We start from the raw sequence: 142,246 nt of genomic DNA on the forward strand, positions 1-142,246 counted from the left end.
GGCCTTGTGACATACAGTATCTAGCACCACTCGTGCCCCTTGGTTTTTTTCAGCAGCTCCTCCTTCTGGCTTTCCTGTATAAATTTGAATACTCCATGCATAAAATGAAACGGCATCACAGGCATCCCAGAGTTTAATGCCATATCTTGCTGGTTTTGAGGGCATATACTGCTTGAAAGGCCAGCGGCCTCTAAACCCCATAAGCTGTTCATCCACAGATACAAAGGGCCCAGGGTTGTAAAGGCGGGGAAGCCGGACATGAGTCACTGTAAATCGTGTGGGCTCTGGTATCAACTGTATTATTTTAGCAGCTGAGTGGGGGGGCTCTTTCACTGGGGATGAAGACCATTCAATCCATCCATTCTTAGACAAATATGTCTGCAAGGCTTTTCCAGTGGCTGGCTCTTGGGCTGCTTGTGGTGCATATTCCGAGTGAAGGCCATCTTCAAATTCACTTTCAGAATCAGAACACTCTGAACTGACATCTAAATTATCCTCATATTTGGAGACATCTTCCTCTTCCACATCGCTATCTGTCTGACTCTCTTCAAAAATTAGCTCCAAAGCACTCCGACGGCTAAATCATGTGGTCATGATGTTGGAAGACTCTCTACTGCGATTTAGAGGTATTTATCTCTTTTGTCTCAGCCCGTTGATGTTCAGGTGCAAGGCATATAGTGCGAGAAAATGTTTGATCTTTACAATGTAATGAAATAACATCTAAAAAAGCATTTGAAGGAGACATGACAGAGGGTATAGAGTGTGGGAAAGTGAGAGCAAACATCTGATCTGTGCTTTGATGACAATAATGTAACATTGTGTGTGTGTGTGTGTGTGTGTGTGTGTGTGTGTGTGTGTGTGTGTGTGTGTGTGTGTGTGTGTGTGTGTGTGTGTGTTTGTGTGTGGGCATGCTTCTGTGTGTCTCTGTGTATGCGGGTCAAACTGACCCAAAGACCATATGAAGGATGCAAATGTGTGGGGTATAATAGCATGTGTGCTAAATAATTTTTTTTTGTTTGTACATGTTTAGCACAGAAAACAAGCCAAAGCCATTGAGTTTCAGGTAGAAAAAATTTATACATGTACCATTTTTCTTAATGTAAATATTTGAAATGGGTCAATTTGACCCGAATACCATACAAGGGTCAAAGAAAAAAATGAAACAAAAGATGCTGCTTTTGTATAACAAAACCAATCTGTTTCAATAAAACATAAAAACCAGATTATGGAGGAACTACAAAGAGAAAAAAGGTTGTAGGGCATCAGATTAGAAACAGGTAAAGAGAAAACAACATCCTGTGTTTACTAGTGGATGTGGTTTATGTGGCTGGACTTGTTGATAAAGCAGGAATATTTTTGTGTGAGTGAACATGTAGCTAGCTGTCAATGATATAGAGCAATTTCAGGAGTTGTAAGCACATGTGATGATCTGTTGTCATGTAGGAAGAGTGGCCTGGGGTCAATATGTGCCAAGGGTTCAAAGTCATCTGTCTGTATCTGTCACTGCAGGGTTTAACCATTTATGCAAGAAATTCAGCTATGTAAAGCCGAATGACCAGTCTTTTAACCTTAAAGAATCCTCCAGCACCGGGCTGTTGCATGTTGATCACAGGACCTGCATGTACAGGTCCTTCTCAAAATATTAGCATATTGTGATAAAGTTCATTATTTTCCATAATGTAATGATGAAAATTTAACACTCATATATTTTAGATTCATTGCACACTAACTGAAATATTTCAGGTCTTTTATTGTCTTAATACAGATGATTTTGGCATACAGCTCATGAAAACCCAAAATTCCTATCTCACAAAATTAGCATATCATTAAAAGGGTCTCTAAACGAGCTATGAACCTAATCATCTGAATCAACGAGTTAACTCTAAACACCTGCAAAAGATTCCTGAGGCCTTTAAAACTCCCAGCCTGGTTCATCACTCAAAACCCCAATCATGGGTAAGACTGCCGACCTGACTGCTGTCCAGAAGGCCACTATTGACACCCTCAAGCAAGAGGGTAAGACACAGAAAGAAATTTCTGAACGAATAGGCTGTTCCCAGAGTGCTGTATCAAGGCACCTCAGTGGGAAGTCTGTGGGAAGGAAAAAGTGTGGCAGAAAACGCTGCACAACGAGAAGAGGTGACCGGACCCTGAGGAAGATTGTGGAGAAGGGCCGATTCCAGACCTTGGGGGACCTGCGGAAGCAGTGGACTGAGTCTGGAGTAGAAACATCCAGAGCCACCAGGCACAGGCGTGTGCAGGAAATGGGCTACAGGTGCCACATTCCCCAGTCCTGGGCTACAGAGAAGCAGCACTGGACTGTTGCTCAGTGGTCCAAAGTACTTTTTTCAGATTAAAGCAAATTCTGCATGTCATTCGGAAATCATGGTGCCAGAGTCTGGAGGAAGACTGGGGAGAAGGAAATGCCAAAATGCCAGAAGTCCAGTGTCAAGTACCCACAGTCAGTGATGGTCTGGGGTGCCGTGTCAGCTGCTGGTGTTGGTCCACTGTGTTTTATCAAGGGCAGGGTCAATGCAGCTAGCTGTCAGGAGATTTTGGAGCACTTCATGCTTCCATCTGCTGAAAAGCTTTATGGAGATGAAGATTTCATTTTTCAGCACGACCTGGCACCTGCTCACAGTGCCAAAACCACTGGTAAATGGTTTACTGACCATGGTATCACTGTGTTCAATTGGCCTGCCAACTCTCCTGACCTGAACCCCATAGAGAATCTGTGGGATATTGTGAAGCGAACGTTGAGAGACTCAAGACCCAACACTCTGGATGAGCTAAAGGCCGCTATCGAAGCATCCTGGGCCTCCATAAGACCTCAGCAGTGCCACAGGCTGATTGCCTCCATGCCACGCCGCATTGAAGCAGTCATTTCTGCAAAAGGATTCCCGACCAAGTATTGAGTGCATAACTGTACATGATTATTTGAAGGTTGACGTTTTTTGTATTAAAAACACTTTTCTTTTATTGGTCGGATGAAATATGCTAATTTTGTGAGATAGGAATTTTGGGTTTTCATGACCTGTATGCCAAAATCATCCGTATTAAGACAATAAAAGACCTGAAATATTTCAGTTAGTGTGCAATGAATCTAAAATATATGAATGTTAAATTTTCATCATTACATTATGGAAAATAATAAACTTTATCACAATATGCTAATATTTTGAGAAGGACCTGTATAAGGTTTTTAGTTCTGTGGGGTTCCACAAAAAAGTTCTGAACAGTAAATATTTTGCCTCTAGAAGGTAACTCTTCCATGTCATACATGCAGCCTATACAGAGGCTATGGTCCTTGAAGCAGCTATCCTATGTTTGATTTCTGAGCCTGGGTCATTTACTGCATGTCATCCCCTGCTCTCGCTGTCCTTCTTACTTTCAAAGTATTAATAAATAAAAAAGCAGCAATATCATATCTATATTGTAAGGCAAAATCTTGATATTATTTTAGGGTAGTGGTGGCCTAGTGCTTAGAGAGCGGGCATTTGTGCCCTGGAGAGGCCATAAGTACCCTGGTTTGAATCCCACAGCCTGCCACTCTGAATGCTCCCTAAGGGATACTAGGTTAAATGCAGAGGGAATTTTTTGTACAATATAATATTTAGATTGTATGAATGTCATTTACTGTTCAATCGTCAAAAAGATATTGTTAGAACAAAATGTTTTCTTATTAAAACATAAAATGTTTCATATTCAGAAACGTCATCAATATGTACATCTGTACATATTCAAAAGCTTCAGTTCATCATAGGAGTCAAGATGCTGCATTAATTTGGGGTCATTTTTGGCCAATTTTGACTTTGCTCAACGCTGTATGGGTTCAAATATTTCAGTAACTACTTCAGGGTACTGTGTGTGTGACAACATTACCTGCCTCAATACAGTTCAGGTAGTGTAGTCTGTGTCCATGGAGCGTCCCCTGCCCCTCCAGTTGATCAATCAGATCAGAGTCATTCTTCCTCCTGAACAGCCCTGTGTGTTTTAAGTTCCTTCTCAGGGTCCGCATGGTTGTCACAATGCTGTCCAAGATGCTGAATAACTGCAAAATTTCTCCATGGCTCAATCAAAGCATGGAATTGAACCTAATTACTTCCTGTTGACAAGACATTTTCTGCATCATCAAGAAATTCATTCTGTTTTCAGGTGAAAATCTACATCTCTCCTTTCCTTTGCCTGGATGGCAGCCTCTACCACCACAAAATGGTAAAGAAATAAAAAACTCTTGAATTATCTTGAAAAATTCCTACATTACAGGGTAGTACCTTTTATAATAAAAAAACTATACCTTGCGACACTATCACAGTCTTCAGTGTTATCAAGCAAAGACCCCATTTTAAAAGGTCTGAAAAATCACTTTGAAGCATCTCATGGATCATAGATGATTAGTGCACAAAGGACCTACATCATCTTTTGGATCAAGACCCAACATGTGAAGAAACTGTGTAGGAAGGACTCATGTTTTTTAATATCCTTTTTGAGGCCTCATTTTATTTAGGACTTTAAATGGCAGGGCTGTGTCGAGACAGTTTTACCTTTCATAGACTTCAGGTTTTTTTTATACGTTTTGCACGGATGGCCCACCAGGCCAGCAGAGGGGGCATTTTTAATCATGCAATTTTTTAATACACTGCACGTTGCACTGCCACAACCTCCCCATTATATGTATATATGTGTGTTTATATATGAATGTGTGTGTGTGTGTATATATATATACAGTATAATTATTTTTAAAAAGTCAAAAGTGTTTTTACATAATGTGGTTGTTGTTTTGGACTGATGTTTGATATACAATGTGAGCGATGGAAACCAAAGTCAAATTCCTTGTTTGTACACACAAACTTGACCATTAAAGTTTATTCTGATTCTGAAATGAGTGAGTTTGAGCTAGATTGTAAAGTAAAATGTCAGCCTCTGGATGCTCAAAGCTGTTAGAGACATGCCACAAAGCTCTGCAGCTGTAATCAGTGGTTCTATGAAGTATTAACTCAGAGAGGTTAAATATAAATGCATGCCACACTTTTGAGATTTTCATTTTTAATTTGGAAAGTAGTTTATCCTCTTCCTTCTACTTCACAACTACACTGTGCTTTGTGATAGAATATTACATGAAATTCCAGTGAAGTACATTAAACTTCAGAAATTATGACAAATTACAAGTCAAATTTTCTTAGATTTTTGTTGTTGTTGTTGTTGTTGTTATAAATGAACAAGAGGAAGATATAGTATTTAAAAAGTTTAAATCAGATTTCACCTTCTTTTTTGGCTCTATAATGGGATTTGGCCTGCTTTGCTGCTGCTCAACTGTGACCTCCAGTGGTTTCCTAAGATTGTAGCATCCATATGGCACCGTGCATAGACAGAAATTTTTAGTCATATTTTTAGCTTGTAACAGTAGACCTTCAAATTTCACCATAAATGTAGCCAAAATATCAGAGTAGCATGATCCTTATAAATTGTTTCTATGAATGTGACAGCACAGGCGTACTAATCTGGATTCAGAATTAGCATGCTGTATTTTATTTATTTATTTTATGTTATGCATATTGTTTAGATTTCTGATGTATTTCTCTGCTGCAGTCATTTGGTTTATGAACTTGCAGATTCTTCTGAAGCTGCATTAGCCCTCATGGAGGTGGGAGAGGTCGGTCAGTTGGAAACCTGACAGAAAATTGACTGTCCTGTGTAACACAACCACAGGAGGAGTTAACCTGTAGCAGAGCGTGTGGTTAATCTTCTCCTGCGTCCAGCCAAGGGCTTCAAAGTGCTCCCTGCCAGGCTTTCCCCAGCCAGTTTGGAGTTTATTTCACTCAACAGAGCAAAACCTCACTCAGGGAATGAAAATATCGGTCCTGTCCAAGAAGCTGTGGTGCGTCCACAAGCAGCTGCTTCTCTTGCTCACTCCACTACTGTTTCTGCCTTTACTTCTTACTCTGCCAGAAAAGGTAAGTAATGCACACTGCATGCTGTATAGGTTTTGCTTTATTATCTTCCACAAATCAATGTGAATCAATTAACTGAAGCAAGATAATCAGCAGCCATCTGTTGTGCATTAATAACAAGAATGCCAGCAACAAATTTCAAGATTGACTTATTCCTATGATGATCAGTAATGTGTGGTGTTTTCATTAATTTAGAAAATATTTTAATAAAAGTCATTTTCAGACAAAAAATATTACATATCAAACAGATTTATAAAGCTGAGTCTAGTTTCCTAAATGAGACGATTTAATAGTTGCCTCAGACTGAGATGATTGGATTCTGTTGGAACATATTTGCAGCACAGCTCAAGTATAACTGGAATGCTGACTGGAATATTTTTACTATTTTTTTACCAGTTAATTTACTAAACAACAAATTATTCACAGCATTAAACTCAATAACACAGATTTTAGTCTCAAACGTTTTTTATAATCATTTAAAACTGCTCCTCTTGTAGAGTCACAAACATGAAGCATAAATGAAGAAAAAAGAAAACATGGATAATTCAGCTATGTGTTAATGGCAGCAGCACCTCAAAGTGTGTGTGTTGCTCCTTTTTCAGGAGGGAAAATGCCTTTACGTAGTGATACTGATGGCTACGTTTTGGTGCACAGAGGCCCTGCCTCTGGCTGTCACAGCGATGCTTCCAATCTGCCTGTTCCCAACGCTGGGAATTCTCCCGGCCAAAACAGTCTGCCCTCAGTACTTCATCGAGACTAACTTCCTTTTCTTCAGTGGCCTTGTGATGGCATCGTCGATTGAGGAGTGGGGCCTGCATCGTAGGATAGCAATGAAAGTTCTTAGTATTGTTGGAGTAAAACCCGCTTGGTGAGAAAATCCCTGTACTGGAATAAGTTTTGATTGAGGATTCGTTGTACTAATGAAACTAATCATACACAGTCATCCTGATCTACATCTACTGAAACCACGCTTGGCTGGATTGTAACGCATATTTTTCTTGTAAAATGTCTTGTTTCCAAATTAAATTCCAGGTAAAAAGTGGAATTAAACTTAATATTGTCAAGAAGATTGTTCTAATTAAAGTGGATTCCTGCAAACTGAAAACTTTGTTTATTAATTTCACAGGCTCATCTTGGGAATGATGATAACCTCATCCTTCCTTTCCATGTGGCTCAGCAATACTGCCACAACAGCCATGATGCTTCCTATTGCAAATGCTATACTGGAGAGCCTATTTGGGGACCTGGAGACTCTGAAGCAAAAGTGCAAATCCCCTGAGGGTCACGACAGTGCTGTTATAAATGGTACAGTGTTTCTCGGTACAGTGTTTTCAACAGGAAATCAAGGAAGCTACCATCAAAACAACCTAAACACAAGTTTAAAAATAACAAATTAAGTTTTGCTTACCGCAGAGGGGATACAATTTTTTTCTGCTTTATTGGGCATTTCAGCATTTATTTTAGTGCAGTTCTAAAGAATAATAGCTTCTGTAGGAGCGGAAAGCAGGGAAAAAGCTCAGAATAAGCCACTGAACTCTGACTGCCTAACACCAAGCACAGACTGCCACAGTCAGTGACCAGTTTGTAAATATAGTTGCACATTTATTTGTGGAGGGGGTAAATATTTCCCAAAGAGGTTGATGGAAAATAACAAGTAAAGAATGGATGGACTAATCTACCACTGTCAGCGTATGAATGTGAGTTTGAATGGGTGAATGCACTGAGTGACTTAATAAAGCGCTGTACAAGTGCAGGACATTAACCATTAATCAGTCATCAAATAGTAATTGATTATTGTTGTTATAGCAAGTCAGAGTCATGTTAAATGTAGGTAAAGTGCAGTCCTCAAAAACAGCTAAGGTTCATCATAATTTCAGTCATGTTTGCTCTTTTGAATTTCAACCTAACCAAAGCTCTGCCTCAATTCAATTTATTTTAGGCCAGACGTCACTGAAGCTCCACTCGCTGCCATCAGAGCCTTCTGAAAAACAAATGCTGTCAATGGATGGGTAAAAAGCGCAGAGAGAGATCATTTTGGTAGTGATTTCTTAGAGAAATTCCTGAATTTATATGGAATTCAGGAAATAGTTAAGATCGTCTGGTTGTAGTTTGCTCATATGGTGTATTTCATTTCATCTGAAAACTCAGAATTTTAGTTCTTTCTTGAACCTTTAATCAGAATCCCTGATTAGAATCCCTTAACCCACCAGTTCCAAGCTTGAAAATCCAACATGGCAGCATAATGCCATCAACACTATTGTACAACTATTACAGCAGCATTATTTGCACTATTGCAAATAGTGCGCCATGAACTATTTACCTGGCAGCTTTTAGTGATATGTTGCTACAGTGTTTAATTTTTTACACAAAAAGCTGCATAAAAGGTTTTTATGGACTTAGACTGAAAATACAAACTAGCCCTTTGTCCACAAACCACAGGCCAATTTCTCTTTTTTTTTTTCCTGATTTGAAATTGGAACATGGTTAGTTTGTCAGAGACATAATTTCCAGATCAAAATTCCTACTTCTGAGAAAAATGCATCAATAAACTGCAGCCAGAAGACAGTTAGCTTAGCTTAGCCTAGCTTATTTTAGCTTAGCATTAAAATGAGAACAGTAAAAACCAAGTTTAGGTTTGCATTCAAATTGAGGAAAATCAGACAGCTAAGCTTTTCTTGAAATAGTGGAAAACTGGGAACAGGAAGACAGCTGGTTTAGCTGAGCTGTTCTTAACATAGGATCAAGGCAGAGAAAATGAAGACAGGTAGCTTAGCTTAGCATATCTTTCCCAACTCTAAAAACTGAAAAAAACATTTGACATTTGTTAGCTATACTAAGCCTAGCAGAAAAAACAAATAAAAACAGGAAAACTGTTAGCCTAGCTTCATTTTCTTAAAATAACGTTTTTTAACATGAAACTAATATGAAGCTGTTAGCTCAGCTTAGCTTGTCTGAACATAACATAAATTGAGAAGGTTAGCAAAAACAGTTCGCAAAGCTTTTGTTAAAACAGTCAGGACAGAAACACAGTTAGTGAACCCTAGCGTCCAATAAAAACTGTGGACAGAAAATGGTTTCCTTAGATAGTTTCTTAGCTTAGGCTAAAAAAATGTAAAAACTATAAACTGAGAATTATTTTTAAAATCTAAATTGAATTGAACTGAATTGAATTGGGGTATAGTTAGCTTAGCTTAGCTGTTCTTAGCATAGAATGAACATGAAAACAGGTGCTATATCTTAGCTTACTTGTAATTTGATGTAATTTAATAAAAATAGATGTCAATAATATTGTAGTGTTTAGGGAAAATGTTGATTTATTTCTTTAAACTTCAATAAGGATGGATGCTGTGGAACCTACAGACATGAGGACGACTGAGGAGATCCGATCAGAGTCACAATATCAGCTGAAAGTGTGGAAAGGATTCTTGATCTGTATTCCCTATGCAGCCAGTATTGGAGGGACAGCCACACTGACAGGCACAGCGCCAAACCTAATTCTGATTGGACAGCTCAAAAGGTACATTCTTGTTTAAATAAAAGATTTTACTATAGGAAATTATTCTATGTACCAGTGATCATGTTGTCCTTTACAGCTACTTCCCAGACTGTGATCTTATCAACTTTGGCTCTTGGTTTGCCTTTGCCTTCCCCCTTATGCTTGTCTTTCTGTTTTTGGGATGGATATGGATCTCTTTTCTCTATGGTGGACTGAATACAAGGTATTGAAAGATTTTGAACATTACAGGAGTTAAACATTCTACTCTAAATTGTGGTATATAGTTAGAATGTTGCATTATGGGACTACTTTTGTGTTAGTGAAAACATAATTGTCTATTGTCACTCTTATTTCCAAATCTGTTCCACCTTTTTACATATTCCAGGCTATGCTTTGCAAAACACGACCACAGAGCCCAGGCAGAAGCCAGAGCCATAGCTCTAATTAAAGAAGATTACAGAAAACTGGGACCCATGAAGTGAGGATTTGTGTATGCCTTTTAATCTCATACGAATAACACATCAATACATTTTGTGTTACAGTACCTTTTACTCACTTTTTATTTCAGTTTTGCAGAAGGGGCCATCTCTTTCTTTTTTATTTTATTTGCTGTTCTTCTGTTCACAAGAGATCCCAAATTTGTTCCTGGCTGGTCAGTGTTTTTCAAAAAAGGGTAGGAAATGGACATCTTTACCAACAATGTTTTAAAATAACAACAGTCAATCTTTGGGAATGCCTACCAATGATTTTAATTGTCTTTGCTTCTTCCTTTTCCTGCAGGTATGTCTCAGATGCTGTCACTGGTGTCATCATTGTGTCCATTTTGTTCTTCTTCCCTTCACAGAAACCCTCTCTGAGTTGGTGGTTTGACCCACAAGGTTGGTCACATTTCAAAAGTTAATAATTATGGCGGGATTTTTGGCATAGATTGAAGCACTCTTCCCTACAGTAGCTGTTGCAAAATACACAAAGCAGGCCAAGGAATGTTAATAATGTAGATTAGAGTCTTAGTAACTTCCAGTCTGGAAATAAGACTGTACTTTCTCTGTTTCTGTGATTAGAATAATCTTTCAAAGCTCTGTAGCTGCACTTTGTGTTTTCTGATTATGTGTGTGAGAACTCGCATTTAGCATTTCCTACTTTGGAGGAACGTACAGTGCTGTGAAAAATATTAGCCCTCCTACAGATTTCTTATTTTCTTTTGCTTTTATGTCACACTTAAATGTTTTAGATCATCAAACAAACTTTAATTAGACAAAAATAACTTGATTGAATGCTAAATGCAGCTTTTAGATAAATATTTAATTTATTAAAGGAAAAAAGCTATCCAAATGAAACTCACCCTATGAAAAAATGGAGCCAGACCTGTTCAATCAAGAAATCACTCAAATAGAAACAGTCTGATGGCTAGAAAATTTGAAAAAACAACACATTATGCCCCAATGTAAAGAAAGACAAGAACAGACAACAAACAAAGTCCTTGACATCAATCTGGAAAGGGTTAAAAGCTGTTCGTAAGCCTTTGAGACTCACATGAACCACAGAGAAAGTCATTATTCACAAATGGAGAAAACAAGGAACAGTGGTAAACCTGCCATGGAAGCCCTACCAAAAATACTCCAATAATGCATCAACGACTCATCTGGGAGGTTAAATAGAAGCCAAAATCAGGTCAGAAATGCCACAGGCGTCACTTGCCTAAGCTAAGTCAAGCTTACTTGGGTCACGCAGCAGAAAAATTGTCTAAACCACACCAGCAAATCCGTTTCTAACAAATAAAAAACCTTCCTAAATGACATTTTTGGAGCAGTCTAGTCAAAGTTTGAACTTAAATCTCACTCAGTTGCTGTGGTATGATCATAAGCAGGCCGTTTATGCTTCAAAATCCTCCCATTTGGCTGAATTAAAGCAATTCTGCAAAGAAGAGTGGGCCAAAATCCCTCATAGTCAGCTATCACAAATTCTTCATGGCAGTTGTTGCTACTAATTGTGCTTTAGAAGATAAATAGTTTAGGAGAGACATGTATTCAGGATATCTTTGATTTGTTTAATGATCTGAAATATTTAAATGTGACAAAAAGCAAAGACAGGAAGAACTTTTTCACAGCAATGTAGATCTGTTTACATAGGACTTGCCTTTCTTTTATGAGAACAAACAAGTCACCACAATGTACATCATGACAACTGATTCGAACGTTTGTTTTTAAGTCAGAGCTTTGGTAAATATTACTTATCCTTGTGGTCAGGGTAAGTATCCTAGCTATGAATGTAATTCATTATCTCCTCTGAAAAGATGGAAACACAACTGTGTTTCTGAGAATGCACTGGTATGTGGACATTTGTTGTCTGTTGAGAACTTGAGGCACATGTGCATGAGATTGTGTTTGTTATGTTCAGCTGCTCAAATAAACCCTTGGACACAAACTAAATAAAGCAAAGCATGGGGCTCTTTTGAGTTTCCCAAATTTGGGTCAAATATTTGAAAGGAAGAGAATTAAATCCAATCATCTACAGCTGATTAAACCATAAAGAAAAGGGTTTCAATTATAGATTTCTCTTATTCTTCATTCTATATACAAACATTGCAAGAGTGACTTTGAAAGGCCTGAGACATTTAAACATTTCCACTGTGTAAACTCTTGATGTTCATTTGAATTGTTTCAAATTATAAATAAATTCTTACATTTTAATACAAGAAATTCAAAAATAATTTTTCTTCTACATTTTTTCTCAGCTGTAAACACTCCATACGTTCCTCTGCTTTCGTGGAAAAAAGCCCAGGACTCTGTTCCCTGGAATATCATTCTCTTGCTTGGAGGAGGCTTCGCAATGGCCAAAGCTTGTGAGGTAAGGAGTTACTTTTCCCAAATGAGCTTTGTACTTTAAAGTCATAAACTAATTGCAATCAAAGCGTGTTTATCTAGCCCTCATGTTCTCTCTGACATACTCAATAGTTTGTTACTGTCATGATGTGGTTTTGGATCGGACCAAAGTGCAGACAAGAGCTCGGCAGGATCATCTTTGTAATTCAAAGATTTATTTTACAAGGTCAAAAACGTAGCAAAATCACTGCAGGTTTCCCAAGGCAAGACGTGGCAAAAAACAAAGCATAATCATGGACGAGAACGAGGTGTGACAAACACAAGGAACCAGCACTGAACAAAGATACAAAACCAACTTATATACTGTGAGATAACAAAGGCAGATAATCAACGGAAAACAGGGAACAGGTGCGACAAGGAGGCAGGGAAGCAGAAGGAACAGGTGAAACAAATACAAAGGCTGAGGATGGGCAAAGTAACTAATAAACAATAAACAGAAACACAGACCAAGCAAACCTATAGACAAAGATAAATAATCAAATGGGGAATAAGAAAACTAGAATAATCATGACTAAAGTAAACAGAGAAACTAGAGGGAACATAGGAACAACAATAACAACCTGAGAACAAGCAAAGACCCCATAAAGAAAACCTGAATACAAAAGTAAATAAACCTAACCACACTGACTGAATTAACTGGAAAGGAAACAGAAAATAAACTAGTAAACAAGAAGAGTGCAAAGGAACAAATAAAACACAATTAACCACAAAGATACTAAAGAGAAATAAAACTAGAGAATCCAGGGAAGACCAAGAACTATAATAATTACAATAATAATAATGATAATAAACCATACAAAGTAATAAGAAAACAACCATAAAAGAACTTAAGTAGTAAACACTAGGAGGCAGAAGAGGGAGAAAAGAAAAACATGATACAAAAACCAAAATAGAAAAATCTGAGCAAAAGGTAGACAAACACAAAGCCACAAACAGAGTCCAAAAATCTCACTCCGTGACAGTTACAGCTTCGAAGCAAAGTGAGTAACGTGGTTGACTCAATAAAATCAGAGAATATAAGTACCCAAATCTTTACAGGTGATTGGAGGATCTTTTTCTCTGAAAATTAATGGTTCTCTTTACTCTTCTTTTATGTGAGAAAATCAATACCAGGTATCGCATTTATACAGCTGAAACCTGATGTTTATATTCGCTGTATTTTCACACTGTCTGACTTTAAACCAGAATAAACGTTGTTTTAGTTCAGTTAGGATAAATTTGAGAATAACAGGAGAGATACTTTTTTTTTGGTGCCTGGAGGTACCAGTATAAACACCATTCGTATGTCAAGTTATCGTGCTGTTCAGAAAAATGTTCTGTGTCCTAGGGATAAACGTGTTTTGGTGCAAAATATCCAAATCAACTTCAGAGCAAAAGCGAAAGAACTGGATGAAACTGGTAAGAGAGTGTTTATATCTACAGTGAAATGATGGGCTTAAAGGCCACTCAGCGACGAAGAAGCCATTACTCCAACAGGAACTTAAATTTTTGGAGACACAATTTAGGCCATAATGACCGTCGATATATTTGGAAAAGGGAGGAAGGTTGGAAGCCTGAGAACACCATCCCAACTGTGAAGTACAGGGTAGGCAGCATCGTTAGAAAAGAAATGGCTCGATGAAGATATAACATTATGCGGAAACATTGAAGCAACATCAGCAGCCAGGAAGTTAAAGCTTGGGTGCAAAGGAGCTTTCAAATGGACCCTGAGCATATAGCCAGGTTGGTTACAAAGGGACTTCAGGTCAACAAACCAAATGTTTGTGACCATCACAAAACCCTGATCCCAGTCCCAGTGGCCTACAAAACTGACTCAATTACACCAGTTTAGGAGGAAAGGACCAAACATCCAGCAAACTGAGAAGCTTGTGGAAGCATACCTGAGGTGTGTGACCCAAGTCATACAGTCTCAGAAAATACCTCTGAAGTTATTCTGGTATTTAGCAAACAGAAATGATTTTGGTAGTCCTAACTGATTTAAAACGAGATACGTTTAATCTGATTCAGTGTCAGACAGAAAGAAAAACTGTCTCTCTTTATAAGAAGGTGTATGTAAACATCTGCCGTTCTGTGGTTCAAACTTATACAACAGTTTATATGACAGTGCATGCGCTCTTCTGCTGCTCCTAACAGCATAACTTTATTGTCTATTATAAATATCTCAGTGTGATATTAGTCCTTTTTTCACTCTAGTCAGCTTGAAAGAAAGATATCTTAAAACAAAATTTTAAAATTTATTTTGAATAAAATGTTTTTTTCCCAGCAGATGCATTTAGTCCTGTTCCTTACTTGCTCTGTTGGCTGTGCTTTTATCTGTTCTTTTCTCAAATGTAGTTTATTATGTTTTTATTTGATCTTTGCCCCTTAACCTAGATATTTTTGGCATTTGGCAGGAGTCCGGCCTTGCCTCCTGGATTGGAGGCCACCTCCAGCCTTTGGCTGAAGTTCCCCCAGCTGTTGCTGTGATGTTGATCACTGCTTTTCTGGCCTGTTTCACTGAGTTTGCCAGCAACACAGCCACTATTATTATATTTCTACCTGTCATTACTGAAATGGTAAGATTAACAACTAAAATTATAGAGTAAAGGCTGTTTATGAGTGTACACCTGTTTCTATGTTTTCCCCGGACAAAAAGACTCCACAGGCACTAGATTAAACAAGTAAATAAGTTTCATCTTTGGCTTCAGTAACTGCAGTGATGGATAATGTTAGTAAAAAAAAAAACTGGGATGATCCAGTAACAGCAGTGGAAACTACTTTAGTGAACAAGTAACAAGGTGTGCTGCAGCCCTTCTCCTTACTGAGGGCCTCACAAGGCTTGTTAAACTCCGGCAATAGATGTCATCCTGTTTGTAGTCTGTTGGACATTAACTGCAGCTGTTATGGTAATGATTATCTAAAGATTTTATTGCATTCTGTAATTTTGTCTTTGCACAAAAAAGCCTTAAGAATTGTCTACAGGATGCCTAGATTGAGGAATTTGTGCTTAATTTGACAATGTGTATGCATCCAAAATTAAATAGGATACAAAGCCATGCTGACACGTTATAATAAATTTGCCTTATTGGTAATTTTCTGGAAACTGGAAGACTTCTTTAGGCGGATTGATCACAAAGATCAATCCTGTGGTGTGTTGTGTTGACATATAACAGACATTTTCTACAGATAAACTTGTTGTAGGTGGATCTTAAATGTATTTCAGTGCTAATAGTTGGATTTCTTTAATCTGATTTGACCAGTGGTAATCTGAACTGTCATTGTCATAACTTGCAAAACAAAAATTTCACAAAAGGTAAACTTTTTGTGTCATGAAATGATGCATTCATTGCTATTATCTGCTATATTATCCGCCCTCTTCCAGGTTTCTTCCTTTTTATGCTTTTATATCACACTGAAATGTTTCAGATCATCAAACACATTTTAAGTAAAGATAACCCGGGTAAATATAAAAAATGTAAATTTTCAAAAAGGATTACATTTATTTAGGGAAAGAAATCTATGGAGTAATTTCCCCTTAAGCATAATAAATCTTAAAAGTGGTTATGTCACTCTTCATTGCAAAACCTGGTGCCAAGCAACTGTTTGTGATAACTGGTAATGAGTTTTTTATATCAATGTGGAAGAATTGTGTCCCACTCCTAATTCAGCCACATCGAAGAATTTTCTGGCTTGAAAAGCCTGATTAGGGTCATGCAACAGTCTCAGTCAGATCATCTAGACTATAAGTTTAGACTTTGACTAGGTCCTTCCAAAGCCCTCATCCTTCCAGACTGACAATGTAAATAATCTGAAAGTTTGGTTGGAACACCGTTTGGTTTTTCTATAAATTTAAGGTAATGTTTTCAAAATATTACATTTTCCTTGAGATACCCCAACTAGTCAGCCACAAAAAGGGACAATCAGTTAATTATTTTCACTTTCTACTGGATTCAAAACTACTCTCTATATCAAAGAACCTGCAGCACATCGTTTAATATTTTATGTTATATAGATGTTAGTCATTGGTCTGAATCAGACCTGAAAGAAAACTGGAAGTTGGTACTGGCCAGGAAAAGCCGGATCGGTACACCTCAACATTTTCCCTTTCACAACAACATATTAGATTAACTGGCATAATGAGGCATTTCTGTGTGTTTCTTCTTTATTTCACATGACAGTTGAAAGAGGCATTTTATAGAACAGGAATGACATTTTTGAGGATATTATAAAACAACCAATTGCAAACTTTATAATGATATTAAAAGCTCAATGCATGAAGTGTATTCATTTTCAATGCCTTCAACTTAATTAGTCCTCTGGTTTTTAAGTTCATGTTTTTTCAAAACCAATCTTTTTATGCTGGCTAATGATGAAAGGAAAATAATTTCTTTGAACCAGCTGGGAGGGAGTGTTAGCAGGACAGATGGCATGAGAAAAGCTTTCCTTCATTGCATATTCTTTTTTATGAGCTGTAATCTGTGTTGTATAGATAGGGCAAGATTGGCCAGCTTTGAGCGTTTTTGTTTATTATAGTAATAAGAGCATCTTTTTTTTTCTTAAAACCTTTTTCAGTAAAAAGTACAAACTGAATGAGTATTTAATAACTGAATCCTTTCCAGATGAATTTGTTAAAAGCAGAACTGTCTCTGCAGGCCATCCGTGTCTCAGTGAACCCTCTGTACTTCATGATCCCTGCCACAGTGGGATGTTCTTACGCCTTCATGCTCCCTGTGTCCACACCACCCAACTCCATCGCATTTGCATCCGGACATCTCATGGTCAAAGACATGGTAATGTCCTCGCACTGACAGTTGACATTATTCACTTTAAAAGGCCAGAGGACCTCATGCTTTCTGTCCCTGTGTCTCAGGTGAAAACCGGCATTGTCATGAACATCCTGGGGATCCTCTCAGTCTCTCTGGCGATGAACACATGGGGCATCGCCATGTTTAACTTGAGCTCTTACCCAGAATGGGCCCGCGCTGGCAACAATTCTGATGTCATTCCCAATATTCACTTCCCCTCCCTGAAGTCAATTAACACCACACTCTGAAGATGTAAATGCAGACTGTATATAGATTTAGAACTATGTCTGTTTGTAAACACATTTCTCTGTTACTGCTGTAACTTGCTCTGCTGCCTTTAGGACGCTCGTAATCACTGTTTTATACTTTTCATACTTTATTCTTTACTTTGGTCACTGCAAGTCTTTAAGATTTTAGAGGAAGAGTTATGTGCTGTACAAAACACTGCATTATAATGTACTGTCTTCTTACTAACTGGACCAGAGGTACCCACTGCCTTTATACACAAAATAATTTGTGTGGTATCCCATTCCTAATGCATATAGTTAAATATGATGTCCCCTTTGCAGCCAAAGGAAGACTATCCTCAAGGATTAAGAGTCTGTTTACTGAAATGTTTCCAGAAGTCCATTTGTGAGGTCAGACACTGATGTTGGAGGAGAAGGCCTATCTATCAGTTTCTCTCCTAATTCATCCTAAAGGTGTTTCAAATTAAAAAACTTTATTGTCCCTGAGGGGTGACTGATTTTTTTTGGGTTAAGGTCAGGATCTGTGCAGGCCAGTCAACCTCTTCAACACCAAACATGCTCAATGGATATTTTCCAATGATGCCACATCATGTTGGAACAGGAAGGGGGCTGTCCTAAACTGTTCAAAACTGTCCAAAATGTTTTGGCTTGTCGAAACCTTAACGAAGAAACAAGTAAACTAAGAATTAACACAGAATATTGGACCCAGAAGTGGGTAATAAGATTTTGATCAGGATGTTATACCAAAAGCTACAGTTGGGTAATCTCAGCAATGGCTACTGGCACAAACCGTTCATTCCCGATCACTTCCCATCAGGATATCACTGTTAAAATCACTGAAATCAGGGAGCCATTCTTTCACAAATGTTTGTAGAAGCAGTCAGCATGATCAGGTGCTAGATGTAACTGAGCTCATGGACGTGGTTGCAACACCTGAGGTTAATGATTTGGAGGGAGGACCTAATACCTTTGTCAATATATTGAATATTTAAATTCTGCAATAACCCTTTCAATTGTCGTATTTGATGTGTATTACTAGAGAGTGCCATATTTACTTGCTACAAATCCTACCACTGGTGGAAGAACAAGAGAAACATCTGTGAATAACCTTTTTAATACATGTATTGGTTAAATTCACTAAGAGATCATGTTACTTGCTGGTGAATCATTTACCACACATTTCACTTCCAATAGTTAAAACCTTTCCCAACCATACTGATAAATGCTAATTAATAAGTCTGTACATTTGTTACAAAGTGGTCTACATTTGTGTAATTGCATTTCTTAAATAAAGGCAGATTATTATTTACCTATTTGTTCTTTATCTGTCAAAAATTAGTTTAAAATAGAATCAGTGAATCCTCAGCTTGTTGGAGGGTTTTCACACAGCTTGGCAGGTTTTGGACAAACAGTTGTAAAACCCATCTTTGCTCAGAGTTATAAAGGATTATTTTGTGTCAGACTTTGAAGTCATGAGGCCTTAGAGCAATGGTTAACTTCTACAAGGGTTTAGAGGTCATCCAGTGAGTGGTATGTCAAAGCAGAAAACTTTTAATGTTTACACGCAAAACTAGAAAATACTCAACCAAAATCCACAAAGCAGAATATATTCTGTTGGAACAGAAACATCAACCTTGGATGATAAACCTTTAAAAAGTTGAATGGTAGTAATCTTTTTGAAAGGGGTCAGATAAAAAAATAATATTGTTTATGGGTCAAGGTATGAGTAGGATACATTTATGCATCCTGGGTTCAAATAATGGCTATGACCTTTTTATGTAAAGTTTATCTGTCATTCTTGTGCACATATAGGTTTCCTTCCCCAGTCCAAAGATTTACCTGTTAAGGTAATTGGAGATAATAAATTTCCCTGAGGGTGTGTGTTTGTGAATGTGTACTCGTTTATGTTACCTATGTAGGACCTTCTCTGGTATATTCACTTACCTTCTAAAGACCTATCGACCTTTTGGGAACCAAAACCTGGCCCAAATGTGGTCGATCCCCTTTTTTAGGGTGGGGGTTAGGTTTAGAGGTATGGTGTGAATTAGGTTTTGGTGAAATTTAGCGTTAGGAATATTCTGGTATTAGGGTTAGGGATGGTTTAGGGTTAGGCTTGCAGTTACTAAAATGAGTGGAAGTCAATGCAAAGTCCTAATATGGCTATAAATGCAAACTTTTGTGTGTGTTTCTGTGAGTTAAAACAGAAACTTACAAATGGTGTGGCACAAGAAGAACAGGACATAGAGCAGAAGCAGAGAAACAGGTAGACTTGACAGAGAAAATGGAGTACATGGCAGTTGAACGGATTAACAGAAGGATCCATCAAGGAACAATGAGAACCAGAGAGCTTATTTACTGAGGGATGAGTGGAGAATGACATTGAATGCAGATTAGTTAATCAGGAGATAATGTGGAGCAGCTGAGGGAGAAGGAAAGCAGGGGTAGTGCTAGACTTTTTCGTTCTCTGTCGTTTTGACTGACAGGGTCAAAAAATACTGTCATAATCTAGTTTTACCAGTCATTTTATTTATTTTAAAATAATAAAAATGAAAGATTCAATAGCATTTGTTTTGATTCATTATAATGTCTGCATGTTAATGCGTCCTTGGACAATTTATTTTCTCAAGTTGGCTTTTTTACATGTCGCAGAACATTTTTACATCCTGCTCCCGCTGAACTATGCACTGCCGCCTAATCTCCTTACTGCCGCTTGCTCGGGGCTTATTACTTGTTCGTTTTTCATCTTCCTCTGCATCAGTCCCTCTTTTATAGACCCCATCGTCATTATTGGGCTTTTGAAGAAACTTCAGACACTCAGCTGCCGTGACATTTTTCTGAGTGAAGCCAAGGAGGTCACGCATCAAGTGAAAAAACAACTAATTAACATGCTAACTCGACACCAAGTGATCAGGGCTTTGAATTGCAATATGTCAAAATGAAAGATGGCCTTCTGATTTTTCCATCACCATTTAAAAAAACAGTCAAAAATGGAAAATATTCAGTTAGCGTGACCCCTGGTAGGGAGACAGGGAAGCAGGCAGGGAAGATTCTGGCTGATCCCTCCCACCCCGGTCACAGACTCTTTGAGACTCTCCCCTCTGGCAGGAGGCTGCGGTCCATCCGGACCAAAACCTCACGCCACAAGAACAGTTTTTTCCCATCTGCCACCAGCCTGGTTAACAAAGCCCAGAAACCACCCTGACACTCTCCCCCCCCCTCCCCCTTTTTTTTTGCTGACAGGACACTTGTAACTTGCAACTCTGTGAGTTACATTAACGCTCAGCTTGGACTCCTGCTTTACTTGCACTGCCATACTTGCACACTGATAATCTGCACTGTAGTACTGCTCTCGCACCCAATACTGCTCTATATTTACTCTCACTCACTTAAAAGAGTGAACATATATTTATATTATATTGTAGATATGTTTATACTGTTTAATTTGTACTGTATTGCACCAACTACGCCAAAACAAATTCCTTGTATGTCCAAAAACGTACTTGGCAATAAAGCTTTTCTGATTCTGATTCTGATTCTGATTCTGATATGGCAAGAACTAAAGAAAATAAAGAACAAGGTGAGAACACAAACGCAAATGAAAACCAAATCAAACACCCTAGGATTATGACACATGGATAATTAGAGGATAGACCTTTTTATTAGTCCAAGTGAAAATTTGGCAGTAAGCTAAACACATTTGTATAAAATAAGTCACATATTTATTCCACTAAGAGTTTTTTGTTTTGTTTTGTTTTGTTTTTGCTTTCTACAGAGGTTTTATGTCTATATAACAAGTCAGGATGCCTACAGAGCAAGCTTTTCAAAGCCACAGCTTTCTTTCAGTTCTGTCATATTTATTAACCAGTTAATAAAACAGATTTACACTAATTTGAATCTTTTCCTGCCTTAGTGGAAAGTAAAATGTAAATATCCAAAAACAAAACTAGGACAACTGAAGAAGATGTGTTTAAAAAATATTTGCTCAGTTTTACAGCACTTCGGCAATCTTTTTACAACAATAAAGTTTTCATTTCACATAATAAAATAAAACTTTCTTTTTCAGAATTTGGTGATTAACTGTACTGTGTAGATGTAGGTAATCTAAAACAGAACCCAGTAAGAGTCTGAAAAATGCCTTCGGTGCACCAGCTATCAGACTCCTGAACTGATGATGCAAGATGACAAAGCATTTTTGTCAATCAATGATGAAAACCACAAATTCAAAAGATATTCTGCATATTTTGCAACTGTGGTTTAAAGCTGCAGGGTCTGAACTTTCTTACAGAGGTATTCTATCCATGAAGCTAAATATTCAACTATAAATTCTACGTGGGGTATAAACATTGGCTTACATTGTCAGCTTTACAGTAATGCCCTAAGAAGTTCTTATGAACACAAATATATATTTCAAAGTTTTTATCATTCATCATCTGCTGTTGTAAATCATTTGCTACATAATATTTATTTCCAGCAAAGTTGTTTTTGAAAAAGCTATTGCCTTCCATTTAGTGTTATATGATTCAATGGTATATGATTAGTTAAAGGGCAGAAATAACAGATCATCATCCATGTCTTTGCATTTGTACCAACCTGATGTCCTGTGAATGAATCAGTTTATGCTGAAAAATTTTCTAAAAGAACATTTAGGAAGTCAAAAAATAAGCCACCCGTGCTTGGGGTTGGCGTCATCACATGTTTAAATCATCCTGAAACTTGTGTCACACTGTCTATTCATATCCGTCAGCCTTTATCCAAATGGCCTCATAGAAGAGAGAGCCACAACAGAAGAGCCGCTTATTATTTTCCCACGTGAGGACTCGTGCAACCCACAAACACCAACATGATGCTGACTGTTCAGTTCAGTTCCCCTTTTTTACCTTCAAGGTCCACTTCCCAAAGCTGTTTTGTCCCGTTCTGCTTTGGAATGAAGTTGATTATGGAGCATGCTGCTTTACCGCTCAGGTAGGACTTGTCAGCGATTCTGAGTGATACAGAACATTTGTTAGATTATTAATGTAGCCTTATTGGCTGCCTCAGTTGATTCTCAAAAATATTGGTCTGACAATGTTAATATAATATTCTGGGCAGATTATATAGGAAAAAAATATTTCTTGGTGACATATTATGTATTATTTTATTAGTATTATTGATTATAATTTTTTCAAAATTTGCCTGTGTCACTTTTACTGACAAAAAAATGGTTTGCCCTTATGTTGTTTTACAACTCCGCCCGGTCCCCTATCATTAAATGATGTTCTACACATTTCTTTAAGTCTCTTTTTTGACAAGGTAAATGAAGAAATCCTGTAGCTAAGGTATAATGATAGATATTTTGTTTTGTTGCAGCTTTACCTTGCTGAATATGTGATAAAATTAGACAGGCTTTAATTACAAGCCTGTCTAATTTGATTAGAATCATTTTAACTGAGGATTAATGAGAGGAAAATAATTAACATAATAAACTCAGATGGTATTTAATTATTTATCCAAAGTGTCCAGTGTCAGTATTCTGTTCAATAAATATATTGATGGCTTTGACCAATGTCCCCAAGCTCCATTTATGTATTTATAAAGAGCATTTGACTCAGTAGAGATGTAAAAATAGGGTTACTTCTCAGCACATCTTTTTATACTGGTTTACCCTTGATCTATTAGTTTATGACATTTAGTGACTGTGTCGTAATTTCTGATCTAAACATTTTATTAAGTGTGCAAACATGAAAGGAGGTGATCCAAATGTAAACTTTTTCAAGGGAGGCAGATGATAAACCAACCCTGATTTAATTGATAATGACTTGAAAAAAAAAAAATACATAAATAAAACCAAAACACCTCTCCAAAAAATATTCATACAGTCAAACCGGAGCTGCTGATGGCATACAATGAACTGGGACCAGGAGAGCAGCAATTTATCTGCTTAAAACTTTTATGTCTTTGCTATTTTATGTAACGCTTACATACACTTACAGAGTACCTGGGTAAATGCAAAATACTGTTTTCAAATGATAATTTCATGTGTTAATGGAAAAGGCTGTCCAAACCAACCTGGCCCTATGTGAAAACGTAATTTCACCATAATTCCCCACAATTTCCTCCAATAGTTGGTTGTGCTACTTACATCAAGCATCTGAAGTAACTGGCAATGACTCTTTCACATCGCTGTGGGGGAAGTTTGGTTCACTTTGCAGAATTGTTGTAATTCAGCTACAATGGAACTGCAGAATTTGACTAGGCCACTGCAAAACCTTTTTATTTCTTGCAAAAGTAGGGGTCGTGTGCTTTGGATCAATGTATTGCTGCATAACCTTAGTGAGTTATAAGACAATGGCTTAAATTACACCAGGCATTATCAGGTGCACATGGCTAGAACATTTTTACTGAATAAAGAAGTATTACTATAAGCATCAGGCTTTAGGTCTGGTGTGCTCCTGTTAGTGAACACCATGGTGTTATTAAAGAGCTGATTGTGGCCCATAGAAGGGAGACTGAAGCACCTTACGAGACTGGTAAAGGATTTAGAGGTCTGAAAAGTATCTAAATCAGCCAAAATAGTCTACAGGTGGAAGAAAAATTGAAACAAACAACCAATAAAGCCCGATGCAAACGACAGTGAACCAGAAACATGTGCTGGTTTAAGGTCAGTTTATTTCTGAAACATGTCTAAAATAACTTACAGTTGACTAAAGTCCAGTAAAAAATTACTTTTAAAAACAGGATTTAACTATGAATTTGGATTTTGAATCTGAGAATGACATCAAACCCAGTTCAACTTCCAGTTGGAAAACTAGCAGGATTAGCTTACTGAAATGCTCAGTGATCAGGCTAACATCACCTAACAGTTTATTTCAATGTATTTTCAAACCAAGTGGCAACATGTCCATTAAAGAGGGGTGTATAATACTGCGTATGACTGACTTAGTGAGATAAAAATAGTCAGAAGTGCAGATAAACTCCCTTTACTCAGCTATCACTAGCTTTTATAGACAACGCACCCATATTGGATTTTGAGGTTGCGGCTCTTGTTGAGAAACCATCAACCTTTCCCGTTCAAATTTTCAGTTTCAAGCCATGTTTCTGTTAATTTGTCCAACAGGAAAGTTTTAACTTCTGAGTGAATTTTGAACATAATCACACAGTATTATTTACCCCATGAAGCAGGGTCTCTGGATAACAAGGTTTTTCCTTCATTTCTTTGTTCTCGTGGCATAAAACAGCCTGAAAAAGTCGATGTACAGTTACGACACTGTTTTAAAATGTCTGTCAAGCAGTAAAGGTTTAAAAACGTTTTATTTATTGATGTGCTATTTATTATAAAAAGTTTAAGAGCCACTATTGTTAACTATAATAATGCTAACAATAACAATAGTTAAATCTAAAATGCAAAAAAGTTCATTTAAAGTGAATATTAGTTGCCTGGTGGCAGTTGGATGCTGTTTAGGCCCCCTACAGCCTTGAGCCAGTTTTGACCACCAGTTTGAAACAGGTTTTCTTTCTTCTCCTCAGGAACAAATCAGGATCTCACAGACAGGCTCTAAAGTCTCTGCTGTTTTACCTCTGGGATGTTTATTCCAAACCTACTCCCTCAGGCAGAGAAATTATTTCTCTACTGTCTATCTGCCTCAGCTTTGCCATTATTACAGGTGGACTGCTCCACCACTGGCTGTCACAGACTCTGAAATATGACCACGTGGCATCATTTCAGATCACGTGCTTCTACAGCGTGTCCATGCTCCTGGTCTCTTTCCTTTGCCACCCCCTCCGCTGCGTTCTCACAATGATTCTGCCCACCGTGTGCACCAAACAGGGACGTAAACTCCTTATCTCAGCCTCCATTATGATTCTGGTGTTGAATGCCATTCCTAACATTACAGTCAATATAGGGGCAGTAGCACGGATCCTCAAGTGCACCGCTGAGGGTTTTACAAGGACTCTGCTGAACTCGTCTGAACCTTTCAACAAAGCCAAGCGAGATCTTGTTGAGGAAGCCATCAGAGTGAGGAGAGAAGACTTGAGCATTGTTACTAATTTAAGGACCTTGGATCATTTTACACATGTTGATGTGTCAGAAGTAAAAAGCACATTTGCTAAAGTGATTGGCCAGATAGAGGTCAACTTCTCACATGCAAGGAACTTGCTAAGAGATTACAAGTTGCTGTCAAACCGGGTCCTCGCAACGATTTTTGTTGCACTGCTAGTCATTGAATCTGCACAATATTTAAAATCCTTTCTGACATCTGTTCAATTTGATAATGGCTTCATCTCCGCAGCACTCCTGCAAAAAACATCTCCTGAGGGAAAGAAACAGCACGCCAAAGATAAAATTAGAGTCCCTAACTGCAAAATCACAAGTCAGGAATGTACCTCTTCTTTCATATCACTGGTCATTGTGACATTATACTTTATTGCAATAACTCTAATAGTAGTTTTAGATCACGTTGTGTATCATATAGTCCAGATGATCGTGCCATGGGTGCTGGATTTCCCACCGACAACTGCTGCTATAAATGTCAATTATAAGGTAAAGTTTTTGCCTCTTCAACTCTGCATATTTTTACAGTCCATAATATTTTCATTTAATGTGCTCTTCTTTTTACTGCAGGTTAACTGGTTTCCTCCTGCATTCTGTATAATCCCTCAATCGTGTGTCACACGGGAGCTGATAAACTTCCACAAGGACTACAAATGGACCTTCAACCCCGAACCGTCACTCTGCGACGTGACAACCTCAGCTCCGAAGCTGCCTGTCGCTGTCCTGCTGGGATGTCTCTGGATGATGAGCTACTTTCTGGTGTTTCTTGAAGTTTACGCCAGGCGGCTCCGCAGGAAAATCTGTGCGTCATTTTTTAGAGAACAGGAAGAAAGAAGAAGGGCGTATTTGACAAAAAAATTTAAGGATAAGCAGAAAACGAGGAAGAAAACGAGGACCATTAATATCTGTATTTTTAAGTGAAATCTCACAACTATAATAGATTTTTGTTTTGGACAAAACATGAATATCATTTTCATGTGTCATTTAAGTCTAGTTGCTTTGTTTAACTTGTATTGTGGCACCTAAAATTATTTAACTGCTAATTCAAATTAGGTTTATTAGCAAAATGTACAAACTAACAGCTGTTTGCAATAAATTAAACAAACAACAATTTAAATAGCTCAACACAACTAATATTATTAAAGGCTTCTCCAAATTTAACACAAAGTATTTTTTAAATTATTCAATCCCCTCACCACAAGCATCTCAGAATCAGAATCAGAATCAGAAAAGCTTTATTGCCAAGTACGTTTTTGGACATACAAGGAATTTGTTTTGGCGTAGTCGGTGCAATACAGTACAAATTAAACAGTATAAACATATCTACAATATAATATAAATATATGTGCACAGTTTTAAGTGAGTGAGAGTAAATATAGAGCAGTATAAGATGCAAGAGCAATACAACAGTGCAGGTGATCATTGTGCAAGTAAAGCAGTGCAAGTAAAGCAGGAGTCCAAGCTGAGCGTTAATGTAACACATAGAGTTACAGGTTACAGGTGTCCTGTCAGCAAAAAAAGGGGGGGTGTGGGGGAAAGGGAGAGTGTCAAGGTGGTTTCCGGGCTTTGTTAACCAGGCTGGTGGCAGATGGGAAAAAACTGTTCTTGTGGCGTGAGGTTTTGGTCCGGATGGACCGCAGCCTCCTGCCAGAGGGGAGAGTCTCAAAGAGTCTGTGACCAGGGGTGGGAGGGATCAGCCAGAATCTTCCCTGCCCGCTTCAGGGTCCTGGAGGTGTACAGTTCCTGGAGCGACAGTAGACTGCAGCCAATCACCTTCTCAGCAGACTGAATGACACGCTGCAGCCTGCCCTTATCCTTGGCTGTAGCAGCGGCGTACCAGATGGTGATGGAGGAGGTGAGGATGGACTCAATGATGGCTGTGTAGAAGTGCACCATCATAGTCTTTGGCAGGTTGAATTTCTTCAGCTGCCGCAGGAAGAACATCCTCTGCTGGGCTTTCTTGATGAGGGAGCTGATGTTTGGCTCCCACTTGAGATCCTGGGAGATGATGGTTCCCAGGAAGCGGAAAGATTCCACAGTGTCAATTGTGGAGTCACAGAGGGTGATGGGGGCAGGTGGGGCTGGGTTCTGCCTGAAGTTCACAACCATCTCCACTGTCTTTAGAGCGTTGAGCTCAAGGTTGTTCTGGCTGCACCAGTCCAACAGATGGTCCACCTCCCATCTGTACGCAGACTCGTCACCATCAGAGATGAGTCCGATCAGGGTGGTGTCGTCCGCAAACTTCAGAAGCTTGACAGACTGGTGACTGGAGGTGCAGCTGTTGGTGTACAGGGAGGAGAGCAGAGGAGAGAGAACACAGCCTTGGGGGGAACCGGTGCTGATGGTCAGGGAGTCAGAGACGTGCTTCCCCAGCCTCACGCGCTGCTTCCTGTCAGACAGGAAGTCAGTGATCCACCTGCAGGTGGAGTCGGGCACACTCAGCTGGGAGAGCTTCTCCTGTAGCAGAACTGGGACGATGGTGTTGAAGGCAGAGCTGAAATCAACAAACAGGATCCTGGCATAGGTTCCTGTGGAGTCCAGGTGCCGGAGGATGAAGTGAAGGGCTAGGTTGACTGCATCATCTACAGACCTGTTGGCTCTGTAGGCAAACTGCAGGGGGTCAAGGAGGGGGTCGGTGATGTCTTTTAGGTGTGAGAGCACAAGGCGCTCAAAGGACTTCATCACCACAGAGGTCAGGGCGACGGGTCTGAAGTCATTAAGCCCTGTGGTCCTTGGCTTCTTGGGAACAAGGACGATGGTGGAGGACTTGAAGCAGGCTGGCACATGACATGTCTCCAGTGAGGTGTTAAAAATGTCTGTGAAGACTGGAGACAGCTGATCAGCGCAGTGCTTCAGGCTGGCTGGTGAGACAGAATCCGGACCAGCAGCTTTCCGGGGGTTCTGTCTCCTGAAGAGTTTGTTGACGTCCCTCTCCTGGATGGAAAGAGCCGTCCTCGGCGTGGGTAGGGGGCTGGTGGGGGGGAACTTCAGGGTGGGGGTTGGAGGTGCCAAGGCCCCTCTTGAGGTTGGGGAGGTGGGGGTGGTGGATTGTGGCTGCAGCTGTTGGGGGGCGTCGTGGGAGATGGTTGCAGGACTGTCCCTTTGTCTTTCAAAGCGGCAGTAGAACTCGTTCAGGTCGTTGGCGAGGCGTCGGTCGTTGATGGAGTGGGGGGCTTTCGGCTTGTAGTTGGTGATTTGCTTGAGCCCTTTCCAGACAGACGCAGAGTCGTTGGCTGAGAACTGGTTTTGGAGCTTCTCAGAGTACAGTCGTTTGGCCTCTTTCACTGCCTTGCCAAACTTGTACTTAGCCTCTCTGTATATGTCTTTGTCCCCACTCCTGAAGGCCTCTTCCTTATCCAGTCTTAACCTTCTGAGTTTAGCTGTGAACCAGGGTTTGTCGTTGTTGTAACTCACCCTGGTGCATGATGGTACACAGCTGTCCTCACAGAAGCTGATGTAGGAAGTCACAGCCTCTGTGAACTCGTCCAGACTGCTGGTAGTAGTCCTGAACACATCCCAGTCTGTACAGCCTAAACACGCCTGGAGATTCTCCACAGCCTCACTGCTCCACTTCCTTGTCGTCCTCACAACAGGTTTGCAGAGCTTTAGTTTCTGCCTGTATGCAGGAATCAGGTGGACCATGATGTGATCGGATTGGCCCAGTGCAGCACGTGGGACGGCGTGATAAGCGTCTCTGATGGTGGTGTAACAGTGATCCAGAATGTTGTCCTCTCTGGTCGGACATTTTATAAACTGTCTGTATTTGGGGAGTTCGTGGGTGAGATTACCTTTGTTAAAGTCACCAACGACGATAACTAAGGAGTCCGGGTTGGTCCGCTCCACACTCAGTATCTGGTCGGCGAGCATGCGCTGTGAGACCTGCACGTTAGCTTGCGGCGGGATGTAAACACCGACCAGGATGAACGAAGCGAACTCACGGGGGTGAGTTCTTAGTAGAGCATCTTTTCTCTTTGTCCACTCCTCATACGTAAACACCTCCAGTTCATTAATAATTTTGTGTTTTTTGAAATCAGAGCAGGAATTTTTAAGAGTTCAATTCAGGAGACAATGAAGGCCATTCTTGTATGTTTGAGGAGTTCTTAAACCAAGCCTTGGTGAACTTTGAGACATCACTGACGAATATGAAGGTCCAATTAAGCCCAACATTCAGATTTCTCGCAGACAGTATGACACTTTGTTTGACACGGGTGTTTATCTTTTTGCATGTGCTTTATTTTCAACATTCCAAATATATTGCTAATCTATTAGCCTAAAAAAGCATGGATGGCATGGAACCATTTAACATTTAGGGCGTGCCTTAGTGTGGACACTGAAACCTCAGTGACTGCTGCCACCAAGTCTTACTTCTTTTATAGTTAGTCGAGAGGTTTTGACCACCTGCCTCCTAAGGAACCTGGTTTCAGCCTCAAGGTGTCATAACCGCTGTTCGTTTAACTGTAAACTTGAACTATGTTATAAACAGCATATTTAGCACATGTGATGCATAATAAAACTGCAAACTTATTAGATCTTTGGACTGTTCCTATTTATTCTCCTAAAGGGGATTGGCTGCAGGGTGTTTTACATTTATCAATTTTTAGGAGTTATGTTCTAAAACAAAATAAAAAAAATTGTTTATAAAAGGAAAACAACAAAAGGGTCCATAAGACAAAACAAAAGATATCTGTGTTAATATTACTCGAATGAATCAGCCATCTTGTGGGGCTTGTTGATTTTGTTTAACGGTTTAGCCAATTAGAGCATGTTTTGCTGAGATTCAGCTCAAAAAACCACATGGTTGTTCGTCACCTCATCTCATGATATGTTGCTTTTGCAGTGTTTCTGCTTTTGCTGAACGTGAACCGTTGATCGAACATCCTGTTTATGAGTCACTGAAATAACACCTTTTTTTCTGCAGTCACATCACCATTCTATGTTTTCCAGTTTAAGCCTACTTGTGGTTTTATACACACGTATTTGCTGCATTTGCTAAATTTTCATGCGCCCTGTTTGTCAGAGAGAAAACATGCCCACCAGCAGCTGCATTATCCCCACCAAAACTGCTTCACACCCCATTGTCTTTCTTTCTTGGTGTTTAACTTTATGGTGATGTGTGCTATCAGTTTTAATGTTTCAGCCCCACTAGGTGCCACTGTGGTACTTTAGGAAAAATAAAAGCAGCTCGTTGTAGGAAATGAACAATAACAGATTAGGTCTCATAACTTCTGGATTTTTATATTGGCCTAGATAGATGAAATAGATTAAATCAACCTGTTTAATGCATGTACCACATAATTCACCAGACTATTCAAAATAGATAATACATTTTAAAAAGAAATTATTTTCTGAAGAAGTTCTTTGCATATCAAAGGCTTCCCATGAGGCTGGAGGGTTTATTTTGAGAACTCAGCCCAGAATATTTATAGAAAATCTCTTTATGATCTATTTTTGCTCGTGACACTGTGTCCACTTCATGATTCTCTTAAAACCCAGTCGCCTGTGCAAAAATTATCCTTCTTTTTAAGTCTTATCAAATCTCTATCGGTTACAGTAAACTCTACAACTTAATAAGATGTATTAATCAACAACAAGGCACTCATAATATAAACTAAAGTGTGAGTACACCCATCTAAATGGCCTGATTTTATAGCTACACTATTATATTCGATTCTATTTTCCCAAATTCAGTGTGTTCCATTTGCCATGTACTGAATTAGAACCAGACAGAATGAGGTTGTGAAAAAAATAAAGAAATTGTAATAACTCAAGCTTGTCTTCATCTGAATATCAAACGCAGTGTAAAGTATATGTCTTTAAATGTACAAAGATGATTGAATAATTATGTTATGATGCTTTCTTCTCCAAGCTGTTATGTATTCATTTCAGGTAGCCTGGAGCCTAAGCGTCCTTTGTTAGAAAATGGCCAAACTTCCATTAGTATTGATGGTCCTGTGCACAGAAACAGAGTTCAAGACCTTTTTCTTTCAGGCTGAATTCTGGAAGCAGACGTTTTGAAGCATTAGACAATCAGTATGAATCACTCTTTTAGACTGTTTGGATATGTCTAAAAATGTAAATCATAGTTAATTCTTTTCTGTGTGTTTTTGGCTTGGAAAATAACAAATAGGTGTCTCTATAGCCTCCAGACTTATTGATGATGTCAGAACATAGACCAGAGTTTAAGACTGAAGGGTTGTATATTTGACGGGTAAATTTAGACTTGAAGACCTGTCCTGTGGCTCCAGGTCTTCAGAGATAGACAAGACTCTGAATATACTGAATACCACTTACTGAATGTAAGGATATGATTGTGGATTTTATTAGGAGCAGAAATGTGGAGGACACTGTTTATGGACATTCTTGTGGAATCACAACGGAGCCTCCATGTCCCTCAAACTCAACCATCCTCCTCCTTTACTGCATCCATGAACATTCTTGGTTGTGTTCTTCAGTTTTTCTCTTCCTTGCCATCTCCATTTTAAAAATCTTTACCTCAATGTATTCACCTTTTCTTCAAACTCTCTGACCTTAGATGGTTTCAATAGGTGTTAGAGGAACATCTCCCTCTCTAACTTTGTGTCCAAACTGCTGAACCCGAGCCCTGAACTAAATTAAAGATGAATATGGCATTCATCTTTAATTTAGTTCCATTTTGGTTGACATTAAATGGTCCATGTGCCATGGCTGCAAAACAAGCCCAAATCATCACCCCTCCACCACCATGCTTGACAGCTGGTATGAAGCGTTTGTGTAAATATAAAGCAGCAGCAATTTCTTCTCCAGGTTAACGTCTTTAATAAAGGCCTAATAAAACAAAATGCACAAAGTGCAACTGCACAAGGAAGAGAAACTGACAATCCAAACAACAAAATCCAGTAAGCGTGACAACAAATCTGTTGGCAGGCAGGAAGAGTTGCTGGTTAACAGAAGAATCAAGAAAAGACCAACTGACTGGCAAGAATATATACTGGGACGGTGATTGCTGGGGGATAACTAACAGGCTTCAGCTGAGAGGAGACCAAGACTCTGAGAGCTGAGGAAGGCTGATATGGAAATGGGAGATCCCAATAAACAGCAGTGAAATTAATAAATGAGGGGAAAAAATAAGAGCTCACTGAAACACAAAGTAACAGAAAACTGAAAAAAGGTGACTAACTAAACTCAAAGTTCTTTAGATTATAATGCTCTAAGGTCATTGCTGATCTCTTTCCTTCTGCACATTATGTTAAAATATATCTGTATTAAATAGATCAGCAAACCACCAAAACCTCAAATGATGATCAATTAATCAACTGCCTTTGATTAGCAGTACCTGGGTGCTACTTCCCCTCTTAAATACTATGGAAGTTGCAATGGTGTGCTCAGTTTTTCCCACACAGCTTTTCCATTTTGGCTTAATTTTTATTTATAAGAAAACAGCAGGTTAGGTTTTAATAATTTTAGAACCTGGGTAAAACCAGACAGTTTTGACTGTGTCTTGAAATGTGAAATTCAACAACCTAACCCATTTACAATGATTCTGTCTGTTGATCTATCAGACATCTAAGCAGCAAATATTTTTAACCTACAAAGTCACTTTAAATTTGTCCCATGAGTAATTAAAACTTTTCTAACAGTATTCCTTAAACTAGCCTCCTGGAGGCTAGTGTCCACTAATGGAGTGTCAGCTAATTCATTTCTGCAGGGACAAAACAGCAAAAACTTAATAAAATGTATTTAAATTGGTGCTTGTTGAACTCATAAGCCAGTATCTGCAGTGGTAAAACTAGAAGCTACCTCCCCTGTTCTATCAGGGTGTCTTTGATAGTGAGGCACAATTGATTTTTAGAACAAAGACTAAACGAGTGTGGATATAATGGTGGCTGGTGGGAGAGGGAGGGACATGAGAGCTGGGAAAAAAGACAAGAGAGAGAGATGAAGACAAGTGGAGCGACTCTGAAAGAAGATTGAGCAGTCTTGCACCTGAACACTGCCACCGTTTCCGAATGAAAGCTGCTTCTTTCAACTTATGGTGAGCTGACTATTACTCATTACTAGTATGTGATAGTTTTGTCACCTGATCTCGTTATCAATGTATTCATCCTAATTTTGCATGTAAAAGGATGTATTTTTAATGCTGGTTTTATGCAAACGTGATTCAGACACCAGCTAATGAAAGAAACAGAAAACAATTATTTTGTGCTGGAGCTTTCAATCAATGTCTGCTATGACAAACAAATAATGGTATGCTAAATTCAGATGTCAGAAATGATTATTGGATGTACATTTTATTGTTTCTCTTTACCTTATCATATATGCATATATTTAGTAGTTATTTGCCTTTATGGTAGTAATTTGAACATATACCAATAACTTGGGATCCGTCCCCTCCTCCCTAATATATTCAACAACACACATCAGTAGGGTTTTGGAGTGTGGGATGATTTCGGTTTAGATATTCTATTCATTTCCTTGCTGTTTATTATGTTCTTTAGTTTTTGCCAGTTTCAGTGTTCTTTATTATTTGTTAGATGTTGCCTTATTAGTTAATTTATTGTGCTTAGTTCTAGTTTATTGTGTTCTGTATATTCAGTATTACTTCTATCACATCTATCACATCTCTGTTTACCTTTTTTCTGTGATTGTTTATGTCTTACAAAGCCTAGGTTTATTTTATCTCAATATATATGAACAAAAACCTTTCGGTGTTTTTTATGGTATAGTCTTTAATTTGTCTTGCTTCTCCTCTGTAAGTAAGATGTTTTTTATCAATCTGGTATATCTCCAACCATTTTCCTTCATTTTCTGTTTTTAGGGTTCTCACCTTTAAAGACTTATTGAATTGCTCCTGCTGCACTGGAAAAAAGATGGAGAACAACACCACTGTTTGTCAGGATATCGCTCGCGTTGTAAATCTGACAGCGATGCCTCTCAACTCTGTTAAAGAACAAGTTATAACCATATTTTTGACGATGCTCATTTGTGGCATTGGGATTGCTGGGAATGTCATGGTCGTGCTTGTTGTCTTGCGCACCAAACACATGGTGACGCCAACAAACTGCTACCTGGTCAGCTTGGCCGTTGCAGATCTTATTGTGCTTCTGGCTGCAGGCCTGCCGAATATCTCAGATGTATTAGCTTTCTGGATTTACGGCTACACAGGATGCCTGTGCATCACTTATCTTCAGTATTTGGGCATCAACGTGTCCTCGTGCTCCATCACAGCATTCACCATTGAGCGCTACATAGCAATTTGTCACTCCATAAAGGCACAGTTCATATGCACGGTTTCCCGGGCCAAAAGGATCATAGCTGGAATCTGGATCGTCACTTCCATCTACTGCACAATGTGGTTCTTCTTGGCAGACACTAAAGAAACCATCTACACCAATGGGGTGGTTGTTACATGTGCCTACCGTGTCTCAAGGAGCCTCTACATGCCAATCTACTTCCTGGACTTCACTCTTTTTTATGTGGTCCCTCTCATTGTAGCCACTGTGCTATACGGGCTCATTGCAAGAATTTTGTTCATGAGTCCTCTACCGTCACATCTAAACGACCAAGCAGGAGGAGGATCGGTTCATCAGAGTCACTCCCACAGCACCAACAAGGCCAACAAGGGAGCAGTTACTGCAAGAAAACAGGTGCTAGAATTGTTTCATGAAGTTTTGTTTTAGTAAGAATTTTGTCACTATTTAAGATAAGCACCATTAGTATCCTCTTCAACTCAATATTTTTATTCCATTCTGTCCTTTTTTAGTGAAATGGAACTTTTAAAATCCATTTGGGCGTGAATTATCTTTGCTATATTTGGAACAGATATAATTGATAATAAGTTTTATCCCACTAGGTGGAAATAGTCAGAAATATGGAGGAACACTACCAGCCTCCATCCATTAATGTACTCATTTATCAAAGGTTTTATTTGTGTGAATCACAGTCTAACGTTAGGTTATCAGTTGAAGTTAACAACAACAAAACTGGTAAATGAGCAAACCTTCTTATATCTGCAACTTTTTAAATTAAATACATTCAACTTAAAGTTGGTTTCTGACAAAGCCCTAAAACTGTACAATAGAAGTTTAATAAGTAAAACAATGAATACTATCAAGATATATTTGTTACTTTTGAGTGGTGCAATTTGTTATTCATTGTTTTGACCCATTAATCAATCTAAAACAGAACACAGTCACCTGAGCACTGGACACCATGGACCACATTTAAAATATGGTCAGGCCCATTGGTCCTTTAAAGATGGACCTATTTTGCGATACATTCGAAAATAATACAGAACTGTATGGTATTTCCATTTACCCATACAGGCTTAGGATTTTGTTCCTATCATCATATGGTTTTTAAATTCAATTTAAACATTTACTTTTTAGATTGAAGATGAAAGTCACAATTTTGTTTGACAGAGATATTACACCTTGGAATAAAGTGATCTAATCAACAGACTAAAAGACAGACAACATTACACCAATTTTACAAAAATAACGTTACGTACGTTTGTATTGCAAGAAATCAGTCTGGACAGGGAATGCAGTAGGCCTAAGCTGCAAACTTTCCAACTATAGACAAAGTTAAAAAAGATGTGCTTGTAGGGCTGAGAACGTGTTACTATATTTCTGTAATCTCCTGTAAGCAGAGAATCTTCACAGTATCGAACTGCCTCTGGCCTCATAGATAACAAATCAAGCCAGTGATATCCGACACATGTGAGCTTTCAAAAATCAAGCTGGCAGTGTGGAACCAAAGAGGTCTGTATTGGAAACCAGTGTGGTCCATACAAAGTGTTACACATGGGTGTGACACATAATGTGTGTCAAATATCTCCCTTTTTAAAGGGTTAAACACATTTTTGTAGTGCTTTCAAGCCTCACCACCACTGAAGGAACTATCCTTGGCTGAAATTCAGACATCTACTCTATCTCATCGCACTACACCCAACCCTTCCATTGTGTTTTAATGGAACGAAAGGATGTTGGTCAAAGATGCACCACACAAAGGTGTGTTTTCACCCTAAATCCCCTGGCCAGCAGTCCTGACAGACAATCGCAACGCAGGTTTACCCTTTCTCAACTACTTTGTTTGTGGAGTTAGGGGTGTAAACCTGATGGGTTTACTTTAATTCTTTCATACAATACACGAGATCTCCAGGATTAAATTGTTTTGTTAAAGAGCCTGTTCTCACCTTGCCTTAGACAACCTTCTGTGGTTTTAGTGTTTTTTGTGACAGTCTCATAGCTTTTCCCCCTCTACTCAGCTATCTTGGTCCAGAGATTTCTTCTGCCAACAGAACCTTCTGATCCAAACTAAGGCTGAGCCATTAGACTGAGTTCAAGCTTTGATGTGGCTAACTGTAACATGACCAATAAGTCCAGTAGTGAAAGAAACATTTCTTGTTATGACTTTGATATCTTGAAACAACACCATGGAGACTGCACAGTAGTGTAGTTGGTAGCACTGCTCTCTCAGTGCATGTGTGGGTTCTCTCCTGTTACTCTGGCTTCCTCCCACATGCTGTTTGGTTAATTTGCCTCTCTAACTTGCCATTAGGTATGAGTGTATGTGTGTATTGTCCGGTATGTCTCTGTGTTGCCCTGTGATGGACTATCAACCTCTCCAGAGTGTGCCCTGCCTCTCACAAAATGACTGCTGGAGATTCTCACCTGATTATCCTTGACCCTGCAAAAATAAGACATTTCTTGATGTACTTTCATATTTCTTAAAGACAAAATGGTTATAAACAACTTGCTCTATAACCTAATTCTTTTGGCACCATCTTAGGTACCATCATATTAAACATATTGGCATAACAACATATAGCATCAGAAAAGCTTGATCTACACTGGTCATTTATTAAGCAAGTCCACTTGGCAGAATAATGTTGAAGATTTGCTCAGCTAAATGCTTTTCCATAATTATTCTTCTGGGGTCTCTCAACAGATAACAAAGATGCTGGCTGTGGTGGTGGTCCTCTTTGCTTTGCTATGGATGCCTTACCGAACGTTGGTGGTGGTAAACTCCTACATCGACCCTCCTTACCACAACACCTGGTTCCTCCTGTTCTGCCGGATGTGCATCTATACCAACAGCGCCATCAACCCCATCATTTATAACCTCATGTCTCAGAAGTTCCGTGTTGCATTCAAAAAGCTCTGTAGGTGCAGCTGTCATGGCAGGGAGGCAGATTACAATGTGCCGATTTATTACAGTGTGATGAAAAATTCTTCCCATGGCAGCAACGAGCCGGTTACGGAGCAGGAGGACCTCAGCGGTCAAACATCCAACAGGTTTAACTTAACTGAAGATGATGCAAGAGCGCTCAGTAGTTCTTAATAAAGCCATGATGAACTTTTGTGCATGAAACATTGTTTATACATATTCCTTATTTATGTAGTTTTAAAATGAAAGTTTGGCACAAAACATGTATGTAGGTTTATGTATGTTTCCTGTTCTTTCTAATAGTTAAAAAGATGTGTGTATTTTCTTGATCAACAGGTTAGTGTTACTGTGGAAATGGACTGAATTTATATAGTGCTTGTCTAGTCATACCGACCCCTCAAAACGCTTTACACTAGAGCCCCATTCACCCAGTCACCAGTACGCGGATGGGTAAGCAACTTAAGAATTAAGTGCCTTGACCAGGGGCACATCAATGTTTGACATTAGGAATCTGGAATGAACCGATAAACAGATTGTAAAACAACTACTCTAGCAGTATTTAATATACTCATTTATACTCTAAATACAAATCACTACTCCGGGCCAAGCTTTTGTGTTTTCTATACCTGCTTTGAGGGGCAAAGTGGCATTTCAATATCTTCTTCTTTTAGCTTGTTGTTTATTAGGGATCAGTCACCATTTAACTGCTTATTTGAAATGCTCCAGGTTAGACACTCTGTTGACATGGACTAATTTGAACAAAGGAGGATTTTATTTCAGCCAGACCCATATCAGAAATTACAGATCAATGCATCACATCTGAGGGGGATCAACGCTGATTGTGGAGAGATTCTCCGTTGATCTAGGCAGCCTCTCCTAATAGGTGTACAGGCAGCACAGACACACAATTTCCGATATTTGGCTTCGTTACCTCTAGGCATACAGCTCCAGCTACAATCAGTCTTTTCTACAGGCCCATTCCATGCATTTTTTCACATTGATCAGGCGGTATCTTTGACTGTCTTCAAGCATGTTCAGGCATTCACAACTTGTTGTTTTTGGTCCCTCTCAGCATATGGCTTTGACCTATAAATGTGCTCCAAGTCCAACCTGAGAACTAGTGCGTTATCAGACACTACAAGATGTTCTTTGAGGTGTCACCACAGTGGATCACCTGTGTCCATTTCACCCCTATCCTCCTTTTGTGACACCCCTATCGTCTAAACAAAATCTGGTGCAACCAGTCATATCCTTATGTCACATTATTATTAAATAGAGCCCATCTTAAAAACTACCAAGACATGCCTATTAACCTAAATTGACAAGTTGGGCAAGGAGAGCATCACTCAGAGAAGCAGCTAGTTACCCATAGCAACTCTGGAGGAGCTACAGGAGAAAGAATCTGTTAATTGCACCACTGTTAGTCCATTGATCCTTAGGCCATTAAAGCAGTAAACAGATTCTCTCATCTGAGCTGTGGACCTGGTAACTGGAATAATGTTAGTCACAACTAACTGCCATGATCCATGTAAATGACAGTAAACATGTGGAAACATGTGGAAATGGGTGAGATTAGACCAAATCAGACCTTTTGGCCTACATGAAAAACACGATGTGTGGGCCTGAACTAGAGGGTGACACGGGAGTGGATTTTCTCTCCTGTCCCATCCCGCTCCCACAGAAAAATGTCTCGTCCCATCCCACTCCTGGTAAATTGACTCCCACTCCTGTGACTCTCCCATTTTTGTTTTCTTCATTTAGTCTTTTGACAATTTGTTTCTTTGAAGGACCAGTTAGGTCCCTGTTTTTAGCTGTAGTAAAGGCCAGTTAAAGTAAAAAGAATAATAATGAAGAAATAATAAAATATCAAACAAGGAAACAGACCTTGCCTATCTTAGTTGAATAAACAAAATGTACATAGTTGTATTTTACTTATTTATTAAGTGATTGTTTCCTTTGAACAATAACATCACTTTTATGTTTCAAGTTGCTGGAACAAAAGAAAAATGCACCTAGTAAGAGAACTGTACTCGGTGAACAAAAGGACAAAAAGGCATTACCTTCATAATTTAGAAACTGTACCTCCATGGTTCACAGCCCTGGTCCTCAGGGACCCCTTCCCTGCAAGTTTTAGATGTGTGTCTGCTCCAGAACACCTGATTTAAATTCTGACATGATCTCCTATACAGGCATCAAGAATGGAGGGTCAAACTGGACAAAATTAATACAATAAAATCATCATTAAATAAATAAATGTTGTGAATGTCCCATAAGTGAAGTAAATGTAACATGAAAGAAATGTAACATTAAATGTGCCATTAAATTAAAGATACCATTTATTTATTTAATACATCATTAGAAACAATAAATGTACCATTATATCATGAAATGGACTATTATGCAATTAAATATGCCACTGAATAATTAAGTATAATTTTAAAGACGACATGACGTAATTAGTGGTACACTTAATATTTAATGATGTATTAAATAAATTGTACATTTAATGGTACATTCAATTTTTTTCTATTTCACAACATATTTATTTAATATCTTCCCTTGATGAAGCATTTCTATACGAGGGGACATGGGGGAATTTGTTTTCTTTTTTGTGTCCCCACGCAATAGTCTTTGCGTTATTTCGCAAAAGTTTCCAAACCAGATAACTGCAAAAATGAAACAAACACTACACCCGTTTTGAGATTTATTGAGTTTTATTTTGAAATCAGCCTTAAATAAAATTATCTTCAAATTAGACTAAAAGACAGTTTTTATCCACAAGCTGTCAAACTAACTACTGAACAATAATACTGCACGAAACCACATCTGTGACACTTTGTTTGCTTATTACTGCTGCATGATGTGTACTTTTTTTTTTGTACGCCATTAGTGTTTTTGTTTTTATCGTGATTTGAACGGTTCTTCTTATCCTAAGCATTTAATCACATTGTTTACTGCGTGTTAACCTGCATATGACAAATAAACCATATCAATCACATATCAGTGTTTGTTTTATGAGCAGTTTGTCATCTGTGCTGTTGCTCCAAAATGCCGAACGCAAAAGTATTGCGTGGGAACGCAAAAGAAATAAATTTCCCCATGTCCCCTCACGGGCTTCCGTACCTTACCTCTTAAATCTTTAGTGCACATGCAGCAATTTTGTTAGTCAGATGAGAGTTGACACATGTTGGTACTTTTGGTTTGATGAATGAAGAGATGCAGGACTGATTTAATCCAGAATCTGTCTTACAAGTGTCCCTTAATCACTGGTGAACTTGATTACAACTAAACACGTTTTACAAGCAGCAGACTGCGTGTTAAAACCGCTACATTCAACTCTCCTGAAGTTCAGTAATATTTGCGACTTTCCTGTCAGCTCTATGAGTTTAATAGGTAAGTCCTTATTTCTGACTTTACGTTACAAATCCAATTTTACCACGTCCAGTTCTCCACCTGCGTTTGCTCCCTCCATTCTGAACACAGGTGGAAAACATCGATCAGAAGCACTGTTGGCTTGTGGGTCGTGTAGTTCGTTTGACTCGCATTATAGTTTAGGCTTCTTGGAAAAAAACTACACAATGGCGGCGTCGATTCAATTTTTTTTTTTTTCTTAACGTTTATAACAAAGTCTCAGTTTTACATTTCCAAAGACAATTGATCCTAGTTTATTTTCCCTCCTATTGGTTAGCTCCCGCTCCCGTCTGCTCCCGTTCATGTTTTATCGTGTACCGTCCCAATCACGGGATCTTTACTGATGCTGTTTCCCATCCCGCGGGATTCCCGTGGGATTCCCGTGACCCGTGGGACTCCCGAAAAAATGTCAGCCTCTAACCTGAACACAGCGTCCCTAGTGTAAAACATGGTGGTGGTAGCATCATGCTATGTGAATGTTTTATTTTTTCTTTAGAGGCAAAAGAGAAGCTGGTCCGAGTTGATGGGAAGATGGATAAAGCAAAATACATAATGGTCATGGAATAACACCTGTTAGAGGCTGCAAAACACTTGAGGCTGGGTTGGAGATTCAATCTCCAGCAGGTCAACAACCCTAAACATACAACCAGAGCTACAATCTAATTGTTTGGACCAAAGAGTATTCTTTTATCAGAATGGCCCAGTCAAAGTCCAGACTTAAATCCAAATGAGAAAGAAGAACAATGTACAATGTTGTTAGAAACAAACCCCTAATAAATCTAGCAGCAATTTTAATGAAAGGTTTATCTGAACTGAATATTTTAGTTTTGAAAATAAAAAAATAAAAAATTTGGAAACATTCAAAGGGTTTGGCCAATTTTTCAAGACACTGTACTTAATTTTATCCCCCTTTAATACCTTTACTCCCAGCAACATCACTGTTCCACCAGCCTCCCTCTTATACAGACACATATATGGTATATTCTGTAGGGGCCTAGTGGCTTTCGCTCCACTAGGGACCTGCTCTCTACTCTCACTGCAGATCACAATTAATAGATTTGGGAAACTATGTTGTTGGATTGGTTTTCTACCAGTACCAGAGCAATGGACAATATTAATCTCATTTAACTGGGTTGGTCAAAAACTGGTTATCCTGTACAACTAACCCCATATCATGTGTCTCTTTGTGTCTCCAGGTGTTCGGGACACTAAGATGTCCTTCACTTTTCAACAACTTTAGTCACCATCCATTTTTCTCTGCTTCTGCTTTTCTATGATTTTTATAAATGAAAACTAATGTTTGACTCTAATCATTAACCATCTAATGTATCATTCTATGTGTATCTACTGATATATAATCAATAAAGTTTACAAGAGCAAAGCCTACAGGCGGTCACACCAGGTCACAATATGTGAAAATAATCAGCATGTAAACAACAATGTTAGGCTGGGCAATTTTTTTCCCTGGTTTGAATAATTTAGCAACTATAAACTTAAAACCTGTTACTTTGTAATATTTAGTCATTTAAGCTGTTAATTATTTTTCCACTCACCAAATCCAACAGTGTGTATTTATCTTAGTCATATGTGGGGCTATAGGTTATATAAAACATCCACTGTATTGCATCATAAAGTTTAAATTGTAGACATACACTTTGAGTTTAATTATTTTAATGCACTGTTGGGAAAATAAACCATTGTAAAAGCCCCTGACCTGCTAAATCTGCAGTCCTGCTGCCACTGGTGGTCTTCTTGCTAATTAACAGCTAAAGTCTGAGGAGACTGTATTCAACCCTTAGGTCATCCTCCTCCATCCACCTCGCCATGCCTTCCAGCTGACTCAGTACCATGGGGAGTGGAGCATTCAGCCAAAATCTGGAACTCCCTCCCGCCAGACATCCGTATTATTGACTGTTTCTCTCTGTTTAAATTATGACTCAAAACTCACTTGTTTAATAAATCATACTCTAAGTAAGTTTAAAAATATTTTAGAAACTTTTAAGATTATACCCGTCTTTATTAACAACATTGTGACTCATAACACCCACCACCTCCACTTTATAAAATGAATGCACAGCAAAATGGATCTGAATGTGCTCTAATTGGCTTATTTTGATGAATGAGCCCAAAATGAGTTTCTGGGTTTGAGAGGAATCTGATTTTGGCACAAGACAGGCTTATTAATTAGCAGATCTAGTATGGTGCCAGTTTCAAAGTTTTTAAGTCTGTGTAAACGATTTTGTTCACCGTTTATCTTTGGTTAAGTAATTTAGTTTTTTCCGATATGTTTACTCTCTGTTATTCCCTGTTGGCTTTCACCTCACAGATTTTTACACAAGGACCACCAAAAACACAGAGTGTGAATGAAAAAAAAAACAGCAGGTCTAAAAGACAATGAAGTTTTTAACCGTTTATTCTCCTGACAATCAAGAGATGATACATTATATTGATAAAACAAAGAACAACTTTTATTTTTCCCTTTTTTTTAAACATCAGTAAGATTTTGAGTTATTTTATGCACCATGTTTAACTTTCCTGGACTGGTGTTTGGTCCAATATTTCTTTAGTTTGTAATGTGCAGTTTTAGAAAATGTAGATCATTTAAATCTTCAACTTCAAAATAATTTATAAATCAGATTTCTAAGGGACTTCTCCAATTTTTTGGGAAAAATTTTACCATTGACACAAATGTTGAGCTTCAGGTTTTGTGGTCCCAGCTGTGTTGTTACATTATTGTGCAGAAGTTATATAGTGCTTTTCAAGTTATAGAAAATTTTGAAAATAACATTTTTTTTCAACAAAAACAACAACAAAGAAACATTTTCTCAGAGGCATAATCAATTTTTATTTCAATATACTGAATTTAGGTGAAATAGTCCTGAAATCTCTCTAATCTGAGCAGCAGACTGGTTGAAATCAAATTTGAGCAGCTGTGACTGACATCGTCTTCTTGTGTAGCTACTTAAAAAGAAAATCTTGCAGCCATCAATGTTTTGCAGCTAAATGACTTCATATATATGGAAACTCCTCCTAAGATTATTGCACCTGAAAGCTGTATTTTCAGGAACCTTCAGGAAGAAGGCTTTAGGACTTTCTAGAGCTTACGGCATGTAATCAGAGTCCTGTTGCCACCGATGCAGAGCTGGGTCAGCAGTGGCTGCAGGTGCATATGAGCGCATTTACAATACACACTGAGGAAAAGACTAGAACAATGCCCAACAACATCAAGGACAAGCTGAAATTCAGCATAGGGATATACTGCAAACAAGTGGTCCAAATTATGTTTTTCTGATGAATCTAACCTCACTTGACAGATTTTTTTTTTTGGCACCACTGACAAATCCCTAAAATAGTTCAAATCTTCTCTCCCAGGCAGCACATCCAGATTAAAGTGTTTCCAGTCTGTATATGTTTTCTGAAGGTTCTGTTCTCGGCCCCCTCTTTTTCATCATATTTCTACTTGGAGAAATATGATCAAAGAGATGAAATATGATCTTCCACAAACTTAGTATCTATGTTTATTGCCATGAAGATAAAACCCATCAGTACCTTCTCTCTAACCCCGACATCTACCTCTCAACTTACCTCTGTGTCCGCCATCATGTAAGGTTACATGATGGCTCAAAAACATATCAGTTTGAGCCTACATAAGTGCTATAATTTTCGCTGATTTTACTCTTTAATACAAAATATTGGATTTTTGACTTTTTATAGTTTTTTAATCCAATTTTATTAATAATATATACTTGCTGAATATAGATATATGTAGAAAATCTGAGGCAAGGTGATCTGAAATAGCTTGCTGAATGTCAGGAGAAGGTATTCAATAACTGATTCTCTTTTGAAAATGGACAACACAATGAGCTGTTCCTGTGCCAAAATTAATAATTTATTCATTCCATCTGTCAAGAGCTCTTGTGTTCTCGTCATCTACACAAATATTCAAAGAGCAACTTGAGTTGATTGTTGTACTGCAGTAAAGAGTCTCATCATTGTTTTGTGGTCCATTTATTTATTCGCGAATAAATCTTCCAGATCTGGAAGCTCCTTCAGTAAAAGTACAAAATGCAGATTAGACTTTATTACATGAGGCAGGACATGCGTTTAAGAATAATCTGACACATTATTCCAGTACTATATTGAAGCAGTCTGTGTCTTGTTTTGTTACTTCTATGTCTGTCCTAATTTTCGTATCTCAGTCACCATAGAAGCGCCACATTCTACTCCTAAACCAAGAACAAGAAATAAATAAAAGGTGATTACAAAAGCAAGAAGAAATGTGTTTTTTTCAGTGTACACACACCCTTGTTAAAAGGTTAAGGGTTTTGAAATGTGAAAAATAGTACAATAATAAATAAAATAATAAAAACATAATTAATAAAATCATAAATCATGTTCACCTTTAAAAATGACATCTGCCTTTGAGATTGTAGTCATATATAAAACACAGCAAGTACTTTGCAGAAACACTGCTAAAGGCTGCAAATACTGTAAGTGTAATAAAAGTCCATCTGGGAGAGCTGTTTGTTTTACAGCTGAGTCATATGGGATGAACGTCACATTAGAGGAAAGAAACATGAACATCTTACATTTTTTACATCATAAACTCTGAGACTTTAATAGAGTTGCACTGACTTCTAAGATTCACTGTAAACATGTACAATATAAATAAAATCGTGTCTGCAAAGTTACTTGGTGTTCCTCCACACTTTGCTCAGCCTAAGCAAACTGTATCGATTGGGGGTTACAACAGACTTGTACTTTGAACTTTTCGGAGGCCTCGGTACACGCCTGGCGTTGAATCAATACTGGTGTTAAATTAGTTTTGACATAACAGCAGTATAATATCAGTTGTGATGTCCAGCTCTCTGTGAAGCAATAATCAGCTTGGATAACGTATCTTATGGTTATAATGAGATCCTTCATGTCAGTCTACTATGTTTAAACAACTTGTAGTATTACTCTTGACTGGAGCATTACAAGGCAGAGAAATATGAGCATTTTTGTGTGTATTCTGCTAATTAGCAGAATACTTAAGCATAAGCATAAGCCTGATGAAATTTTTCCTTCGTTTCCTGTCTATTCTTTCAGAGGTCCCAGAATCAATGTGACTTCGCTATTACAGGCATTAGAGCCAATCTGGTGACAGACGGTTCATTTAGAAATGTGAAATAGTCGGTCCTGATCAATAGTCCCCACTCAGTAATCACACATGTCATAAACGAAATCACACATTGGGACTTTCTATGAATCGATGAACTTTATGTTTTAATATTTCATGAAGCAACAACAAACTGAAAATTCATAATTTAGAACTCCCAGGAGGGGGTATTGTTAGTTTTACAGTAATGCAGAATATTAAATCCTAGAAAATGCTTGACTATACGGTCATAAAAAGAAATTTGCAACACATTCATAAATATTAAGCTGTTAATTAAGAAATGTCAAACCTAATTTTTAGTCCCAAGAAATAAAGTGTTTGATTTTCATTTAAAGGAAAAAAAAGGTTTGTTTTACTTGTGAAACAAAAGATATAAACAGAAATACAGTATATTTTGTATCTGAGGAAAAGGTTGCTAGTGTTAGCCTCTATTCTTTAAAATGACTGCAGTGAGCTGTTTCTCGTAGCTTCTGACATCAGTCTGAGGAAAGTTACCCCTCTCCTCGCCTTCAGCTGTGAGATGTTTGAAAGGTTTCTTGCATGGGCAGCTTGCTTTAAGTCACACAGCATCTCGTTGAGATCCAGATCTGAGCTTTGGCTCGGCCCACGACTTTCCAGTTCTTAGCCAGGACTTGGTGGAACCATATTTGGTGGATCTTCTTTCCCAGTCTTCACTCTCACTTCAGCTATCAGGAACACCAAAGTAAATGTCTGTGGTTTAAACAGGACAAATCTTCAAGTGTAATCTAAACCATTTTATGTGGGAACAAATGTGGAGATGATCTAATTTGTTTCTCGTCAGAAATTTGTATTCTTGCATCCTATTTAACTGAAAACTGTAACAGCTCTCTGATCAGTTTTACAGTATTTATAGTATTTACATTTTTCAGTATTAGTGGAATCAATATTAAATATCCATGTGTCCAGATATGTTGGAAAACACAAACATTTTAATGGGGTGTGATAAATATTGACTGTGAATGGACCCTTTTTAAAGTCTCGAACTGCTTAAACTTTCTATTTCCTTGTAATTTCCTTGAATGTAGCTTAAAACTGTCACTGAATTTGTATGGTGTCACTGTCCACGCCTGCTGACCCGCAAACTTTGTGGGTGGAAGCTCACCTACTGGTGTTATCCTGAAAATAAAGCACCCTGGTAGCAGAAAATCCCAGTTAAAGTCAATTGCTGTTTCTTAGCTGGATCTTGAATTTTTGCTTGCATCTTTTACAGGGCATGATGAAAATTTGAATACCAATCTTAATCTATGATGTCCATGCCTCTTATCTACCAGGATGGGCACCGCCTTGAAAATTACTTACTGTTACTTCCAGCATGATGGGGAAATGGACACTGTTTGTGTGAATGATATATATCTTTTAAAGCATATTTTCAGAACCAGGGTAAAATTAAAATATACTATGTTTATGCTGTACTGCATGCAGGTCATGAATACCTTTTCAATGCATTTCTTTTGCAAAGATTCTCCAAGTCAAGTTTGTAAACTGGCAGTTCTTTGGGCTTAAAATCTTCCTGGGTCAAATCAAAGGAAAAAGTCAATTTGACCGATATAAGAGAGAACTATCAAATGCACAATACCATCTGTTTTTACAGAATAAGGAAGTAAAATCAACAACTGCAGCTTTTTAGATAAATGAGTGTAATTTATCATTGTTTTAAAGGGGCTGGGAAATCTTACACATTCACCTTGAGAACATTTGAGAAAGTGCTTGGATGTGACTGTTTTAATTGTGAAAGATCCTTGACAGGTACCTTAAAGAAGAAAAGCCATTTTACACAGTAGGTGAAATAAATTTATCTAAAAAAAACACATAATGATATAATAAAATTGTCTTTTGTAAAATTCAGAAGTTGATCATTCAAAGCTCGCAAATCATGAATTTGACTTGTCCTCCAGTAGGAGGACATAGCAAAATCAAGAGTGGATGCTGAATGGCTAAAATGAAATAAAACAGTCTCTCTACCATGTCTTCCACAAAGCTCTTTTGTTGGCTTTTATTCAACTACTCAAATGTTAAAAGCATGCGTTCCTTTCATCTGCAAATTCAGAAGATTGAAAAGCATATTTGGTTGATGGAAGCATAAAGGACTTGTGCCTTCTTTAATACGTTCCTTAGAAGTGTAACTCAACCAGGCAGCCAGTACCTGAGCCAACCTTAGTGCCACAGGAGGCTGCAGAGGATTATATCACATCAATAATGTGTGCCTTCAATGTATTTTATTGGGATTCTATGTAATAGACTAACACAGTGGTGACTTATTATATGAGAGTTTGTGTTCAGCTCCCCCTGAGTCAGTACTTTGTAAAGCAACCTTTCAATACACTTTCAGTTTTTGTGCCTCAAAGTTTTGCATCTCTACAGAGATATTGGTGGATCCTTCTTCTTTCCAAACTATTTCAAGCTCAGTTAGAATGGATGAGGACCCTCCATGAGCTGCCTTTCAAAATCACTCACAAATTTAAATATGTTCTTTGTTAAAAACATTGTAGTGCCTTGTTTTATGTTTTCCAAAGATTTACACTTAATATTAGTGCTGTTCTTCCTTGAAAGATTAAAACTAAAGCAAACTTCTATTGCATGACCTCGAAGCTTAGTACATAAAACAGTGACAATTGATGAGTCATTGGCTTGTTGAAAGGGTTTTTGCTTTTGTAGTGTAATGTTTTGAAAAAAATAAGACACACTGCTGAAAAGAAATTAAATTCACCCCATTTGTAGTTTACCTTCTATAAAATAAATTTCAGTTTGTTTTCCTACTGTGAGGTTCAGGACGGAGGACCCAGAATTTCAGCCAGAAACAGAATAAAAGTTAAAACGATTTATTCAGGAGCAGCGCACAAATACTCAGGACTCCACCAGCCGGGAACCCGGGATCACTGGGAACGGAGAGGCAGGTTAGTGGCTTGAAAAAGCTTAGGTAAATATATATGACTCCAAAGAAGCCACCCACCTTAACAGAGTCCGTGTAGGACGGAGGAATCAGAATAGGCTCCTTTGCGGGGTGCGGTCCTGGCAGTCTCCAGACCGGGAGGATCGGTGCAGAACACGCCGCAGCCAGAAGTCGGATTGCCGACAGGGGGAAAGATCCTTCAGTAGTCAAGGGGGGAGCAGTAACTGGGTGAAACCAGGGAGGCAGACTCAGGCAGACAAATCCAGGGGTGAGGCAGGAGGCTTTGGTCGAGAGGCAGAAACAAGGTCGTGATCCAGAGGCGAGAGACATCCAATGAGGGTCAGGCAAGGCAGGGAAATCCAAGATGCAAAAAGTGGTCAAAAACGTGGTCAGGCAGGAAGGAATGCTGGACATCTACTAACTGGTAGGTTTTCGAAAATCTGGCACTGTCTGCCTGAGGGCTGAATATAACTGCAGAAAAACAGGTGCATGGCATGATTGATTGCACTCCAGTGCAGCAGCAGACAGGTGAAGCAGATTAGCCGATTACATGAAGACAGAGCAGGCAGACGGGCCAGAATCATAACACCTACCTTGTTATAGCTTTCTTCTATCTTTTGCATTTTTGTCACACTTAAATTTCAGATTCTGTTCATTTTAATATCAAACAAAAATAACCCGAGTAAATACAAAAGACAGTTGTCAATTGATGATTTTATTTACTAAAGTAAAATACCCAAACCAACGTGGTTATTTATTAATAACCTGTGATTAATCCATTTTTTTGGAAAGCTGAGTTTAATTTAGGAAACCACACCTATGCCTATCTCCCTCAAACCAGTTGAATCCAGAAAATAACTTGACAGAACCTGTCAGACTGCATGAAGTAGGACAAAAGATCTGAAAAAAAAAAATGCACCACGCCCCAATTTAAAGCATTTCATGAACAAGTGAGAAAAAAAAAATAATTGTCTCAGCACTTTCAGTCAAGAAAATAAGGCATTAGGACTGAAGGGAACAACAAAATGGCTACAGTGTGTATTCCTACACACTGTCAGAAAATCCATCAAGTGTTTGTGATGTTTCATCTGGAGCAAAAATCTAGACTGAAAAATGACCAAAGTAAGAAAATAAAAAAACAAAAACTCAAATCTAACAATTCTCATGAGAGCTGGAAAAACATGTCCGATTTACTTTAGATTTTTGTCCACTTTATTCTATCTGGGATCCTTTCTTGTCTGTCTTGTTGGGATTATGAATCTGAGATTATTATTTAATATTAATATTTTATCAAATAATATTTCGGTATGTTAAGGGCTGTCCTGTGAATACCAGCCCAGTAAGGCAATGGTGTTAGGACAAAATAGAAAGGTGTGAGACGAGCTCTGACATTATTGAACAGCAAAACTCTGCACACAAATGGAATGAATTCACACAATTTCATAAAATACAAGAATTTATTAACAAAAATAAGTTAACTCAAAGTCAAACATATTTCAATCAAACTCTTTACTATGCTAAAACAATCCAACTAAACTACCAAGCAGTATTAAAGAATAGGGAAGACTAACGGGCTATGTACAATATAAACAAGTTGATTAAAGATGATTGAAAATCATGACTGAAGGAGTGATGCAACATTAGCATGCAATGTTTATGTTTGAGAACCAAGGATTATCTTGAAGAATCTGGAAATTAAGTTAAGTTAGTCTTGGAACCAATTTAGGCAATAATCAGCAGACGTTTAGACAACCATTCACAATGCAAGATCAGATGAAATATTATTTTAATAAAATAATGTTTTAAATAATGATCTGCTGAATAAAACCAACCTTCTGGATGACCATTTCTCAACGGTGTCTCATTAGCTGCCTTTATTTATTAAAATAATATTTTAAGAAATATTAAGGGAATATTTTGGAAAGAGCCAAATCTTTCTGTAGAAATGGGGCTTAATGGCGTTTACTTAGTTATAAAATTTAGTAAAATGATGTTAGGGACACATTATTTACTGGATTGAAAACTAAACCTTTCTGGGTAAATATTATTTAGCAGCAAGCACATGTCCTTAGCTGTTAACAGTTAAGCTAATAAAGAAGCTGCTAGCTTAGCACCAGATTCAAACACACACATTAAAAAAATACCGTTAATAAAAGGGTTCAAATGCATAAGCGCGGACGGCGCGTTATGATCAATCTTCTGTTTAAAATCACCCTTTAATAAAGTTTGTCTTAACTTTAAAAACACACAAAAAACACAACCTGAGCATGTGTGCTGCGGATAGTCTGCTAGCACCAAGATAGCTGAGTTCAACACAAACAAAACCAAACTTCATAAAATGAAAAACGTTTAGATCATTTCAACCTAAATCACTTCTGTTTTTCTGCAAAAACACTTAACCTCATGAACTGTGGTGAGGAACGTTGTCCAAGCGACGATGAAGTTTGAAGAGAGCTCTGTGAACTAAGGGTTAGCTTCCAGCTAACCTCTGTAGCTCTGGCTGGAAGACGGCTCGTTGTCTGCTAACCACACTCCACGTTACCGTTACCACGGTGATGGGGTCTCTGCTGTCTTCCTTCCAGACTGGGAGACCGCTCCGCTCGGCTTCGTAGAGGCCGCTTCTCTGTAGGGAACTTCTCTGGGACAGTTTGCTTCTGCAGACCTCAGAGAGAGGAAGTCAAGCCAGGCGTGTACCTTAATTCCCGTTTTTATGAATGAATACTGGGTTCACAAACAGTTATTCACTCATATTTAACTTGTGCATATGATCGCATGAACTTATGACAATCTTGGATCCAGTTAAAGAGTTTATGTCTGTTTGCCAGCAAAGACACATCAGCGCGCTTGTCTCCCCTATCCGGCCCCTTTCGAAGGCCGTGTGGAAGAGGTCGACTTGTTGGAGAGGGGGTGCTCTTATTCAGACAGTGGCATCATGGGAAGTCTGCTGCTACACCCCCTTTCCTCAGTTGCTGGAAGTCAGTTAAATGCGATTTATTTTGAAAGTTCAGGAAAGTCTGTACCGGAGTTTAATGTTGAAATCCATGGCTGGGTCCCAACAGTCTCTACGGTGGAGTTTGGGTATCTTCATTTATACTGTTGGGCAGCATATCCTGCATGTTTCCTCAATCTACTGTCTTTACTCTCCACATAGTTATGCACCAGTACTGCTGCCATTAAATTTGTGTTTTGATTCCAAAATAAATTATTTCTGGCTCACTGTTTCGCTGTGTCTCGTTCCTGGAAGGAGCCCTTTATGAAGCTTTTGTTACTGTTAACTTTATATACTCTCTTTGATTTTTACTTTGTCATAGAAAGTACACCTGACCCAGTGTTCCTTTGCTTATCAAAGTCTCCTTCCTGGATGAAGTCATCAACAGATCTATTGCTGTCAATAACAAGGTGTAGTCTTTGATTTCGTTTACCCACAGAAAGTTAACCTGGTCCAGGGCTTCTATGGTTAGCTGAGTTTCTTTTCTAGGAAAAAGCCCTTATTAAATAATTGATAACATTAACGTTATATACTTTTTTGTTTTTCATTAGTCATAGACAGTACCCCTGATGAAGTCCATTCTTGTTAAGCTGAGTCTCTTCTCTGGAAGGAGTCATTGAGGGAGATATTGTTGCCAATAAGCAGGTGGAATCTTTGTTTTCCTTACCCATAGAAAGTACTCCTACCTCGGTGCATTCTTCTTTAGCTGTATCATTTTCCTGGATGGCAGTGACAAAGCTATCACTGCCATCAACTTTGTTTACTATTAGTTTTTCCTTTCCAAAGAAGTGTTAATTTGCATCCTAAAGTCTTTGGCCAATTGCTGTCATTAGGTTTTTGGTCTTTGTTGTACTTTCCTGCAGCCTGGGTCAGTGCTTCTTTGTTTTACTGGAAAAGTCAATGACTGCGAACTACTTTGTGCACCCTGTTTTGCTTTCCCATGAAAAATCCTCCTGGCTTTGTACTTCTTTGCTTAGCCATGTCTGTTATTGACAGGCATTGAAAGAGGTATTGCTGCTTTTAACCATTTGTACTGTACTCATGACATCTTTGTTTGGTTGTGTCCCTTTCCTGACACAGGCAGTGACAGCTAATGTTGCTGTTACTTTAGTATACTCTTTTTTTCTTTTTTCCATAGAAAGTACACCTGGTCTAGTGTGTGTGTATTTGTAACGCCAACCTGTCCTCTCAGGCCCAAATCAGAAGAGGCGGATAGTTGTTAAGCCTGGATCAGAAGATGTTCTACTAAGTTTTCTCTTCACTGTCACTATGTCCTTGCTTTGGATAGGATACTAATCAAAGTGAAAATTCAGTCCTATCTATTAGTTATCGCATTTTTCTGTTACAAATTCACATTTTATGGATTGAGTTGTACTGGTTTGTGATTGAAGCGCAGCCCAATAGAAAACTAGGACAGCTACCTGTAATGTTTTTCTTGTGGACGCTTTCTAGAATTGAAAGGAATAAATTGGATTCTTTAGATAATTCTCAGGGATACAGGGACACATCTTAAGTAGGTATGGTGGGTAAATTTAACCTAACAGACCAGATAATGGGTAGGGACAGTTGAACTCCCTGACTTGGCCTTGTACTTGGCAGCAGTCTCGCTCTAACGCTAGGGGCAGATGGCCTCCCTCTCCGGCGTCAGCTGTTTACAAGCACAGATGACGGACTTACCGGTCGCTGAGTCCTGCACTCAACTCACAGTGGGAAACCACACAGTCAACATAAAAACTGACAAACTCCTGACTGCTCGATCCCTGTTTACAGGAATTTAACAAGCCAATCAGGATACTTACATCTCTCTTTTAAAGTACACATTTAATCCTTGAGGATGTGAATCATTGGAGGTAGGCTGAGAAATGCATTTTCACAATTTATCTGCTCAACTGTAAAGATTACCTGTTGCTTGTAGTATTTCTGCAGATGATCTCAACCTACAATGCTATTTTCTAAGTTGATTTCACAAACTCAACAGAAAAGTAGGCAGTTTTGTTGCTATTCTTTCACAGTTAGATGTAATGTTTAAGATTTAACAGAGAAATTTTCACATCTGAAAGTGTTCATGTGCTTTACGCTAATCTGCAAATGACTCACCTGCCAAAGATCCTCTAATTCAATTTGCTGACCGTAGGATCTCCCTGAACAGCTTATATCTTTACAGTAGACTAAATCACACTGCTGCTAAAGAGTCATACTATCTGCTGTAGGTGGACATGACAAAAACATTTATAAAAGGTTCGTAAATATGGAAAAGTAGCTTGAAATAATAAAAAGAAGAAACCAAGTACTTCTACCATTCACTGTTGCATTTTATATATTGGTTTTCAGCTGCATTTCATTACACATGTGCAAAATATTCTGGGATGGCCATTCCATATGAGTACTTTCACTAGTTTTGAATGCAGGACTCTTCAAGTATTTCTTGAATGCAGGACACCTAAAGTGTTTTTTATTTGCCGTTACTGTTATTCTGGGAAAATGTTTATCCTGCTACTTTTATTGCCATCTAAGTGTTTATTTCCTTCACATTGTTCAGCAAACAGAGTACCAAACCATATGATCCAAACAATGCATCAGAAAAACAATGGCATGAATCCAGCAGGTCATTTCCTCAGCTGCTTCCTTTTCTTTAACAAAACAGAAAAATTGGAAGAGATGCACAGTTTCCAACTCTGCTTCCTGAATAGGAAGGATGGAAAAAGGCAATACTTGGCTGTACTTCCTCCTCGACAGTTTAATATTAACTAATAAATCGTTTCAATATTTTGTTTTTCAACACAAGGAAAGATAAATTTTTCCAGGATAGAAAAATTTTATGACTTGTCACCCTTATGACTGAAAAATGTCCTTTCTTTTTTCAGGTGCACGTCAGGAAACAGTTTATTGCATGCCCTTGATTCAGGCACTTCCTCTTTGCTTGGACTCCCCGTGCAGAACAATCCAGCTTCCCTCCTTCAATGAACAAAGCAAGTTCATGTTCAAAGCAGCTGCACAACACAGAAGCTATTATCCTCCATGATGGCAGTGTCTTCACTCTATGTTACAAAGGAGCCTGGTGCTGGCCTCGCTGAAGTGGATATATGTGCTCTTAAGAATAATGTGCAATACGAAGTCATCCCGTCTGTTGTGTGCTCTGTTTGCCTTTCATTCGGCCTCATCTACTGCTTTTTTGGTACGTATCCACGCTGACATTAGATGCCAGTATAAGCTTACATGAACTCACCAAACAACAGAAGCTGTTTTAAATGTTTCATTAGCTCACCTGGTGCCTTAAATCCCCTGTGGCAGGTATCTGCAAGCTGCCAGGGGTTTAGAGTGAATAAGCCCAAAGATGGAGGAGACAGATGGGTCTCTACATTTTATACAGACAGCGTTCATGAGATACCACCTGTTGCACTGAGTGAAATCCCACTGATGTCATACCGTTAAAGCTGACAGCAGCTCATTCGGTTTTTAATGGGGATTTTGTATTTAATGTCCATGCAGAGCAATGTGGAACGATGTGAAATAAACATTTCTCTCTCTGTTTTCACTCATGGGAGAAAATGTGCAGATACATTCACTAACCATGAACCCTGACATTATGCAAACACACATGCAGCCAAAATCTGATAGTGTGGCCTGTTACAAATTAAACCCATGCAATTCATCTTAAGTTTTTTGTCAACCAAAGAAACTCATCAAAAGCAGTGGTTCTTGCATGAATGCCGGCCCTGCATTAAGTCAAATTGCAATCTGTATAAAGTTTTGAGTAATTACAAATTTTCTATTTGAGTACAGACTATAAATATTTTAAATGTAAAAATCAAGTAGTCTCATTAATACATTTAATCTTAAATGAGACTCAAAAGAGATTGTTTTAGCACCACCACCTCCACTTGGTGTTTCATATCCCACCAGGATCCTGTCAAGTAGTGTTAGTGACATGAATTCAAAAGAGTCAATAATTTTATTCTGCTAGTTTAGATCTCATTAAGCTTTTGAAATACTCCATATTTGGTTCATGAATGGTTAAAGCTTCATATAGGGATTGTCAACTTTTAATAGATTCTTGTCTTTTAGATTACATGTTGATAACCTTGAGCATGAAGCTGTTTTCAGACCGGTGGACAATTTGATCTCCAGACTCTTTTGAATTCCAGTCTCTCTCTATGTTGAAGTTTGAACAAGTCATCAAAGAACTAATATAACACATTTTTCCAGCTGGCTGTCTACTTAGACCTGGTACACATCTACAAAATCCTTTTCAAATTATGCACAGACCTTTCTGTTGCATTTCAGAGAGAGATTGGTAGAGATTGGTAATAAGCTAATAATACTCTGAACATCTTAAAGTAATAGTGAGTTTCATATTTGTTTGTTTGTGTTATATTGTGTTTTTGATTTCTAATCATTAAAATACTCATACTCTTCCGCTTCAATGCGGTTGGACAGCGGTTGGACAGAGGGGTCACCTCCCAGAAGAGCCAATATAGATGCCTGAGCCACCTCAACTGGCTCCTCTCGATGTGGAGGAGCAGCGGCTCTACTCCGAGCCCCTCCCGGATGGCCGAGCTCCTCACCCTATCTCTAAGGGAGTGCCCGGCCACCCTACGGAGGAAGCTCATTTCAGCCGCTTATATCCGGGATCTTGTTCTTTCGTTCTTTCGGGCATGACCCAAAGTTCATGGCCATAGGTGAGGGTAGGAACGTAGACTGATCGATTAATGGAGAACTTCAATTTTTGGCTCAGCTCTCTCTTCACGACAACGGATCAGCACAGCGTCCCCATTACTGTGGGGACCGCACCAATCCGTCTGTCGATCTCCCGCTCCATTCTTCCCTCGCTCATGAAAAAGATCACGAGATACTTGAACTCCTCCACTTGAGGCAGGAACTTCCCTCCAACCTAAAGAGGACAAGCCACCCTTTTCCGGTCAAGAACCATGGCCTCGGACTTGGAGGAGATGATCCTCATCTTGTAGATCTTGGCTAGAGGGGACCAGCAGGACCACGTCATCTGCAAAAAAAAGAGACAAAATCGAAACCCCCTCTGGCCCTTGGTTGCACCTAGAAATCTTGTCCATGAAAGTTATGAACAGGACCGGTGACATAAAGCGACCCTGCTGGAGTCCAACATGCACCGGGAACAGGTCCGACCAAGTGCTGGCAATGTGGACCAAACTTCTGCTCTGCTTGTACAAAGACCGGATGGCCCCTTAATATAAGCCCCCGACTCCGTACTCCTGGAGCGCACCCCACAGGGCACTACGTGGGACACAGTTGAATGCCTTCCTCAGGTCTAGAAAACAAATGTGGACCGATTGGGCAAACTCCCATGAACCCTCGAGCACCCTGTAGAGGGTGTAGAGCTGTTCCAATGTTCCACGGCCGGGACGAAAACCACACTGCTCCGCCTGCAGCTGAGGTTTGACTATTGGCGGGACTCTCCTCTCCAACACCCTGGCGTAGGCCTTACCAAGGAGGCTAAGGAGTGCGATCCCCCTGTAGTTGGAACCCATCCTCCAGTGAAGGGGGACCATTTGAGCACACAAACCCCTGCACCACGTTAAGGTGGCGGTTCAAGGAGGGGATCATTAAAATACATTAGAGACATTAGTATTAGGTTAATTCTTGATTAAATTAGTAATAAAATCAGTAACCATTTAATTTCTATTTAAATGTCATTATGTTGATTCTTATCTTTATAATATACAAATCGTTATACAAATTGTTTCTTCAAGCTACAGTCCTGCGAAAAAACATTTGCAATTGTTTCCACAGGACAGCGATGTCCCTAAACATTTATCTGACTGCACATTCAGCTAGTCTTCTATAAAGAGATGTGTTTCTCCTTCTGCTAATGTTGACATTCAAAGCGGTTTTCAAAAGAGCTATGCTAACATTTGCATCTTTATTCTCTCTTTTGATTGACTCGTCAATAATTTACCTGTAACATATTGCAGTGCAGTTCCAGTTTATCATGTGTTATAGAAAAAAATCGTTCTCTTCCTTTATAAACACAGCCCATAGTTTTGAATTGCTTAAAAAAAACTGTGCAGCAGTGCTACACACAGTGACAGTTCACAGGATACACACAGACAAGGTCTTTCTTTCAGTGGCAACCTCACTGTCAAGGGTGAATAACACTTATGTTAAAAGGGATAACCCAAAGTATTTGATCAACAACCTTATAACTATGGTCTGTATTAGTTTTGCAAGTGGACCACTCAAAATAGGGTATGATTTTTGTAAATTGCAGCCACAGGTTTCACTGGGACTACCACTTACATAAACGTTTTACTTTGCAGCCCAGCAATATTGTGGAAAGTATATGTGATTGGTCAGTGATCAGGGGACTAACTTGTGCTTAAAATTATAGATGTAGCTTTAGAGAAGGTTTAGTATGAAGCTAAATCTCTACGCATGTATATGCAGGCTGATCAGGAGAGTCTAACATTGTTATTATTCTTTCTCACAGGCTACCGCTGCTTCAAGATGATCATGTTCTTCTCAGGTTTTATGTTTGCCTCATCAGCTGTGCTCCTATTCTACCATAAGGAACCCAAATTTACCAGTCAGCTGAGAGATGACACCAAGGCGGGCATCAGCCTGGGAGTTGGAGTTCTGTGTGGACTCTTTACCATGATAGTGTCCTTATTGGGACTCCTCCTCAGTGGCCTGCAGCTTGGAAGTCTTCTCTCCATCTCCATGCTTGTGGTTGTTGCACAGTTTCACAGCCTTACTCCATTGTGGGTGCCGCTCTGTGCCATTCTGGCAGCCAGCATCACCACTGCTGTGTTCACTCTGCAGTGGCAGAGGTTGTTCAGCATCTTCTACACCTCAGTGTTTGGAGCTACAACAGTGATGCTGTGCATAGACTACATGGTCGGAGGTTTTGTGCTGCTGCATCAAGTCTATGACATGTTTTATCAAGTGACTCCACGACCATTCTGCTGGTTTAACTGGGCAATCACTGGGATCTGTCCTGTTATGAGCATCATAGGTGTGTTGGTGCAATGGTGGGTTACTGCAAGAGGAGTTTTACACACTGAAGGTTAGTTTTGTGCAGTTTACAAAATTGTACCCCTTTAACTTTTCCATATTTTGTTACTATTTAATCACAAACAACAATGTATGTTTTTGGAATTTTATGTGGTATGCCAACTCAAATTAGTGCATACTTGTAAGGGCTGTTCTGCTTGGGACCTTACTTCTGCAAAGCAATGGCACTTTAATAACTGTGTGCAATAATACATAATTTATACATTTTTTATACAGATAAAAATCTGAAGTGTGGTGTGCATTTGTCAGAACCCCCTTTACCCAGATACCCATAAATAAAATCCAGTGTAAACCATGAATTCACCAAACTTGCAAATAGAATTGCTGTGGGTAAGTGTTTTTCTAAGCGAAGGTAAGTCTGGAGGAGCCACAGAGATCCACAACTCAGGTGGGAGAATTTGTTGACAAGAAAGTGACTTTACAAATCTGACCTCTGTATAAGAGTGGCAAAACCACAGCCATTGTTTAAAAAAAAGTCCAATTTGTATATTGCCACAAGCCATGCATGTGTTTTAGTCAGATAAGTCAAAAATGTAACGTCTTGACCTACATGACATACATCAGAGGTCTATCCTTCAGCAGGACAACAACCCTTAAAATACAACAAGAGTTACATTAATAAAGGTTTTAGAATGGCCCAGTCAATGCCCAGACCTAAATCCATAGAGGAAAATTCTTCAGAAATAATTTTCACAGATGCTTTCCATCCAATCTGACTGAGATACAGCAAATTTGCAAAGATGAATGGCCAAACTGTCAGTCTTTATATGTACAAAGCTGGTGGAGGTATATTCCAAATAACCTGCAGATTGCAGCAACAGGTGGCTTCTACAAATTGCTAACCAAGGCTGGAATGCACACTACTTTTTTATTTTAAAAACCATGTATCATATTTTAAAACCATTTATCATTTTCCTTCCACTTCACAATGATGCACCAAATTCTGCTGATTTATCACATAATATCTAAATAAAATACACTGGCGTTTTGGATTGTGACATAACAAAATGTGAAAATGTTTAAACAGCAGGGATGTTTTCTCAAGCTCCTCCTGTGATGTTGAATATGTATCTTAATTCTGCTTCCCAGCTGCACATAAAAAACAGAAGAAACATGGAACAAAGCAAAAATGTAGAGAAGGAAGGAGGAGACCCCAACCACACCGTCAGCGTAGGCCTCCACCCTTGAAACGATATGCTGGAGATGTCCTTGCACCGGTAAGTGGCTGAAATATAAATGTAAAATGCAGGACGCTCCTGATCCCAGGAGATAACCTCATCGTGTATGAATCTTGTCAGTTCAGTAGCTGTTTAGTGTAATAACGACGCTCCTCTCTTGCAGAGTTATCTCCACAAACTCCAAGAGCGTCAGATGGGAACAAGCTCCTCCACCAGCAGTGTCAGCACCATCACACATACTCTGATCGACTTTAACTTCGAGACGGGCTCCATGGTGCCTCTTACCACAGTCTCCCCCATTTTCACTGTCTGAACAAACAGCATCAACTAACTGAAGAGCACATCTCTGGGGAATGACCTTTAAATTGTTTACTTTCATAAAAGCTGTTTGAAAATTTCAGTTTCTGCTTTGGATTCTCTTCACCAGCTTCATCTGATAATTATCATCTTACACGTATGATTGAACTAGTGAAACATGTATCCTCAGATTTTTAATTCCAACATTCCTTGAGGAGTTTAATTCTCACACTATTTGTATTCACATTAAAAAAGTTTGTTGCTTCATGTAAATACTTTTTCCTCATGGTTGGAACAGCCCCTGGCATCCAGATCCAAACCATATCCTATTTGGACAATTTTATATATGTCCTGATTAAGGCATTTTAAAATGATTGGTATTGGAGACACAGGCCAAACTCAACTCCTGACACCTGTTGTTGTTGTTATACTGGCTGTGATTTTTATGTCAAAATGTTGTGTAGCCATGTTTCGTGTTTCTGATTTTTTTAATATCACAGCTTATTTTCATGTGTATTGCTTGCAAAACTGTATACGTACTGTATTTCAGTACTGTATTATAGGATATGCTTATTATTTTGTTGGGTTTATCCCAACAAGCTAAGTGTTTTTCAAGATTTAGAGGGACATTTACAGTGAAAGAAGGACTAAATTGGCTGTTGCCTCGCCCCTGTATGATGGGGCCTACACACGGCTAAAACTCAACTCATTAAGGTTTTGGACAATCAAAATAAAGTAACTCTTTTTGTCCTTAAGCCAAGTTTATGATCAACTGAAACCACACTGAAATATGAACAAATGATCAACAAGGCATATCACAATAGAGAGTTAACATGCTAACATTAGCCTAGCACTTCAGCAAACTGCTGGGCATAAAACTATCAGCAGTTTCAAGGTAAGGGTTTGTTGAAGGCTGTAGCAGTATGTGTCGAGTTAGATAAAAATGTGATGCATAGTGAGAACAAAATACCACTATTCTAACTTGTGGTGGAGCAGAATGTTAAAGCTGTCATGCTCCTGTTCAGACAAAATGTCAAAATAAAAAATACTGTAGCTGTACGTTAAATGGGACACAGTAGACCATAATACTGGTGGAGTGTACTGTTAATTTAATGCACTTTAGAGCTACTGAGTTTACAGCCATGTCATGGAATATATGTTATTTATTTCTATGTGGAAGCTGAAATACAGCTGGCATTTGTAAATGTCTTAATGACTTGGATCTGTATCAAGGCAAAAAAAACAATCTTGATCAGGACATTCCTAGTTAACTTAAATGAGAAAAAGTTAATTTACCCAAAGATATGCAATCAAAGTTAGGATCATTATAATAAGAGTTTTACTGTGGATATTATAAACTATTCCAGTGTTGAGTTGGATAAAAGCCTGAAAGCTTTTTTATATCTTATTTTAAAGTTTAATAAAATCACTTTTTATTACACTGGTGTTTTATGCTTGTATGCTTATGTAAACTACAGAAAATAAATGTATCCATCCATCCATGGGTGAGAGATGTGGAAGGAAAAATACATTTATCTTAAAAAACAAATTAAATGAATAAAAGACTTACAGTTATAGTTGCACTTTTCACAACCAGAGACATTGAGCCATTTGCATTTACAACATGAACACACTAGTTCATAGTAGTAATAGTAGTAGTAGTAGTAGTATGCCAAGATGCTGTTTCTCTCCAGTGCAAACAGACAAAAAATTACTCAGTTTTTTTAAATGCACTAACATTGTTATAGTTGCCATCTTGACCAGTTTGTGTTTTTGAGTATTTTTAAGTTCAATTTGTAAGAGGATTGTTGTATTCGACAACTGAAAAGTTGTAATTTTTCAGTTTAAATAACAATAAACCCAAGTATTGGCCCCTTTTAAATTCTTCTGTCATCAGGATTCACTAAAGGTGGAGGTTCTCCTGGTTGATCTAATCCACCATTATTAAGTCAGCATGCGAACCCATCCAGAGGCTGGTACTGAGACAACTGCTTAAGTGAACGTAAGGTAGACACATCTTTACACCTACATATGCATGAATTTAGTACAAATTAGACCAAGTTGCTATTCAATGAGAGTCAGAATAGCTTGTGGAAAAAAGTTCCTCTTCATTCTATTTGTTTTGGTTTCAAAGTGCAAAACGCTTCCCAGATAGTAACAGAGAAAACAGTTCATTATTGAGGTGAAAAACACAGGTCTTTGTTGTCCTTAAGCCACTTTGTAATGAGTTTGGTGCTAAGCTCAGGGTCATTCTCCTTTTGGAAGACCTATCTGTGCCCAAGCTTCAACCTTAAAACAACCACACACCATGATGCTGTCACCCCCGTACTTCACAGATGGAATGGTTTCTTCGGGGTTGCAAACTTTCTCCTTTTTCCATGTAACAATTGTCATAATGGCCAAAAGCTAATATTTCCTTTCAATCTGACCACAGGACAGCTCTTTAACAGGTAAGGTTCTTGTCTCTGAGTGCATTTGAAAACTGTAATCTGTTTTTTTCTTTTCCTTTAGGAGTAATGGTTTCTCCCTCGCTGAGTAGCCTTTTAGCTTACGTCGGTACAGGACTTGTTTTAGTTTGGATAATGACACTCTCTTACCAGCTTTAGCCAGCATCTTCAAAAGTTATTGTGCTTTTGTTCTGGGGTTATCTCTGGAAAACAGAACCTGTCCCTTTTCTAATGATGTGATTGCTGGATATTCGCATACTGTTTATACTTGCATGTTTTTATTTTAACAGATGCACCTGTAACTGTATATTGTTCTTCAAAAATGAACCAGACTTAAGGAAGTCCACATTTTCTTCCTGGCATCTTGGCTGATTTCTCTATGGTTTCTATGATGTCACACAAGGAAGCAGTGTGTTTGAGGTGTTACCTTAAAACGAATCCACAGTTGGGCCTTGATTTAATTCAAACGTTGTGAATTAACCAGAATCAATCAGAATCAGTAACTTCCAAAGCCATGACATCATCATTTGGGCGTTCTTATTCTGACCTGTCAATCTTCGTGTATGTAAATATCTGACTGTGAAGAACGTTCTGGCATTTAGCAAAGAGAAATAATTTTAGGTACATGACCTAAAACAGGAAAAGTTAAGTCTTGTTCAATGTCAGATGGAAATGTCAGTATGTGACCACCTCATGCATCCTCTCTTTACGGAATAACTCTATTTTAATTAATTTATCAAATTTAACAGATTTTTTATTTGCTAACAAATAATTCTGAGAATTTCTTACATACAATCCACATAAATCACAGAATAAATATCAACACAAGAATACAGTACATATCCACTAGGAGACACTGTTTCAGCATGTTGACTACAGCACTGACTAAATAAATGGGGGGAAAAAATAAAAAATATGACTATAAATATCTGCAGTAAAACAGTGTCCTCTATTTGTCTGAAAACTGTTCATCATAATAGTTAGGACAATAGCTATTTAGAGGTGGCAACTGTGAGAACCTCCTAGAAACAGGACAAAAATCTGAGTCAAATCATCACCTTCATATCTTCTCTTACTGTTATTAAACTGACAGGTTGGGTCTGTGTTGAGCCCCTGACGGCCTCTGGTGGCTCAGTCGTCACACTGCATCCAGTGAGCTGCTGTGTCCTGAGGATACTTCTTCTCCACTGTTTGATAACTCTGGCTCACACGCCAGTGCTGGCTGCCTTTAAACACGTACACATAGCCGTCTGTCCATGTCACAGCAGCATCAGTGTTGCTGGGTACCCCATTAAAGACATGCCCAATAGGTCTGGGGTATGAACGAAGGTCAGTGGGACCATATTCATCCCAAGGAAAGTACCCAGAGCCCTAAAATGAAAATGTAGGTATTTACTTTACGCAAGAGGAGTCACAAATAAGTCTAAGTTGATGGAAAGGCTGCTTCTGTTTCTTACTTTGAAGAAGATCAGCTTCTTGTTCTTGGGGAAGTAAAGAGCTGAGTCGATATTTCCAGGGATGTTGGTTAAATGTTTGGGGAAGCCTTTGTCAAGTTTGAAACCAGTGTACCTCCATACTTTGTCTCCTAAAATGGTGAAAAAGACATGTAGGATGATAAAAACAAAGCAGCAACACTTATGAAACATATTTTTTTGTTATAAATTAAACTTGGTCAGCAAAAATAATAAATCCACCCTTCAGGAAGTAAGATTTGCCAGTCCGCTGGGAATAAACAGCTGCATCAATGCTTCCTGGCAGCTCCTTCCACAACCCAGAAATCACAGTGGGAGTGTTATAGCCAGAGCTGGACACCGTCCATACATACTGTCCGCTGAAAACATATGTCTTACTTGGTGGAGCTATGTGCACACAAAATAGGAGAAAAATATTATATTACTTTCTCTTGATGGGTTATCGTAAGTAAAATTTAAGGCTAATTGTGCTTCAGAGTCTCTGCACCTAACATAACTGCATCCAGCGTGGCCTTGCATGGATCTGGGACAACACCTCCAGGCACTGGCTGGTGAGGATTTACAAATGGAGGACTCTTCTCTGGTTTTCCTGAAAAAAGGGACAACTGCATGTTGTGGGAACAGCACATTAAAGGGTACATACCATATTTTGGAGCTAAATACATATAAACATTGAAAGTATGAAACATAAATTACTCATAATCAACCTTATTGTTGATTTTATTTAAGCTGAAAAGTAAAGTTACAAGAACAGTTCAACAAAAATGCCCGTAGCTTTTCACAAAATCAGGATCATTTATGGATGATAAAGTCTTTTCTCTGTCCTCAGTGTCCAATGGACACTTGCACATACGGCACAGCATTTCTTTTTCATGAGGGGTTTCTCGTTTTTTTAATGCAAATATGTCAAATGGATGTATAGCTATACTGGCAGCACAGAAAGAGCTTGTAATGAGCACTTTTGCTACAAGTATCAGCTATAAAGGAAATGTGGTGAGTTTCATAGAAGTAAACATATACTACAGGTCCTCAATCACAGGCTCTCTGTTGGCAGCAACTTTTTCATCCAGGGTCATTAAACAAGAGGGATTTTTGGATAAGGACCTGAACAACCGAAAGCAAAGAGGATCCACAGCTAGGGCCAATTGCTCAAACAGGGAATCAACAGTCAGACCGCCGAGGCAACTGCACATGTTTGTGAGCATAAATCTTATCAGTTGACAAAACGCTTTCTTTTACAAGTGTGCACAAAATCTGGGCCGCGTTTGGACGTTTTGCAAAGAGTCATTGATGATACTATAGAAAAATACAGATGATGAAACTTATTTCACACGGACTTTGAGGTGGAGTGGATAGTAGAGTAGACTAAAACGTATGAATTAGGTCTTACTGTTGTACAGCTAAGCGTTCATGAATCAAACACAGACTGATTATGTGGAAAAAAGTGAGACTTTCACAACCACTGCTTGTTACGCTAATACAACCTAGGCTAATCTAGTGAGTTGTTGGGAGGAACATGCTGACACGTGCCTGGGGACCAAAGAGTAACAACGCTGGTCAGAACTGGAGTGGAAATTGCAGTATCTACCTGAATAATGTCAGAATTTTTGTATTTTGAAATGACAGGTTTTTTTTCACAAGAAGTTGTTTGCTGCTGTTAATAGATTACAGGCAGAGTGGGCCACCACAAAGCACTTTTGAATCTCATCCAAAATGTGCCGGTTTGCTAGATCACCAAGCCACTGCTCTCAGACAATATTTCTCCTGACTCTTTCCACACTGAATATATTGCAAAATCTTCACTTTAAGGGTTCTAATTCAAGCTGGAAATGTTGCTCTCACTACTTTTAAATTGGGTGGCCATTGTGTTAACACCATAATTAGTCTTTCCAAACATAACATCGTCATCCTAAAAAAACATCAGCTGCCATCAACAATGTCCTTGTGCTTGCTTTTTTTCTTTCTTGATTTTGATCATGAAAACATTTATAGCTATCGTGAGCTAACAGCTCGAACCACCTCATAAAAATGAGGTTATATGTAATTTTAAAGAGAATTAATTTAGCTGTTTAGCCATATTCCAGCATTACCGTACAAAGCTTGGATCCCTCTTATATCATCCAGATGCAGCTTAAAGTCAGAGCGGTATCCAGCATATATGGGTCCCATTAGTGCGGTGTAGTACTGTGAGTGGCCCAGGCCAATAGCGTGACCGATCTCATGAGCTGCCACAATCCTGAGGTTGGAGCCAGAGCTCTTACCCTCTGTCCAAAGCTCATCTTCATCAAAGTGCACAATGCCTGACTCGGGAGCATCAGCGTGTGCTAAAACATGACCTGTGGATGAAGAAAGAATATTATCTCACTCTGTTTCAAATGTCACCTTAAAGCAGAAGTTTCTAAATAGAAAACTTGCGACATCCAGAGGTGAGCTCATATTTCTCCTACCTCTTCCATCAAAGGGTACCGGGCATGATTTGTCTTTAGTGTGAAAAGAGATTTTTATATCTGCCCTTCCTTGATGTAGCTCCCTGAACTTCAAAGACGACACGTCGCTCCAGTATTTAAAAGCAGTCTGGATGGCCTGCCGGGTCTTTCCTAGACCCAAGTCAGGGGTGTAATTGTAAATTCGGTATGTCAGCATCTTCTTCCGCCAGTAACCTGTTCAATAATGACCATAGTTAATGCTCACGCATCTCACTGGTCTGTGACTGTGTTTTATAAAAGAAAGATACCCACCCATGACCCGATATTTGAGATAATTATTAGTGAAAGAATCTTCTAGACCACACCGGGGCTGCCTCATCATTTCCAGTGTGGCTGAATCCAGGTTTCCTGATACTTGAAGGTTGGACACTTTCTGAAAGACTCTGAAATGCACGGGAGACCTAAGTCTCATTGATTCCAATGAAGAACAACTAATAAATTAGGATGTAAACCTCATTTGGCATCACCTCAGAGCCTCCTCTATTTTTTCAGGTGGAGGGTTAAGATGTGTACTGTCCAGTGGGATGTGCAGATAGCCATACCTCCTTAAATACGCCTAAAACAAAAAGCAATCATTTAAACAGCTGCACACAATATTAATTTATTGAGATAAAGGAAAAGGGTGGTGTTATTGGTTGCAGTGCCTCACTTTGTGTCACGTTACAACCACAATCTTCAATGTATTTCAATGGGATCTTATGTGATAAATCAATGCGAAGCAGTGAAGGTATATGATACACAAACATTTCAAAATGTTTTACAAATAGAAATTAGAAAACAGTGGCAGAGAAAGTGCCTGAACCACATTTTTCTGCAATTACAGCTGTAACATTGGTATGAAGTTTGTCACTATCAGATTTGCACATCCAGAGACTGAAATTCTGGTCCGTTGTTGTCTGCAAAATTGCTAAAACTCAGTCAAATGGATAGGTTAGGTCAGCAGTAATGTCCCAAGTTACTGTATATGTTTAGGGTTGTCCTGCTGGAAGGGTAACTTATCCCCAGTCTCAAGTCTTTTGCAGAATCTAAGGAGTTTTAATCCAGGATTGCCCATTAATTACCTCCATCGAGCTTCCTTGTCCTTGTTGAAGAATAGCATCAACAGGATGGCATGTTCAAGATAGTGTGCTAGTTTTTTAACACATAGGGTTTTGCATGAGCATGCAAAAAGTTCAGTAACAGTCTCATTTCACCAGGGCACCTTCCTCCAAATGTCTGCTGTGACCCCATGGTTTGTGGTAAACCAAAACAGGACTTCATTTGGCTTTCTATCAACAATGGCTTTCTTTCAGATTTGATCAACAGATACTCCCACCTGGGCTGTGGGTATCTCCAGCTGCTCCAGAGTTGCTTTGGGTCTCTTGGGTGCTTGTCTAAATAATGTCCACCTTGCCTGGCCTGTTCGTGGATGATGGATTGGACAGCTGCTGTATAAACGAACCCTGTTTTAAACTTTTCAAAACTTTATATTTGACCTGATCTTATATAAGGCATCAGAGTAAATGGAGCTTAATATAAATGCATGATAGAAAAAAAATCAATCCATGTATAATTTACCATGTCATTACCATGACAAAACGTTAACACGTTCAAGTGGTGTGAATACTTTACAGTGAAATGTATATGGCCCTGTTTCTCGTACTACAATTTGTAAGGTGTGTAGTGCTAAAAACATTAAAAGATGTATTCATCTATTTACAGTTTATTGCAAAAACCTAATAAAAGTTAAAATACTTAAGTGTTTAGCTGAGTTTTGATTTACAGTTATTATATTTTACTACATCTAAAGTCATACTCCACCAGCAACCCTGCTTTATTTTTCTTACCACTGCTTCAGTAAGGTCCTTGTTGCCCCAAGCAATAGATGAGGCTGTGGTCACCAAAACAAGAAGCACCATTAACTCCTGTCTGTAGTCCATTTTCCACTTTGGTTCCTTTCCCATCACTGATGAAAAGAAAAACTGGCTACAATAAAGCAAGCTGCCTTATTTTTTAAATATACTGAATGTATTAATGCTCTGTCTTCCTCTGTAAATTAGCCCTTTTACATATATGCTGTAGCTGGTTAGTTTAGGCACTTGGTTTTTATACCGAGTATTTGTTCCAGACATGCCTCCTAACCACACAATAAAACCTTGACAAGGAATGTGAAGTGTGGAGTATAGGAAAAAAAACATGCTAATTTCAGACACTAACTGCATGATCACGTCTTTGCACACCATCATTTGAGCCCCTTGAAGTGTGTAAAAATAACTCCCCTCAGACATGTTTTTGCTTCAAAGGGAGCAAATGAATTTTGGGATTAGGACTGTTAAAAAAAGGGGGTTCAGTTTCCTGCCAGTAATGAAAGGTGCTGAACATGAACAGATTTTTATGAAGAGAAGAAACACGCTATTGATACTAAATTGGCATATTTGGAACCAGAAATAAGACCGATGTTGTCTAGATTTGTTCTGTATTTGCAAATTTTGCAGCTTTCTTGACTGAATCTGATTTTTTTTTTTTTTTTTGGCTTCATGGTTTCCAGTCTGTGAAAACACAAGTGACCACATACCCCCTTGAGGGACAAGAAGATCGGCTTCTTATTTCATTTCTTAATGTAGGAGCACATTCAAGAAAAACCAGTGACGCCTCCAAGGAACCACTGCAACAAATCATTGACAGGCGATGTCTCCTTTTGCTTCAGTCTCATTGAGAAACAATGGCACATAAACACTGAGGAGAGAAAGACTCACATCTATAATGTCCAACCTGTTCAAATAACATGGGTGATAGTGTTGATAATTCACTATTTTGTATAAACAATTAATTAGCTGTTTTGCATTTATTAGACAGTTAACCTCCAAACAGTAAACAGCTTCTTTCAGATCAAATAATCAGAATTTCTTTCATTTTTTGTGCAGGACTGTGACAGAGAAATATTGACTTTTTAGTTGTTTTCAGCTTAAGCTGCTCAACAGAGCTTTGTGAATGTGTGCAACTAAGTTTAAGTGACTAACCAATGAAAGTGTCATATTATTTGTTGTATTTAGCTAATTGTATGATAGGATGTTGCACGATTACTTGACAACAGCATATGTTAATGCATTCTCCATTTAAGTTATGGTTCACATCTGGGACTGGTTTATTATTCATTACTGGCTATTAATAACTACACTGTTTCAAAGAGGTTTAATGAAAACAGAATTGCTAAGCTCTGACCTTTTTTCTTTATCCTGTCTATGTCATAGAGTCATACACAACATTTAATTTCCCTTCGGAATTAATAAAGTTTTTTTGAACTGAATTGAGTTTAACCGGATTCCCTGCAGCTTTCCACTAAGAACCACCCTTCAGTTTCTCCTAGCGTTCGATTGTCTGCAGCTTGTATTTTATAGTCAAATTTAAGTGACAGATTTCTTTGATAAAATATTCCTAAAAATCTCTCTTTTACAACTAGTTTGCTGTGATGGATCAGAGCCTGCCATTCATTTCCTTATAAGTAGCTGAAGATTTCTAGGTAAATCACCCTCTAATGGGTACATGATATCAGTTTGAAGGCTAAGAAAATAGCATTCTTGAGATTGGAGTTATTTTGACGTATGAAAAGTCTGTTTTTGTTTTGGATCTGTATTCAAGCTCTGAGACTTACTTTCTGTTTCATAAAAGTCAAGAAGCTAAGACGGCTATCTGCTGCAAGTAAGATATTGACTGCTCTTTACCTCTTAACAATAACCTACTTAAAATATGTGAGCTATCCCTTTAAGTCAACTACATTCATAGGAGAGAAAAACGGCTGCATTCATATAATGCCTTTCTATTTTTGTTGACCACTCTGTGCTTTACAACACAAACCACAGTAACCCATTGGCACGCACATAAATACACAGCTTTTTACTCAATACACTGTGCACATTTTCTTGAAAATCTCAGTGACTTCAATAGAAACAATATTTTCTTGGAAAACACTCTTTAAACTTTATTTTCTGTATATCCTCCAGCCACAAGTGGATTACAACCACAGGAGACAAAAAAGTTGAGTAACTTCATCTCAATCGATATTTATTTGATTAATAATTTTAAGTTACTGATGACATAGTTAAGCCAAACCCAATGTGCCACAATGTCAGTATAATTCATTGTTGGCTCACTAGTTAACTTGAAAACAGCTTGTGTTAATGCAGAATTCAAAAATGGTAAAGCATAGAGGACGTGAATGCGAGGTCAGCGGCCCTGTCTGACCTGCAGCTGGTCTTCCAAATAAAACCTTGCTTCAATGAGACACCTCTGTTTCAGGAGAATCCAGACATTTCAGTGACAGTCATCAATATACCTAGAGATAAAAACAGTTATTTGTCTTTTTACATAATTCTCATTTTTCTGCAAATATAGACTTGACACATCTCTTCTGTACACTCACAAGAGAGGTGTTTAACCTTTAGGGATAAGGTGAGTAGGTCATGGGACCTGGTTGGCTTAGTTAAGTCACTGTTCTCCAGATCACAGAGGATACAAATCCGAAGAGTTCTCTCATATCGGCTAGTGTTTATTTCTGTGCATTGGCCCCTTAGACAGAATTTTGTTGAACAGAGAAAAAGACCACTTTGCATTCTCATTGTAAATAGCTCAAAACCGTTTTTGTAGATCCTTCCTCCCAGCAGCTTAGGCTTGATTAACTGTCCCTGCTGTTATTTGCACATTTTATTTGTTTTATTATATTACTCATTTTTATTATATTCTTGTAAATAATAATTAGCTGTTTTTATGCACAAATATTCAAGCACATTTTGTACATCTTAATAAATTATCACCTTGAATCTAGAAACATTATGCTATTCAAATGCACCTATCTTTCAATCCAAATATGCTATTTTTTTTAATAACTGTACAATATTTTTTTGTAATGTTGTAAATGTGCCCTTAATGCAGTCTCTTATTCTTATTTTTGTTTGTTATAGTTTACCTTTGTGTGGAACTGCATGCTTCAGTTTTGCTGCTGATACTGTCCTAAAGGTCTTTTGATGTCCAAATGTAGTTGAAAAAGCTCTTTAAGTTGGCTAACATTGCCTGACCCAAAATGTATGTGTTCAGACTAAAGTTTAACAGGGCATGTGAGCTAAAAAAAAAATCCCATTTTATTGAATCTTTTCAAGCAAAATGAGGGCAAGGACTGGTTGAGCTGACATAGTAAAAAAGGAAGTCTGTGCACATTTAGTGTTTTGAGAGCACTTCAACAAAAGTGCCTGAATGTGAATTACAACTTTAAAAAACAAAAAAAAAAAACTCACTGCCTTCTAAAAGCAACTTTGTTTCTTGTCTGGATACCAAATGTGATGAGACCAAAGCAGAAATCTAATTTTATAAAAAGAAAAAAAAGAAACTTGTGCTAAAGCGAAGTGAAACACCACATTCTAGCACACGGCCCTCATTCAGTCTGGTGGTGGTAAATTCACTGTTTCAGCTTGCTTTTTGCACCATCAGTGCCAGGGAAGGAAGGTGGAACAATGAATTCTGAAGAATAACAGGTTTTCATGAAGGAAAACCTTAAATGGGTGCCTAAAGTGATGCAAAATAAGCTCAGGAAAACATGCACTTGCAATACTTTTGCTAAATACTGCAATAACAATATCTGAGGGCAGTGAAGATCTATCCAACATGCCAAATATTTTGTATGTATAATTTGCATTTGTGGCTATTAAAATATATCCTGCTAAATATGCATCAAATCAGTCCTTTGAGATTGTAGTGACAGTTTCTATTGCAAGCTATAGTATCTCGTCTTCCTTTTGACAGTACTCTACAGAGTGTAGTGAGCAAATGAGTGTGTTAAACATCTAACTAAACAGAAGACATGCTTTTATTTTTGATATTTTCAGATAAACAGAACCGGAAGTGCTATTAGTTTTGATATTTTCCACCGGAATCGTCCTTGTGACGTCACAGCCAGCTTAGCAGCGTGAGAATGTCGGCAGTTACGTAACGTTTCTTTTGTTCTGAAATGATTTAAAGTAATTTAATACAGCGTTCAGTTGGAGAGACATTCATGTGATCATTATTATGAAGCTACAGCTAACATGAACAGAGTGTTATGAGCCATTAACATCCCATAATAATCCACCAACGTCACTGGCTAATAATCACGCTCATCCTTTCAAAATAAAACATGCGCAGCAGCTGCAGTCTGTAGCTCACATTCACTCCTCATTACACGAGATTAAAAAAACTGTTACTAAGACTCCAGTCCAAGTCAAGTCTCTAGTCTTTAGGGCACAAGTCCAAGTTGAATCTCAAGTCTTTTATTGTGCGAATCGAGTCAAACTCAGACTGGAGTCTGCTTAAATTAACACTCAAACTGTTAGTAGTTGGATTCATAAATGCTGAAAAAGAAAACAAAAAAGAAACCGAACTTTACTCTGTTGAGTGTTTTTAATATGTTCTGACCAACAATTGAGCTCTATGACAGAAAAATAAAATATGTCTTTAGCTACACGTCATATACTCCTTGGTAGTATAGGTTTACTTTTAATTGTGGGATTTATTACCAAAATGAAGCACACAGCCACACCTCCCTCTAAGCATACACATAGTTTTCCAGGGTCTGGCCTGCTGGCCACAGTAACATTCAGGTTACCTACTGCAGGGAGTAAAACCTAATAAAACAAGAAGACAAATACAGGAAAGGCAGTAAGTATTTTAATAACTGTACTGACTGCAGAGACATGACATAAGTGAGACAATGACATGCCATTCAATCGATGTCAAACATGATCATTGTTTAAAACAGGAAGGTGAAAAACTAAATCCTCTTTTACAAACTTTAGGATATTTTTTTTATTTCCTGTGGTTCCAAATGTTGTTCAGATTACAAAATGGAAAGAACAGAGAAGCACAAAACATGTCACAATGATCTCCTTAAAAGACAGAAAGTACACCTGTAGACGGGTCACAATTAAAACTAAAGAAAACAGATGCGATGTCTGCCTTACAGACATACTGTCCTCAGAGCTGTGTTTCCTACCATCCTTCATGATAAATGTCAGAGGGAAACTGGAAGTTACAGAGGCCCCTTCCTGTTTGTGATTTGCATCTTTAGTCCGACTCTCCTGTCCTTCCCTGGTTCAGCAATCACATTCCAGCTGCTCCAGCTCCTCTCGTAAGGCCTCGGCCCGGCCCAGCTTTTCCAACTGATCCTTCGTCAGCTGCTGTATTTCCCCCGAGTCCACCTTCTGCTGCAACTCCTCGACCTGTCGCAGCTTCTTTTTCAGGTTTTTTATCTTCTTGGCCTTTTCAGCCCCCACTGAAGCCGCTGAAGACTCATCTGGTAACAAGACACACGTAGTACCCTGGGTCTTGCTCGCACACTCGCCGCTCCCTGAGATGGACACATTCTCAACACCGCTGTTCACCAAATCCAATTCTTCTTCGCCGTCCTGGTCCTGGTGCTGCTGCTGTTTTCGTTTTTCCTTACGTTTCATGTTGCGTTTGGCCGACTTTGACAGACCGCCCGTCTCGCTGTCCCCACAGCCGGGTATCTTTTGCTGCTGCTGCTTTGGCGGAGCTGCTTCAGATGGGTTCAGGCCTGGAGGCAGGTCGGGTTTGCTCTTAAAAAACTTCACATATTTGTTTTCATACCTGAGACAATGAAAACAAACTATGTAAGAAAAGGTTTTTTGATCAGTACAATAATCGTCTCTCACACCGTGATAAAACAAATTAGGCAGACTTTTCAGAACATATTGTACGTAAAATGTTTAAATGTAACAGAGTCTAAAGAACTAAGTTCATCCAAACGGCCATGAAAATACTAAACAAGATGCTGCTAATTTAAAATTTTTGGTTAACTGATCCTTCAATTTAATGTCTAGTTCAAGTGTCCCTGTTGACAGGAAATTTCAACAGTTTTACATGTCGGGGCATAATAAAAATTATCTGTTTTTTTCGGGTTCTAAAACTATTTAAGCTAAAAACGTACAAAAACTGTTACAATTTAACAAGCAAAAATTAATTCAGAAAGGAAATTGTAATTACACCCCAGCTGCTTCCACGGGATTTAAGAGAGAAAGTATCAGTCAGGTGCTAGAAATCAAATGCATTTGAATAATTAATTATCAGCGAGACCAGCTCCATAAAAGCAGACATGTTGGCAGCTTCCTGCTCTGGAGAACAATGCAAAATCAAAAGAAAATTACCTCTGAGAAGCAACTGTTCTTGCTCATCAATCTGGAAAGGGTTAAAAGTTGCACAATATCTCAATTTGCAATCGTCAACGCAATGTTGATGTGTGCAACACAACATTTGCCAATTATTCCATCAAGGCAATATTTGGTTTGCGATTATATTTAAAGTACAATGCATTCACTGTCCAATGCCAATAATATGTTTTGCCAGTTGGATGGACTTTCACTAACTTTGATGCCCACACCTGATAAAGGTTTTAGTGGTCCAGATACTAATTCTCACAGATAATGTTGGGCGAAAGGTGGATTAATCACAATATCCAACAATATGTTGCAGCTCTAATTAAAAGGCCACTTCATCTTCTGCTGAGACAGAAGTCAAAAACATCTAGGACAGCTGCTAACTATTCCAGGAATGGACCTCACAGCAAATCCACTTCAAGGTCAGACCATGCAATGCTCAAACAAATACAAAAAAGTAAAGGTCCATCTCAGACCCTACAGGCTTCAGTTAGTGTTAAAGTTCATAATAATCCCAGACACAGCAGCAACTTTACAACTCAACGGCTGAAGGAGAATTAAAGATTCAAGGCGCTGCAAAGATCCAGCTAATGATAAGCTTGATTAATTGATGTCACACAATGACACAATGAGATTTTGAGGGATTCAGACTCAGTGGGAAGAGTCATCCTCTTTCAATCCAAAAGATGTGGGTTTGATTCCAGCTTCCTCCTGCCAAATGTCAATGTGTCCTTGGGCAAGGCAGTTAACCTCAAGTTGCCTACCGATCTGCATATCGGTGTATGAATGCATTAGTGACTGCAGTTAGATGAATGCGGCTCTAATGTAAAGGGCTTTAAGTGGTCTTTGTGACTGGAAAAGCGCTATATAAGTTCAGTCCAGTCAGTTCGCTGAAATCCTTCAATGAAAGAAGCTGTTTTTTTTTACAACTGATCTCATTGGTTTTCTCAGCCTAAAAGATTCCCTGATCTCTGACAGAACGTCGACAGTATGAGATTATCATCAACTCCATCAAGAAGATAATCATCTCAGATTTTATTTTCACTTAGTTTAACACCATCCTTGACTGAATTAATTTCTTTAAGACCATTTTGCAAGATAATATTTTCAGAGGTAGCTAATTATAAATGTCATATCCAAAACAATGAAAAGAAATACAATTGGTTGACCCATGGTGCAGCTGTACGAAGAAAACAGAATAGGGCTTAAAAAACAAAACCCTGAGGGATGCCAGATTGTAACAGAATGATTCATGGCAGAGTTAAGTTTTATGCATTTACATCCATTTGATTTTATTTAAAAACTCATATTTTGTATATGAATGCATTACAATTAATTATAATCTACATAATTTAATCAATTCTAAAATGCATTAAATGTAATTAGTTAATACATACTAACATGGGTTACTTAATCAAAGTTGTAATAGGTGTATGAATGAGTGTGCTTGGTTGTTTGTGTGTTGCCCTGCGATGGACTGGCGACCTGTCCAGGGTGTACCCCGCCTTTCGCCCATAGACTGCTGGAGATAGGCACCAGCTCCCCCGTGACCCACTATGGAATAAGCGGTAGAAAATGACTGACTGACGACTGAAGTTGTAATACAAACAAGATTCTGTTATTTGAAATTTGTGATCGGTTTTCTTCAAAGTTAAAAGAAGTGAAATGAGGAAATTTAGAGTACTTCAAATGTATTAAATACTAAATAAATAAACCTGAGGATTATGGACTTCAAATAAATAGGCTGTATTACAATAATGAATATGCATCATGTAAGGTTTATTGGTAGGTTTGTGTTAAAATTATCTAAAAAAAAGTTATTGGGAATTTGTCATGTCATAAAATTACACAAATCTTAAAAGTTAGGGTTAAATATTTCTGTGAGTGACTGACAGAGACTCACTAGATTGCAACCATTGAACAGCTGTGCCTTTAATGCCTGCAAACAAGATGTGGAGGAGGATCTGATGCTCTACAGTGAAAAAAGCTGCAGACGAGTCTTAAAGCACTAAAATGTTTCCTTAGTGCCACTAGTTATACGTAAACCATTAAAACTGCAGTCTTGCTTTAGTGCAATGAGATGATTTAAAACCAGACTGAAATACTTCTAAGATGTCATTAAAATCAAATGAGTTGCAACTGTACATAAACTATCTCCTCTAAAACGTTGGCTACAAAAGGCAGCTTTGCATTGTGAAATGATAAAACAGGGTTGGTTCTTCTCAGGATGAACACAGAAACTTACATACAATTTTCAAAGAAGAGCCTGTTGTTTATATCAGGTCTCTGAGCCACATCCTGCCACATTCCCTCTCTGCCCACTCCTTATTCATAACAAGCTGAGCACTTTGGGAGCTGAGACACTGTCTGGCATTGACTGACATGTGTAAAAACAGCTTATAATTACTGTGTTCATGTAAAGCTGAGAGAAAGGGGACTTGCACTTACACAGGGACCTCCTCCTGGGGAACATAACCATCCTTTACCCGTCTCGGCTTTCTCCACGTCCCATCAGGTCGCTGAGTTGCAGCTATGTATTTCCCTGAAAAAAGAAGCAACAAGGAGAGCATTTAGAGCAAGGAAAGACTTTAGCTGGTCCTCTACCATTACAAAGCCATTTTTAAAGGCTTAAACCACAGTTATAGTCGCAAATAAAAAAATGGAACAGTAATGAATCTTCTCAGGACTAGCTGGCCTACCAAAATTAGAGCACATAAACGACTGATTTATAAGGTCACAAATGAACCCAAGACAACATTTAAAGCACTGCAGGCGTCACTTGCCTCAGTTAAAACATGAATTACCAATAGAAAAGAGAGACTTGACTAAACTGATGGGAGAATTCAAATGCAAAACCTGAAACAGATATCATAAAAGCCACAGTGAGTTCTTGGACTTTTGCTGGCCAGTGAAGCAATGTAGTAGACACGTTCAGCAAACCACAATTTGTCACTTTGCATAAATCAGACAAAGTTCTCATAAGCCTGCAATTTTAGGGATTTTGATGCATAAATGGAAATAATCTTCAAATTTCTTCATTTTCTCTTTGTTTCAAAAGTACTCCCTTTATTAAAATACCTGCAGCACGTTTCTTCAATTTTATCTTTTGTAGACCTTAGAAAACAGATTTATAAAACAAAAATCAGAACCAGGAGACCAAAAAAACTATTTCCTGAACTTGCGTCTTCTCTGGGGTTCACAAATTTCAAATTAAGCAACAGTTTGTTGTCTGATGCCACGTGATTACATCATTAAAACAAGTAGTTTGTTTATTGTTTCCCGGGGAGTTTGAATTATTTTTTTATTTTTTAGAAGTGATTGAAGTGGGGGTTTTTTTTTTTTTTTTTGGTTTTTTTTAATTAAAGTATATTTAAACTTCAATTTTAACTTTTAAGAGAATCGGTCATGAATACACTATAAGACAGGCAGAAAATATCGTTTGAATTAAAATATCCATAACGATAGCGGAGCCTCTATCAGATGCTAAAAAGTCGGCTTGCATATAGGTTATAACCTCAACATTACACAAAGTTTCACAACGAAGGGGTAAATGTGTCCCTGTTCAGTGTGGATTACCATCTAGTATAATGTTTACATTGTTAAGTCATACAGAGCGATAGCAAATAGCTAGCTAGCTGTGGTGATCGCGTGTTAGCTAGCAGGATGAGCTAACACTATATCGTTTGAAATCAAAAACCCTCAATACTGCAGACAAGAAACACACTTAAATGCGACATACCAATTATGGTGACTGAAAATGATTTGTTTTTCAGCTGGACAAATGTCTGCAACATGCATCAGCCTTACCAGATTCATCTGTCACATAGGGGGTTGCCATTTTGATGTGATAGGCTTCTCCGCTTTCTTCGCTCCGTGAGCCAAAACCTGACTGTTATTCCCAAAACTTCTCTTTACTCGATCCGATCCCACGCAGCAGCAGCACGGCTACCGCTCTTTAAACATTTGGCTGTAAATTGCTCTTTTAATCGATAAAAGAGCTGTCATGGCAGCTGCAGCACACAGGTATTGAAAGCTCAGACGGGCGGTGCAAAATTACGAACCAAGCGAACACCTTTCTTTTCTTTTTCCTTGTTTTTCTTCTTCTTCTCGATATTTAGTGGCGGATTTCAAACAACGAATTGGTGCCGCCACCAACTGGTACGGACTGTGAACTGGAATAAATTTAAGGATTAGATCCGATCATGCTAAACAAACCGCTTTCTTCAACTTCGGAAATGACGACGTGGACCGTGGGTTGCCAGGTTTGGACAGTTAGACGCGATTTCCCGCTCTTGATGTTAACAGAAATCATTCGTTGATGATAGCAGGAAGACAGTATTATATACTATACTAATATATCACTGTACAAGCTGTGACAAGGAAATAACTCACTACAAAATAAAGTTATACACACATTAAATGTGTTTTTTGGTGTTTTCATAATCAAGAAATAGAAACTATTTATATATTCAGTTTTACTTTTCTTTAAAGAAACCAACATTTAATCTCATAACCAATAAAAGCAATAAAAATAATAACAAATGAAAATAATTATTTATTTATCCCCAATGGAAATTTTGTTATGGATATGAAAAGAAAGCATTTTTAAAAAGCACAACTGAATGTAAGTAATAAATAGGTCTTATTCCAATTTATGCAAACTTATAGACAGCGTAACCTAACCTTTGACACTGTTTGCTGATTTTGTACATTTGAATAATTTCCATCTTGCTTTACCTCTTCTATAGATTCGATTTGTCTTTTTTTTTTTTAAGTTTTGCATTTCAAATTTTACATACATTTTTTAAAACTCAATATTTCAAATAGACATTAGAAATAGTGTTTCAAATAGAAATAAACATCAGAATTAGAATCACCTTTATTAGCCAAGATTATGTGCACAAACAAGAAATTTGACTGTATGAACTTATATAAATATATAAACTTTGGCGGAAACAAAGTTGAGGATAAAAGGAAGCATCTCAGTCAGATTTAAGTCTATACTTTGACTAGACCACTTCAAAGTCTTTATATCATTTCTTTTGAGCCATTCAGAGGTGGACTTGATGATGTGCTTTGGATTATTGTTCTGCTGCAGAACCCGAGTGAGCTTGAGCCTAAGGTCACAAACTGGCAGAAGGCAGAAAGAACAACTCATGGTTCCATCAATTACAGCAAGTCATCCAGACCCTAAAATAGCAAAGCAGCTCCAAACCATCACACTACCGCCCACGAAATGTTTTGTTAGTTTTACACAAGATGTAAAGGAACGCACAGCTTTCAAAAAAGCCTAGTTCATGTTGTTACACAGGTTCAATTTAAGTGGTTTCTTGAGTCTACAGGTATAGCGGTATAGTTTGTCTGATAAAACTGAAATAAAAAATGCGATTAATCACAGCTAATTTCTGATTTAACAAAGAGGATAAGTACATTTTCACATGGTGGTTTGGATAGATTTTTGTTTCCTTAATAAATGAAATAATTGTTAACGACGACTGCGTCGAGGACTGGGGCGTCTGCTGTACCGCTACACCACGCAACGCCCCTTAATTGTATGCAGTTTATAAATTGAATCTGTTCGCCTTTTAAACCGGTGCCATAAAAATAAAATTCAATTCAACTCAATGAGATTTCTGAGATGTATTTTTGTTTTCGAAAGGCGGAATTTTAAACGAACTCGTTTACCTAACAGTCCTCTGCCACTCCTCAGAGTATTAAAAGAAGGTTCTCTGACTCCAACCTGGCAACCACAAAGCCTATCTGGAGGAAAATATTGGCCGCAGCAGCAGGCAGACTTCTTGGCATTAGAGACGGCTGGCTGCTGTGGGAACCGCAGTAAGGTCTTTCTAGAAGCTACCGTCCGCTTTGCTTCCAACACCAGGTACGTGTTTAGTGTCGTTATGCGGACTTTTTCCTTGACTAAAGCGGACAAAAAAAAAAAAAAAAAAAAAACAGCTTCTCCTTTTTAACGCCACAGTTAATCATCTCAGTGGTCGTTAGCCTTTCAACACAGACTATTAGCTGCGAGCTAATGTTAGCTAATGCTCTGTGCAAAGGTCCGCAAAGGTGAAAGAAATCATTTCTATCGAGTGCTGCAAGTTACAGCCAGCGGTTATTTATGTCGCAAAGCTCGCTGTCTGATAAAATCCGGCTCGGTAATTCTGAGCCTGGCTGAGCTGCTCATAAAACGTTAGGTAATATTAGCAAGCTAACGGTAACGTAACCTACGGACTTCAGTGAAGAGGGGGGGGGGGGCTCTGAAATGAAGGCTGTAGTTGTGCAAGTTAAATTCACGCCATTCCGGTGAAAAGCGTTCAGTATAAGCAGGAATTGGAGATATAATGTTTAATAAGTGGTTGCCTTCTCTCAGCAGACAGGGCTGTAGTTGCTAACCCTGGCACTTGGAGATGGTCTTTATCGTAATGCTGCTTTCACAAAGATGAGGCTGTTTTTCTGTTTGTTAGAAAAGCCTCATCGCCTGGAAACGTTTCACAGGAGCCGCACTGTAATCTCTGGAGGCTTTGAGGGTTTAATAAAACACAGTTTGCATTAAATCTTCGAGCTGCAGGATGAGATGAAATGTTCTCTACAGACTTCAGCTAGCTTCCTCTTTTTATTGACTTGATTATCTACCTAGACTGTACTTCTCCTATACATTGAATACATTTTAATAGTTAACGACACTCTACTCCTTAGGAAAGTGCCAATTTATGTTTCATGTGTAATCTTTGAAGCAAAGATATGCAATTATTTCAGGTCAGGCTAGAATGAAGAAGTGGTTTGCCTTGTTTTGTAGATGCAGTGATCAGGCTGTTTTTTGTGGTTGGTACCTCTTTTTGGTTTTATTTATGGGTTGTGCGGCTCATTCTCATATTAACCACTGAAATTTTTCATTCTACACACAATTTAATCAAAAAATGTGCTTCCTTCTCCGTAGTGGAGGTGATTGTTTTACCCCCCATTTACGCCTCAACGTCTCCTTAATAGTTCATTATTAATCTAAAACAGTGCATTACATGCTGTTGGTTGGTTTATTTGTAGACTGAAAATGATGGGTATTAAAAATTTGATTATTTATTTATTTATATTTGGGGGGGGGTCAAAATAATTTTTGATATTTACCCATAAATGTTAGGGATGCTCATCAAAAATGAAAATATGAATTAACTGAAATAGATTTTCTTTTGCAAAGAAATTTTCTAGATAAAAAAATTAGAGCAGCCATTGTTTAATGTTCCATGAAACATTTTCTATTTCATTTTGCGGTTTTTTTCCCCCTCCTACTCATAATATCCTAGGAAAGTTCATAAAAATGAGCAAAGTTAATTTCTTTGAAAAAAGGGTGCAAACAACAATTCAGTATTCTTGTTTTGTCTTTATTTTACTGTCAGTTTGGCCACCTTTTCTGGCCGTTAAGGGTCTTGTTAAACATTACGATGGTTCACACTTGCAGAAGCAGCTGATTCTCTTTTAATAATAATTCTAATAATCTATAGATTTGGTGATGGAGAAATGTAATTATTGTTAAATCTAACAGCCAACAGATACTCCCTGACTGTCCTCTGGGGTTTGCCTGTTGCAGTTTGATTTATGGGAGGGTGTAGTTAGGTTTCTTTTATATTGTTTCACTCTCTATAGATGACTATTGTTACTCATTGGCTAATGAAAAACATTTTAAAACTGCAAATGTCAACATTATATACAGGACTTTCTTGAACTGTAAAGGCAACTGATTGCTTGGTGTTGCTGCAACATATGAATAACGTTTTCATCATTTAATTAAATCACTGCAGCAGGAACATCTCAATTCAAATCATTGGTTTTAAACTGTTTTTATATCTTTATGCTCGCACAAAGCCTGCATGTTTGTCTTTGTTTAATCCAGTTTGAGCAAACGTTTCCTTGATTTTTATTTTTATTTTTTTCTATTTTTATTTATTTATTTTTTTAAACACACAAGTGCAGCTGGTTCTCTTGAATATTCAAACATCAACCCTCTTAATAAACAGAATGCATCCTTGTGCTGACACGAGCGGCTGCTGCTGTGTCATTTGTTGTTTGTGCTTGCGTTGGTCTGACGTCTGTAAAGGTGTGGTGGAACCGGGACTGTGACATGCCAGGTCCTCATGAAGAGGGTGTTGGTTTGGACAGACTTTTTAGGTTTCCCTTTCTACAGAACAGGCATCAGAAAAGGAAACCTTGAACTTGGAAACAGCTGGTCTGGAAACTGGTTCCAGGTTGCCAAATGTTTCTGAGAGGATTGCGAAGGCCAGGGTTGACATTAAGTAAAAATTGACCAAAAATCCTCTTCCTTTCTTTACCCCTTCAAAATTAAATAATTTTGTTATAATGAGCATCTGGTTGCTCCCTATCTAACCAGCTGTTTCGCTGTGACGAAACAGAGTTGTAAAAAGGTCCAAAGGTTAAAAAAACCTTCTTTTTTTTTCTTTTTTTTTTACACACGGTGTTGACTGCATCAAATGGCAGTTCTCACAATCTGTTAGAAATTCCTGAACTCTTGGAGGTGTTTTTGATCTTCTGTCAATTTTTCAGTTGTGCTAAACCAGTCAAAGGGCCGAGGAGTTAAAGGTGAGCCGAAGATCTGCTCTCTTGTCATTGTTATCCAGAAATCCTGCAGTGAACTGAGGAGACAAAAAGCCTTCAAAGATTTCAAACTCCGCCGTCCTACTGACTCTTCTCCTAAAATGAAATGCAGCGGTTCTGCCAAGGACGTTATTAAGGACAGATTTTCTCAAGACAGACAATAATTCCTTGAAATCTGTTTTTCATTTATGCGTCATTGCCAGAGGAAATGAATTTCATTTTACTTTTGCGTTTTGTGCAGATCCTACAGAAGTAGTTTTTTGTGTGCATTCGTTTTGTTTTGCTGTATTTATCAGAACATTTTTAATCATGAATTATTTTAACAACCTCCTTTTTGTCCTTAATTGTCTTTTTCCTGCAGGTTGAATCAGCTTGGCTTCTGAAAGAAGGGAAAACTGCCTTTGCCTAAATGGTGACAGTCTGGATGTGAACCTTGTTCTTCCACTTCGCCTGCCAGTTGGAAACCTTGTTAGGGATCTACTGTACCAAGAGCTACTGCAACTCAGAGTTAACCCAGTCGGAAACCTTTTTAACACTACAATAAATATATTCAAAGGATTCAATTTCGTTTTATAACAAAGTCTTTCTGGGATTCTTCTGTATGACAACGATGGCAAAGAAAAACAGTCAGAAGGGTATGTATTTGTCCTTAAAATGAAACTTACAGGACGTTTAGGTTTAACCTTAGAAGATTTAAGCTCAACAGTTTGGTCATATTTGTGAATAAATGTGCTCCCTGGAATCAGTTTAATGCTTTTCAATGTTTGCCCCACAGACTCAGTATAGGCAGCTACCCTTTTTCAGAGAATCTGAGTCTTGAGTATTTACAGTGACATCAGCATACTTTCATTGCATGAGAAAGACAACTTAACAAGGACTCAGCAGTTTTTGTCGTCTTTAATGGGCAGAGATTAACTTTGGACTTTGCTTTGAGTCTTTTATGCTCTGCTGTAGAAAAGGTCATCAGATCTTAACATTTTTTTCTTTTCTTCAACTCATTTGTTTCACCACAATGCCAGTTTTATACACTATTTGTGGAGACCTTGAGGTTGGTCTGTCCTGTAGTCATTCAAATCAGACTGATTCCAAACTGTTCATGCACAAAAGCGTTGAAGTGCTTGCTGCTTGTGCTGCTAACTGAAGTGTTTCTGCTTAAATGCTTCAACAAAATGGCCTTCCTCCTCCTCCACAGTTCAGAGATGCTCGCATTCTTATTTGCAGAAACTGTATGTACATAAAAACAAACATATTTTCCACACTCTGAGCACCAATCTGCAGCTGTGATGTGATTGAGATTCATGTGCAATTTCTTTCCAGGAAATCTCTGCAAAAGATATCTGGGGCTTCTTTTGTTTTGCAAATGAGGTTCTTCAGTGGTTTGCAAATGTGAGTCCAGGCCTGGACTGAATCCTTGTTTTTTATTTTTCTTCTTCTTCTTCTTCTTCTTCTTCTTCTTCTGTACAGATACATCTGGTGTGGTGTTTGATACTCGCTCAAAAATGGTCATGTCCCAGGGAGGAACGGCAGAGAGGATGAAGGAGAAGGTAGGGAGCCAATCTCAATAAATATCATTGAGAAGTTCATTTCTTTCAGTAAATTAGTTCAAAATGTGAAATCGGTTTATTACACACCAGTTGATATATTTCAGGTGTTTACTTCTGTTAATTTGAATAAATAACCCAGTTTCTTTACAATTTAAAATAAAGAAATTATTTTCTCCACAATCATGGAAGACTGAACCCCATCTGCAAGGAGAGTAAATCACATGAGATTGTGCAAAGAAAACATGGTGTATCCAAGTCTATGAAAAGAAAGTTGAGTGGAAAGAAGAAGTGTGGTAGCCTTGTGCAGCCTTGAGAGGATTGTGAAGCAAAATCCATTCAAGAGTTTTTAAGCAAGATCCACAAGGTGCGGACTGAAGTATCCAGATGTGATGATTTCAGGAGACGTGTCATCTGCTGGTGTGTTTTATCAAATCCAATGTGGAACCACAGTGCTTCACAGTTAAGTTATAGTAAGAAAATACAGCAAGAGAAAAATATACAAAAAATCTATTTAAAACTGACGAATAGCATTGCAACAATATAAACTGACTAAAGTAGCAACTAAATAGAATAAAAAGGTCAGGGCAGGATATATTTCAGTTGTCATGCATGTAAATTCTGCATACCAGTTAAATATTTGGCATATTGGCTACATCTTCACTGTCCTCAGATATTGTTATTGCAGTTTTTGGCAAAAGCATTGCAGGTACATGTTTTTCTGATGACTTTGATTTTAATATTTTATATAATGTATAATATAAGATTTAAATTTTGAGGGACTGAATTTTGGGGGTTTCCTGAGCTGTGAACTGTAATAATCAGACTTAAAGGATTTAAGTTCTTTAAACGGTATATCTGTCAATGAGTCTTTTTATGAGTTTTAAATAGAATTAGTGAAATAAATGGATTGTTCAGTGTTGTACTAATGTGCTGAGATGCACCTGTATCTAGTCAAATATACTTGAAAGCTCTCAAACCTTCACACGTTGAGGCCTGTTTGCATTCAGTTTCACTCGGTGTGGGCGGCACTACGTTTCCCAGGCAGCAGTGTTTTAAGAAACTGTCGGTCCGATCAGCAAGTTAAACCACAGTTTATTTTATCAATAAATGTTACAAAAAATGCTGCGTGGTCTTTTAACAAAGCGCTTCACTGGTTGTCTGGGACCATTTTTCAGTTATACAACACCGTAGATATCCTGGATATTCTACAAATGTTGTTTTGCTTGAGATGTGAAAGTATGCATCTTTTAGAGCTGTTTATGTTGCAGCTGATAGGTAAACTATGATGGTATGATGATTTTATGCCAGTTCTGTTTAGCACTGGGCCACACTCATGGAAGGGTGGAACGGTTTAGCTCTGCTAGCAAGAGTTTTATTTCCTCAATGAGAAGCATTTAAGGAAGTTGGGCAAAAAACGTCAATGCAAATTAAAGTACAAAAACCTTGTTGGATATTTTAGGTTTGTCCTTCATTGCATGCATGTAGTGCTAATTAATGTATAGGTGCCCTGATATGTATGAATTAAATGTGTCTTAGATACTGAAGTACCTCCAGTGTGATTCTTTTTTTTTTTTTTTGCTGTAAAATCTTATCACCTGGAATAAGTGGATATTTTTCTCTCTTCACAGATCAGTGCAGTCAGGGCCGTCGTCCCCAACAAAAGCAACAACGAGATCGTGCTGGTGCTGCAGCACTTTGAGAACTGTGTTGATAAGGCTGTGCAGGCTTTCCTGGAAGGTACGAGGACGTTGCTGCTGGATCTCAAAGTTCACATGATTACAGGATGTTCTCATAAATGTCATTAAGGCCTGTTTTCATCAAATCAAGCGTGATTTGTTCTTTCATAAAATGCAGATAATTTATTTTCCTGTCTTATAGACTTCTAATACCACAAAGTCCATAGCTAGTACTGACTCGTTGCCCTCATGCCTTTAAGCTGAATCAACCCTTTTTCGCCTTTTCATCATGCATATCATACTTTGAATTCAGCTGTTGAGCGTCATTTGCATGCCTTCAGTTTCACAGGGTTATATATAGAAACAGGGTTGTTCTGTACGTCACACTGCTTTACTTAGTGGCATCCAGGAAACTTCGCAGGATATTCATATTCATCTTGGTGTTACAAGACTTTCAGGCTGACGTTGAACTGCATAAATTAGTTGTCACCTTGTTGTTTACTCCGTAGGGAGTGCAGCTGAGATCCTGAAAGAGTGGAATGTGACCGGCAAAAAGAAGGTGAGAGTAAAACAGCCTATAGTTAAAATTTCTCTGAGTCAGCATATTCTGGTTTACTTTTTAAAACAATCATAATTGCAAAATGCACTTGAATGCAAAGTTCTGTGACACTTATGATGTTCCCATTATGAATTGAGTCGATCAGCATTGGCATTAAGACTTAGACTGAATTTGTGTGACGTGAATATTTCCATTTCCAGCCCAAGAAGAAAAAGAAGCCGAAGCTTCAGCCTGAGGTCTCAGCAGAGGTGGCCCAGCCTGAGACCACATCGCCAGAGGAGAGCAAGGATGAGATGAACGGCTTTCATGCCAACGGTTCTGCAATGGACGGGGAGTCTTTGGATTCGCTGAGCGAGCAGCTGGACTCTGCTTCCCTGGATGCAGCTGAGCTGGACTCTGAACCCGCTACATCTGAAACACCCGGTAAGCACGGTTGTTTTTGTTTTTTCTCTTTTAAGATGTGATTTAATAATGAGAAAAAGAAGTGTAGGTTTGGATGAACGGAAAGGATAATTTGACCTTGGTGAGGGGATTGAACCTTTCTAAATTATGATAAACATATTTATTTTTATTTCTCCATAAGGCTGACATTTTTTCTCAATAATACAAAAAAATCTGTCTTTGACTTGATCACTCATGTTGCTGGGTCAGTTTTGGTTTCTTTTATCATATTTAGGACCTGTTCTTGTTTTAAAACTACGAGACATGTATTTTTCTTTATATGTGCGCTATTTGCAAAACTTTACTATACATTGCTGTGAAAAAGTATTTGCCCCATTACAGATGTTTTGGTCGCACCTAAATGCTTCAGATCAGGGTGTCCAAAGTGTGGTCTGGGGGCCCTTTGCGGCCCTTGAAATAATGTTGTGTGGCCTCTGACCACAGTTCCAAACCCAATGATTAAAGCTAGCTAAATACAGCTGTGTTTTCAAAGAAAATTCTCTTTTTTTATTATTTTATTTTTTGATTGGAATAGACTAAAAGCATCTTCTAGACCAACAGAAAAGACATTTTTGACCTAAAAGTTAGGAAAATGTCCACCTGTATTATTAATGCAAAGGTCCAAAGCCCTTGTTTTAGACCTACAATATTTGGTTCTTTTCTACTTTGTTTCATAAAAATCACGTTTTAATTTACTGTTGAGCAGTTGGACGGAAAATATTTCACAATAAAATGTAACATTTTGTATGTGGAAATGAATATGGGAATTCAGTACTTTCAACTTGACGATTTTGGCCTGCGGTGTAAATACTTCAGACATCTGCTTTGGATCATCATACATATTTGAATATTAGACAAAGATGAGTACAAAATGCAGTTTTCAAAAGATGATTTTATTTAACGGGAGAAGAGGCATCCAACCCACCACGGCCTTGTGTGACCTCTGAACCTGATGACTAGTTTTGTCACATTTGGCTGCAGCTGCCATAAAATGCTGACAAAAACTGACGGTAAGTGTTTTACATCCATTTCCAGGGATTTTGTTTTTATTTATTTTAATTCAGCCACAGTATGAATGGCCTCAGCACTGCATGTCAATTAAGTTTAAGTCTGGACTTTGACTAGGCCATTCCAAAACATAATATTTTTCCAAAAGTCTTGGATCATATGGGTGTTTTTTCCATCAGTTTGGTCAGCAGAGGATTTGTATCCCAAGGATACAATTTTTGCCTGATATCTTTGTTGTTGAATCAAGAACATTGACCTTAACTGAGGCACATGAGGCCTGCAGAGCCATAGATGTTGTCCTGGGTTCTTTTGTGTCCTCATGGATGAGATGTTAATGTGCTCTGGAAGTTTTGTTTGGCCAGCCACACCTGGGAAAGTTCACTTCTGTTCCAGGTTTTCTCTATTTGTGAGTAATGGCTCTCAATGTGGAGCCCCAACGCCTTTTATAAATGGCTTTACAACCCTTTCCAGGCTGATGGATGTTTCTCAACTGTTGCTGAATTTCTTTGATTGAGCCCCTGATGTGTTGCTTTTTGAGACCTTCTAGCCTACTTCATGTTGTCAGTCAGGTTCTGTTCAGGTGATTCCTCTGGCATGGCAGTAACCCAGCTTGTACTTGAAAGGTTGGGAAATTTATCTCGGCTTTCCAAAAAATGTGGTGAATTAGTTCATTCATGTTTTAACAAGGACAATTACTCCCAATTACACAGGGCCCACCTGGTTATGGATTGCTCTTTTTTACCTTTAGTAAATAAAAGCATCATTTAAAAGCTGCAGTTTGTATTTACTTCGGTTGTCTTTGTTAGTAACATTAGATTGATCTGAAAACTAGCTGTATGCAGACAAATGACAAATTAACCTTTTCTCAGCACTGTAGACAATGACCATTATTGCTTATAAAACTCATTTAAAAATCAGCTAACGAGACTTTTATTGTTTTTTTGTTTTTGTACATGCTACCCAAAAGCTTACTTCGTAACACGGGATGTTTTTCTCACTCTGAAGACATGTTAAACGTCTGGATTTGGATTTGGCTGCTTACCCACACAACGCAGTAACAGACTTCACCCACATGATCAAACCATTTAAGTGTTTTAATGATCAATACGCCTTCCCACAGGTGCAGAGGCAGAAAGTAATGTCAGCGCCCCAAGTCCTGCTTCCCAACAAGGAGGGAGAAATCATCACCAGGTTTCCAGAGGCAACAAGTCACGGCACAGGATGGGCTCAAATCTACATCCCTCCTTGTCTTCATTAGCAACCACCTCTGAAGAGCAGGGATCATCAGGAGGGAAGAAGATGGGTGAGCAACCTAAATCTCTTAAAGCTTTCTGTCATGCAAGTTACAACAAGGCTACAATGACTTCTGGCTCAGGACACCCGTGCCTGAAAGAATATCAGAGGTTCTTCAGATTCAGTTAATAATCTACGTTTCTCCTCATCAGCTCCCAACATTGATCGCTCAGTGAAAGACCTGCAGAGATGTACCGTCTCCTTGACCCGCTACAGGATGGTGGTCAAGGAGGAGATGGACTCCTCCATCAAGAGGATGAAACAGACATTTTCTGAACTTCAGAGCTGGTATGTCAGCTTCCTATTAAACCTTCAAACCTGCTTTCTGATTTGGTCGAAAAAACCGCCTTGCACAGGTGCTTAAAGGCGTGGGTGAGATGGAAATAAGTTTAAAGTTTTGTCTGCAGAATGGAGCACAGCTGGTTCTGAAACAGCGGTGTAATCATAGCCGTTTGAATAAGAGTCAAGATTGATCTCCTGGAAAGTTTAACATTAAGATTTACTTTGCTGCTGCTGAATGATTAAACTCAGATTTTGTGGATATTTAGTGGAAAAATGTATTCCTACACATCATAGGAGGGTGGGGGAATGAGTCTCATTGTTTATTTAAAGTTCGTGTACAAATTTCAACGCAGCTTTTCTTTTTTTAAGTTATCATGACAGGTTATTCCACCTTTTAAAAAAAGTTTAACATTTAATAAACCAGCCTCTGCCCCTAAAGGGGGCCACACCCCCTCTGAAAAACACAACTCCCAAATCTCTGCTTTTGCTTATTCTGTGGTTTTCCTGCCTGAAATGTTGAGGTAATGTCGGCGCACTGATTAGAACAGCAAACAGTGGGATAGTCAGATATATAGTAACCTGATCAGAGATTTCAGATGGAAACCAGTCCCGTGTCTTCAGTTTAAAAAGTGATTCATAAATATAGATTCATTAAAGTCTTAATGAGAACCCCACATTCAGTTTTTTAAAACATTTGAATATACAGTGATATAAAAATATTTAAAACAGAAATAATATGTTGCGGCCATTGATGGAAGACTGCTGCCTTGACAGTTGTTGAGCTCATAGCCATTTCCTAGTAAGGTAACTCGCAAATGGCCATTGCTGAATAAGCCGACTATTCAGAGTGCTGTATTAAAGCACATTAGAAAGTTGATTGGAGGAAAAAATGTGGCGTAAAAGGTCCATAATAGAAGAACTCGATTCCATGCTGAGGAGGTAACTTGGCCATTTTATTCTGTTTGCTAAACCAGGAACAAATGTAAAGGTCGCTGGTCACGGGACCCTGAGGACTGTCTCAAACTCAACAAAAGCACACGAGAATAACCTAGAACTCTTTGGGCAATGCGGGTTCGAAGCATTTCCCTTGATCCTAAAAAATCCTCATATACCGAACCACTGAGATGAATTTATATGGTGCTTTCTGGTCGTACCGACCAGCTAATTCACCCAGTCACACTTACAAACACCCACATATTTATGCACCGGCATTCAGATGAACTTCCGGTCAAGGTTCTTGCCCAGGGACACATCGGCATCTTGCAGGAGGAAGCTGGAATCAAACCCACAACTTTTCAGATTGCAAAACAACTACATTACCCTCTGAACCCCAGTCACCCATTGTTTGATTGTTTTTCATTTACCGTATTTTCCGCACTATAAGGCGCACCTTCAATGAATGGCCTATTTTAGAACTTTTTTCATATATAGGGCGCACCGGATTATAAGGCGCATAGAATAGAAGCTACTGCAGTCAAACGTTTGACTGGGGTTGCGTTATGCATCCACTAGATGGAGCTGTGCTAAAGAGAATGTCAACAAAACAGTCAGATAAGTCAGTCAGTCAAACTTTATTAATACACTACAAACCAGCGTTCTGATAACTCCATTCACTCTCATGGTAAGGTCTCCTCTACATAGAAATCTATTGAATAGAGCCAACCGCACGTTAGGAATGCATTGGAGTCTATGAAGTTGAAGTTGAAATCAAACATTAGTTAAAACGTGAAAGGGAACTTTTACCTAATTCAGTAAACACGTAAAAGAAACAGTTTGATGCACTAAATCAAACGTTAGTACTGTTAACCTTTTCTGTTTCTGTCCCCTGACCGTAGTCTGATGACACAGGGGAGACGCTTTCTCCAGGGCTGAAGTTACTAGTTTCCTCGGGGTTAACTCCCTCACTCATACGTTGCTGAGTTGAGCATGAAGAAACAGCATCAAAACTGAGTTGTTGACGAGATTTGGGGTTCTTTTTAATGACTTTGCAGCACGTAAAAACACAGGGCTTACAGACTCATACACCGCTGCTCCGGTCGCCGTCTCTACCCACCGCACACACACAATAATACCAACGTCACTCCTTCACTCTTGATTCTCAGCTACGGCAGCACACAGCGCCACCTCTGTCCGGGGGGAGTAATGTCAACATCTTCCATACACACACACGAAACATACACCCCACACACTGAGCTTCTAATCACATATAGTTCAGGCAATTCCTGCAACAGTACATTCAAACGTTATACACACACAAGTGGTGTTGGACTAGGAGTAAGCACAGTACAGGTGTTTACCGCTATTACTTCGGCGACACCCCTGACTACGGTAGCCGTAATGCTGCAAGCGGTGCGGCTTTGTAGTTTACCAGTCGTACTGAAACATTTGACAGAGCGCCGTGTACAACCAGTATGGATCAACCAATTAACCAATTGATCCATATATAAGGCGCTCCGGATTACAAGGCGCCTTATAGTGCGGAAAATACGGTATGTATAAATTTAATTGCAACAAATGTTCTGCTGTAAGAATGTTTAGTTGTGAAGCTCCAATAAGAACTGCATAGTTTTCACTCAGGACACCCGCATTGATATTTTAAAACATTATTTGGCTTTTCTTTACTATTAATGCTTTTTGTCACCGTTTATCTCTATCTGTTGTGTAAAAGATGTCTTAAGCAAATATAACAAACCCGAAATTTAAAGGTGCCATGATTGTTTTGTTTTCTTAAATTTATGAACAGACGTCTTCTTCACTTAGGCAGCGTTTCTGTTCCAAACTGTTCTGCATTCATATTTGAGTTGCACAAGTTGTTGCACAGCCATTATATCGCATGTTATCTGTTCAAAAGGAAAATTGCACGTTGTCTCATTTTCTTTCCAGCTTAATGGACAGAGAAGTTACTCTACTGGGAGAGATGGACAAAGTGAAAGCTGAGGCCAGTAAGTACTGAGTTTTTAAGTGTTTATACTGAGCTCTGCTCGTCGCTGATGACCAGAGCTGCTGGTATTCTTCCATCATATGATCATCTGACTGAAAGGCCTGAAGAATCTGACCCACCTCAGTCCCAGGAGGAGTAACGGAGATTGTTGTGGAACAGCAAGTCCCAGTTTCCTGAAAAATGAAAAGGCATACCTGGAGCGGTGTGTGTGTGTGTGTGTGTGTGTGTGTGTGTGTGTGTGTGTGTGTGTGTGTAACATGACAGAGCAGGACTTCATATTTGTATAAGTAGGCCATCCTCTCTTATTCTGTCCTCTGTATGTGGACTGTTGTGTGTTTAAGGCCTGGAAAAGCTGAATAGTGTCGGGTGTCGAGGGAGACTCAGTGCTGTCTTTGTGCTAGGTGTGCAGTGAATTGAGAAGAAACTTGAGTACTTCGGCATTACTGAAGCGGTTTCTTCAAAATTAACCCTTATTGTCCCCCCCCCCCCCCGAGTCAGTATAAGAACATAAAAGTGATTTATTTTTATTATTTTTTTCTTGACTTTATTTTATTTACGCTGCTATCCTTCAAATGATTAATTCGTCCATCTGCCTGTCTGTGAATCCGTTCTGCCATCTGTTCTTCCATGGATCTTCCTGTCCGGTCATTCCTCCATCTTTTCCTTGTTGTCCCTCCATGCCATACATTCATCTGCACTTTTTGTATTAATAAAAACCACTTTAGCAGCTTTAAAAATTGTTGTAAAATGGGAGTTTCTCTCTCTTTTCTCCCTGTGCACCACCGGATCCGTTTCTCTCCGAGATCCATTAAAACTAGCAAAGTATTTACCTTGTGAAATAATGAGAAATGGTTCAGTATAAAATCAAGATTTATTGCCAAAATGATCAGTGTAGAGAGAATACAATGAAACAGATACAGATTGACATTCACCTTCGGTACCAGGCCCCCCTCAGCCCATCTTAGGGATGAACCGAGAGGAGCAAAGAATGGAGCCTGAGTCCTGCTTTTATCCATGTCTGTTCTTAACCCTCCTAAAGGTTGTCATCCTCTTGTATCAGTTTATCCTTGACTCTGTGTTGCGTCTTATGTGATATCAACAGTTGTTTTGTGTCAGCTGTAGCAGTGAGCGGTGCGGCAGATAAGCAACAAGGGCAGATATATTTAATTAGGGCAGCAAAGAGATGATTAGAAAAGGCTACAGAATCATACATCCATAACAAAATGCAGCTTTTGCTGGTCTGCAGAGGTCAGAACCTATCACTGGGGGCCACAAAAAATGGTGAATGGCACCCAGGATTGAAAGGAATGCATATGGGAGGAAAGACCTGAAAACCTGCTGTAGCTTACATTACTGAGCAAATTACTGCTGGATCTGAGAATGTATCCATTTTTGTGTGCTGGGCTGCAGAGCTGAAGCACAGGTGGTCAGGTCACCTATGCTGCCTCATGTCTATTAAAAATATAAACACATAAGCATCAGAACTAAACCAAGAAAAGGCGCTCGGGGTGAATTTTCTTGGTTATGTGGATGCATAAGTCCTTATTCATCTCTTAGCCAGAGAAGACATGGGAGCATCTCTTCCTAAACGCTTGGTGTGTAATGCCTCAGAAGACCCTCGTGTTCAGTTGAGGCTGTGCTTTGATGAATTTGGCCCATTTTCTAAAGAGGCCTTACTCAAACTAAACTAAACTTAAACTAAAAAGCCAAACCCTGTCAGACTGGTGGAAGATGGTGAAACTTAAACCTTTTTTGTGTCTACAGCTCTGATGTTGAGAAGTGTCACTGCTGCAGTGTAAGATCCTGGTTTTTGTGTTGCAGTAATGATTCTGGACGCTCGGCAGAAGAGAGCGGAGGAGCTCAAACGGCTAACGGACCGGTCTGCTTCCATGTCTGAGGAGCAGCTGACTGAGCTACGTGCAGACATCAAGGTACCTGTTCAGTTTGCTTTTTAAATAAGCTTCTAACAATCTGTTTATTTTTGGAGATAAAACGACTAACTGAAGAACTTCGACATTGTGACGAGATAAACCGAGGATTTAAAAAAATCTGATTTTTTTTGTTTTTTATGGGTTTTTTTCAGCACTTTGTGAGTGAACGTAAATACGACGAGGATCTTGGGAAAGCTTTAAGATTTACGTTTGATCTTGAACCGCTGAAGACAAGCATCTCTGGGTTTGGATCAGGTACTGCACACTGGTTTCCTTATTTTCGTGCTTATTTGTATTTAAAGTATAGGTCATATCAGTGACAGTCTGGTTTTCTCACTCAGGTTATCCACGTGTAGACACTTACTTTAGCTCTGAGATATGCAAACGGCCGCCAAAACCTCCAAATCCAGCATGTTCCATAACAGACGGAGGTAGAACAGTAAAAGGAATAAAGCAGAGATACGTTGTTGTAACATGTTCACTCTTCCTGTTATCTACTGATAGTCTAGCTCTCTTTTAATTTGCAGCCTTAATGAAAAGCTGAAAGCCTTCCATTTTCAAGTTGCTCCTGACATCATTTGTTTCCTCGCTGGTATTGAAAGAACTGTCTTTATCTTCCAATAACTTGAACACCAAAACATCTTTTGCGCAATCTGTTAGCACTTGGGTATGGTGCATTCACTGACTGGAAAGAGGTAGATAATTTTTATTTAATTATGACCGATTTGATCAGGTGACAAATAGGACATTTTGTTTATCAGATGACTAATCTGTGTGTTTGTTTACCCTGTGGAGAGAAATCTGTTTAACATTAGGTTGACTTTAGGGTTTTAGCTGCGTAAAGCTGACTCTCTGACGTTTATCGATCTTAAACTGCTTCTGGGCCGATAAAACCTATTAAAATTGACTTGCAGATAGAAATCCCACTCTCTCTGATCAATCTGTTCTTTCTGTAAATAGATAGTTGTATAGAGTAGTCTTCAGCAGTTGAATAATGAAGGAAAGCAGCAGCTTTGTTCAAACAGCAACATAAAACAGATGCAGACTAGAACACAAAGCAGTTGATCGACCTTCCTCTCCATTCCTACATTAACGTCATTAAGCCTAACTCAAATATTTCCAGTAAACTTCAATCTTCATGCTGATCTGGACTAAACACAAAAAATTTATGTTAGACTGTGTCTTATGAAAAACTGCTGCAGATGCAACTACTTTTCATGTTGCAGCTCTTTTCTATTCGCTAATTGACAGTCCTGATATCAACAGTAACATAATGTCACAGTAATTTGTTTTATTGTAATCTGTGAAAGTGATGGACAAGAATGTGGCTCAAAGCGTAAAGGAAGGCAGGTTATATATCACACTGATTATTAGTGTAGCCCCAGTTGGTTTACAGCTTTGCTCAGCCTGTGATGTAAACGTTGAACTGTTTATATCCGTGTATAGATGAGATCGGAACAGCCAAGGATGATCATGTAACCTGAACCGGAGATCTTTTTAAAAAACTAAGATTGCTGGATAACTAAAACCTTTTTATTAATTTAGGGCCTGAATGATGAAAAATATTACTTTCAATCAAGTTTTATTGAATAATTCTCATCGTTGTGCTTGTTTGACTGAAGCTGAATTAAAACTTTCTGCAGTGCCTCAGTTTTTTTACCCAGTTTTACTGAAGTCCTGATCTGATCAGTCTGTTTAAATGGTGGTAGGACTCTCTTCTTTGTAGCACCCCATCCTGTTTTGACTGCAGCAGCTGTGTTACTTGTAGTCAGCTATAAATATTAAAATGTGTTTGTTTCGGGGGAGAAACGAATGTATTGCTTCTGAGGTGTCAGTGTGTGCAGCAACAACATTGCTAAGGACGGTCTGAAATATATTTGTCAGATTTTCTGTTCAAACTGCGGTGAATTCAAGACATGCCTGCCGTGATGTTAATCGGCACGCCAAGCTTTGGACGGAGTCTAACTGCAGCAGATGCTCACACCTGTCAGAGATCATATTGCTCTCGATGCTAACGTCACATTGTGTGGAAGTACAGACAGATGTGTGAGAGAGCAGCGAAGAAAATGTGTTTATAGCAACAGATGTTGTTGTTGTTGACCTATTGACCTCTGATCTCCAAAACCACATGTTTGGCTCATCTTGCAGCCCCACTTCATACATTTGTTGGCTGAAATCCTGTGAGATGATGACATTTAGTGAGATCCTCATTACTGGTTTCTCATAGGTCAGCTGACAAACACTCATCTTTATCTTGAGCAAATCATGCAGTTACTCATTTTTAACATGCAAAGACTTTTTTGGCTCTTAAAACCCTCCGCAAAGAACAAATGCATCATTTTGAATGAAGCTTTGAAGTCTCCAAATTGCATGTCTTTAACGGAACAGGACGCATCTTTTGCTGTCTGTAACTCACCGTTTCTTTTACAGTGTACCATCCACGTACGAGCTACTCAGACCGGTCCCGTTGTAGCTCCACATCCTCCTCCGTTGCCAGCCCAGTCCAAACGGAGACCCCTCCTCCAGCCCAGACCCAACCTCCCCCCCCTGAGAACCGACCTCCTCCAGTCAAACAGGTGAGCTGAGAGAGCATGCATGTAGTGTCAAACATTTATAGTGCCTTGCGAAAACGCTATTCCCCATCTAATTACATTTTAACATTACATCCACGAATTTCAATTGCATAGCCCAGTTTCATTCCTTGTATATTCAGCCCTCTTTAACTCCGTTACCCCTAAACAAAATCCAGTGCAACTAATTGGCTTCAACGGTCGTCTAATAAAAAATATTTTATGTTATTATATAAGTTTTGTGTTATTTGTGAAGTAGACAGAAAATTGTATATGGTGTCGGTATATATAAAGTATATTTATGTATAATGTGCCCCCTTTACTCTTAAGACCACTTTATAAAATCCAGTTCTCCCAATCAATCGCCTTCTGGTCTGTAACTGGTAAACAGAGTCAGCCTGAGTGTAATTTAATCTCAGTATACATCCAGCTGTTCTATGTAGACCTCAGAGGTTTGTTCAAGAACATAAGAGAACAAACAGCGTCTTGAAGCCCGAGGAGCACAGCAAACGGGTCCGGGAGAACGTTCCAAACTTACCAAGACATGACCATCCAAAGCAGCCAAGAGACCCATGGTAACGCTGGAGGAGATATCCCAAAGGATATTCATGTGTTGGGATGGCCTAGTCAAAGTCCAGACCTAAATCCAATTAGGAAGACTTGAAAGTTGACGTTCACACACACACACACACACTCTCCGTCCAATGAAAAGGGATTCCACAAAGAGTTGATTCAAGAGTGCTGAATGCAAATGCATGCAATAATTTTCAGATTAACTAAAGTTGTAGAAGCTGAGGTTGTAATGTTTTAATTTTCCCATCAGATTTTCCAAGGAAACAGGCGCACCTTCCAAGGACCAGGTTATCACTCGGGCGGTCAGCGGTTTAACGGCAGCTCTCATCACGACAGGAACGCCGGCCGCGGGAGCCACCGCTATCAGGGTGACACTGGCTCCTCCGGCCCGTCCTCACAGCAGTCCAACAGCTCCAGAGGTCCATCCCATTACTCCACGTCCACCTCCCACAACCAAGACCGGCCCGCCCACAACGGGCTGCCCCAAAGGCTTCCTCGAACGCACTGCCCTTGACATTGGAAATCTTCTCACTCAATCAAAACCCATCCACTAGCCCCCAGTTCTCCCCACCTGTTCCTGTCCCTCTTCCTAACTCCCTTCAATGAAGAATAGTATACAAGTTTACATATTTCAGTCAGTTGAGCTGTAGTGCCGCCTCTCTGCATCAGTCTGTTCATTCTTTGAACTTGAAAGGCTCTAACTGTCTCTTTCTTTTCATTTCTCTCTCGGTTTTAGTGACACTTTCTATCTTTAGCCTCCCTGTGAGAGCTCTCGCTGCTCTGCTATTGTGGGTCTCTGTCATTGGTTATTACAGTGAAGCAGTGCACCAGAGACTCACATGACTACCTGCAACAATCTGTGCACTATTGAAGTTGAACTCTTAGTACTTTTCCTTTCTCTATTTTTGCTGTGGCTCTCTGATTTGAAGCACAGATCTTGTTTTATTTGTTTATTTGTCTCCAAGAACCATTTCAATGCCTTCACTGCTGGAAAAAAGTGTTGTGGAAATGTAAAAGTAGTTCTAGCTTCGACAGGGTCGTTCATCTTCGCTAGGTGAAAACGAGACATATCAAACTGTAAATCAGAGCTCAACATTTGGCTGCTACAAACTGTAGGGGAAATTTAATGTCGGGACATGTTTGGACACAAAAGGAGTAGTTTAACATTTAGAAAGGCTCTTGCTCCCTCTCTCTGCAGATATGAAGCTGGGTCTGGCAGCAAGTTAGCTTAGTACAGCAAAGATGGGAAGGAACTGCTTTGTTTGCTCTCAAATGCCTCAATTAAAAAAAGAAAAAAACAACAAAAAACTACAAGGTAAAAGTTTCATTAAGGGTTGAGGAAAAAGGGAGACTGGATGTCTTTTAGCACCATTAACAGTCAGTCAATGAGCTGCCTCCTGCAGCTTCATATTTATCTGAGTCAGTGTTTTTGCTTCACTCCGCCAGGAGTCGAGTCAGAACATTTCCAGAAGTCTTAAACTATTCCTTTTAAGCAGTGATGTATCCCACTGCCCCCAAGGGTTATTCTGTGGGCGGTTGTCCACTATTTTCTAACTAAGAGAGCTCATTAGCTTGTTTTGTAAACTGCCAATAAAGGAAGCTCCTTTGGCATAAACATGCTGTTTCATAATCCCAGTTCCTTGCTTTATTTTTTTGTTTGTTAAATGCACATGAGTGGCATGGTAATGTCTTGCTTGCCTTTAGTCGCAGACTTCACATTTGCCTTCCTACAAACACAGGTGTCTACGTTAGAACTCCTTGATTCCAGGACCCATCGGTTTTTGTTGTCCGACCGCAGAAGTCTTCATAGGATTATGAAACGCGTCGGACGGGTGTTAATTTCACGCATCTTTTCACGTCGGCCAAGTAGTTGCTTCAGGCTGCAGTTTTAGGGTTAAATTTCCTCTTTGTGTCCAGTTTGAGAACAAACGCTGGTGAATACCTCCTAGCCAATCCTCTTTCACCACCTGTTTCAGCCTGTTTTCCTGCAGCAGGCTCTTAAGAGACACGGACCCCCCTGGTGATTCTTCGTCTCTTATGTTATTGTAGTTATGTACATAAAAAGAGCTGTAGTGGGAAACCGATCGTGTTACTTTATTGCTTCATGATGGTCTTTATCATGTCGTTTTCTTTCAAGCAGGAAGGGAACATTAATCTTTTTTTTCTTCCCTAATATTTCTTTATTCATGATTTTACTGTCGTAGTTTTTTTAGTTTAGGGGAAAAAAAGATGTACTTTGCGAGTTAAATTAGTGATTATTGTGGAGGGAAATAGTGAAGAGAGGCTTTGGGAATAAATAAATGATTAGGCTCAACAGAAAGTAGTTCAGTGTTTACTGGGAGTATGATTGTTGGCTTTCTCATCAGATGTTAGAGCATATATGAAGGTGTTGTGAGCAGCCAGTTAGCTTATGATAGCATAGACCAGAGATTGGGTTCTGGTTCCTGTCAGCATAGGACGCGATCCACAGAGAAGCTCAGATGTGTCAGTTTGTGCAGAGCGTTTCAGAAACTGCTTCTGTAATAGTTTACATACCTTTTTGATTACAGCTTCAGACACACCTTATCTGTTTGAGCTGCAGGGTTCCTCCTGATGCTCGTTGCATGGTTAAAACGCACCGCAGCTTCAACTCTAGCTTTGATGAACCGTTCCATCGCTGACAAGTTTTTGTGCAATTATCCTGAACAGACCAGAAGAAATGATGAAAATCCTCAAAAGCTTGTGAATTATCAGGCACCTTGTTTGCTGCATGCATACAGCAGCGTTATAGGTGGGGATATTCTTTTGTTTTTGGGTGGAGTAAAATTAAGCCTGGGCTTGTTGACGGCGGAGCCTCAGAGGCGTTCCCAGGTTCTGGGCTCATGCCGGTTTCTTTGTTTTATCACAAAGATGCGTAATTACTGACGTACCAAATGCTCCAACTCTTCTCACCTGCTCCTCTTCAGTTCTCGTCTTCTGACTGAGAACGGGCTGCACTGTGTACTGAATCAAACTGCAGGACACATCAAACACAACTCTCCTGTTGCTCCAGCAGGTAACCTGTGACAAATGCTGGATTCTGTCTGTTTCACCTCCACCTTCATCTGTATCTTTTTTTTTTTTTTTTTACATTCCAGGCTTCAGAGATGTTAGGTTTTTGCCACAGAAATGGCAGAATTTATTCTTCCTTGTACCCTCCTTTTAGTTTGGATTCTTTCCTGTATATACGTATATGTAGCTATATTATTCTGTGCTCACATAGGGCATTTTGTATGTGATATTCATACTAGGCATAACTGAAGTTAAAACATCTGGTTTGTTCATTCTTCCAACTGTAAACTCAAGTGCCTTTTCTTGTCCCTCCCCCTCTGACTCAGACATTTTCTCCACCAGAGTATGGACCAAAGACATCGACCGTCCCTGACAGCCCAGCCATGTCTTTCCTCCTCTCACTGAATGGCACACTTCTCATTTACTACAAATAAAACTGTTTGCAATACCAACTGTGTATCCTTGAGTTTTTGATTCACACATGAGGACGAATCTGGGACACAGACTCTGCTGAGAAAAAGTATTTGCACCTTTTAATAATTTGTTGTTGTATTTTAAAATAAATGCTCTAAAGATCAGAAACATTTAATAACAAAGATGACCTTAGTAGGCATACAAAAGAATATTAAAAGTTAAAAACCTTTTGAAATGTTTGTTTTTGTATGTATAATTTTGGAGGAAACACAGTGAATTCAAACTTAAAACCACCCAGTTCTTTTAAAGGTATTTGTTGTACATTCACACCACCCTGAGAATAAGAACAGCTTTGAACTAATTCAGAATATTGAATTAGCTTTAACACCAACAGGTCATTTAAAAAATACTGAAAAGGTATTAAAAATATTTTTTCTTTACATTTAAGAGCTTGAAAGTGAAGCTGCTCAATTGCTCGAACATGCAATACCATAAACACCCAGCAGAGGGCAATGTTACAAAGGAAATGGGTGTGAAAATCGTTTTAGCTACAGACCTGTACATGCTTGTGTCTATGGCTTCGTCGCCCAGCATGACAATTATTTAAATCAAATGAACTGGAGGAGAGTGGTTCCGTCTGCCAACTTTCTGCACGTTTTGGGTTTCTCAACCAAAGAGTCAGGAGGTTCCACTGAGGAATGGCAGAAAATCTTCAGGGAACAATCTGGTTTAACATTTTTTGACACCTTAGTCATCACTACCAATCTTAGATCATCTTTATAGGCTTTAACAGATAAACCTGAACAGCTTTAGGTTTGTAAAGACAATACCAATTTGGTCTCTAAATGTGCTTTAGACTGAAAATCATGACATGCATGCTGCTGATTCTGTGTAACTGAATCAATTTACTGGGTTAAACTGCAAGGAACAGTCAGGCCTGCAGAAAGGATAATCATGGCCGACATTCCCTCCCTCCAGGATTTGTTCAGGTCTAGGGTCAGGAAAAGGGCAGCAGACTCCACACATCCTGGGCTTAGACGGTTACCTACAGAGCAGTATTTGTAAAAAGCAGCCGCCATGGAGCGATTCTTCCCCCAGGCTGTCTCTCTGATGATCAATTTACAGCCTGAGTAGTCTGGTACTGTGAAACAAAATAAGCATATTTGCACTATGACACCTTGCCTTTTCCGTGTAGTTAATGTCCTGTATGCTGTGAGCTTGTGAAACAAAACTAATTTCTTTGTGTGTGTGCACACAGCCTTGGCTAATAAAGCTGATTCTGAAGAGTGTTCCACATAGTTTTGTGGAGTTTCATCGATGAGGTCATATACAGCCTGGGTGTTTTGCATTCCTCTCGGAAAAACTAAGTGAAGTCAGTTTTTCCAGAGATTATTCAGATCCTTGGCTTTCTTCCTATAAAAGGTCAATTGGAGAAGGAAACACAAATAGCAGAAAATGATCTCAAATGCTTTAAAATGGAAACTAATCCAGAACGTGGAAACCATTCAAATGGACCGAAGGAAGAACAAAGACTGGGTGATCAAAAAAGGTCTGCAGTAACACGGAGAAGATGCCTAGAAATAGGGAAGAAGCCCCATATATCTCTCTTTATCAAAAACAACATGGGTTGAAGAGAGAGCAGTTTGCCAAAGAACACACTGATGGACAGAGAAATGTGGCACATTTTGTGGACTGATGAAAGCATGATTGTTCTTTTGGGCCTCAAGGCCACAGTCCATTTATTAGAAGAATCCCAAACACTGAAGCACGCTGGTATAGGCATCATGGTAATGAAAATGTTTCTCATGCCAGGCCTATATATTGCATATCAAAAATCTGAGTTTGAACAGAGTAAAATACTTGAAGAGATCATGCTGCCTTTGCTGAAGAGGAAATGCCTTGAAGTGGGTGACAAACGCCAAACATCAAGTGAGCCGAATCCTGGTTTCAGACCAAAAAGACTTGTGGGTTGACATCAAGCATGTGGTTTCCCAGGGCAAAGGCAAGAAATGCAGAGTCATCCTGGGCTGGAATACCTGTTCTCAGGTGCCAGAGGTCCATGATGTGAAGCATCTTCAGAAACACTGGTTATGTAACTAAATAACAGCTCAGTGATTTACAACAGAGCTCCTCCTAAATCTAAAAACATTTCTGAGTTTCTCTAGAAAATGTTTGAGTTTGTCCAGAGAATTAGAGACACATTCATTTCCCCCCGTTTCTGCAGAATGAGAATTTGCTCACGATGTGTGTGCATGATAATGAAAGCTATCGTGGGGATTTTGAGCTTTTTAAAAACACGCTACAATTATTTTTTACCAAGACCAACACTGTTCACTGTACAGATAAGCTCATAATTATTCATACCTCTGGCAGGTTTAAAATCGTTTTCTTCAAACCAAATGAAGAAAGAAATGAGACGGGCATCTTTCAAAAGACAATCAAATGATGTCAAAGGAGAGGCAATTTAGAAAAAATTATTTGTTTTGATTTATGTTTTAAAAATATAAACTATTTGGACCCTTCTTAGTAATAGTGGAACAAGCTGCCTTTCTGCAGGTTTTAACTGGTATTTTAATGATTTATCCTTGGTCATGAGCTCCAAGGCTTCCTTACCATCACCTAATCTTTAGCTTCAGCCACAGAGTATCTTTCGGATTCAAGTCGGGACTCCAAATTTTAATATTACTTCCAGTCAGAAGAAACATGATGGTAAAATTAAAACATTTTAAAGCTGTATCTGCTGGGGTATGAACAATTGTGGGCTTAATTGTATAAAACAAAACCATATTTTTCAGCAAAACACAAGATTTATTAAAAATCTTAATGTGGTTTGTCATGTGTTTTCTGCCATAAAAACAACAATCTAATATCCAAAATAGGTATAACATAAAGTCAATTTATTTAACGTTAAACTTTTATGTTGAAATAATGTTTAAATGAGTGAAACTGTTTGGTCACCGATTCAGCTAAAGGTGGACTGTACAAACCTCCAATACCGCTGTACAAAATGCACAAAGAAATGCAAATAAGTATAAAATGAGTGGACCGATGTCAGCACATCCAGTGTGGTTGTAGGTCACAGAGCAGCTCAGAGCCCCATCACAGCGGGAAACACAGCAGCACCTGTTGAAGGAAGGAAACACACTCAGTCCAGACCCTTTCTGGTAAAGGCCTATCAGCTAATTGAGTGTTCATCTCTCAGTGAGGCACTTTGATTCTGTGTGCTGTTTTGTTCTACCTTGACCATCTCCAGTATCCGAATCTGGGACTTTCCAGTCCAGCTGGCGGCCTTTTTCATAGAGTCCCTTCAGGACCTTCCTTACTTTGTCGCTCCCACCTCCTCGACTGAGGTCCAGGTACTTCCTGTACAGCTGCAGGGCGGTGCGTGCGTCCTCTATGCTGTCATGGGTTTCCCCTTGAATGTTGAGATCTGTTGGCGCAACAAAGAAAACAATCTGGAAAGACCAGTTTTCTCAATTCCCAGATTTTTCAGCATTCATTTCCAATTTGGATATTCCAGGAATGCCGGAGCATAAGATGCATAGGACAAGTTGTGTCCCAGATGCAAGGGATGTTTGTTTGTGCGGCACCATTCACACACAAGATAAATTGAAAGAAAATTAAGGGAAAAGGTAAGAAATACATTGAAAATACTAAATTTAGGCATTAACAAACTGCTAAAGTAAAACAGAGGAAATCCATAAAACACCGATAAAAATGAACTGATAGAATATCCTTTGCTCTTTATGGGAACGCTGCAGTGAAGAGTCATGTTTTCAGTCCTGATTTAAAGGAGACAACAGTTTATGCACATCTCAGGTTTCCAGGTAACTGGTTCTAGATCTGAGGAGCATAGAAACTAAATGTAGCCAACCTCATTAGTCCTTTTTCTTTTAACAGGTCTCAGATGACCAAGGGGGTCTACATGGTTCGTACCTGAGAAGTAACTCTGAAGCGTATTTAGGCCCAAGACCATTCTGTGTATTACAGACCATTAACAATACTTCATATTTTAGTGTAGGCTGGCACACTGATTCTAAGACCATCCAGGCCTGCAACCTTTAGATGCATCCCTTCTCCAACACACCTGAATCATATAATCGTCTTGTGTCCCGGCCTCTGCAGAGCTGAATGATTCTGCCGGTGAGGGAATTTAGCCATTTGATTCAGGTGTGTTGGAGAAAGGACGCCTCTAAAAGCTGCAGGATGGCAGCTTCCGTGGACTGGACTTGTGCATCCTGGTTTACTGAAATTTGAGGGCCGTAATTTTTCGGCGACTCCCCAAACATCTCGCTAGAACATTTTAACAGGACTGACGTTTGGACTTGAGATAGGTTCAACATTTTACATATGAGTTAATGGTAAGCAAAGTGAAAATGTCCAGCTCACATGGCTGTAAACCATCAAAACATTACCCAGCAGCTGAGATGTTCGGCATATGTTTACTAAATGTGACGCAGTGAATCTTCTGATTCATTAAAATAGAAATCTCCAAACATCCCAGTTCTTCGTTAAATAATAAGTTGTAATATGTTATATTTAACCTCAAGGCTTGAAAACGAGTGGAATCTTTAATAAAAACTGACCTTGTACATATACTGTATAGAAACCCAGCAACTTGACATTAGGAGCCTTTAGGATGCAGACAGATAACGTCAAATGAAGAAGTCTAAAAATCAAACCCTGACATGTCTTTTTTTCCACGGCTTACCTAGAAAATACCAAGCGAGGAATCTCAAAGAAATCATTCTCTTGCGTGGCAAATGGAACAGGTAGACCGTGTCAATGACTTGATCTTTTGGGACCTTAAAAACAGCAGATAAACAGGGTTGCACCACCGGATAATAAAATGTTTAACACTGAATCTGACTCAACTGGAACAAAATAAATATAGTAACCTACCAGGAGATTAATCACCCGAAAGTCCTTCTGTAAACCATGACCGACGAAGCGAACCCCAGTGTCGATGAGGAAGCGCAGCTTCAGGTACGTGGACTTCAGGGTGGTCAAATGCTTCGAGGAGATTTTCGCATCCAGATCTCCTGGTTTGATGCCGGAATACTGTGTCAAATAGTCGACCACCTAAAAAACCAAACGGGTGTGTTACCAGAATATTACCAAGTGATGCAACGATCAGGACAGTCCTCTAAAGCTACCAACAGGTTACCAGGCCTATGCAGACACGCTGAGGAGATTCAGCCATTTGATTCAGGTGTGTTGGAGAAGAGATGCATTTAAAAGCTGCAGGATAGTAGCTCTGAAACACCCCTGGATCAGGCTTTTACTGGTCAATAACAATTCTTGGTTTACTTAAAGGTTTTCCCTACTGAGTTCGATTATAAGAATCATAACAGCTAAAAACTGCGACTGAATGTACCAAACAGTCCAAAAAAAAACAAACTTTTTACTAAACTCAAAACAAAGTGCAGCCAAGAACATGCAGTTTGCTGATGCATTTACAGACCAAATAATGTGGGAGTTTTCGGTTTTGATGCATGTAACTAACACTGGTATTGGACCTGCTGATTCGAGTCGATCAAGAGAAAACAGGCTGATTTTGATCCCTGGCAGACTCATTTATGCATTAGTAATTTTTGTACAACTAAATCTTTTAAATTATTTACTGCACAAGAAGAAGTATTTGTTTTTACTGTTTAAAAAGAGGTCATAAAAGGAAAAGAAATAGGGTAACATGGCTCATGTGACCCAAGTTTAGCCCTTTAGTACAACTGCAAACAGAAGCAGTTTGGACCAGAGCAATAAAAAGATAATACAGAGGCAGGGAATCCTGGTGTTGTTGTTTCACCTGCTCCTGAGTGGAGATGTAATCGTCGATGAAGGGGACCCCCTCGTTGGACCCCTGACCCCTCACACAGGTGATCCTGGCTACAGACATCTGACTGGGTTTAATGGTGGACTTGGTGCCGTCACTGCGCAGCTCTGCCTCTTCCTGCAGACAAACACGGTCAGATCATTTGTTGATTTGATTCCGGATCAGTACACTTTGTCTATTAGCTCGATAGTCAATACACACCTGAGTCACTTTATTTATCTTCCTTAAAAATGCAGCTTGATCACTGATCATTTTGCATCAAACTTTTCATAATGTAATTATTTTATTTAAAAAGACAATTCCAAAAATGTGAAGCCACTGAGAGCGCCATATAGGTTCATCTTTATTATTCACCCAACACAATCGAGGGTAATGTGCAGAAAGCTGGACAGAAATATATTTAAGTTCTCCTTCTCTCCCTTTTTTCTTTATGCCCCACCTCTCTCTCTTTCTTGCTTCTTATTTTTCCTTTTTGTTTTCGTCTCCGTAACAATTGAAATAATCCCAAAGCAGTTTCTAATAAAGTTTCTTTTATAAATATCAAGTGGAGCCTTAAAGCTGTAACACTCCACTTGTGAAAGTAAATCTGTTGGTCTTCTTCTTCTTGGCACTCTGACATAATTCTTAGGGTTACTCTGCTCGACAGGACACGGTAAAAAAAAAAAAGAAATCCATCCAGCCTTCAGCTTATTCACGATTAGGTCATAGGTCAACAGGTCCAGGGAGGTAACGAAGTCATCCTCTCCCTGGTGACATCCTCCAGCTCATTCTTAGGGAAACCATGGCATTCCCAGGACAGACGAGATATATATTCAAAAAATACTCCACTGAGCCAACATGCAGCTATAAATTTACATGTTTCTAACCTATTTTAAACATCTGTGCTCTCTGTTTAATTGCAACTTTAAAAGTTATTTGGTTTAGTTTTATTACACAGGCAAGTAGAAGAATAATTCCATCTAAAATCGGACAAATTAAAATTAAAGCATTGTACACAAGAAAGCAGTCAGACGTCTGAAAATTGACCTGCGGCTGATGCTTTGCTCAAATGTTGACTTCACTGTGTCCTGGTAGAGCAAACTCACCTGGTTGAGTGTTACAAACTCCGCGTCAAGCCCCACCAGGTCCCCTGCCTGCGGCATTTCACTGACCATGAGGGGGATGAACGTGGCGTGACTTTTCCTCTGCTTCCGAGCCAGCGAGGCCTCCGTCAGCAGTACACTGGCATCTATGGGATTTTTAACTGAAACACAAAGGGTGCCGCACTCTTAAAACACCTGAATTTACATTGAATTGTCAATCTGTCGGATTTAAACAAGGAAACTTACTGCGGAGATCATATTTGGAGTGGTAGTTCCTCTTGGCATAATAGAGGATGGCTGGAACTTTCCAGCTGACATCAAACTGCGCAGCTTCAGTCTTTGGTAGAAAACGATGTAGAAAGTTTACTCCGACAGCAAACATGATGCGTAGCAAACTAAACAAGTGGTAAAAATCGTACCTTATCAATGGGTTCAATTAGAAAATCGTTGAAGAGGTACCACTGCTGGTGTGTGACTCCCTGAAACACAAACATCACTTTAAATGTTCTCTAAGGAACCTCTGAGGCCTTCACAGGACATCTGGATGGATACTGAGGTTGAATTACTCGCAGGTTGGACCTCTGAAAGCAGTGGTTGCCCTGGGTTTTATTTATGGTGATCAGAGTAAAGGGGGCTGAAAACACACTCCACACCACAAAAATGTGGATAGACATTCATGTTTATATTGTGACTAAATGTGCAAAGTTTCTAGGGTGTGGATACTTTTACAAGGCATTTTATAATGTCAGACTGATTTTATTTGACCTGTTGACTTACCTCTTTTCTTTGATGGTACGTCTCACCCACTTTGATGTGTGCAACCAGGTTTCCGCCTGTACGAGTGTCCTGGATGTGGGGCACTGTGACCACAAGGTCGTAGAGGGAAACCCCCTCTGCTTCTTCAGCAGCGCTTATCTAGTCAGAGAGGTTATTGTTATCGAGTTACAGCCTTCACAGAAATCCCAAATACCACGCTTCTAATTGCTACCCGTACTTCGTCTCCTTCGGACCAGCTGCTCATCTCCAGGCCCTGACTTTTGCTGATAGACATCTTGATTGTAGTGGGGATCCAGACGTGCCGGAGATCCTCGGCCCGAGTGTCAAAGGTGAAGCCCTCCGTGGTGCAGATCTCCTCCTCGCTGCACACGTGAAGCCAAAATGAGGCCTTGAGTGGTGTTAAGTCACACTCATTGGTCCAATCAGCATGTACTATTCTTCCAAAACTGTAAATTCCCTCCTCTTTATAATTTTCGATATTTAATTAACTATAACCTTTGGCAAAAATATGAAATGATCACTCTTGGAGGGTGTTCAGATAATAATGATCACAGATGTGACCCAAAATGAATATATTTTACAGCTGCCCCTTTAGGCTTTGCAAAACTAATTAACTGCATATCTTTTTTTCTGACAGCATACAGTTTGACTACATACAGCAGCTCCTTTAACCCAAACTGATTTCTGGCCAAATTATTGAGCGGATCTGAGTTTCACTAAGAAAAGTTTACCTTCTGCTTGTTAGCTAGACGCAGTATCTTCTAAAAAAAGTCCTTAATCAGCAACAAACCTACGTTTGGTGGATAAGATGGGAAACGTGTAGAGGTAACACCTGCCATCTGCCTCCTTTATCTAACACGCTGTCCTATATCATCAGTGTTGGTGGAAATGTGCTTGTTTTCTTACAGCAATCATCTTTATGTTTCTCTGGGATGGTTCAAACACTCCCAACGTTACGATTTATCACTGAACCATCCTCAGTCCACCACGCCTCCCTTTAGTCCACCAGAACCTGATGTTCGATGTTTAGATGTTAAAGGTGGTTCTAGTTGGTGTTTTCTTGATTTGAATCCCACTTCCTTCAGCTGATTTCTTACAGTTCATCACAAACATTATCTCCTTTTTCTGTCCACGTTATTTTTAAGACCATATTGTTTTGGATTTCCTATCCTAAAGCTTTGATGTTTCCCTTTTTCACTCCAAATCCCAGCTGCTTCAGAAGAACCAGCATCTTTTTCCACACTCCATGTGGATTTGTCTTCCTGAAGGAGTTTCATACTCACTCCGTTAGTTTGGCTGACAGCTCTCTTATGGGGACCATGTTTCCTGTCAATCAGCCAGCTGCAACAGCTTGACTAAGTTTGCAGAACTTGATCTGTGCAGGTTTTTGTTTCACAGATACAAATTAAAGGATCTACTTGGTTTGAAAAGAAACATGCAGTTTTATGAAACAGTTTTATGTCATACTGCCGATTTGTTTTGCTTTTGTTCCTATAAAGTCAAACAGCTGAACATCTTCTGTGAGCTTATTGCAGATCTTTTCCTGGGCTTGTAAAAGAAGAACAAAATATTATTCAAAACAACATAGATGAAAATGAGCAATCTAAGGTTTCATACTCTAAGCACCACTCTGTAGGCATGGGTGGTGGCTCAGTATGCTTTGCAGGATCCATTGCCTCTTTCTGCATGGCCTTATTGTACGCATACTGTAAAGATAAACAAGAAAAAAGCCCCATTATCTAAAAGAACATGAAACCCCAGGTAAATATAAAAGGAAAGCAAACTGAGAGTCGATCACCTCTGCCTGAACCTTCCAGAACTCAGCCTCCTTGGCGCTGTTTACCTCACAGTTTATGACCAGGACGTCCGGCAGACACCTTATGTTGCGGGTTTGCACCTGCAGCGTGGCACAGAAGCGTTGTAATCCCACAGTATCGACTACAAATGTAAGTTCAGTTAATGTACTGAGATTTAACTCACTGTAGGCTGATACTTCTCACAGTTTTCACACCATGCTTGAGTGTTCTGTTCCAAACAAATGCTTTTCTTCAGAATCTCAGCAAAGTCATACTCCTTTATTGTTTTATCTACAGAGTCACAGTGAAATTAATGCTCCTTGTTTACTGTGACTACATATAGATACTGATTGGTGTGGGAAACCAGCCTCAGACTCACCCTGAGAGTTCTGCTCTGGATAATGCATGGTGAAGAGCAAGGTGAGGGAGGAACGCACCGTTTCCTTGCCACAGCGGCACAGACTGCTGTTCTCAACTTCACAGCCAAACAGCTTTCCGATCACAGACTCAGCAGAGGAACCCAGAGAGCTGCCACCAGTTCAAAAAACCAACACAGAAGCAGTCCTTTCATTCTTCCTGACTTGACCAGAGCTGCAAACAACACCAACATTAAGCTAGAAGTTGCTCTGACCTGCTGCTGGCTCCCCTGTAGGCCTGCGGACCCTCCTGCTCCTGAGTCTCCTGATGAAGTTGGGTGAGGATGAAGCGATTCCAGCTCTGGATCAAGCGGCCCAGTTTGGCCTTCCCAGTTTGCTCATCCGAGTCTGCGAGGATCAGACCCAGAGCCGAGGCTTCAGGGATGGTACGAAATGCTCGGAGGAAGTTACTGGCCTAAAAACAAGGAGATGGAGAGTTGAATTGGCATGTTAGGAAATCTACAGCTGCAACAAAATGTGGAGATTATTTTAATAACTGTCACTGATAGCAGGATCAATAGGCTGGGATTTTACAAAATTCACTTCTAATCCATTTTATATAAAATACCACAATGATTATTTCTACAGTAGTGAGGAAGGAAGGAATGAAAACATGGATGGATGGATGGATGGATGGATGGATGGATGGAAACATGAAAAAGGGGAAGAAGGCAGGAAAGAAAAGAAGGAAGAAAAGAAAACAAGGAGTGAAAAAAGAAAGGAAATAGGATGGGAGGAAGAAGAGAAGAACTGAGGAAATCTAAGAAGGAAGGACCAAAGAAAAGCACATCTGGAAACAAACACTATTTTATTTTTCCAGACTCATTCAGAGCTGGATATACTTCAATCTAATCTCCTGACTGGGATCGCCAAATTTAGGACATAAAGAAAAATCTACCTGACACGGATCTCCTCGTGACAAATCCAACATATGGAAGAGGAAACCCAGCTCACAGGCCAAGCAAAACTCCTTCTGACACAAATGATTCTGCACCAGACACCTGATTGGCTCCACGAAATATAAGACCTAAAATAACACAGCAACCGGTGAATGACGGCTGTAAAACAACTTTAAACAAAGCCAGGACCGACACACTTACTTGAATCATACAGTTACAGTAGGCGTTGGGGATGTGCGGCTCGAGGCCAGCAAACAAAGTTCTGTTGTAATGTTTGAAGTCAAAGTCCTCCAGTCCAAGTTTGGAGAATTTAATTGTGACCTGATGCAGAACAAACACATTTGATCAAAGCTTACTCTGCTGCAGATACACTTAACAGGTTATCTCACACAGAATGGCATTTAGCAACTCCAACCTTCCTATACTTCTTGGGCACCATGCAGAGGTGAGGCTCTTCGTCACGTCCAATGGGTGACTCTGGAACCTGGTTGTAATTATCATAATCGAGCTCCACATCTTTAATTTTATAGGGAACCTGAAATCAACATGTTACATTACAAAAAAAATCCCAATGAAAACAGCAGCATAAATTCATGTGAAGAAATTTGTGTATTTACACTTATTGGCTCCCTTGGTAAAGATCTGAAAAAGGCCTTAAAATAAATGAATCTTATATGCAGTACTATCAGCCGATCCCATAGATGGCACTTTCTTGATGAAGTGGGGGGCCCTGACAACACACTAATGTCGCTGTAGCTAATTTATACTTTGATTCAAGCAGCGCGGTCAGCTGATTTGTAAGTAACTCTGGTAAATATGGGTTCCAGTGCCAATAATTAGAGTAATATTGAATAGATTAATCTTTTTGAATGCATATTAATTGATCCTTTAATGGGAGAGTAAAACATTTCACTTCAGAATGTTACACTGTTTGATTTAACTAAGAAATCAGAGCGTTTCAGAGGATATGGTGCCTTTCCACAGATTCATCCTGAGTTTTATCTCCAACCCAAACGGAGAATGAGTTGCAGAAAAGATCAATCCTAGTCCCATGTGACCAAAGTCAATGTGTACAGCAGCGTTTAGCAAACTCCATGTGTTCATGTGTGTGATAGTGGGACAGGGACGTTTTTCTCCTGGCATAACTCTCAAGCCTCTGGTTAGGATAGAAGGGACATCTAGTAGTTGTTATGGAGACTTGTTGACCTCAACATCCACTTTTTGCTTCAGCTTTGGAGATTCAAACCAACCTTGTTTGTTACCGTTCAAGTTATTTCAAACATTTTAATTAGTGCCAGTTTAGGTGAGTGGCTATTTTATTGTACCCCCTTCCAGACTGATGAAGAACAACTTGCATAAAAAGCACGTTCTCTTGTCTTTCCCCTTTTAAGGAGTAGCTCAGAGAAACAGGCCCCTCTGTCACATGGTTTTTATACATCATGGAAGTCATGGATATTTAAAACACTCTGATCATTTTTAAAAAGTACCTTATAAATTTAAACAATTTGTATTTATTTTATAGGGATTTTTTTGGTACAGGTGTTTTTGTAAAAACAAGCAAAGAAACAATAGGGATTCCCCCAGCCCCCCCACCACCGTTCTATTTGAAAGATTTTTAAGGTCATTCTTATGCAAGAGGACGCTGTAATTGTTTCCACTCAAGAGGACAATTTAAAATAGTTTCCTGCCTGGTTTCGAGGACGTGTACGAGGATTCGGTGCATAGCCGATGAAACCGACAGTTTTCATGGTGCGCAGGATTTCTGGGTCCACTGGAGGAGCTCGTCTGTTAAAAAGAAACATGTTTTCAAATAAAAACCGTTTATCAAGGCTAATACACCACTGTGATGCTTGTTTTATGTACACCACCTCTAAATCTGGGCTCTTTTCCCACCAAGACTGGAGTGTTCCTCCTTTTAGTTCAGTTTGCAAAATACAAACTGTACAAAATGTGACGTTCAACAACACGTACAATAAAACACAAACATCACTTCCAGATTTTAGGTATATTATGAAGTCAGCATTACTTTGTATGATTTCACAAACATGTAAAACTACGGCTGATTATGTCCTCTACATTTTCAGGAGACCAATAAAGAAACCACCACAATACGTTTGTGATTTCTGTCAGTTCTTTCCCACTTCCCTTTGGTTTCTATGGCATTCTGTCCCAGGCCTACTGGTTTCCTGTTGCAAGTCAGTAGAAGTAAGTCTTGAAGGTAGTTTTACACATGGCAACGTCTGAATTTCTTTCCAAAAACTGATGGGAAATGTAAAACTTTAGCCACACTGTAGTTATTAGGAACCACCTTCTGCCTGTGATCAGCGTTTTTTCAGGAACCAGGGTCTTTTTGTGGGGCCATCCTCAATGCGCTTGTTTACACAGAAAAATGAGTAAGGGACACAGTTCATGTGGTAAATCTCTACCCCCAGAAAACAAATATTTTGCAAAGAAGAAGGGGTAACAACACTAGTCTCTAGATGAGCAAAGAGCTGCAGCTGTAAATGCAGTGCAAACCCAACCAGAACTCCTTTTCTTGCAACAAACATAACTGATTTTAGAAGTTGGAAGCAATGAAATGTATTTAAAATCTGTTAGAAAGACTTGCTCAAACCAAGTTTTAGTATGTAACCGCTGTTCAAAGAAATGATCTAAAGTTAATGCTTTTTTGATCTAAACGTGTTCATGTTCAAGCTTGGCGCTACAATGATGCTGTGGGTAGCAAGCTGTGTTCTCAGCTGATTAAAGCTGTGTAAACAAGCCAGTATGCCTATGTTTAAAGGATATAAAGGATTTAGATGTTGTGCACCTTTTGGTTTTAGTGTTTTTAAGAAGATGACTAAGAAAGCTCGTCGTTTTTAGGGAGGAGAAACACATTTCAATAGATTCATTTGCATACACAGCTGCACAGCGTTGGTGCTTGTGATCAGGTCTTACCTTGGACTTGAGGTAGACAGGGCAGCAGGCCAATCTGACAGGAGAGGTTCAGTGCTTGTCAGCGTCATTGGGATGAGAGAGAGGGGCAGGAGGTCGTGGTTCCAGTCGAGCTGAGGCAACGTGTCCACAAGGCAGGGCAGAGGAAAATCTGTCTCCCGAGAGTAGTCATTGAAAGAGACCTCTGGGACATCAGACCACAGGTGCACACAGCCCCCTGAATCCCCAAAGGCCAAGGCTTGTTTGCTCGATGAAACGTCAAAGCTCATGAGCAGCTGACCCACGGTGTTGATGTGGAAAATGTCTGCCACATTGGCAAGACCAGTGGGCTCACAGAACTGACACTGACCTGGTGAAAGAAACAGGAAGGGGACTGTCTAAATACTCAAAAAGCAGTTTGTATATTGAAAAAGAAAACGGACAAAAGAGTTCAACAACAGCGTCGGTTTTGCAGGTGAAATACCTGTCTGCGAGATGATCACAAGGCGAGATGTGTAGGTGGGAATGAAGCGCAGGAAGAGGGGATCCACATGCACCTGAAGTGGAGTAACAGCTCGCATCATGCGTAGGTCGTACACCATCAAGAAACGGTCGCACGCCAAACCATTCAGCCCCCGACTGGAGAAACCACAAGCAGCCAGAAGGTTTCCATGAACGTCGAAGTCTGACAAGCTGCCGGAGAACGCATCAAACTCGTTTTCCGTCTTAAAAGTGCGAAGATCACGAAGGGTAACCTGTTATAAACATGAGACAAAAATGAGAAACAAAAATAGAACCAAAACATCCTTCTTAAAACCGACATCATGGAGGATTCTTCACCTTGCCGGAGGTGTGCCCACAGAAGAAGAAACGGCTCGTTTGATGCATTATTGCCACTCCGGGTGTCTCAACTGTAAACTGATAAACACACAAGACAGTCGAAAGCTTTCAAATGTCACTCTCTCATTATTAATATAACCCTGTGCCAAAAAATGCTTCACCTTCTGAGTTTCTTGAACCGTATTCAGGTCAACTTCCACAACGTAGTTCTGTAATCCTCCCATGAGCAGAGTGTTGTTATCAGTCATGAGAAGACTATGCATATCAGCTCCTTCCTCCATCCTGAAAACACACGTTAGTTCATACAGAAAATGCAATAATTTCACTGCAGCATGTTGTGTTTAGTTACCACGGGGTGGCATATTTGGTAGAGGAAGCAATCATAAAGAACTGCTTGGTTTAAATATTTTATTCCAAGTGATAACATTCAAACTCTGATTGCTAATTAAACATAAGTTTTGAACATGTCAACATTTCTATCAGTTTAAATATTCCTAATGGGGAAACCAAAATTCACACCAGATGTCAGCAACCCAACTAATTCCCACATAACCCAAACTTCAGTGTGTATTATTGGGATTTTATGACATACCAACACAAAGTAGTGCATGATTATAAAGTGGAAGGAAAATCAGCCTCCTTAATCTAGTACCTCTAGTTAAAATCCAGCAGCCAGCTGCCTTAGAAGTCACCTAATTAGTTAATAAAGTCCACCAGTTTGTAATTTCATAGCAGAGATAACGACATGAAATTAAAAATTAAAAAAGTCAGGTTATAAAACAATATCCAAATGTTTCTACATCTCAAAATGTTGCTCAATCCCTCATCTGAAAATGGAACAAGTACGGCACAACCACAAACCTATCAGAACTGACCATCTAAACCTAAACTGGCAGAGAGGCTGCTCTGAAGAGGGTTCAGAGATGTCATTATGTAGCAGGGACAGAGAAGCTGGTCAGAGTTGATAGGAAGATGGACGCAAGGATATTCTAGAAGAAAAACTGTTAGAGGCTGAAAAAGACTTGAGGCTGGAGTAAATGTTTGCCTTCCAGCAGGACATCAACCCTAAACATAAAACCAGCTACAATAGAATAGTTTAGTTCAAAGCATATTCATGTGGTAGAGTGGCCTAGTCAAAGCCCAGATCTAAAGCTGATTAAGAATCTTTAGCAGGAATAAAATTGATGTTTAAAGATGCTCTTCGTCTATCTGAGTTATCTTAAGCAAGTTTGCAAAGAATGGGCAAATATTTCAGTCTCTGTAGCTGGTAGAGACTTGTGGTTCTACAACGTACTTTGTCAGGGTGGCTGAATACAAACACATACTGAACGGTGATCCTTGGTCTCCATGATGCTGTTTGTTATCTTATGTCTTCCAACAAACCTCAGAGACCTTTACAGAACAGCTGGATTTTTAATGAAACTAAACAACACACAGATGGACTCTACTCATTTGGGCGGAACGGATATTATTTATATTTATGTATAATTTTACTTCCACATCACAATCAAACACTACTTTCTGTTGGTCTATCACATAAAATCTCAATAAACTGCACTGACATTTGTGGTTTTTACATGAAAAAACATGTAAAAGCTCAAGGGGTGTGAATACTCCAAGGAACTGCATGCAGCATGTCTGTTACTATCAGCATAATAAACATCGACTCTGGTTAATTTGTTGCACTACCTACGGGTAATCAAACATAACAAGGCCTCCACGAGTGTAGCATTTGAGGTTGCTCTTAGAAAGAAACAACACTCCCGTCTCTAGACTCTGAACATGTCGGATGTCATCTGTGGCATGCACTTGGAAAGAAGAATGGCGGCCCATTGTAGGCCCGAAGTACGAGGTAGCATGTCCCTAAAAAGAGGAAATAAACAAAGAGTATCGGATTATGAAAAGTAATTAAATTAAGCAGTCGATACTCCAGTATTTTTAGATTCTTACTCTGTGGTTCCCCATCCAGAGCATCTCCTCCTGAAGATCAAAGTGGGTTGCTGTGACTGGGATGCCAACTTCTGAGACCACGCTATGGAGCTCAGAAAACACTCCCTCCATCAGGTGCACAGGCTCGGGGACTGTCACGGTGAGCCCCTCCGGGTCAAGCTCCACACCCTGCAGCAGGTTTGGGTTGAGGTGTGGGTCCAAGGTGGGCTCCAGGCCTGCCTCCAGAGTCCCGTGAAGGCTGGCTTGGTATTCACCCATCCCAGGGTCGAGACCCTCAAAGTTCATTATGGAAAGAGCTACAGCAACCTACAAAGGAGTACAAAAGCTTAATTCATAACAACATCTACAATCCATACCCTGATACTTTGTTAAATTTAATACCATTTAATTAAGTAACAGCAGGAAATATCCCTCAAATAGTGGTAAAGTTTACATGTCTTTGATGAGCTCTAGTGTAGGCCTCGGCTGATTACTGGTATACAGGCACAAAACGGTTTAAAAGATTTAAAACCGTAAAACCTTTTCTATCATATGGTTCTTATAGTTAAAACTCCTTTACAATGGGATGACAGAGAAAGTACTGAAGTGATCTCCAACTGCATGGAGCATAGATGCCTTGCCCAACCCCTCTTGTTGCACCACACTGCTGGGCAGCTGGCTGAAAGAAGGCAACATCCCTGTCCATCGATAAATATGGCTGTTTGGAAATATTTCTGGTCAAAGAAAACAAGGACATTCATGGTGTGATAACTAAAGTAGTGCTATTGGAGCTACCTGAGCAGATGGTCTGACTAATATCAGTTTGTTAACTTATGTCATTCTATAAAGAAGATAACAGCAAAAAGGTTGCATATTCTGCACAAAAAGCACTGGAAAACTGCTACTAAATTTAGCGGGTGTCTGTTCTATACTTTTATACCAAAATCAAAATACAGTGAATAAATATTTCAGAAATCAAGTTTTATTTTTTTTGTTTCAATTTCTTATGGTGTTGTGGTACTTAAGACCGGTCTTGAGACCATAATTTCAAAGTCTTGGTCTTGCTGGAATCTAAATTTCTTCTCAAGAGACTAGGCAAAACCACCACCAGGAATTTCACACTAACCTTTACTGCAGGTTAGTGTGAAATTCCTGGCCGCATTCAAATGTAACCAACAAGGTTTTTTACTTTGAAAATGTCAACGTTGCCTTTTGTGCCACTAGGTCACTAAGATAGGAAAGCAAGGGGAAGAATTATTTCCCAATGCAAATATATGGATGTTTGAAAACTGCAGTTAAAGCTAAGTCGGTTGACCTTTTCAGCTGGATGTATGGACTCTTCAGTGTTATCTGGTTTGTCTGTTTGCCGGGTTGGGTTCACCTAAATGTTCTGGTAGACCACCTAACTGAAAAAAGTTAGCAGCACCTGTGGAACCATATACTCTGAAGTGATGTTAAAGGCTACCTTGCACTTTTTTCAAATGTTGCAACAGCAACAATATTATGATCACAGCAATGCTCCTGAAAATGGTCTCTCAGTGGTTTTGTCCAGGTGTTGGACTTGGTCTGACCTCCCTCAAAGTCTTGATCTTGACTCGATCTTGGTGTAGGTGGTCCTGACTACAACACTAGTTAAATACCAGTACACCACTGTTTATTTACTCAAACTATTGTACCTTGACAATCTCATGCTGGCTCATGCCTACCTTAATTTAAAATCTATGATTGATAAACTGATCAAAGCAGGACTGAACTATTACACTGACTGCAGGTTTTTCAAACAACAAATTTCATTTGTGAACACTTTATACTCCAGAAGGAGCCCTGCTTAAAAATCCAACTACTTGGACTGTTTCACTCTAAACTGATTAATTCAGTGACAATCAAACCTGTCCAGGTTTGACCAGTCTAAGCATTACAATTCAAGACCTAAGCCTGGTCTAAGCTGATCCAGATGCCTAAACGAAATAAATACTACAATTTGTTGCTGCTGAATTTTTATTGAAAAAATAATAATAATAATTGGTGTGGCACAATCAGGTTCGAGTTTGTCTAGTATATAGGTCATTATTTGGAAATAAAATAAAGGGAAAAAGGAACAGCATGTACTTGTATGTGTAGTAAAATATAGTGTTTAAGATATAAACTTTATTTAATGAGTTAAAAATGTGTTTATGTAAAAAGAATAAATGTTTCACTAGCCACAAACTACGTATTAAATAATACGTTAAACAATAATAAACACATCATAATTTAGACCAGATTTAACAAATACAGGTCTGTCAATTTCAAACTAGAGCTGATTAAAGTTGGTTCACGTTATATAAAAACCGCGAAAAAATATTTTTAAAACAGCATCGAATTCCTAAAGAAATGATAATACTAATGTAGATAATCATCCGACGGTCAACATCGTCAGTGTTTACCAGTCATACAGCTTTAAGTTAAAGTCATCCAAATAATTAGAGGTAAACTGCAACAAATAGCTAATGGCTAGTCAAGCTAAAGTTAGCATCGGTTTGCACACAGCTGCAAATAATGACATTAACTACACCAAAAACACATATTCTGCCAGACCGTTTGGGGCGGAAAAATCAAACCCTTATATAATAAATGTAAAGCTTTTACAAACCTTCTATTGAAACGTTTTGACATGTAGATGCCCATGCTAATCGCTCACAACAACAATAACACGAAACATTTCCGGAGCAAACTGGTGCGTTCATAAGCAATGGAAATTCCAGGCAGACGCTTTGCAGCTTGGCAGCAAGATGTTAATGAGATTAACTATAAGACTATTGGAAAGGGTGGAAATATCATTGTGTATACTGGCCTTAAGAATAATAAGAAGAATAATGATAAGAAAAAACACACCGACTAAAGTTTTCTGGTTTGTTAAAATCACATAAATCAAATGGCTAGATTACTAAATGAACAAAAGGAGTAACAAATACCAACACTTCGACAGGGGTTCTGAACGCACCACAGTGTACCAAATGATTCAGTTTGCTTGACTGATTTATTTTGAACACATAAATAAATAAATAAATGTTTTTACAAAAAAAAGTTACTGTATCCAGTTATTTTTCTTTACAATATAATTAAAAACATATACAGGAAAAAATACATCAATCAATGCAATTAGCACTATAAAATAAAATAATTAAAGCTACTGAGAAAAGATGAATAAAAGCAGCCTAAAACCTTTTTTAAATACTTAAAACTCAAACTAACCCTTAATTAAAAGCTATTGTAAAAAAATAAGCTATTTGATTCGGTTCAAAAGATTTATTAGATTCTCCAGAGCAGATATGAGGTAATTGGTTGTTCTAGAGGTGGAGCAACAACAGCAAACACCTAATCCCATTTTACTTCAGCTTTATCTGGCTGCATCTGGATTGATGATCTCAGTACTCATTAAAAATTACTTTTTGTTCCCCTATACTATCTTACTTTTATTTTATTTTATTTTATCTGTCAGTAGGCTGTATGTAAGAGCTACAATTATCACTGCCACAAAAAAACAAGTACATATAAAGCATTGAATGTGTTTTTTATAAGACGTAATCAATACACAGGTCATTTCTGAGCAATCATTATTGCAGTATTTGCAGGGTTTGTTTACTTAGTGAGCATAAAAGCCCGGATGCCTGGCAGGTGTCTGTAATACAGTTACCTTAAAGTATCTTTGTGGAAGGGTAATATAAGGAGGAAATTTAATCACGCACAATCAGTGGGAGTTTATGATGTCATTTATGGTTTCGTGTGAGAACAGGTGTGAAAATGGATGTCAGAATGCCAAAAAGGTTTTTCTTTAAAGATTTCAACCACAACCAGTTTAATTTATTATGTTATGAGATTCTGAAATATTAATCAGATGAATTGTGTCAGCTTTTATTATTTTATTTAATTATATTTTTTGTTTGCCCTGCGATAGACTGGCGACCTGTCCAGGGAGTACCCTGCCTCTCGCCTGTAGACCACTGTAGAGAGATACCAGCTTCTAGCTCCAGGCTAGAAAGCACATAAGCACATATACTCCCACCAGCAAGTAATGGGTTTTCCTCAGGGTCTCCTCCCTGGTCCCCAGTAGGCTGAAACATCTCAACGGACTCCTTTTGATGCGAAGTAGCAGCAACTCTGCTTCAAAATCCCCCCAAATTACAAAATTATTATTATTCAATACTCCACTGAAACAACATGTAGCTCTACATTTACAATTCATTCTAATGACCTGAGCTCTCTGTGCATTTGCATCTCTAAAAGTACATTGGTTTAGTTTAATTACATGATCAAATAAAAAGAAGAACAAGTGGCTGCAATTTTGTTGAAAATAATTCCATCTAAAATGACACAAACTGATGTTAAGGCATTCTACAAAGTTGTTTGAGAAAGTAGTTAGACATTATTATTATTATTATTATTATTATTATTATTATTATTATTATTACAGTTCAGATTCATGACAAAAATTGTAATTTCATGAATCAGCTCATTTTAATGTAACAAACACTTTGGGGAAATGTAAGTTAAAAGTTGAATATTAAATACATTTTTTGTTGTTTGTGGTTAAATTTAAATGCAGAATGCAGAGTGAAATAAAGGTGCAGATTTTTACAAGAATAAAAACAGCTCTAGGTCAAGAAAAACTAGCTGCGTTTAGTTCTTCTGGCACAAAATCTCAGATTATCTTGTGTACACAGTACATCCCTCTGAGCTGTATTTTGTCCTACTTCATTAAATGATTCTTGTTAATCTGACCTGAAAGAAATTCAAAAGTATTGAAACCTCTTTACTTGTACCAGGATTTCAAATTAACAAACAAATGACACTAAAGGTCTTCCCCCTTGCAAAACAACATTTTTAGTCATAGCAAATCACTCAACTTACTCACTTAATTAGTCAGATCTGATCATAGCCAATTACTAACATCAGAAAAATACTCTGCACATATGGGAAAAATAAAGGAAGTGTGACACCTACGGATCCCTTCCCTTATCGTTTACTTTCTCAGAAGAAGAAAAAACGCCTTTTCTCTGGTAGAGAAGAGGGGACAGCTCACAGACACAGTTGGAAAGTTTATGCCGTCTGTGGACTAAAAAGGTAACTAAAGGTTAATCACACTTCCACATGATCAGCTTGTTACGTTTATCAATGAAGTTCAAGATAGACAGACAGATAGAGAGAGAGAGAGAGAGAGAGAGAGAGAGAGAGAGAGAGAGAGAGAGAGAGAGAGAGAGAGAGAGAGAGAGAGAGAGAGAGAGAGAGATAGATAGATAGATAGATAGATAGATAGATAGATAGATAGATAGATAGATAGATAGATAGATAGATAGATAGATAGATAGATAGATAGATAGATAGATAGATAGATAGATAGATAGATAGATAGATAGATAGATAGATAGATAGATAGATAGATAGATAGATAGATAGATAGATAGATAGATAGATAGATAGATAGATAGATAGATAGATAGATAGATAGATAGATAGATAGATAGATAGATAGATAGATAGATAGATAGATAGATAGATAGATAGATAGATAGATAGATAGTCAGTAGACGTTTATTGTGGACTGATGCCACATAAGTAAACTGAATTGTATTTTATTGACATCTGTATTTTGTTTACAACCCAAGAAAAAAAAGATAAAAACAAACGTTTTCTACTGAGAAAGCAGATTTTTGGACTTAGGATAAATTGACAACAAAGTTTGAATATTGCAGTTTAGAAGACCTTTACTGGACACACAGTAGGACTTTAACTGTAGATTATGGATTTTTCCAGTACAAGCTGTATACTTGATTAAGGTGGATTAAAAACTAAAGTAATTCTCATCATCTTTTATTATTTTAATTAAAGTTAGCTTCTAATTTTGCAGCAGATGGGAAATCAAACTGAAGTGTTTTTTTGTTTGTTTGTTTGTTTGTTTTGTTTAAAAACTGATTCATTTATTTGGTTTCACGTTTTTTTAATTAAAGTTTTAAGTGCATTGATGTTTGTATATTGTTTTTAGAATTGTTCAAAAATAATCCTCCCTCTTTTCATTTTAATTTAAGTAATCTATACGCTTGTTGTTTTCTGACAGCCCTGCTTTATTTAAGTCTCGTTTTTAAAGTTATTTTCGGTAGATATTTTTCCCCCAACAGTTTTTAAATGATACTGTTGTATAATTACCAGAGCCATTCAGTGTTTTGTTTACATTACAGAGCATCATTTATGTGCACTCGGTGTGAACGGAAGACGTAAAGTCCAAACAGTTTAGGCGCCACACCTCTATTTAAGAGATGCGCTCAGTCCATAACAGCATCCACCTTTCTACAGGGTTTAGAGCACTGGCTGCAGCTCTGATAGAAACATCACACTATGATGGATTCTTGCCTCACATTGTTGGCTGCTCTTCTTGTGTTTCTCATCGCAGCATCTGCCGCGCCAGCTGTTCACCCAGATGCTTGCGCAGAGGTACGAGCAAGTTCTCAACATCTTAATCAATACGCCAAAACTGCATCGGTAAAGGTAAGTGTGTCAGTAAATAAATGCGAACATATAAACACTACTCAGATAAATAGACAAAAAAAAAAAAAAATATATATATATATATATATATATAATGTGTGTGTTTGTGTTAGGTAAATAAATAATTAACAAATTTAAACTATTAACTTCTTTGTTTTTAATATTTTGTAAATTTTCCCTTAAATTTTTGCATTTACTTTTACAATTGCAGCTTTCGCATGGCAAAATGTATTGACTGTCTGTCTGCAAATGTTGTGCAGGCACGAAATGTCTCAACAGATTTGGCAAGTTTCTCCAGCTCCCTCGTTTGGATCGAGTCAAATGATATGTGTGACCCTGTGAGCCTCAAACAAAAGTCGATGGTGATATAAATATTAATAATACATGCATTTAATATTTCAAACTAAATGAATAATGATAAACAGCGATGGAAACTATTTTAAAGTAACATGAGATGAATTTGCACTGTTCCTCTTCAGTCATGCGTTGAGAAGATTTTTGGTGTGCTGATGAGCTACAGCTCTGCAGTGGAGAGGATTTCCTCATTTGAAAGCTGCTCTGAGTTCACTAGCGCAGTGAAGCCAGCGCTGAAGAAGCTGCACAGAGACATGAGCAAATGTGTGAGATCATTGGGTGGCAAGCAAGAGAAGGTAAGCTTCACCAATAGGCTGTGATGCAGCGAAAAATAAAACAGGTCATTTATGAAAATAAGAGCGTTTTCTAATTTTTCTGCGTTTCCAACAGGAGCCCAGTGTGACCAACAAGGAGGCTCAGCCCGTCGAGCACTGGAAGGAGCCTCTCCTGTGCCGCTACACATTGGACAGACTCTTCTCCTTCTCCATCCTCACCGCCAGAGTCTTTGCTGTTGGTGATCCGGCCCATCACTCAGAGGGATCGTCTCACAAATGCTCCTAGAACCTTGAACATGTCAGTGTTTGCAGCTGCTGATTATATGATCACACTGATCAAAGCATGCGGCGCCGTTTTCTGTTGCTGATAATCAGTCTACAACTGTGTTTTCACTCCCGTTTTGCAGGGAGATTATATTTAAAATGTAATAATTATCTTGTGTATTTATTCAAATTATATTTAATTTATTTATTTGCTATTTATAAAACCCAGTTTGGCTTTATTTTAGTTATTTGATACATTTTTCTTTATGAATAAACAAATTTTAATGAAAAAGTCCATCTTTCCATCAGTTTTTTTTTTTTAAGGAAAATTATTTATTTACAAAGGAAATGTATGAATTTACCTGGACTGTGGAACTCCCTTAAAAAAATTTAAATAAATAATGGTGATTTAATGAATGAGTCTAAACAAAATGCCAGTAAAAGGAAGTCGTGCTTTCCTAAAACATTCCTCCTACTCTCTGGAGATCCACAACTTCCTGAACATTTCCTCCCAGTCTGGCATTGGAGATTATGCAACAATAATACACTGGTAATTCAAAGCCAGAAAAAAGGAAGGTATCACGTTCAAAGGGGAAGAGGAAGTAGTAATGAGCTCATTGTAAAGGTACTGCATGGCTCAACAAGGAAGTTTCTTTTCTGGGAGACTTAGTTTCCAGCATTTATTCAAGCTACCCTCACATTCCACCCACAGGAATTCAGGAGGGAAAAAGTCCTACGTTTGCTGTTTGAGAGAACCAACCTGTTCCGCATTTTCCTCATAAAGGCTGACTCTGCGATAATTTTAGCAAAGAGACTGAAAACATGATGTGATCGAGCAAGAACAACAACAAGAAGGAAAACATTTACTCATCAAGGGCAAAAATTTTATATTAAATTCTGGCTTTGAATGATTTTCTGTTCAAGGATTTTAAAAAATGAGATATATGTTTAAGTATGAAAGGTTGAAATCACCACTATGTGAAAATCATACATACAGACTCAAATATTTATATTCACTACCATTAATATTTGGTTAAATGCTCCTTAACTCGGTGGGCCTCAGCCACACACTTTAGTAGCCATCAAAAATCTACCTTATGTAGTTCTGGCTGAAAATTTAACCATTCCTCTTGTCAGGAATGGCAGAGCACATTTATATTAATTTGGTTTCCTTGCACAGACTCAGCCTTTGAGTATAGTCCATTCGTTTTTGATATGACTGAGGTTGAGGGTACTCCGCAAGTTCAATGTTAACCTATTTCATCCATTCCAAAACTGAATTTATGTGTGTTGGGTTAATTATTGTCAAAACATCATTTCCAAGTTTCAACAGTCTAGCCAAACTTGAAGATAGAACTTCTTCCCAACTCCATTCATGTTGTGTAATGCACCAGAACCACTGACAGTTAACCAGACCTTCAGCATGATGCTACCACCACCATGCTTACCAGTTGGTGCAGTGGTTTGGGGTTAAAAGCCTCACCATGACCCCTCCTAAAACCACCTTTTTGTCATTGTGGCCAATGGCTCCATCGTTGTCTCATGTGACCATCCATCCATCCATCCATCTATCCATGCAGTAAAACCTCATTTTGGCCACCTGTATCCAGGATCTGGTTTTTATGGTCACGATCCACTCATGACCATAGGTGGGGGTCTGAGCTAGATGGACCAGTAAATTGAGAGGTTTGCTTCTTCTTTTTTGCATCACTGCAGACAAAGTCTTAATCTGTCTTTTCATTTCCCACTTCATCCTACCATCAGTTATAAACAAGACACCAGGATGCTTAAAGTCCTCCACCAGAATTGGAAAATGACCCCCAACCCAGAGGGGGTCAGTTAACCTGTGTGGTGCATATTTCAGTCAGGCTTGAACAACATCACCCACGCTGGTGTTTCAATGGTTTCCGGTTCATAACAGACTTGAGTCTTGGCGGTTCCCAGGTATTTCTTGAACATCCTAACCAATTTCCTGTCATCTGAGGTCCACTGTCTCTACATGCTCATCCAGGAGGAGTGAATGCTGCGAGTCTCTGACTAGATGCTATCTGCTGGGTTTCCTTAGACAGAAAAACTTTTTATCCAATTTGAATAAATAACTGAATCTGACTGCATTATTCAATGTTTAGGATTAATTGGAATGTATGTACCTGACCTTTGTGAAGTACCTTGAGACGACGTGTGTTGTGAATTGGCACTATATAAATAAACTGAATTGAATTGAATTGAATTGAATTGAACTGAATTGACAGTTTGGGTTTAACACTGTTGGAAATTCCAACAGGACTGTGATCAAAACCCTTCATAAAAAAGTGGTTTTTGAAATAAATAAAGCAGGCAAATGTTAGGCTTCTGGGATGGACATGATGTCAATCTGATGGACTTGCCCATGCCAGGAAACAACCTAATTTAAGTGAATTTGATCAATTTTGTGGAGAACAGTGGTCAAAATATCAAACAGAATTGTACCGGAGGCTTGTAGGTGGTTGCAAAGGTGTTGTTTGCTTGGGAACATTTATGCAAATACAGAACTCTGAAAAAGTATTTGTCCACTGTTTCAGATCATCTGACACATTTTAATATCGGACAGAGATAACCTGAGTAAACACAATTCATTATTTTAGAACGATGATTAATTTTTTAGAGGAAAAAAGCTTTATAAATCAACCTAGCCGTATGTGGGAGAGCAATTGCTGCCTAAACTTAATCGGTTGTGCCACTCTTAGCAGCAACAGCCATCGTTAAGCATTTGTGATAATTAATAATTAGTCTTTTACATCCATGAGGAAGAATTTTGCTTCAGTCTTCTTTGCAGAACCGTTCTTATTCAGCCACATTGGCGACTTTTAAGTATGGCCTCTATAAAGTCACTACATAGCATCTCAGCCTGATTTAAGTCGAGTCTGTGATAAGGCCACTCCAAAATCTTCATTTTGTTATCTTAGCAGATCAGAGATGAACTTTTTTCAGATCAGCGTTGTGCTAGTTTTGCCTTTAAACTTTTCGAAGAATGAACCTTAACTGAGGCTAACTAAGGTCTGCAATGCTTTAGAAGTTGCAGATTTTTTGTGACCTCCTGGATGCATTGTCAATGCACCCTTGGAGTAATTTTGGTTGGCCGGCCACTCTTGGGAAGGTTCAGCATTGTTCCATGTTTTACCCATTTGTGGATAATGGCTCTCACTGTGTGTGTCTCACTGTGGTCCCACAGCCTTTGTAAACATTTAGAACCTGACGGACAGCAATGACTTTCTCATCTGTTCTTGAACTTTGAACTTTCGATCTGGGCTTGCTCTGTGAGATTTTTAACCCTCCTTCATGTTATCAGACAGTGATTTCTTGGTCCTACAGTAATCAGGCCAAAGCGTGGCTGTGGAAACTAAACAATAGAAAAGTATATTTACTCAGGTTGTCAGGTTGATTTTAAAAATTTGTGCATATTTAGGTTTGACAACAAATCAAAACTCAAAAAAATCTGTAAGACGGGCATTTCGACTAGTTTAAAACCACAGTCCATATATTTTAAACAGGGTTGTAATGTTATTCTGCTTTATCCATTCCCAAAGCCAGGTTTGATATGGTTTCGGCATCATAGTCCAGTTGAAACATGTTTTAACTGTTCACCTGTCCTACTTCATTATTCCATCTGCTTTGATGAATACCACAATGCCTTTAGCAGAGAAATAACCCCATCGCACCATGCCACCATCTCTCTGCTTAACAGTTGGTACAGTGTTTTTTGGTTTGAAAGTCTCAGTTGGATTTCTATAAATAAACGTCTGTTCATTGGTGCTAAAAGGCTAAATCTTTGTCTTTTTGACCATTAGATATTTCCCAAGAAAGCTTTTGGTTTGTCCACATCACCAGATGCAAATATCAGTAAAGGCTGAAGGGGTCTATTTGTGGCAGTCATGCTCAGTATCGTCTCAGTTCATCATGCTGTAAAACTGTCTTGAATGTCGACATGGACACTAGTGTTACAGCAGCAGACTTAAACCTGGATGTTTTTTGCGATGATCTTGAACATTATTACCAGGTTTCTTTCTTCTCAGAGAGACAATTTTAGTCTGTTTACAAACCAAGACAAAGTTGTGATCCATTGGAATAACACAGTTTTGTGACGGTATTTGATTCAGAAATTATACATCTGCAGCTGACCTTCTTAGATCTTAACTGAGTTCCTTTGACTTTCTCATTATTTTGTGTCTTGGTCATTCCAGTCATTGCTGTGAAATACATCTTTTTTATGGTGGCACAGAGAATCTATACAACTGCAGTCAGTCATTGTCACTGATAAGAAGTTACCTTGACTAAGTCTGATGTAGAGGAAGCTTTCATGTTTTTTTTCAGAGTGTAATTCATGCATATGCCATTTCTGAGCAATCATTATTGCAGTGTCAAAAGAGTTTATTTATTTAATGAGCATAAAAGTACAGTTGCCTGGCAGGTGTCACTAACTTCAGTGCATCTTGTGGAAGGTAATATAATGATGAAATCAATGTTTTTACAATCAGTGACAGTTTATGGTGTTATTTATGATCTCAGATTGCCTTTACGAAGTTCTCTCTCACACATTTGAAATTCTATGCCACTGATGGCAGCCACACTCCCACCAAATCATTAATGATTTCAAACCAAACTTGAATACAAAGAAATAAATAGTGTCTTGGTCTAACATAAGTCCTAGAAAACCAGAGTTCTGAGCTTCTCAGCTTCAAGTAGAGTAACTGTTTTGTGGATAGGCCTCTGAAGATATACTGGCTTGTTAACTATTTTTCCTTGGTCATCTAGTGTCACATCACTCATAAGCAGTTCGAGTTTCCTAATGACTCCATCTTCACTAGGCTACACTTTAGTGATGTTGACCAGCTTCCACTCATTTCTGGGTAGACTATTGTCCATCAGAATCACAATATCATTGATCTTGGCATTTCTCTGTGTGTTGTGCCATTTGTCTCTCCGCTGTAGATTCAGCAAGTATTCCCTTTTCCATCTGGTCCAAAATTCATTGGCCAGGTATTGCACCTTGCGCCATCTTTTGCAGAGATAAAGGTCTTCTTTCACAAACTCTCCAGGTGGTGATAAAACAACTGAAGACTTCATGGTCAGGATGTGATTTGGTGTAAGCGGCATTGGAGAGGTGGGATCACTGAGCAAGTGAGTTGTTAAGGGCCTACTATTTATGATCGCCATAACTTCATAAAAGTATGTACGTAAAGATGAAATGTCAAGTCGTTCGGAGGAATGATCCAAAATGGACTTCAACACACTTCTTATCGTCCTGATCTGCCTTTCCCAGGCTCCACCCATATGGCTAGCAGATGCTGGGTTCATGACAAATTCACAACCTAGTTGTTTTAGGCTTTCTTGATCCATTTTCTTTACAGATTCCGAGAACTCTCGTCTTGCTCCAACAAAGTTGGTTCCCTGATCTAACCGAAGCTGCCGAACATTTCCACGTATGGCAATCAATGTTCGAAAAGCATTAATAAAAGCATCAGAGGTCATGTCGTCAACTTTCTACAATTGACACACTTGTAAATATAGGAAGACACTGTGTGACTGCATCCTAAAATCCAGATACAGTTTGATCGCAACTCATCCCACATCCCTGGTGATGAACCTTTTGATGGAAGTGTTCAATCAGCAACTGTGATTTGTGGGGTTTGCTTGGCAAGATTGCTGGATGTTTAATGTGTGCATGTAAATCAGCACGCTCCAGCCGACCTCCTACTTTGAGTACACCTCTTTCATCAAGAAAAGGATTCAGTTTATGCAGCATGTTTGTCCTGTCCCTTGTTATTTCCTTGGATTTTAGATCTCTGAATTCTTCAGAAAACACTTCCCTTTGGACAGTAGATATGATGAAAAGTTCCGTCTCCTTTCTCTCCTCAAGGCTGGTGGCTTCGTTGGTTCTACACAGCAAACCTTTGACCTTTTTGATGCGTCATATGAGCCGTGCAATGGCCTTAACTAGTCTTGTCCAGTTTGAGAACCTCTAGAAATTATTGAGCAGCGAATCTTCTGTTGTCAGTGTCTTATGAACAAAGGTTTTGCGTAGTTCTAGATCTTCAGCTTTCAACCCATCTTAATGTCATTAGCAGGACGTTTGTCATGCCAGAGAAAATATGGACCAGTGAACCAGTTGGAAGTAAGTAGTTCTTTTGCTCTCAGACCCCGAGATGCATGATCCGCAGGGTTGTTCTCAGAGGTTACATATCTCCATTGATCTGGATCAGAGTTTTCTTGTATGTGCTGAATGCAATTCACCACAAATATGTGAAATCCTCTAGCGTCATTGTTAAAGTATCCAAGAATCACCTTCGAATCTGTCCAGAAGAATTCTTGGGCTTGAACCTCCAGCTCTTTTTTAAGCAGGTCACTTGTTCGGACAGCAATAACAGCTGAACCCTGGGTACTGTGATGACCTTTGAGTCACCCTGGCCTTGCCTATAACTAGAGAACAGTAGACTTGGTTTGATACACTGACTGTTCTTAAGTAAGAACATTCGCCGTACCCTTTAACGCTTGCATTTGAGAAATTAGACAACTCATATCGTTAAACCTTCTCAAAATCCTTTAGGAGATAACACCTTTGAATTTTGATGTCAGCCAGGTTCTTTAAATCTAACAGCCAAGACTCCCATCTTGGTTTGAGATCGTCTGCCAATGGCTCATCCCATCCAATCTTGTCTCAACACATCTGTTGGAGTATTTGCTTCCCGACCAGAACAAATGGTGCCACAAACCCAAGAGAGTCATAAATAGATGCCCCGGTTGATAAAACTCCTCTTCTAGAAAGTGGCCGTTCATCTACAATCACTCTGAATTGGAACTGGTCTGAAACAACACACCATTTGATTCCCAAGGCTCTCTCAATTGTTGACCCTCCGAGAGCCAAGTCACGATTTCTTACTGAATCTGCACAGTCATCCTCTGGAATGGATGCAAGCACAATCACATCAAACTGCAGCTTGCCAGCACTGCAGAGTTGTCTTGCTTCTTTAACCAACTTTATAGCCTCATCTTTGGTCTCTCCTCTCACTGAAGTCAGACTCAAGCATCCTCAACACCTCTGGTGGAGAAATGAACTCCTTAACATGAGTTAGACATATGTATTTCACTTCATTTGGGAGTTTCTTAAAGGTCTGTACTAGAGGTTTCACGGACTTTATGATGATCTTGTGGCTGCTTCCAATTGCATCACCATAGTCAACACACGGGCTAACACAATCGATTATGCTCCATCCAAGATCTGTTTTTTGAGCAAATGGCTCATTGTCTTTACCCGGCACCACTTCTTGGGGTAACAAAGCCTGTGAACAGTTGTAACCTATGAGCAGCCCTACATCACACTCGATCAATGGAGCAATCTCCTCAGCAAGATGTTCCAGATGTGGCTATGCTCTTGCAATTTGTGGGGTTGAAATATGACTTGGATTAGCAGGAATGAACTCTCTTAAATAGGTTACAGGGAGAGAAATCTTCTTTGATGAATAGAAACCTCTCACCTGCAGTCCAACTAACCTCTGACTTGGGATGATTGTATTTCTGGATGAAAGTGTGAACAGTTTTAACTGCACAGGTTCTCCTTTTATTTTCAGAACTTCTGCCTTATCTTGCGTGATGAATGTAGTATCACTTTGGTTATCAAGTAAAGCATATACAAGGATTTCATTCTCTGGGTTGCTTATGTACATAACCACACTGGAACAACTGTGGAGCAGTAGATGCTGTCCATGCTTTGCAATACTCTGTTTGATGTAGCTTCACTTAAGGGTTCAGTATTGTGTTTGTGATCTGTTCTTTCCTTTAACTTAATATTGTCAGAGTTTTTTACACTCTCCACATGCTCATTACTGCTTTTCTCTTTTCTATTTGTCTTTTCACGATCTTTGTGTAAGCACGTTGGATGTTTTCCTTTACATGTTTCACCAAAGCTTCTTCTTTTGCAGCTCTTTGAATGATGTCCTGGTTGCAAACATCCAAAACATAATTTTTTTGTTTGAACAAACTTCAGACCTTCTTGATCTGATTTTTCGTTGAATTTCCAACATTTCTGAATGTCATGATTTTGTTTTTCACAGAAGATGCACCCTTTAAGTTCCATGTTCTCTTCAGAGTTGCTTAAAAGCACATTTGCATCAATATTTCGTGCCTTTGTTGTCTTTACCTTTTCACCATCACTAGACATCAAGGCGTGAAGAGTGGTCACTGGATTGCAAGCTATTTTCGCTACCTTTGTGAAGTATTCCACAAACCGACTGAATGTAGGAATTCATTACATTACATCTTCAATCTCAATCACTTTTCTGTTCCAGCTGGCTACCAGCCAATCAGGAAGCTTTGTGAGAAGTTTTTGATTTTCATCATAGGTGTTCAATACTTCTAGACTCTTAATCTGGGACATTGCAGCCTGGCAGCCCCTAAGGAAGTCTGAAAAATCCCTTAGCTTGACACTGTCTCTGGGTCATATTTTGGGCCATGATGCAAGTTTATCCTTGAAAGCTTTAGCTATCACAAATGAGCTTCCAAATCTTTCCTCCAGGATGACCCATGCTGAATCATAAGCTGCATCTGTTCCCAATAGGAAATAGCTTTCATGCAGGTCCACCAACATATTTACGAAGGTAATAGACCCTTTCATTTACTGGAATATTTTTCCTGCCTATTAGAGTTTGAAATGTCCCCTTTCCAGTCCTTGTATCTTAGCGGATCTCCAGTAAAACAGAAGGTTCAGGTACTGGGAGACGGCTTACATTAATAGACTCAACTATTGCTTCAGCAAGAACTGTGACACTTTCTGCTTGGTGTGTCATAGGATGTTCATGGGAACTTCTTTTAGCTCCTGAAGAATGAAGTAACTGTGTTATTTCTTCATCTAAGTTTGCTTCTTGTTCATAATCTTGCAGCCGTGCCTTTGCTGCACTTAACTTCTTAACAGTCTGAAGGCGCTCTATTTGTCTGCGTTTCTCTTCTAGTGCTTTCTTTCTTGCTGCATTCTCTTCTTGTTGTAATGCAATCTTCTTTCTGTCTTCTTCCTCAAGGTTTTCAAGTTCTTGTTGTTCACTTTCTATCTCTTGCAATAACAGCTGAACCCTGGGTACTGTGATGACCTTTGAGTCACCCTGGCCTTGCCTATAACTATCTCTTGCAGGACCTTTAGAGCAGCCTGCGTGGCAGCTACCTCTGCTGCAGCCTCCTGACTCCTAGCAGAGGAAAGGCTCGACTGACGTTACTTAATGCTTGAACTGCTCGCAGAGCTTAAACTTCTTTGAGAACCTTTACTTGTGCTTTTAATTGCTGAAGATGAAAACGCAGAACCAGACTCAGGCCAGACAAAATCCTCCGTCTGATCATCTTTGTTATCCTTGTTGTTAAGCTAGGTGGATGTATTTTCTAAAATGATTTTGGATACAGCATCACAAGTGTCAGCTCTCCAACGGATCTCACTACCTGGGTAAGCAAATTTGCGCAGCTCTTCATAACTGTGGTTCATATCTGCGGATGCACAACTTATCTTACTCATCAACTCCTGCACGACCTCAATAGTGGAAACTCCCCTTATCGCTCTTTTAGCTTGTTTTGCAGTCACTTTCCATTTATTGTAAGCAATGGAAAAACGATCCCGCAGTGTTTTTGCTTTATTATCATGTAGTTCTTGAGCCTTCTCAGTAAACCATCGAGTTCTTTGGCTTCTTCTTGGCTCCTTTTCTGTTTCAGATTACTGCTGTAGGTCTGCATCATCACTATCATTTAGTAAGTCATCTTTCCTAGGTTCATTGTCAGTCCTTTGGTCCATTCTCCAAAGTTTACTTATTACTAGGGCCAAACTTATAGCTGTATCTTTGACAGACTTGTGGCTTAACAATTAACCGACTCAACTAAATGAAATAATAATAGCTACAAACTTAGATTGACTTGTCTAACAATGCTGACAATCAATAATAGATCAAGATTTTTACAGCACCTCAAACCTTAAGAAATGTCTGAATAAATATCAGCTTAAGTTACATAGACATAATGAACTGTGTTTCTAGAACGAACCACATACGCGACAGACTTGGTTATTTAGTACCTTTTCCATTCAAAGTGACAGAAGTATATCAAATGACTTTACTTACAAAATCTTAGAAAGAACCTTAAAATTGGAAAAGAGAGAAAAGAAAACGAAATATGTGCAAAAACCCAGCTTACTTAATTTCAGCACTTGCAGTGTCCCAATAAGGTAATTAATAAAGTTGATCCGCTTCCTAACATTTAACTTGTTTCAAATGTACACTTATTGGAACATCAATGTAGTTTATCTGTTCTTTCTTTCTAGGTGAAACGACTAAAGGAGCTACAGGGGTTGGACAATGAAACCGAAACACCTGTCATTTTAGTGTGGGAGGTTTCATGGCTAAATTGGACCTGCCTGGTAGCCAGTCTTCATTGATTGCACATTGCACCAGTAAGAGCAGAGTGTGAAGGTTCAATTAGCAGGGTAAGAGCACAGTTTTGCTCAAAATATTGAAATGCACACAACATTATGGGCGACATACCAGAGTTCAAAAGAGGACAAATTGTTGGTGCACGTCTTGCTGGCGCATCTGTGACCAAGACAGCAAGTCTTTGTGATGTATCAAGAACCACGGTATCCAGGGTAATGTCAGCATACCACCAAGAAGGACGAACCACATCCAACAGGATTAACCGTGGACGCAAGAGGAAGCTGTCTGAAAGGCATGTTCGGGTGCTAACCCGGATTGTATCCAAAAAACATAAAACCACGGCTGCTCAAATCACGGCAGAATTAAATATGCACCTCAACTCTCCTGTTTCCACCAGAACTGTCCGTCGGGAGCTCCACAGGGTCAATATACACGGCCGGGCTGCTATAGTCAAACCTTTGGTCACTCATGCCAATGCCAAACGTCGGTTTTAATGGTGGAAGGAGCGCAAATCTTGGGCTGTGGACAATGTGAAACATGTATTGTTCTCTGATGAGTCCACCTTTACTGTTTGCCCCACATCTGGGAGAGTTACGGTGTGGAGAAGCCCCAAAGAAGCGTACCACCCAGACTGTTGCATGCCCAAAGTGAAGCATGGGGGTGGATCAGTGATGGTTTGGGCTGCCATATCATGGCATTCCCTTGGCCCAATACTTGTGCTAGATGGGCGCGTCACTTCCAAGGACTACCGAACCATTCTTGAGGACCATGTGCATCCAATGGTTCAAACATTGTATCCTGAAGGCGGTGCCGTGTATCAGGATGACAATGCACCAATACACACAGCAAGACTGGTGAAAGATTGGTTTGATGAACATGAAAGTGAAGTTGAACATCTCCCATGGCCTGCACAGTCACCAGATCTAAATATTATTGAACCACTTTGGGGTGTTTTGGAGGAGCGAGTCAGGAAACGTTTTCCTCCACCAGTATCACGTAGTGACCTGGCCACTATCCTGCAAGAAGAATGGCTTAAAATCCCTCTGACCACTGTGCAGGACTTGTATATGTCATTCCCAAAACGAATTGATGCTGTATTGGCCGCAAAAGGAGGCCCTACACCATACTAATAAATTATTGTGGTCTAAAACCAGGTGTTTCAGTTTCATTGTCCAACCCCTGTACATCCATTAACATTTACTTTTCCTTCCCATAAAAAGTACTCCTAGATCAGTGCTTCTTTGTTCTCTTTGTGTCTCTGCTCTGTTCTCTCAGACCCCCAGTCGGTCGTGGCAGATGGCGCTACATAAATAAAACTGAATTGGATTGAATTGAAATTGAATCAATGTAAACTTCCACTGCTGGCTGCTTGTTACTGGTGTAGCTGTCTTATCTGTCTGATCCTAGAGTGCAATGAATCTACCAATTCCTTTGCTGCTCTATGGCTAAAGGGCAGAGTTCCTCATCTCCTCACCTCATGTCGAGCAGACTGAGTTCTCATGGTGACTCCCTCCAAGTGGATAAATGGACACAAGGTGTTCTTGATATTTACTGGCATTTAATCAGACACTTTGTCATCAACGATGCCGTGAGAACTGTACAAAAACACAAATAATAAATTTCACACAGAAAGCATTCTCATAGAGAATAAACAAAGAATACAATTTAACAACAAAACATTCACAAACAGTAATTTCACTTACAAAAATATCAACATTCTGTACCTCATTGGCCGAAACAACCCGAAGGGGTCAACAAAACACCTCACAGAGTACGTCTTCTTTACACTTTCACTGCACGAAACTTCGCACAAACCCAACAACAACTTAAACATTGATTCCACCCTGAAACATTCATGCAACCCTTAAATATGCATTTTACAACAATATTACACTCAGATATTAATAAACCTGAATCATTTAACTTGTTACTTTTTTTTACGTTTTACTTGAACTGCCACTGATGGCAGCCACACCCCAAAACCCCATAAAAATTTGTGAAGTCAGGGGAGGAGGCAACCCTCAAAATGTACTATTTTTGAGGCTTTGCTGTGTTCTCATACTTTCTCCTTGAACGCAGTTTACCTTTCAGTTTGCAGAGAAATCCGTCATCTTTTCAAAAGTGAAAGCGGTATGTTGGCACCTGCTTTTACACAATACCTTTGTAATTGCTCTAAGTCTTTCCGTCAAACCCGTTCCGATTGCCAGGAGTCAAGTAATTACAAAGCCTTTTCTCATTTATTTTCAATGACAGTCTGAGCAGGAATTCACAAGTGACAACATTTCTTTCCATCCTCCTCTCTTTTATTGTAAATTAGGTAGAGCTATGAAAATTCCCACGATCAGGGACAAGGGACAGCTGTTGCCCACGGTTAAAATATTTGTCAAATACCATGAACGGTTTTCGTACAGCGGCGATTTGTATGGACCCCATTTTGAGACTCTAAGGTATGCAGCCTCAGTGGGAGACAAGAAGAGCTGTTTGCACACAGAGACACGTGCTGCCAGATGAGGAGCTCATCACCATAGCAACGGCACTCTGCCTCTGTACCAGGTGCTGTTTGAAATCAGAGCCAAATAATTGTCAGATAATGAATATATAAGCTGTTCCAAGTGGAGCAATAGAGCTCAACAGTTTCAGTCATTAGGGGTTTCAAAATAAAAGCTTACATTTGCTGTAGTTACAATCTGTATATACTCGTACTCGTCTTCTTCCGCTTATCCGGGACCGGGTCGCGGGGACAGCAGACTCAGCAGAGATACCCAGACGTCCCTCTCCCCAGACACCTCCTCCAGCTCCTCCGGGGGGAGCCCAACGCGTTCCCAGGCCAGCCGAGAGACATAGTCCCTCCAGCGTGTCCTGGGACGTCCCCTGGGCCTCCTCCCGGTGGGACGTGCCTGGAACACCTCCCGAGGAAGGCGTCCAGGAGGCATCCGGTATAGATGCCCGAGCCACCTCAACTGGCTCCTCTCGATGTGGAGGAGCAACAGCTCTATTCCGAGCCCCTCCCGGATGGCCGAGCTCCTCACTCTATCTCTAAGGGAGTGCCCGGCCACTCTACGGAGGAAGCTCATTTCAGCCGCTTGTATCCGGGATCTCGTTCTTTCGATCATGACCCAAAGTTCATGGCCATAGGTGAGGGTAGGAACGTAGACCGACCAGTAAATCGAGAGCTTTGCTTTTTGGCTCAGCTCTCTCTTCACCACAACGGACCAACACAGCGCCCCCATTACTGCGGCAGCCGCACCGATCCGTCTGTCAATCTCCTGCTCCATTCTTCCCTCACTTGTGAACAAGACCCCGAGATACTTGAACTCCTCCACTTGAGGCAGGAACTCCCCTCCAACCTGAAGAGGACAAGCCACCCTTTTCCGGTCGAGTACCATGGCCTCAGACTTGGAGGAGCTGATCCTCATCCCAGCCGCTTCATACTTGGCTGCGAACCACCCCAGTGCATGCTGTAGGTCTTGGCTAGAGGGGGCCAGCAGGACCACGTCATCTGCAAAAGGAAGAGACAAAATCCACTGGTCCCCAAACCAGACCCCCTCCGGCCCTTGGCTGCGTCTAGAAATCCTGTCCATAAAAGTTATGAACAGGACCGGTGACAAAGGGCAGCCCTGCCGGAGTCCAACATGCACCGGGAACAGGTCCGACTTAGTGCCGGCAATGCGGACCAAACTACTGCTCCGCTCGTACAGAGACCGGATGGCCCCTAATAAAGGGCCCCCGATTCCATACTCCTGGAGCACCCCCCACAGGGCATCACGAGGGACACAGTCGAATGCCTTCTCCAGGTCCACAAAACACATGTGAACTGGTTGGGCAAACTCCCATATAGAGCTGGTCCAGTGTTCCACGGCCGGGACAAAAACCACACTGCTCATCATAGGAAGCAGGTGCTATATAACTAATGGAACTTACCCTGACCTGAAAGACCTGAAACTATGCTGGAGTTTCAAAAGAAGACATAACATACTTTACAAAACATAAGCCTTCATATTTTACACAACAGATAATTGCAGCATTGGTCTTAACAATACTGCTGGGACTCATCCATTGCTGGAAATGGGACTATGCTGGCCATTTAAAATTAGGCTTATAGAAAATTTAAAAATAAAAGCTTACATTTTCATTAGTTAACTTCTACCTTCAAAGTGGATAAAATGGTACACTGGGAATTCAGCAAAGCAGATTAGTACCATATAGCTAATGGTGCTAATCCAGACCTAAAGGGGACAACTATGCTGGACTTTCAAAATAAAACCAAAGCATACTCTACAAAATAAAAGCCTTCATAATTCACACAGCAGATATGGGGGAGTGGTGGTCTAGTGGTTAGAGAGTAGTGTATTTGCATCCTGAAGAGGCCACAAGTACCCTGTCTCGAACCCCACAGCCTGCCACTCTGGGTCCCTGAGCAATAATTTCTCCATTGTGAGATCAATAATATCTATATTATCAGATATATGCAGCACCGGTCTTAATGCTACTGCTGGAACTCAAACAATGATGGAAATGGGTCTACATTATAACTTCAAAATAAAGCTTACTGTTATTTCCAAAATAAAAGCCTCAAAATTTCTTAGTTAGGGCCTGCCATAGCAAAAAGACCAGGGAATAGCTTTGCTTTTGCAAGGCCATTCACTGCATTGCATGAAGGCACATATTATTATCCATCTCTAAATTGGACTCTTTATTTATTGGGCCCTGCCATAGAAATGCAGGGAGACATGGAATGCCATTGCGAAGGAATGGCATTACTGGTGAAACAAGAGCAGGTCTACGTGGATATCTTTGCCTTCCACCCTCAATCCCGATGCACACTGGGACTACCTCAGCCACAGAACCTTTGGCACTGGTCCGACCAGTACGCACCAAGAGGCAGGCCCAATCTAAATTTCTTTAAAAATTGTCTAGTCTCTCATTACTCTACACGTAGGAAATAGAAATAATTTTGGTAATTCTTACTGACCTCAAACAGGAAATGGTTAGTCTGATTTTATGACAGCGAGTGAGGAAAAAGGTCACGTGCCTTTATATAGTGTATGTCATCATCTAGTTTTACCTAAGAATGACATATTTCTGCATCAATGCAGTGAAAAGGTGGAGGTGATCAACTTGCATCATAGATAAGATGTTAATGAAGTCCAGATTGCTTTCATATCAGCCTTTAGCTCATCTGCCTTTTTAGGTCTCTTCTTTTGTCCTTGTCAGCCCAGTTTTTGAGATTATCAAGCAAGTAATCCCACGGTCATTGAATCAGCTTTTGGTACCACTGGCAGTTTAGACAGGTGTCAAGTCCTGCTGGAAAATTAAATCAGCATCTCCTCTTACTAAGAGGAAAACTTCCAAATAGAGGCCAAAACAATCTCAACATACTTGTTTTAATGCAAAAAAATATCAACTCTGCTCTGAGTTTCAAAACGTATCTCTAAAGTTGAACCCTGCCACTTACCGAACTCCAAAATTATTTTGGCCTTTTGACCCAATAGATATAGATCACTCCTTTATGCAAAGTTAAAGAAATCTATAGCTGATTCATAAACATTTTTAAAACCTGCAAAAAGTGTATTCTTCAACAATTTTGGAGTACAATATGGTTCCTTAAATAGTGAAGCTCCCAGATCCCAGTGAGGGAAAAACACGACGTTTGAGCTGAGCATGACAAACTGTAATGACTTCAACCGTTTGCAAAACCACTGCAAATCCACTGGCTGGATCCAAAAAGGTAAACTGAAACTACATTATGCAAGGAGGAAGCCGTATTTTGATTCTGCATAGAAATCCAGCTGGGTTCAAAGAAACAGAAGCTGTGTCCACATGAGTTCATGTCACAGAAACACACAAAAAACGTTCTCTAGTCAGATGAGGAAATTTTTATTTGTGCACGAGTTAATGAAAAGTCAGGTTCTGCCAAAGATTTTAAAAAATGGT

At 39.1% G+C, this 142,246-nt stretch overlaps 8 protein-coding genes and 1 long non-coding RNA gene across 12 annotated transcripts; 6 read left to right on the forward strand and 3 right to left on the reverse strand.

Moving 5' to 3' along the window:
- Window positions 1–5,701: 5,701 nt before the first annotated feature.
- Window positions 5,702–18,670, forward strand: slc13a3 (solute carrier family 13 member 3). Its single transcript, XM_047376653.1, has 13 exons — window positions 5,702–5,954; window positions 6,554–6,819; window positions 7,078–7,256; window positions 7,891–7,960; window positions 9,289–9,468; window positions 9,545–9,670; window positions 9,833–9,925; window positions 10,016–10,120; window positions 10,228–10,325; window positions 12,182–12,294; window positions 14,723–14,884; window positions 16,961–17,098; window positions 17,179–18,670. The coding sequence occupies exons 1-13, from the start codon at window positions 5,847–5,849 to the stop codon at window positions 17,359–17,361; spliced, it is 1,821 nt and encodes a 606-aa protein (XP_047232609.1). The 5' UTR covers window positions 5,702–5,846; the 3' UTR covers window positions 17,362–18,670.
- Window positions 18,671–22,297: 3,627 nt separating this feature from the next.
- Window positions 22,298–26,311, forward strand: LOC124869072 (osteoclast stimulatory transmembrane protein). Its single transcript, XM_047366796.1, has 3 exons — window positions 22,298–22,323; window positions 24,865–25,879; window positions 25,961–26,311. Exons 1-3 carry the CDS (start codon window positions 22,298–22,300, stop codon window positions 26,309–26,311), a joined length of 1,392 nt encoding a protein of 463 aa, XP_047222752.1.
- Window positions 26,312–33,303: 6,992 nt separating this feature from the next.
- Window positions 33,304–39,281, forward strand: LOC124873450 (thyrotropin-releasing hormone receptor-like). The gene is made up of 3 exons (XM_047374105.1): window positions 33,304–33,401; window positions 34,185–35,013; window positions 37,319–39,281. Exons 1-3 carry the CDS (start codon window positions 33,376–33,378, stop codon window positions 37,709–37,711), a joined length of 1,248 nt encoding a protein of 415 aa, XP_047230061.1. The 5' UTR covers window positions 33,304–33,375; the 3' UTR covers window positions 37,712–39,281.
- A 9,841-nt stretch (window positions 39,282–49,122) lies between these two features.
- LOC124872215 (transmembrane protein 198-like) lies at window positions 49,123–61,972 on the forward strand. 2 transcript variants are annotated; one of them, XM_047372087.1, is made up of 5 exons: window positions 49,123–49,444; window positions 54,874–55,184; window positions 58,473–59,048; window positions 60,146–60,273; window positions 60,398–61,972. In XM_047372087.1, exons 2-5 carry the CDS (start codon window positions 55,028–55,030, stop codon window positions 60,545–60,547), a joined length of 1,011 nt encoding a protein of 336 aa, XP_047228043.1. In that variant the 5' UTR covers window positions 49,123–49,444; window positions 54,874–55,027; the 3' UTR covers window positions 60,548–61,972. The 2 variants fall into 2 exon arrangements, with proteins under 2 accessions (XP_047228043.1, XP_047227969.1); XM_047372013.1 differs by lacking the exon at window positions 49,123–49,444 and adding an exon at window positions 53,670–53,859.
- Window positions 61,973–63,716: 1,744 nt separating this feature from the next.
- LOC124874046 (matrix metalloproteinase-19-like) lies at window positions 63,717–69,260 on the reverse strand. The gene is made up of 9 exons (XM_047375214.1): window positions 68,763–69,260; window positions 67,404–67,492; window positions 67,189–67,319; window positions 66,898–67,110; window positions 66,541–66,786; window positions 64,938–65,039; window positions 64,673–64,837; window positions 64,436–64,563; window positions 63,717–64,349 (listed from the first exon to the last, which is right to left on the reverse strand). The coding sequence occupies exons 1-9, from the start codon at window positions 68,877–68,879 to the stop codon at window positions 64,110–64,112; spliced, it is 1,431 nt and encodes a 476-aa protein (XP_047231170.1). The 5' UTR covers window positions 68,880–69,260; the 3' UTR covers window positions 63,717–64,109.
- Window positions 69,261–73,586: 4,326 nt separating this feature from the next.
- pym1 (PYM homolog 1, exon junction complex associated factor) lies at window positions 73,587–79,334 on the reverse strand. 2 transcript variants are annotated; one of them, XM_047366587.1, is made up of 3 exons: window positions 78,921–79,334; window positions 77,562–77,655; window positions 73,587–74,547 (listed from the first exon to the last, which is right to left on the reverse strand). In XM_047366587.1, the coding sequence occupies exons 1-3, from the start codon at window positions 78,949–78,951 to the stop codon at window positions 74,034–74,036; spliced, it is 639 nt and encodes a 212-aa protein (XP_047222543.1). In that variant the 5' UTR covers window positions 78,952–79,334; the 3' UTR covers window positions 73,587–74,033. The 2 variants fall into 2 exon arrangements, with proteins under 2 accessions (XP_047222543.1, XP_047222612.1); XM_047366656.1 differs by lacking the exon at window positions 78,921–79,334 and having other exon boundaries at window positions 73,587–74,566.
- A 1,505-nt stretch (window positions 79,335–80,839) lies between these two features.
- spats2 (spermatogenesis associated serine rich 2) lies at window positions 80,840–100,150 on the forward strand. Of its 2 annotated transcripts, none has more exons than XM_047377722.1 (13): window positions 80,840–80,994; window positions 84,079–84,352; window positions 85,182–85,261; window positions 86,890–86,998; window positions 87,447–87,496; window positions 87,697–87,919; window positions 90,066–90,248; window positions 90,391–90,526; window positions 93,404–93,462; window positions 95,283–95,392; window positions 95,545–95,647; window positions 97,823–97,968; window positions 98,786–100,150. In XM_047377722.1, exons 2-13 carry the CDS (start codon window positions 84,319–84,321, stop codon window positions 99,047–99,049), a joined length of 1,497 nt encoding a protein of 498 aa, XP_047233678.1. In that variant the 5' UTR covers window positions 80,840–80,994; window positions 84,079–84,318; the 3' UTR covers window positions 99,050–100,150. The 2 variants fall into 2 exon arrangements, with proteins under 2 accessions (XP_047233678.1, XP_047233684.1); XM_047377728.1 differs by lacking the exon at window positions 80,840–80,994 and adding an exon at window positions 83,595–83,702.
- Window positions 100,151–100,172: 22 nt separating this feature from the next.
- LOC124875520 lies at window positions 100,173–102,017 on the forward strand. Its single transcript, XR_007040047.1, has 2 exons — window positions 100,173–101,569; window positions 101,892–102,017. It is a non-coding gene; the product is annotated as an uncharacterized LOC124875520 (long non-coding RNA).
- Window positions 102,018–104,855: 2,838 nt separating this feature from the next.
- pan2 (poly(A) specific ribonuclease subunit PAN2) lies at window positions 104,856–121,220 on the reverse strand. Its single transcript, XM_047377711.1, has 26 exons — window positions 121,097–121,220; window positions 118,486–118,791; window positions 118,229–118,398; window positions 116,697–116,817; window positions 116,536–116,613; window positions 116,180–116,450; window positions 115,720–116,065; window positions 114,471–114,567; window positions 113,198–113,317; window positions 112,984–113,103; window positions 112,782–112,910; window positions 112,099–112,298; window positions 111,847–111,995; window positions 111,652–111,758; window positions 111,470–111,568; window positions 111,289–111,377; window positions 109,889–110,033; window positions 109,672–109,809; window positions 109,314–109,373; window positions 109,141–109,231; window positions 108,898–109,055; window positions 107,786–107,929; window positions 106,882–107,061; window positions 106,691–106,784; window positions 105,218–105,409; window positions 104,856–105,102 (listed from the first exon to the last, which is right to left on the reverse strand). Exons 2-26 carry the CDS (start codon window positions 118,768–118,770, stop codon window positions 105,068–105,070), a joined length of 3,618 nt encoding a protein of 1,205 aa, XP_047233667.1. The 5' UTR covers window positions 118,771–118,791; window positions 121,097–121,220; the 3' UTR covers window positions 104,856–105,067.
- Window positions 121,221–142,246: the final 21,026 nt, after the last annotated feature.

This window comes from Girardinichthys multiradiatus, chromosome 1, assembly GCF_021462225.1.
Source record: "Girardinichthys multiradiatus isolate DD_20200921_A chromosome 1, DD_fGirMul_XY1, whole genome shotgun sequence".
Taxonomy (NCBI): Eukaryota; Metazoa; Chordata; class Actinopteri; order Cyprinodontiformes; family Goodeidae; genus Girardinichthys; species Girardinichthys multiradiatus.

Coding starts and splice junctions, on each gene's coding strand:
- slc13a3 (XM_047376653.1), top strand. CDS start 5,847: ATGAAAATATCGGTCCTGTCCAAGAAGCTGTGGTGCGTCCACAAGCAG. Junction 9,469..9,544: donor CTGATTGGACAGCTCAAAAG/GTACATTCTTGT, acceptor TGTCCTTTACAG/CTACTTCCCAGACTGTGATC. Junction 10,121..10,227: donor TCAGTGTTTTTCAAAAAAGG/GTAGGAAATGGA, acceptor CTTTTCCTGCAG/GTATGTCTCAGATGCTGTCA.
- LOC124869072 (XM_047366796.1), top strand. CDS start 22,298: ATGGAGCATGCTGCTTTACCGCTCAG. Junction 22,324..24,864: donor CATGCTGCTTTACCGCTCAG/GTAGGACTTGTC, acceptor TCTTCTCCTCAG/GAACAAATCAGGATCTCACA. Junction 25,880..25,960: donor CTATAAATGTCAATTATAAG/GTAAAGTTTTTG, acceptor TTTTTACTGCAG/GTTAACTGGTTTCCTCCTGC.
- LOC124873450 (XM_047374105.1), top strand. CDS start 33,376: ATGAAAGCTGCTTCTTTCAACTTATG. Junction 33,402..34,184: donor GCTGCTTCTTTCAACTTATG/GTGAGCTGACTA, acceptor TTCTGTTTTTAG/GGTTCTCACCTTTAAAGACT. Junction 35,014..37,318: donor CAGTTACTGCAAGAAAACAG/GTGCTAGAATTG, acceptor GTCTCTCAACAG/ATAACAAAGATGCTGGCTGT.
- LOC124872215 (XM_047372087.1), top strand. CDS start 55,028: ATGATGGCAGTGTCTTCACTCTATGTTACAAAGGAGCCTGGTGCTGGC. Junction 59,049..60,145: donor AGGAGTTTTACACACTGAAG/GTTAGTTTTGTG, acceptor TCTGCTTCCCAG/CTGCACATAAAAAACAGAAG. Junction 60,274..60,397: donor CTGGAGATGTCCTTGCACCG/GTAAGTGGCTGA, acceptor CCTCTCTTGCAG/AGTTATCTCCACAAACTCCA.
- LOC124874046 (XM_047375214.1), bottom strand. CDS start 68,879: ATGGGAAAGGAACCAAAGTGGAAAATGGACTACAGACAGGAGTTAATG. Junction 65,040..66,540: donor AGGGATCCAAGCTTTGTACG/GTAATGCTGGAA, acceptor CCCTTTTTTCAG/GAAAACCAGAGAAGAGTCCT. Junction 64,350..64,435: donor AGAAGCTGATCTTCTTCAAA/GTAAGAAACAGA, acceptor TTTTCATTTTAG/GGCTCTGGGTACTTTCCTTG.
- pym1 (XM_047366587.1), bottom strand. CDS start 78,951: ATGGCAACCCCCTATGTGACAGATGAATCTG. Junction 77,656..78,920: donor CTATGTGACAGATGAATCTG/GTAAGGCTGATG, acceptor TTCTTTTTTCAG/GGAAATACATAGCTGCAACT. Junction 74,548..77,561: donor CCCCAGGAGGAGGTCCCTGT/GTAAGTGCAAGT, acceptor TCATTGTCTCAG/GTATGAAAACAAATATGTGA.
- spats2 (XM_047377722.1), top strand. CDS start 84,319: ATGACAACGATGGCAAAGAAAAACAGTCAGAAGG. Junction 84,353..85,181: donor AAAGAAAAACAGTCAGAAGG/GTATGTATTTGT, acceptor TCTTCTGTACAG/ATACATCTGGTGTGGTGTTT. Junction 87,497..87,696: donor ATGTGACCGGCAAAAAGAAG/GTGAGAGTAAAA, acceptor TTCCATTTCCAG/CCCAAGAAGAAAAAGAAGCC.
- pan2 (XM_047377711.1), bottom strand. CDS start 118,770: ATGAACTTTGAGGGTCTCGACCCTGGGATGGGTGAATACCAAGCCAGC. Junction 116,451..116,535: donor GTGGGCACACCTCCGGCAAG/GTGAAGAATCCT, acceptor TGTTTATAACAG/GTTACCCTTCGTGATCTTCG. Junction 116,066..116,179: donor TGTGATCATCTCGCAGACAG/GTATTTCACCTG, acceptor TTCTTTCACCAG/GTCAGTGTCAGTTCTGTGAG.